Source organism: Miniopterus natalensis, chromosome 9, assembly GCF_054644295.1.
Source record: "Miniopterus natalensis isolate mMinNat1 chromosome 9, mMinNat1.hap1, whole genome shotgun sequence".
Lineage (NCBI taxonomy): Eukaryota > Metazoa > Chordata > Mammalia > Chiroptera > Miniopteridae > Miniopterus > Miniopterus natalensis.
In genome coordinates, this window is record NC_142089.1 from 72,874,924 (window position 1) to 73,019,102 (window position 144,179).

General features: G+C 37.2%; 1 protein-coding gene and 2 long non-coding RNA genes across 8 annotated transcripts; 1 reads left to right on the forward strand and 2 right to left on the reverse strand.

The window, feature by feature from the left end:
- Window positions 1–42,441: 42,441 nt before the first annotated feature.
- LOC107529119 (uncharacterized) lies at window positions 42,442–78,862 on the reverse strand. Of its 3 annotated transcripts, none has more exons than XR_001602425.2 (3): window positions 78,822–78,862; window positions 50,830–50,917; window positions 42,442–43,955 (listed from the first exon to the last, which is right to left on the reverse strand). It is a non-coding gene; the product is annotated as an uncharacterized LOC107529119 (long non-coding RNA). The 3 variants fall into 3 exon arrangements; XR_015714993.1 differs by having other exon boundaries at window positions 78,818–78,862; XR_001602426.1 differs by lacking the exon at window positions 42,442–43,955 and adding an exon at window positions 45,618–45,705 and having other exon boundaries at window positions 78,818–78,862.
- Window positions 78,863–81,717: 2,855 nt separating this feature from the next.
- LOC107529118 (uncharacterized) lies at window positions 81,718–93,337 on the reverse strand. The gene is made up of 3 exons (XR_001602423.2): window positions 92,897–93,337; window positions 91,978–92,078; window positions 81,718–81,813 (listed from the first exon to the last, which is right to left on the reverse strand). It is a non-coding gene; the product is annotated as an uncharacterized LOC107529118 (long non-coding RNA).
- A 451-nt stretch (window positions 93,338–93,788) lies between these two features.
- On the forward strand, window positions 93,789–117,560 carry SLC35B3 (solute carrier family 35 member B3). 4 transcript variants are annotated; one of them, XM_016202437.2, is made up of 10 exons: window positions 93,789–93,861; window positions 96,965–97,258; window positions 99,724–99,845; window positions 103,428–103,582; window positions 104,847–104,954; window positions 108,515–108,612; window positions 111,366–111,458; window positions 111,865–111,976; window positions 115,782–115,851; window positions 116,949–117,560. In XM_016202437.2, exons 1-10 carry the CDS (start codon window positions 93,805–93,807, stop codon window positions 117,097–117,099), a joined length of 1,260 nt encoding a protein of 419 aa, XP_016057923.2. In that variant the 5' UTR covers window positions 93,789–93,804; the 3' UTR covers window positions 117,100–117,560. The 4 variants fall into 4 exon arrangements, with proteins under 4 accessions (XP_016057923.2, XP_087676775.1, XP_016057924.2 ...); XM_016202438.2 differs by lacking the exon at window positions 93,789–93,861 and adding an exon at window positions 93,978–94,335; XM_087820650.1 differs by lacking the exon at window positions 93,789–93,861 and adding an exon at window positions 95,868–96,072 and having other exon boundaries at window positions 96,963–97,258.
- The last annotated feature ends 26,619 nt before the right edge of the window (window positions 117,561–144,179 follow it).

The window sequence follows — 144,179 nt, forward strand, 5'->3', positions numbered from 1 at the left end:
GGCTGAACATTAAAACAACCGTAGGCCACTAAACGTATACAGGAAGAAAGGAAGCCCCAAAACCTCTAGAGCCCTCAGCTCCCACTAGAGATATGACCACGTCAGACAGTGAACAAGCAAGAGCTTTCCAGATGGTAGAACCAGAGGCCACAGAAAACACTGGACAAGGAAACTGCTCCCCAAGAGCACAATCAAGTTCTAATCAAGCACTTTTCATTACCACCAGGATTTCATAATGGCTGTCCAATAGAATTTTATCATTACCACAGACCAGTGACTACCGTTTATATTGTAATTTTCTGTTTTCTAAATGGGGTACTTATTACAGTTATCTTGTCCCTGTTACACCTGTTACAATATGTAGTTGGCTATAGTGGGGGAGACAGAAAACTTGCAAGTAATTCAGCCATATATTAAATAATTGGCAATCGTTACATATTAAAATAATGCATGATATCTTTTACAAACATATAGAGTTTATCCTTCGAACAACATGGGGGTTAAGGGTACCGACTCCTATACAATAGAAAATCTGCATATAACTTTTGACTTCCTCAAAATGTAAGTTGTCCTCAGTATCCCCTGGGGATTGGTTCCAGGGACCCTGCAGATCCCCAAATCCGCAAGTGTCTCAAGTCCCCTATATAAAATGGCATAGAGCAATGCATACAGTTGGCCCTTCACATCCGTGGACTCTCAACTCGGGGTCCAAAACAACACAGATATTTATTGGAAAAAATGTGTATCTAACTGGACCCACACAATTCAAACCCATGTGCTCAAAGGTCAACTGTATATATATATATATACAGCGTGTGTGTATCTTATATTTAGTTAATTTTCCAACAGACATTAAACAATTTTAGTTTTTTAATGCTCTAAAGAATGTCTAATGTCAGAAGTTTCTGGCTTGATTCTACAATTCTCCCACATCATTTTACTGTTAGGCTTTACAATCAGAGCCTTCATTAAACTACTTTAGGCTCCCTTGCTGTCCTCTTTACCTACCAGCAGTATTTACCTAAAGACTTCTTGCTGCTACTTCCTCGGAAGTACCTTTATTTCCAAGCCCCACAGCGTAGTCTAAGGAAAGGAGCCTGTACCTAAGGAACGTTTAGCTTCCCCTTGCAGCAAATCCTGAGGCCGAGATTTGAGTCCCCGTAGTTTATTTGGAAGGTGATCCCAGGACACACTGGTGAGAAAATCAGGCAGTGAGGCCACAACGGGAAGAAAGTCAATAAAAGCTGCTTTATCAAGCAAGTTGCCACCTGGGTGACTTCAGCTTTATGGCCCCAGGAGCGGGCACCTTACTGCCACCCTGTCTGCCGGACGAGGGAACTGCCCTGGGTCTGAGGACTGCTCCTTGCTGTTCGTCCCCAGCTCTCAGGCTGCTGCATGTCCAGGCACAGCAGGCTCCACTGGCCACAGAGCCCTCAAGCAAAGGGAGGCAGTCACCAGAGGTTACAAGTTGGACCACATTATACAGAACTGCTGAGGACCCAGGTGACCGAAACTTCATGTACACTTCGGAGAAGATTTTGCTGTGAATTGTTTTAGAAGCTGGATGTTGAGTTGATTCTGCATATAAAGCACAAATCTCGCTTGCTAATATTTTGGCAATGAGATATTGCTTTTTTTTTTTTATTTGAATCCTGAAAGACCAAGACCAGATAGTTTAACCAGTACTATCTCCTGAATACCATGAGGAATGCTGAGGAAAAAGTGGTTTAAGCTTAGCTGCTTCTGACTACGGGTCCTTCCCTTGTCGAATCCCACAGAAAATAGAGCAAATGTTGAACATTTAGCTGGAGCGAGCAGTGAGGCTTTGGGACTGCAAGCCACCACATTTGGGGAGTATTTTTGTCCCTGCAGTATAACTGAAACATATCTTCCATTCCCCCCTCCAGATACACTGTCCACCCTCCTCTGCTGCAGGAAGCCAGCCTGTAAATTGTATGTCACTTAACTCTCTTGCCTGCTGGCTTTTGCTTGCGCTCAGCCATTAGAGAGACCTGGCAGGAGACTAGAGGGAGGGAGGAGAGTGGGAACAGTATTTATAATCCCCTAACTCCTTCTTTGTAAGGTCGCTTTGAGCTGCCAGTTTCCCCATGAAGATCATGGCTTTTCTCAAGGTGTCCCTGTCCATAAGACTCTCCTTCCAGGTCAATCACCCCTTGGGGCCTAGGGTGGAAATAGACCCGCGTTACCAGTCTTGGGAAGTACTTGAGAAGTACTTCTCCTTGACGTCTTCCCTTTTTCCCACCTACAGCTTTGTAAGTAGCTCCTTTATCAAATAATCTGAGTTATTCTATTGGACTGAGCCATCTATTTCCTGCTGGGACACTGATTGATGCCTTATTCTACTTATACTGTCTATTTTAGTTTTTCTAACAATAAAATGTCACATTGTTAAGCTAGCATCCTTTCTGAACCACTGTGGTTTTCAGGACTTTCAACCTTGCCAACATCAAGGAAGAGGTTAAGAGATCTAAGTCCCATTGTCATCTCAATATTATTTCCCCAAACAAGAATGCCTTTATGTCTGAGAAAACACTAGCACATCCAAGTTACAAATCTGTTGTTCCATTGCCCAACCCCACCCTATTTTTAAAATGCAGTACTAATTTTTTAGTACTTTAGGGATGTTTTCTAAAGCAAGATCTTTGATATATTATTTCTTCTTCCTTGCATTATCTCCCTCAACTTTATCCCTGGTTGAGTTTATGTTTTTTTAATGTGTTGAAAGGACAAGCTCCATAAAAATAATATTTACTGAGGTGTGATTAGTGATTCCAAATGCTGGATCTTAGTAGGAGATGAGGACTGATGTGCTTCTAGTATGTTATAAAATAACTCATTAAGCCAAGATAAGAGGAGAACAGATTATTTGCCTTATTTAGGACCAACGAAAACTTGTTTAATCCCACACTTAAGTGTTCAATGACATCACCTAAGGAAAATTATGAAAGGATCTCAAATAAATACATTAACTTTCAAAAAGAGAGAGAAACTAGTAAATTATAGATTATCATCTATGGAATATGTTCAAAAGCACCATTTAACAAGCCTGTATTTAAAATTATTATACATGAAAGTAATTTTTTTCATTACAGGTAATTTATGTTTTATGTAAATTTGACTTACCAAATCATCTTATGGAATTCCAGCCCAAGTTTGTTAGAGACCAATAAACACTTTCTCCCACTGAAAATTACTGTTTTGTTTTTCTCTTTTTGGCATTACTTCTTTATCCTTAAATCCTAATATTTATATAGTTCCACAATTTAAGATCTTTCTCATCAACAGTGGTAGTTATCAACCACTTAACCATTCTCTGGGAATCTGAAGACAATGATGACCACTCTCCCTACAGTTATGGACATGGACATGGGCCTAGACATATACTACCCCACTGAATTTTGGAGAGTTCATTGATGTCCTAAAATTGATCCAAGGATGAATAACTCCTATAAAGCTTAATCCTCACAACACTTTTATGAGATAGGTATTGTTATTTCCATTTTTCACTTGAAAAAATTAAGGCACAAAGAAGTTAGATGGCTTGTCCAAGTCAGGCAGCAGAATTTGGTGTTAAACTCAGGCCTTTTGGCACTATGTCCATTGTCCCCCCTCTGACCCATGATTGCCTCCTACTTTTGTCAATGTGTATAATCACTATATTCTACTATAAAGCAGTTTGTTTCTTTAAGGTAGAGTCAAAATTTATTTAATGAGAGTCCCAGGATATCTGAAATTTTGTGAATAAATTGGAGGCTGTAAATCCCATGTGATTTTTATTTCATTTTATTTTATTCCATTTTCTTTTCAGATTTAGTTAAATCTCTCCTCTATAAATGTATTCGCTCAGAAGCATTTCCAGTTTATCTCATGGTGTTATATAAAATTAAAAGCAAATATCTATGCCCCCCAAATAAGTGTGGCTCATTATTTAAACAGACTTTTTTCTTTTCCCTGTTTCTCTCTTAGCATCCACACCCAGCCCACCACCTTGCACTCTGGACCCACTGATTTGTCTTATTCATACGTAAGTCTTGATGTGGAGAAGAGAATGACAAGGATATTTGACTACTCAAAAGGAGACCTAGTTTTAATTTTGCCACTTAGCAGGTAAATTACCTTAAGTAAACTCCGTACACACTGTAACAATTTTCGCACCTGAAAATGAAGAAGATAAGATCCACATCTATTATCCAACAAGATAATATTGCCTGATAAAGTGCTTCAGAAATTTTTAAATCACCATACACATTTAGATTGCTGTTATTAGAGTCAGCAAAGATGTATTAAAACAGCACCAACATGTGGGAGATAATAGTGATAGCTGGACATTTGCAGTGAGGAATTTAGTGGACATATAATCTTGCTGTTTCTACTTCTTCAAAAGGTTTTTTATTGATTTTTAGACAGAAACCAAGGGAGAGGGAGAGAGAGAGAAACAGTAATGTGAGAGTGAAACATCCATCAGCTGCCTCCTGCATGCCCCCTACCAGGGATTGAGCCCATAACCTGGGTATGTGCCCTGACCAGGAATCAAACAGGCAACCTTTCGCTGCTAGGGAGGATGCCCAACCAACTGAGCCACACCAGCCATGGCTGTTTTTACCTTTTTAAAAATGTAATGCTGATCATTTAATACATGATGTTGACTACATTGGGATGACTTGCCCAGTCAACTTTGTAGAGGAGTTGATGCCCTAATCGTTACATTGAACATAAGCCAACAGGTGAGTCACTTAATACACAGTGATCTTTCATGGTGCAGTTATTTACTTACTGAGATTCTGTGGTAGATTTACTGTCTGGCATTAAATTACCATTTCATTATAAATAGCACCCACCCCAATGGTCTTTAAAGAGTAACCTTCAGTAACCTTGTAAATAAAGAAGGGTCAATTGTTTATAAATATATGTGGGATTTTTAAAGATATTGTTGTATAATTGGTTTGGTTGATTTTTCAGAAATATTTTAATGCAATAGGGCTTATTTTTACCAATTTTCTTGCATTGTAATGGTTTGGTGAACAACATTGCAGTATGTCTTTCAACACACAGATCAAGCCCTCCAGTAAATGAAGCCAATAGGATTAAGTCATTTGAGTATAAAATGTCCAAGGCAAGTAAGTATATACAATGAGCAAAAATCAGATGGAGGCAGGAAGAACTGTCAGCAATGGTTCTCCAGCATTGTAAAATCCAGCTGGGAAAACTGGTTTAGAGAAAGCTTACAAAATATTCCTAGTATGTTTTTTTTTAATTTTGAAGAAGAAATTAAGCTCAAATACTATTCCTTCAAAGACCTATTCTTATGATTTGACACTTAACCTATGACTTGAAAACAAACTATAACTGACATCATTTAAGTGACCTTTGTAACATTTCAGAATTAGTTTCTGTTAAAATGCAAATATGTAGAAATAAAATGTCTCTGAATAAAACAACTGAGGTTATAAATCTCAGGCCTCAATCATGTGTGTACAAATGTGTTGTTTTGCTTTATATTTTTCGAAACAATGACTTTTATCTCTAGCTCCCATTCAGTCCAGTGGCCAAATTCAAGGTTAATCGGTGAGTGCAATATTTCTGCAGTCTACGGTTAGCCTGAAGGTTTTCTCTACTCACTCATTTTCCCAGGGGTTGAATCTTTGTTTCCACTGGTCAACTTAGTGCCACAGTATCAGTGGGTATGCGAGAATGTCTGGCTCTCAATTGTCATCTTCTTTGCCATGGTCAGATGATGAAACACTCATATTTTACCTTATTTCTGGCCATTGGTATCTAACCATATTGCAATATCTCATTGCCATTGGGTCTTAGATCTTTGCTCCATGAAAGCCACTTTGCACCCTCAAAATATCTGCTAAAAGCCTTCTTCAGGTCCACCAGCAAGCCCTTCTCTACCTACGCACCCTTTTAAGAAGGAGTAAAAGGAAAGAACATTATGTAGAATGTAATATGTTGGTATATAAAGCTTAGAAAGGATCTCTACCCTAAAGGTGCTTACAACCCTAAGTATACTTAATATTTTTCTATACTTTCCTCATAGTGTTCACACCAAGCTTTACCCACCTGCATATAGACTTTGGATTCAGATGGTCTGGGTCAAACTAAGCTTGAAAAAGGTTTTATTTTTACCTTGGATACCTCATCTATACAACAAATAGAATAGTATTCTTCTTCATAAGGTTGCAAAGATTCAAGTAGATAATAGATGTAAAAACAACTTGAATGTTGTCTGTGTACAATAATCTTTCAGCAAATGATATCCATTATTAGCATCACTATTATATCTCCTTCTTCTCTCCATTCTCTCCTTCAGCTTGTCCCAAGCATAGAGATGCATCAATACATATGACTCCACTGAAAAGACAGTAGGGCTAACACTGAATTAAATAAGAAGGGAACAAATGTTGGTCAGAAGACATTTTTACAGGAGCCCACATGTTTTCCCCCAGCCTGTCATCTTAGCTTATGAGTGTGTAGCATTTCTTATTGCTCTGCAGAAACTTTCCCAAAATGCCTAAAAGATGTATTTCCAATGTGGGTGCATAGAGCTAATATTTGGATACAGCCATTAATATCTATTTAGTTTCATAACCAGAAGTCAGGGTTGGATATTTTAAATAAAGAAAGAGAACAGTATGAATTCTGTCAGCTTTCATCTGTTTCCTTTCCTGAAAAAATCCAATTTTAAATCCAAAGAACCAGTTCCTCCAAAGCATTACAGTAAAAAAGCTCCAAAGATTAAATCAATCCAGAATCACCTCATGGGTAACTAGCCTAGTAAGTTAATTACAGGACTCTTTGTTGCTCTTTTTTATTGTGGGTAAGAGTTCTTGATGCAATATTTTTGGTTAATTGAAGATTTTCTTTAAAACTATGCAAGACAGCCTGCAAATAGTACATTTATGTATGTAATAGAAATGGTTGCAATATATCATTAAGGCACTCCAGGGCATGTTTTATTGGTTCATTAATACAGTACATGCCTTAGGTGTATTCAACCACTCGGGGCCTATATTAATGGACCAATAAAATGTACCCGGGAGTGCCTTAATGCTACCCTAATATGGCTAAGTTTAAATTAATTTTTTCAGGCTTATCTTTTTAAAAAATCATTTTTCCCTACTTGGGAAGAGAATTTTTTTACAGGGAAAAAAAGTTCATAGTGGCAGAATAAAACGAAGCAGGATAATAAAAATCTTTCTGTTTTTATCAATTTTCTATAATGTTTTATCTTTTGGATGGTACTATTTCTAATCTTCTGAACTCTACTTCCAGTGTCTCCCCACCACTTTCATAAAAATCAATAATCTTGTAGCTAGAAGCAGGGAAATAAGAACCATTTATTTTTGGAAGTAACAGATCAATGCACTAGCAAATTTCATGTCTACCTATAAAGTCCCTGTCACTTTTCAATATTCAACCTGGTCACAACAAATGCTTACCTTGTTTTAAAGACAGCCTCTTTCAACTACCTCTCGTCACCTATGTAATCAAGGAAACATACTTCCCCCTAAAAGTAAAATATTCCTCCTAATCATCTACATTTCACTTCTATCTTAGCTTTTCAGAAGTTCTTGAATTTTACTTTGGATCATTGAGGAACCTTCTTGATAACAGAAATTTGGGAAAGGGGAAAAAAGTGTTTAATCTAGCACCAAACTGAAATAAAATCTCAGCCTTACCATCTACTTGTTCTATGGTATTCACCTGAAAGCTTCCAGTTCTTCGTCAGCAGGATGAAATTAATGCCTATCTCATAGGAATATAGCATGAAGGTTAAATGAGATGATTCATGCAAAATCCTTGGTAAAATGCCTGGCACCTAGGAAGCACTGGAAAAGTGGTAGTTTTTGTTATTAATCTATGAAATGTGACTGAAGAGATCAAGAGGAATGGCAACAGCTGAATAGTATGGCCTTCCCCTAAAAAGTGCTGACAAATTGAGCAGAATATAAAAAGCAGATATTCCTGCTCACCCCTTCCTTTTTTACCCCTATTACCAGAGGAATCTGATTTTTAAAGGATACCAAAAAACAAACGAAGTATAATCTGGAACTTTCTTTACCTTGATAGTTTAATTTTCCTAAGGAGCCTAGTCACCTGGGGATGTTCATCATCACCATCACAAATGTCATAAATAAGTCCTACTATGTGGAAAAACACTGTCCTTGACTCTGTTGGAGTGGGAAATAGAAATTCAGTCTCTAGCTTCAAAGAGGTTATCTTTTAATTGGAACAACCAGATATATGGAAGAGTATAAATAACAGTACAAGATACATTGGAAATGCCACATGAGTTTTAATTCAATTTTGAACATAATAGAAAAAAGCTCAGTGAACAAGATCCATCACCAAAAAAGTCTCCCAGCCTGTGGGAACTACACAAGACACAGTGGAAAAAGAAACTAAATATTGAAACGGGCCATGATGAATTCAGAAAAAAGAAGTAAAAGAACTTCACATTAGGGAATGGAAGAAAGAGTTTTGATGAGCAATGTTTGGTAAAAGCATCCTTGGAGAGCATTAGTAGAAGACGCAATTGGGCTGAATTATGGAGAGCACAACCTTTCAAGTGATAGAAAACTAATACAAGGATTTTGATCAGTGAAATGTCCTAAATAAAAGCAGTTTTTAAAATATGTTAATTACTGTGATATCTATGAACTGCATTAAAGAGAAATAGTATCACAGACTCCAGTTGAGAGAATATTGTCATAGTCCATGTTTCAAGTTGTAGGGACCTGAATAATTAAAAACAAAAAGAAAATGAAAAACAATTGTTAAAATCTAACAAAATTATAAATATTTTATTGCAAAACTGAGAATTGTGTAAGGAGCCTCTGGGACAACTTCAAGCATACCAACATTCACATATTTTGGGGATGCCAGAAGGAGAAGAGAGAGAGTAAGAAATTGAAAACCTATGTAAAAAAAATAATGACAGAAAAATTCCCTAACCTGGTGAAGGAAATAGATATACAAGTCCAGGAAGAGCAGAGAGTCCAAAACAAGATGAACTCAAAGAGGCCCACACCAAGACACATCATAATTAAAATGCAAAAGGTTAAAGACAAAGAGAGAATCTTAAAAACAGCAAGAGAAAAGCAATTAGTTACCTGCAAGGGAGCTCCCATAAGAGTGTCAGTTGATTTCTCAAGAGAAACTTTGCAGGCCAGAAGTGATTGGCAAGAAATATTCAAAATTATGAAAAGCAAAGACCTACAACCAAGATTATTCTACCCAGCAAAACTATCATTTAGAACTGAAGGTCAGACAAAGAGCTTCCCAGATAAGAAAAAGCTAAAGGAGTTCATTACCATCAAAGTAGTACTACATAAAATGTTAAAGGGTCTTCTCTAAGAAGAAGAAATATCAAAATGTGAACAATAAAATGGCAATAAATACATATCTATCAATAATTGAATTTAAAAAGTAAAATAAATGAACAAGAGAACAGAAACAGACTCAGAGATACAGAGAAGATTTTGACAGTTTTCAGATTGGGAGAGGGGTGGATGAAAAAGGTGAAAAGATTAAGAAGTACAAATTGGTAATTACAGATTAGTCATGGAGATGACAGCACAGGAGATGTAGTAGACAATATTATAATAACTATGTATGGTGTCAGATGGGTACGAGATTTATTGGGATAATCAGTAAATATGTAATATTTAATCACTGAGGTGTACACCTGAAACTAATATAATATTGAATGTTAACTGTAATTGAAAAATAAAAAATATTTTTTAAAAATAAATATTTTATTGTAATATGCAGGAGAGACAAAGGAATAAAAATATAGCTGAATGGCTGAAGACATGGGAAGATTAAATAACTATTTGGTCAACTTGATTTTCTTAATAGAAAAAAATTTTTTCCTGGTCTCATTGTATGAGCCTTACATGTTCCTGAGTAAGAATAAAACACTTGACCACCCTTATCCAACATAGCACTGTTAGTCCTGGCCAGGTGATAGAAAGAAATTAAAGGCATTCAAATTGGGAGTTTAGAAGCAGAATTGTCACTTTTTGCAGATGACATGATTCTTTATATAGGAAATCCTAAAGACTCCATCAAAAAACTATTAGAAACAATAAACAAACGCAGTAAATTTACATGATACAAAATCAACATACAAAATCCATTGCATTCCTACATACAATGAAATTTCAGAGAAAGAAACAGAAAAAGTGATTCCTTTTGCAATTGCAGCAAAAGAAAATAAAATACTTGGGGGGGGGAAATTAACAAAGGATGTGAAGGACCTATAAACTGAAAACTACAAAGCATTATTAAAAGAAATTGAAAAAGAATAAAACAGGTTGAGGTAGTATAAAGCCATAGTCATTATTAGAAAATACAGCTTAAAAGTACATATTTCAACACAGGTGTGTTAGCTGAGTGCATTAATTCTATGTCTGAAGAAAAACACACTGTGTCAATTACATAGCGCAAAGTATGGCAAAAGTTTGAAAGCCTCATTGAAATGTTTCTCAGCGTCATGCCATGCTCCCTGAATTGCTTTCATTTTTTCCAAAATGGTTTTCTTCATCTGAACCCTGTCTTCTCCTTTCCACTTACCTAAATAATATTTACTCTTCAAGGTCCATTTTCTCCAAGAAACTTTCCCTAACTATTCAAACACAAATTGAGCACCTCTTCCTTCCTTGAACTCATAGAGCCCTGGCTGAATCAGCCACTTAATTTAGCACTTAATTATGTATGTCTGCAGCACACAAGTCCATGTGCTTAAAAAAGAAAAAAGACAAGAGTAGGGAATATATTTTCTCACATTCCACAAAGTTGCCATAACTAGTTTCATTTCTCCAAAAAGACAAATTCTAAACACATTTAGAAAAATAGCTATGTCATTGCAATGAGTAAACCTACTCTCAGGGTGATTGCATTGTAATCACCATTTATTCAAGTAAAATATTAATTCACTACTTCAAAATTACATTGCATTATAACCATCAATTGTAAGCATCATGGAGATAGAAATATTTTTGCCCAAATTGTCCAAAAGGAAATTAGCATAAACATATAATATTTTATTCAGATAATTATTTTAAAAGTTTAAGGAAATACATACTTTATTTGTTCAAATATCTGCCCCAACCCAAGAATGATGTGACCAGGAGCATGCCTTCCAAACAGCCATAGTGTGGTGAGATGGGGCATGAGAGTGAGAAAGGTCTGCCTATCTGAGTTTGAACTGAGTAAGAAAACCCAGAACATCAAGAGAAGCCAAAATCCATTAAGGAGAGCAATGAGTAAAAGCTAGAGAGAACACAATTTTGATGTGGAAGCCAAAGAGCCGGAGGCAGATCAAAGCCGGGGTATATTGCCAAGAGTCAGAGCTGGAATTAGTGAGAAACCCAGTGTTAGCATATCAGTCCTAGTGTTGAAAATTTCAAGCAATTGTTTAAAAATAGCTTGGAGCATCTGAGGTTCTACTTCATTATACTGAGCAAAAGATAATTTTCTAGTTTTTCTTGACACTTTTTCTGTCTGTTTTTGCACTTATGTTTGCAATCCTTTGTAGTTTTAGACACAGCCTCAAAGATGGTTCATTGTCAATTTTCATAATTTGCCCCAAACTTAAATTGTTACTATTTAGAGCTTCTATATATGTTTTAGTGTGAAAGATAAATTATTTCACTACCTGTATAAAAGTAAAAAAATGACATGTAACCACAAACATATTTTAGTGATCATTGAACAATGATATCAGAGGAAAACATGTCACTCATAACTAAAGACAGGATTTTTATAGATATCTGGGCACATGGCTCAAGCTTAAATATCAAATAAAATCTTCAAGTAGATTTCAGTTTTGCAAATAACTATGCAAGACTGCATCATAGAAGCTGAAAATTTCCCCCAATCATCTCTATAACAGGCTCAAAAAGTCTTTTTACCACAGATGGTCTTTCACTACCATGGAAATAATCGTTCCAACCTTCTGGAAGGCAATTTGGCAACTCATATTACAAGCTTGCAAATGCCCTTATCCTCTGACAGAGCAATTCTGTTGTGCTGTTTGTGAATTTTTACTAAAGGAACAGTCATGGATGTGTGCAAATATTCATCTCAAAGATATTTATAGTTTCATTGTTAATAATAGCTATAACAATACAAAATTCAAATGGACAAAATAGGAGTGTGGCTAAGTAAACTATGAAAAACCCATGCAATGAAACTAATTAGCCACAGAAAATTATGTTATCAAAGAGCATTTAATAAATATAAAATGACAGATTACAAAGAAAGTGAGAAAAGCAAGTTACACAGTTATAATGTCTGAGCCTCTAAAAAATATCAAAAGAGAGGGAGACCAAGTTGACTAAAAATATTAATATTTCTTTAGCTCTGATTGTTCTTTTTTGTATATGTGTGTGTGTTTAATTTATTGGGGCGACATTGGTTAATAAAATTATATAGGTGTCAGGTGTACAGTTCTATAACGCATCATCTGCAAACTTCATTGCGTGCTCACCACCCCAAGTCGCCTCCTCCATCACCATTTATCCGCCTTTACTTTCCTTAACCTGCCCCACCCCTTTCCTTCTGATAATCACCATACTATTGGCTGTGTCTGAGTCTTTTGTGTGCTTTTTTTACTTACTTCTTCAACTTTTTCAGCCAGGCCCCCAACTCCCTCCCCTCTGCCAGCTGTCAGACTGCTCTCTGTATCTGTGAATCCATTTCTATTTTGTTTGTTAGTTTATCTTGTTCGTTAGATTCCACATCTGAGTGAAATCATATGGTGAAATCATAGAATACAATTTGAGTTCCTTAATATGATATGAAACGTCCATGCGACCTGGTTCCTGCCTGCTGCTCTAGCTCCCTCTTTGTCACTCCTTTGCACTCACGACTGTCGTCATTGGGGCCTGTGTTCCTGGAACGTGCCCGTAGCCCTCCAGCTTGGGGTCCGGTCACCTGTAGCTCCTTCCCTCCAGAATGCCTGTCCTGCCTTCACCGCTCCTGTCCCCTCGCCCTGACTCTGGTTCAGGCCTCAGACTAAAGCACAGCCTCCCAACAGGCCACCTTTCCCCCTCAGTCTAGAGGAGGCCCCCCCTTCGCACCTTGTCAGAGAAGCCTGGGTTCCGTTTCAGAGCACCCAAGTCTATTGTAATCATATAGCTGTTTGGGGGACTGTTGACTATCTGTCGTCTCTGATAGACCCCAAACTCCATAAAGGCACAAACTATGTGTTCACATGTTAGGCACGCAATAAATTGTTACTAAAAAAAAAATGCATGGAATTATGGCAACGATTTAGTTTCTTCTGTATCATTTGAAGTTTCTACACCAAGCATGTATAACTTCTGCAATAAGAAACATAGAGTTTAATTATTAAAAAGTTTATCTGAAATATTATAAAATTAATGAACATCAAGTTTGGGAATATAATTAGTCAAGCTACAGCAACACTCCATTTTTCTTGCTAGTATAAACTAGATTAGGACTTTAAAACCAGGATTTACTATCTCTGTTGCTTATTTTAAACTTGAATTTGAATTCAAAATTTTCCACTGTAATCATTAGAGATTCCTCAGATTAAGAACATAAATACCGAGCAGGAAGTCCTTGTGTGGATGGTGAAAGGAATTTTGCCTTAAGTTAAGAAGCTACTTCTCAGATAATAAGTCCTAAAATAGCAATTTTATGGGTCAGATAAAGAGAAGAGATAACTCTTCAAGTGTGGAACCGTTCAATGCTCTGTGAACTGATAATATCTCTCCCGATTCCTTTCTTTCTGCCTTGACCTACATAACAAAGATTATGGTTTCCACCATTCAGCCAATTTGAAAATGACTTGCCAACCTAGTACATGATCCATGGTCTTAGCTCATGATTCCTTTTTGATGACAGCAGATCCTTATGTTTATACTTGCTTTAGTTTAGGTTTTTTCCCCCCCTTAAGTTGCTTCTCTGTTTTTAAGCACATAAAATGTATTTCAACACCTAACAGCACAAGTATAATCAAGAGCTACAAAAAGTTCCAGCTGAATTTCTCGTTTGAAGTGATAACCAACCATTGCTGCAGAGGGCTGACTGCATGGTAGCTTAATAGTATGTTATAAAAACCCTTTTCAACATTAAACAGGAAAGTAAACCTGCCAAATTTACTTTAAAATACAAAATTAATTTCCTGCCACTGTCTCATTGCCAAAATAATTTCATCCGATGTTGAAGGTTTGTAAGTTGAATCTCTTTCTAAATATTGGAAGTTAAATGCTGTGTTCCTATTTAAGCCTCAAGTTATTATTTCTACATGAGAGGGAAAAAAAAAAGAACAAATATAGTACTTCTTCAAGTGATCTGAATTGTTCAATATGTATGTAAGGTTCTTGGTGATATTTTAAGTTCATTCTTATTAACCTGGCAGAAACACACTGTTTCATAATCGAGTACAATTTTAATAAAATCAAATGTAACTGCACTATTATAAGTGCCTCATCTTGACTTTCTTCTAATCTATCCAAATTCAGTGTTTCTGGTAGAACCACTTGAGTTCACATTAGATTTATTTCACCCTATAAAAGCACAATTCATTAAACAGACTAGTCTATTTAAAACAAAGGCAATTTTATCACAGTCAATTCAATTATTTAACACTGCTTTTTTAACTCACTACTTAAAGCTTTCTTTTGACAAGTATTCCTTTAAATAAATGAGTCGTAATTTAAAGAATGAAAAAAGACCAAGTTACACTATATGCAATTAGCATATAGGGAGATTTTTTTTGAAAGTTAGACTGAATTTCAAGGAACACAAACCACCCAGGTGATTTTCAGCAGAAATAAACATGCACTAACTTTCTCCATGTGATTAACTTTACTTTGCTCTGTTGCTTGTACTTTCATTTAAGGGAGTAACTAACTATTTGGCCAAGCCTAAATAATTAAAGAATCAGAATGCTCATCTGAATAATTTATTCCAAAGATAATGTAATCTGAAATACATAGAATAGGCTTTCTCATCCTACTAAATAATAATCTGATCACTTTATAAAATTAATAAACAGTGAAATGAAACATTTAGTAACTGCCTAGCCAAGTGCTACAAAAAACTAATTACGCTCGGGTGGTGAGTTCTCTTCAAAAGTTTCCCCACAAAATGTTTTGTTTAAAATTATTATGAGACTTAAATTTTATTTAGGGTTACAGACTTGAACTTCAGATAATGAGCTGAATAAGGAATGTTTCCATTGTTAAAGAAAAAGGAATTTAGATGTGTTTAGCGCACACTATATTCATCAAACAGCGTTTTCATAGAGGCGACTTTATTAATTTTTCATGTGAGTTGTCCTAGAAAAATAAAGTGAAAGGATTCAAAAAAACATGGCACATGTGTCTGTCATAGTCTAAGAAGATTATTATGATTTTAATATGTGATTTATGAAATGAATCTCATGGTTTTTAGTCTGATTTCAAGACATGTTGCTCCTAAATGGAAATACTCAAAATAGATTATTGTTATTAAAATATTTCAGATAAAGGGAATGTTTGGTACTGGGGCTTTCGTATTTCTGCTTTTATTTCTCCTTTCTTTTTCTATTAAGAAATAGCTTTGGATGACTTTCAATTTTCTGGTCTAACTACTCACCATATTTTAATAAACAACTCATTGGATCAAATGACTTCTTTTAGTATGGATTAGCAAATTAATAATTTTCAACAAAAACAATTAATAAATGAAATCTTTTGTTTACTGCAATCACCTGCATAAAATCCTGCATATTGGAATGTACCAAAATCAAAATAGGACTAAATTTCATGATAACTATGTATGTCCCCTGGACTTCTCATCTCCTATATCCAAAAAATAAAAATGAAAGGCATAATTTTCAACAAAGCATTAAAACATTTTAGTAGGATACGTGTCAAATTTGACCAGTCACAGGCCATAAAACCTAAGAGCCAAATTATATTATCCTGAATGCCTCATTTGGATATAAATTTACATGGACTAATTAATTACCTAATTTAGAAGTACAATGGTAAGACAGGCTACACTTGGAAAGAAATGAAAGAAAAATCTAGAAAAAAATTTCAAAACAAAATAAAGTTGTACTGTGTTTATTTTAGGGACTTATTCCATCCGGGCCCTTCACTTTCCCCAGTAGAAGTGCCTAGTGTCCCAGTCAGGCCTGTCTCTACTTCAAACATGTTATTTAGCCCTCAGATGCATCCCCACTGACAAACGGTGGCCAAGGCTGACACCCAAATACACGGTGGGATCTTCGTAGCCCACCAAGCTGATGCCAGTAGCTGGAAGTGGTGGAATCAGCAGTAATGAAATGTGCTACGACTAAAAGCACATACCTTCTTCACCCTAATATGTCAGAAAGCGCAGGCTGAATCTCTCTGAGCAACCTCCAGGTCCCATTTCTGCGCCATCATTTCACCTGGCCATTTGAGGACATTGCCTTCTGTCATTCACTCCAGCAGCGTGCATTGGATAATGGGACTGATGGCTGTTGGCACCATCTACTTAATGCTGGACTACCTGTTATCTGTTCACATTAAGGATTGGGGGTCTTAGGATGAAAAGGTAAGTTTCTGGCTCAGGGCACATAGGCAGACAAAGAAAGCATTCTGTGTCAGTGAAGGTACCTTTGCCAGCACACCCTCCCTACCTTACACCATCAAGAAGGGCCGAGAGAAGAAAGAATTTCCTGTTCTGCCCGGGCGGAGTGGCTCAGCAGTTGAGCATCGACCTGGGATCCAGGAGATCGGGGTTCGATTCCCCGTCAGGGCTCGATCCCCAGTAGGGGGCTTGCAGGAGGCAGCCGATCAATGACTCGCTCATCATTGATGTTTCTCTCTCTCTCTCTCTCCCTCTCCCTTCCTCTTTCTGAAATAAATAAAGATATATATATAGTTTTAATTATAAAAGAATTCCCCATTCTCAAGGACTTTCCTACCACGTGGATTTTATTTTCCTTATAATATTCTGTTGTCATATTTTCTTTATGATTTTCTGTACATCTAATATTTATTAAGAGAAAAATAAGTTAAAAGATTATATTTGATTGGTTCAACCTACAAGAAATATAAACCCCTCTCATAACCTAAAAATAAAAAATAGGAACAAAAATATTCAATACAATTTCCCTTAATATCCACATCTCATCTGTTCTTCATAATTGTTCATCTTTCTTTCTTTTAGTTTTCACTGGAGAAAGACTTCCACAGCCATAAATTTAATTTCTACTAGAACTTTAAAGGATTTAAATGGTATATGGACTAGCAATAACTATGTCGATAGATAATTCTTTAAAAACAGCTCCATGGTCAAGTCACTTGAAGATAACACAAAAACTACCTAATCCTGGAGATGCAGAGCACATTTTTGCATACGAGAGGTATTGATAGATTGTAAATTCTCAGGTGTAAATTGCCAACTGTGTTTGAAAACTATTTAATACCAAACCATAACCAACAGCAACTGAAAATGAAGGATTATAAAGACCTTTAAACCACAACATGAAACGTGCCTTTGAGAAAAGCTTTTGAACACATTTCACACTTAAAATGCTGTATTAATAAATATCTTAGTTATAAACTTGATATTACATATGTAAGTTTGAATTATAAGAATGAATTCTCAGTAGTATATCTTATAAGCAGTCTAGGATTGTTTTAAACTACCTTTAAATGCCTATTAGTTATCTAATGTAGGGTATTTGCCTTGTGTCGTGGCAAATGTAGCTTGAATAATCTTTCCTGACTCAGAATGAGCTCAGGTTGCTGCAGTAAATATAAATTATAACTATGGGTACAAGATAGTTAAGTACACAGTAAGACCTTTGTCTTTGTTCAGATTTGTATTTCAAAAGTTAAAGGAAAGCTCAGAAATGGGTGTTCTAAGAAGAAAGGAAAAGTGTAAGTATAAGCAGGGCACAGGACTCAAGAAAAATTTCCCATTTAGAAGAGAAATAGCCCTACCATTTGATATCAGTGAGGATGAGTGTCCTCTCATGCATTCAGTCAATGAACGCTTATTGAGCAGCTGTGACGGCGAGTCACTGTGGCAGACACTGGGAGGAAGAGTTAAGGGAGAGACATGCTCGCTGCCCATGGACAGCTTAAGTTTTAACATGGGAGGCGATAGTCAAGAATTGCCCAAGTGATTTCTCCACTCCAGTTAGGAAAGATGCTACAGGGTGGCGCTGGATGGGGTGGAGCAGGTCTGGTTACGGGCATACGTGAGAGAGGAGACCTGGTCCAAGAGACAGCGCAAGCCCCCTTAGAGAAGTGACATTTGCTGAGCATCCTAAGGTTGACAGGGATTTGCCAGAAGCGGATGGCCAAGGGCACTCAAGGCAGAGTTGCTGGGCCTTTTCGGGAAAGCTGGCTGGACAGCAGGGAGCTAGAAAAGTCTGCTCCGGAAGGGCTGGTAGAGGAGGCAGGGCCTGGTCTGAAGGACCAGTTTTAAAGAGCAGATTAAAAAGTCACCGCCCTGAAAACGAGTTACACTTGGGGAAAAGGTCAATTAAATGGCTCTGTAGTGATGCAGGTAAAATTGAGATTGGGGGGTGAAGGGTGAGGGCGGTGGTGAGGAACACGTTCTCTTCAAACACCCGTGCGTGCTGTGTGCTTGTCAAGGTGCAGGCCTCTGGCTGGCTGACTTCTCAGGCGTTGTGGCCTGGGTTTCTATCTTCCCAGGTCGCACCATTTCGTTCATGCTTTCTGCCTGCTCCTGGAGGTTCACCAGCCAAGCCTGCAGCCACAGACCCCACCCAGTTCTGTCCCTTAACATTATTGGGAGGGTGGAAAATGTACCTCCACTTCCATTCCTCACATACTGGAAACAGATGAGCCTGCACTCTATCTTTGAAATCCGGTACTTAAAGATATTCAATTAACCAAACACCAAAATTAACTCCATTTCAAAACTCCTTATGGAAATACCCTCAAATTCCTGGATGTTATTAAAATTAGAATATGGGTAGAGATAGGACTCCTAAACCAGTTATGTTTTCAAAAGTTAGGTAAACTCTATAATTTTCGTTCAATACAAAAGTCTGGGAAACTGTATCTGTTTCTAATACAGAACACCAGCTTTTAGTCTATGAAAAGACACTTTTTAATTGGTTATCTATTTACATCTCAAGGTTTTAAAGAAAGATATTGAATTTTTGCAATTCTAGGAAGCTCACAATTTCTAATTTATCCCAATAAAATACTTTTATTTTGAAACAGAGGCTATTCTTTATAAAAGTTTTCTGTTTTCTAAAGTTCCTTAAAAAGTTTGTCAAAAAAACAAGTAGCATACTTTTTTACAAGCCAGCTTCAATGTGGCTTCATATATCATAGTTCTAAGGGAAATCACATCCAAGATGGTTTATTAACCGCTTGATGAATTAAATAGATGTGAATTCCCAGAAGATGCTATGCATAAGTACAGTTGCTGATTAACGTTTCAAATTGTTATTAACTACCTATGAATGGTATTTAGGAATTATGAGGAAAGAAAGATGTTTTTATGTACCTATTGTTAACCTGAGGATTTCTAGAAAGCAGGGAGGCTGGAGAAGCACGTGTTGAGTGTGTAGTTCCATATGCAGTATTCCCTGTTCTTCCCTGGAATTAGAGAGGTTCTTCTATGGAAATTATAGCACGAGTCACCTGTTTGAATTTTGCATACAACTGATAAAATGAAGCTACAGTCTTAAATAGTTCTTCCAAAGGTTGGTTTGTTATTTAGAATCCAAAAGGTGTATTTCCAAAATAGAAACACTATAGTGTTTGCCATTTTTTACATTTTAATTACATTTACTTTGGTGACATTGGTTAATAACATTATATAAGTTTTAGGTGTACAACTATATAATAGAACATCTGAATACTCCATTGTGTGCTCACCGCCCAAAGTCTAGTCTCCATCTGTCACCTTATATTTGACACCCTATACCCTCTTCATCGTTTCCCCAACCCCTTTCCCACTGGTAACCACCACTGTGCTGTCTGTATCTGACATCCTTTGCTTTATTTCTTTATTTGCTGCTCCTTGTTTTATTTCCCATACGTGAGAGAAATCATGCAGTTCTTGCCCTTTTCCATCCGACTTACTTCACTTAGCACGACACTCTCAAGATCCACCCATGTTATCACAAATGGCAATGTTTCGTCTTTTTATGGCTGAGTAGTATTCCATTCCTTATATACGGTGTCCCCCAAAAATGTATATGCACACTTTGCATAATTATAAAGGCAGTGTTTATTAAAATACATTTCATTCTCAAAATCGAGCTATCAGCTGTTAAAGTGTGTACGCATTTCTTGGGGACACCCTGTATGTATCACATCTTCTTCGCCCAATCATTTATTGAAGGACAGTTGTTTTATGTTTTGGCTGTTGTGAATGGTGCTGCAATGAACATGGGGGGACATATATCCTTATGAATAAGTGTTTTCAAGTTTTGCGAATAGACACCCAGAAGAGGGCTTGCTGGGTCATATAGTAACTCTGTGCTTCACTTTTTGAGGACCCTCCAAACTGTTTTCCAGGGTGGCTGTGCCAATGTACATTCCTCCTAACAGGGTACAAAGGGTCCCTTTTTCTTTAGATCCCCTCTAACACTTGGTACATCTTGTCTTATTGATAATAGCCATTATAACAAGTGTGAGATGATATCTCATTGTGGTTACAAATTGCATTTCTCTTATAACTAGTGAAGTTGAGAAATAAATGCAAAAATCAGTGAACGAGACTACATTAAACTAAAAAGCTCCTGCCCAGCAGAAGAGACCATCAACAAAGCAAAAAGGCAGCCTACAGAATGGGAGAAAACACTTGCAAACAATACCTCCAATAATGGGCTAGTATCCAAAATATATCAAGAACTCATACAGTTCAACAACAAGAACAAAAACAAAAAATGATGTGACAAAAAATTGGGCAGAGAGTCCAAATAGATACTTTTTCAAGGAAAACATACAACTGGCCAACATATATATGAAAGGATACTCGACTTCACTGGTTACAAGGGAAATGCCACTGTTAGGTTACCAGGCACACGGCGTGTATTCAGCTCACTATAAAAATAAACCTCATATTGCTCATGTTTTGGGCTTTTTGTGAGAATTATGTAAGGTGAGAGCACACTGTCAGGTTTTGAGTCCATGGGCTAATTGTCCTTCCTTCCTGTGGAATCTAGGGGCTCAATGGATATCTGGCTCACTTCTCTATTCCTTGTTATTTAATAGACTGATTTAAATTCGGGGTTCCGGGAGCATTTGTAGGAAGTGGGAAGTATTAATAAAGAAGAAACGAGGGAAAAATCCAGTCACTTCCTCAGCATCCCAATCCTAACCCTGTAGACACTCAGTACTCTTCTTTCCAGGTGCTCAAGTCTTCCCACCATAGCAACCTACCCATTCCCCCTGTGATGTTCGATTGACCAGCCTCTCCCCTTGACCAACCCCAGCGCTGCTGATCCCAGCTAGGTAGTTGAAATGAAGCCATACTAAAATATGAATGCAGTTTTAAGGATGTTTAAAATACTGAAGAGTCCTCTAATTTTTAAATAGGGATGCTTGAAAGCATAATTGATTTTCTAATTTGTTAAAATTTCTAATTTGTGCAAGGTTTAAAGAAAATCTTAGAAAACAGGGGGATAAGGGAAAGATATTTGACATAAGGATCTACCGCAGGCCTTGGCCGGTGTGGCTCAGTTGGTTGGAGCGCCATCCTATACACCAAAGGGTGGTGGATTCAATTCCCAGTCAGGGCACGCACCCAGGTTTTGGGTTCAATCCCTGGTCAGGGTGCGTTCAGGAGGCAACCAACAGATGTTTCTCCCTCTCACACACACACACACAGGTTCTGCCAAGAAACTCATTCTAGGGGTGAGTTTCCCTGAACTGGGCAAGATGCTGACAGCCCCTTTGCTGTCTCCACATTTAAACCTATGTCATCGCCCACAACAGTTTGGGGGCTCATATGCACTCACTGGGGACTGGTTTAAGGGGATAGTCAGAGCAGTAAGTACTGTCATTTATTATCCCATAGGGCTGCAGCATTAGTATTTTTTGACATGATTTATAACACGTTTTCAATAATTTTTTTAAATACACAAAAAAATCAATATTCAGGAAATGGAATAAAAGGCTTAACATTCTGTAATCAGTTACTTAACTGATAAAATTTTCAGTAGCTAAGTTGTAATCATTGCAATTTAGCTTCCATGTATTTTATTATGAGAGAATTCCCAGGTTCCTAACAAATTCTACAAATATACATAGGGCTGCATTTACACAAATAGTGAAATGGAAAATAAAGGTTCATATTTAGTTGCAAAATTTGTTTCTCTTCTGTTTTCTTTATTGTTTTTTCTCTTTCTCCTATTATATTGCTAAAATAAAGAAAGGGAGATATATGTCAATAAACAGCTATTGCTTTTAGTATTTAGTTGGCATATTAACGAAAACACAGACTGTTTATATATTCACCTGGTAATAGATATCTAGGTTGTTCCCAGGGTTGATTAGGAATAAAGCTGCTTTTCAGTTATAGGTGTGTGTATGTTGGAGAGAGGGAGAGAAAGAGAAAGAGAGAGAGAGAATCTAGGTCTGGGACTTTTGGTTGTTGGCATGTGTATATTAAAGACCAAACATGAAACTGCCAGTTTTCCGAAGTGGCCATATCGTTTTAGTAAACCCCAGCAGTGTGTGAGTGCCTCAGGTGGTCTTCATCCATGCTGGCATCTGACGTTGTCAGAGATTTTGTTTGATTCTAGCTGTTCTAACAGGTGTGTTGTGGTATCTTACTGTGGTAGTAGTTTGCTAGTGATAAAAGGTGTTGAGCATTTTTTCATGTACCTATTTACAATGTACATCTCTATGGTAGTAAACCATTCACTTAAATTTTATATTTTATTATCTTTTTTATTTTCTAATTATTGAGGTGTAAAAGATTTTTATATATTCTGGAGAGAACTGTTATTTACGTATTTCATTTTTTTCCTTTTATGGTTTGGACTTTCTGTGTTGTGCCTAAGAAATCTTTCCTTAACTCAAGGTCACAAAAATTTTTTGTATGTTTTCTATTTTAGTGTCTTGTGCGTTTTTATAGTTCTCACTTTTATATTAGGTCTGTTTTTATTTTCAAGTTGAGTTTTGTGTTTGACGTAATGTATAGTTAAAGGTTTCTATTTTGTTGACTTGTTTGTTTTGTGTTTTCTTGTTTGTTTGTTTGTTTGTTTTGGTATGGATGTCCAACTGTTCAATTACCACATCTTAAAAATAATATGCTTTTACCATTAAATCATCTGATCAAAAATTAATTGACCTTATACATGTGAATCTATTTTTTTCTATTTCATTCTATTAATCTATGTTTCTATTCATTTGCCAATGCCATGCTGTTTTGATTATTGTAATTTTGCAGTTGGTTTTAAAACGAGATAGTGACAGTCCTCCAGCACTGCACCTTTCAAAAAAATGTTTTGACTGCCCTAGCTAGGAGGCTCAGTTGGTTGGAGCGTGGTACTATATGCCAAAAGGTTGTGGGTTTGATTCTTGGTCAGGGCACACACCTAGGTTGCAGTTTTGATCCCTGGTCAGGGTGAGTAAGAGAGGCAACTGATCAATGTTTCTCTCTCATATCAATCTCTCCCTCTCTCCCTCTCTCCCTTTCTCTCTCTAAAAAAATCAATAAATATACCCTTGGGTGAGGATTTTAAAAAAAGTTTTGACTATTCCATATTCTTAGCATTTCTATAAATATTTTAGAATAAATTTGTCAGTTTCTGACAAGTCGTCTATAAAGTAGTTTGTTCCTTTTCATGTCATGAATCTTTCAAATCTAGCTTCCTTCAACATTTTATTTTTACCTTTGCTTAAAAGCAGTTCATTATGATCTGACTAGTGTGTATGGGTATGTGCCTTATTTAGGGTTCTTAAAATTTCTCAAATCTGCAGTGTCATATCTTTCATTCTTTGGGGAAATCCTTACTGATTCTCTTTTTCAAATATTTTCTCTATCTATTTTCTGTCTTTCACATTTTCATATCTAGGATCCAATTAAAGATATGCTAGATCATATAATATTGTCACACAGCTCCTGGATGTTCTGTTCCTTTTTACTCAGTTTTTTCTCCATAGCATATGTCAGTTTTGATTATTTTAAGAAATGATATTTTTCTGATGTTTTCCTCACTAATACTTTCCTCAGCTATATAAACTTATTTGCTGAACTGTTCAAAGGTATCTGATGATATATGTACACATGTGGGTGAGAATATAATTCTAGCATTTCTTTTACATTATATTATTATAGTTTCTGACTACTAAAATTTGCCATCTGTTTTGACATGTAGTTCACCTTTTCCATTATATTATTTAACTTATTAATCATATTTTTTTAAATTTCTAATAATTTCAACATCTCAATAATCTCTGAGTTTGATTCTGTTGATTGCTTTGCCTATTGACAAATTATTTTTCCTTGCTTTCTGTGAACATTACAACTTATTAGTAAACATTGTCTGTGCAACACTAGAGACATAGTATATAGAACATTACGTGTAGAGCAGTGCAAAATTAAGTATATATCACTTATGATATTTATTCTTTTGTGATAAGGCACTAGTCATTAATGACGTGTCATTAGTGTCAGGACTTGAGAAAAATTAGTAAAAAGTTGAACAGGACTTAGGTTTTGATGATGCTATGGTTATGTTTCTTATGTAGTATGTTTCAGTTCTTCTAGTGGTGGATTACCATAGCCTTGTGCTTAAGGTAGGGCTTGGACTGTCAGAGGTTTTTTTTAGTTTTTCTGTTCCATCTTAGCTTTCAGTCAGTCATCCCTGCATACTATGCACTATATAGTTACTCTTTCACCATCCTCTCACACTTCCTCCAATGGTAGACTCCTGTTGTTATTCCATGTTATTTTTGGGAAATAGAAAGAGTTCTTTGAGTGCCACGGTCTCAGAGGTGGGGTTTCCTTTCACTCTCGATAGCAGCAAAATTCTAACATGTGTCTGTAGTCTTAAGTTGTAATTTCCCCTCCTTTAGAAGTAGCAAGACTCTAATGTCATGAGTACAGATACAGTATGAGATCCCAGGTAAAGAAGAGTTTCTTATTTATCTCCCACTCACCCCAACCATAGAGTGTTTTTTACTTCTACCTTTCATCCAGTTCAGCTACTACATATATCTGTTCTCTCATGTCACCACTTCCTGTCCTAGCTGCCTTCACAGAACAGTCCCTAGACTTGGGAAGTTTTATAAATTATCTGGTTTTCTGTCACTGTTAGGATGAAAACAATACTTTTAAGTATTTATTTAAATCTGTTCTCCCTGTATACCTTATAATGAAGTCTCATACACACACACACACACACACACACACACACATATACATATATATATATAATCTTGAATAGCTCCTTAATTCAGTCAACCCTTATATAATATTATCCTAATTTTTTATACATTTATGTTATTAGATTTTGAACTTTTGATTCAAGGTGTATTTTTTAAATATCTCTAAATGCTTTAAAAATATTTATTTTAGTTTGAAGTACTGTGCTACACTTTTCTGCTTTATGGTTATTTGGGGAGAGAATATTTGACAACTGAAATTACTTGATTCTAAGGTTCTGTTTCTTCTTACAATAGTTTTATATAAATGTGATTTTTTTTTTCCTATTCCCATTCAATTCATGGACAGGTAACTAGTTCAAGAGTGCCCTCTTCTGTTATTTTAATAAAATACAGATATTTTAATGGATAATCATAAGAAGTAGGTGAAGGTATTACCATTTTTCATTTTCTTTTCAACAGAATCCATAATTTCTTACCTCTATTTCCTCATTTGCCTTCCCATCACACCTTCAAAGTGTACTATTTCTTCTCTCTATGGGATTTTCCCTAAGAGCATTGCTGCCTCAAGTATACTATATCTGACTTCACTAATTTCCCAGTTCCTTTCCTGTAGACAGTACAGTAAACTACCAAATCCCAACTCTGTGCTTAGTATTTTAGTTCTTACTCTTGGACTTTTTCTTATGGGAGTGATTTATATTTGATCTAAATGTCCTCACCCATCTACCCTTTTTATAAAGTCTTTTAAGACTTACCTCCCTCTCTAAACACACTCTTAGTATCAGACAAAAGCAACATTCTAGAGTTTGGTTTATTAATCTACTTAAGTAATTTGAAAGCTTGAGGGTTTTGTATCAAATAATGCTTAAAGTATAGTTCATTAATGGTTTGATTTTCACTTCTGCTTTGTTATGTGGTTCTAGATGGGGAAATGCATATAGAAAGTAAAATCATACATACACCATTCAAATTGTAGTATGTTCACAAAATGGAATATCATACGGCATTAAAATAGAATAAATTTTTGAAAAATATAACACGAATGAACCTCAAATACAAATCTTGTGCTGAAAGTAGCTAAGTAAAAGAGTATTCATACTATATGATTTTGTTTTTATAAAGCTTTACAACAGGAAAAACCAATTTATTGTGATATGAGTAAGTTGTTGCTGGGGCAGATGGTAGATGAGTCACTGCAAAGGAGCATAGGGAACTTACTGTAACGATGAACACATTTTACAGCTTAATTAGTGTGGTGATGGCTACACAGGAATACAGTGCACGTTTCTCAAAACTCTTCAAGTTGTAGTCTTAAAATGTATGCATTTTGTGTTATGTAAATTTCCCCTTAATAAATTTGATTATTTTTAAACTCAATATATGGGTAAATAACAGATTAGATACAAATGCAAAGATAATTAATGGACTGGGAGAAACACCAGAAAGATGAAATATGGACAATATAATAAGAAAGTTAAGAGACTTAAAAAATAGAAAAGGAAGTTCTAATAATATATCTTTAATAAGAGTGCCAGAGGTCAAGAATATAGAAACAAAGGAAAGACTATATTTTAAAAAGAAATGACTGAATTTTCCAGAACCAACGGAAGAAATAAACCTTTATATAAAAGAAGAAAAAAAAACACAGGAATCTAAGCAGGTTAATTTATTTTAAATCTACACCAAAACACATTGTAATAAAACTGTAGAGTTTTTAAACAAAACAGAAAATTTAACAAGAAGGTAAAAAAACAGAAAAAAACGAATGATGAGCAGTGTTCTTATCAGCAAAAGCAGGTGTCAGAAAACAAGAGAGGAAAAGCTGTCAACACAAACTTCTATACCTAACCAAATTATTATTCAAAACAAAGGCAAAAAAATATGAATTCGATGACTATAAACAGAGCATTTCTTATTCACTGCTACATGCTGAACTTTTGAAAAAAGATGTAATTCATACTTGAGTGAAACACTGTAATAGGCACAGGGCATGATCTGGGATCCTGAATGATCATCCGATGGTCCATGGTCCACGTAATGCAACCCAAATAGCAGGAAATGGGAGTGGGAGGAATGTGCAGGCAGCTACACTCAAGCTCTTCACTCCCACAGCCACTCAGTGATGTGGATACCCCTTAAAAGCCGTCTGGAGGTATCCCTTGTGCTAGCAGACACACCTCACAAGCAGTGGACTGGGTCTCTGTAGCTTTCTTGTAGGCAAGAGCAGCACAGTGACACTACATCAGTTTGCTTCATGTCAGTCTTTGCTTCATTTCTCTCCCCACCCCTTACTCCCATGCCATCTCTTTGCCCCTAGTTTGTGTCTTTCAGATCACACCCCAGCACTATAATCCTTGCCTCAGGTTCTGTTGTCTGAAGAACCTGGGTTAAGACAGAATCTTCGATGTTTCTATTATTTTGCATTCAAGGGACAAACTACACTAAATCTTGTGTAGGCGAGGATACGGTGGTGTTATCCATGTCTTTGGAGTCATACTGAACCAGGTCTGAATCCCAACATTTACTAGTTATGTGACCCTGGGCAATTCACTTAATCTTTCTGAGCCTAAATGTCTTCTTTTGAAAAAAGAAAAAAATGATAAAATAACATAATACAGTGCATTGCCTGACACAAAACAGTAACCCATAAATATAGTTAAGTAGTAAAAGCCATAGTACATTGATTACTCTTCATAACAGAGGGGGGTGTGCTGTGATCAGTAATTTTGAAAAGAGAAGCTCAAAGTATGATATTAATGAGACTTCTTTTATATTGGTAAACTTAGCTTTAAATAAAGAAGATTGATTAGTAATGTCTTATAATGTCCCAGAGTATAGTAAAATTATTGCTAATTTTTTTACATTTTTAACACATATAAAACACTTAATATGTTATTTCATTTGATGTTCCCAGCAACTCTTTGAGGTAGACCTCCTCATAATAAATTTATTTTGTAATACAAACTCTTACAGCATATAAAATGGTATGATAAGAGACAACATGGCTGTCTCCAGATTAAGTAAATTTCTCAGGGTTTAACACTGTATGTATTAGTTTGCACCATAATGCTAGATGCTGTAACAAGCAAATTTTAAAATGTGTCGGTGCTTGTAGTCAGTCAGCTGTCCTCAGTGCAGCCATTCATGACTTCTGTCTTGTGGTCTTGCTTTCTTCAAAGGCCTCAGAGTCTTCTGCGTTCAGGTTGAGGTAGAAGAAATGGGTAAAGGTGCACCTTTATCCGCATAAGTGGTTTGGCTCAAAACTCACATTCCATAGTCCTCTGGTCACAGTTATATGCAACAGGTGGTGTAACACTGGGCCATGTTCTCTGGAAGGTACATAGCTGTCAACCATGAGTCCGTGGAATAGAAGTTTGCTGAACAATTAAGCATGTCTGCCTAGAAGAGTTAAATAATAGAGTCATTTCTACAACCAAGCTTCTATGACTGATGCGTGTGCTCTTCTCTGCAGATATCAATTGCTCAGGGACAACTCATCATAAAGAGAAAACATACCTTCCTATGGTGGTGAGCTTTATCTATAACATATGGTACTTTGCTTTTAATAAAAAGCAATGTCATACTACTATTACTTAGCTGCACAGATTCTAATAAAAATCTAAAGTATATTAATATATTGCTCATTTGAGGAGATGAATAGGATAAAACAGATGGCACTTTTCATTACAAAGGCTTACAATACATCTTCGCCGAACATGTCTAACACCACAGACAGAGTCAAACTTACAAAAATTAAAACCAATTTTTGATTTGTTTTTGACTCACCACCTTGATTTCTCTTTAAACCTAAACATTTTATCAGAGGTGAAATTAATAATTATGCACACAGAGGGTTAAAACAGTAAAACACAAGGATAGTACCTTCTGTGATATGCTGAAGTTTATTTTAAACATTTAACTGTGGTTTATCCGATGGAAATTGGATCCCTGAGTTTAGTAAACAAAATAATCTATTATTTCAAATAGAAACATCCATGTTTGCAACCAGATATTTTTGAAAAGAGATGAAGCAAATGTTTTAGAATTCAACATATTTATTGTCCATCTCTTCCGTCTAAGTTCCCCCCCTAACCAGTAAAGTTAATGTTATGAAAAAGAGACTCATATATTTATTTAAATGGGGCTGACACACACTGAGAATTTTCAAATATGTTTGTTTACACATGCTCCTTCCTCAGCCATCAATTGTTTCCATATAGCTTTGGAAAAATAGAGGGATTTTCATAATGGTAGTATGAGCCACTTGTGTGGTATAAATATATATATTGCTAAGTAAACACTATATACACATAAAATATATACATAACATTATTTCTTGCTTATACAAGAGCTAAAGTAAAGACAGTGCCTTCTGGCTTAGCTCACAAAATGTAATTTCTATAATGAATCATTTTTCCCCTTATATCCTGGATAGTCTAGACCTAGGCAATAAGATGAAACTTTCACACACAAAAAGGAAACTAGGAGTAGCAATACCATCAAAACCTAAATGGACCCCAAACCAATGAATGCTAAATAGTTGCACATCATAATAAGGGAAGTGAGTTTTTTATTTAAGCCACTCCATTTTCAACATTCATCAGAGTAAGAGAGAAGCCTCCACGAGTTTTTTATGCATGGTAACTAAATCTGCTTTCTTTTTAACATTCTAAAGCCTGCCTGGGGATGGTAATGCCTGTCATTACTCTGAGGAGCTGTGGGGTTCTGAAGACTCACTGTGTCTGTCTTGTGCTTATCACCTTAAAGAGATTAATCTCTAAACCATGATCTTCTGGTACTGTTGACCTTAGGTTTGAACTTTTTAGTCCATCAGGAAAGAAGAGGCAAGATTCAGAACAGCAGAGAAAATATCTGAAGTCTATAAATGAAAACAGGAACTGGTTTTCTAGTGTAATAACCCTTCATTGTGAAAAAGAACAAAGCACTCACTACAGAAGGAAAGGCCCGTGATGGGCTATTATGTTTACCTATGCTTTTTTTACTTATTCCCACCGGAATTACTTACTGGTAACTCTGAAAAAAAAAAGTCTCAGCTAAGAACAATTCCCCCAAAATGTCATGAAAATATTTTTCTTCTTTTCTCTTCTTTCCTATCAGCTTTCTGCCCAGAATTTGATGACGATTGGAAGCAAGTTCTATGTTCACAGTAATTTATCTTCCTGCATCGCCTGTTCCTAGGTGATAAATTTGCCATTTTCAAATTAGTGTGGCATTTGCTCAGTTAATTATATGCATTAGGAATTATTTCAACGGGGATGTAATTTTCACCACATACATGCTAAAGCAGAAATCCTCCTCAAACCTACAACTCCCGTGCATTAATTTCTTAGACGTTTTCTACTAAGCAGAAACCTTAAAAGGCACCATCTTCTGGGGAAAATAATAAAACCTAAATAAACGGTAAATATTGCCTCCTACAAAAATGCCTAGAAATAGGAAAAAGAATACAGTCTTCTTTCACATTAGAATCACCTAGAGACCCTAAAAAAGTCTTCTTACCCTCATGGGACTTTGAGCCGAAATTGTGGCTTTTTACATTTTATTTCTGGCTCAAGCCATAAAGCTATATATTCATTGTCATATAAGCTTATGAGTCCTGTACTACTGTCTACCTGCATTGCTTTAAATAAATTAAAGACAATTAGCAAGGTTTCTGATTCTGATTTTTCTTCTTTTTCATTTCAACTTGGCTTTATTCTCTTCATATCATTTACTATTAAGAATGAAAAGCCGCCCGGCCGGCGTGGCTCAGCGGTTGAGTATCGGCCTAGGATCCAGGAGATCGGGGTTCGATTCCGGTCAGGGCACAGGCCAGGGTTTCGGGCTCGATCCCCAGTGGGGGGCCTGCAGGAGGCCAGCTGATCAGTGACTCTCTCATCGTTGATGTTTCTATCTCTCTCTCCCTTCCCCTTCCTCTCTCTGAAATCAATAATAATAATAAAAAAAGGAATAAGAAGCCAACATGCTCATTAGCTTATTATAACAATAGCTGACTAAACTCCAACAAAAAAGCCACCCTTCACACTTGAATTTTATTTTTGGATTCAGTTAAAATACTTCTAAAATATGCATGCATTGACTTTGCAAAGATGTAATTGTGATATTAAATTTTATTGAAACTTCTCAGGTCCTGATTTGTGTACAGGCTTGTGCTCTGAGTTCCCACGAAGCAGTAAAACGTTTAAAATACTGTCTGTGCAAATGCAAAATTTATGAGTTCACACATCTCTGGTTGATTTATGTGAAATAATAATGCACTATTTAATGCTTAAACATGGCTAGGAGCAATGCTAAGCTATCAAGATGTACAATGGAGTAATAGATTTATAAGACGGATAACCTTCTTGCCTAGAGAAGCTTGTTTAAAGGTGTTGTACAGATATATTAAACTATATGTAATTTTATACTCACTTAATGCTGTAGGCCCATACTGCAAGCAATAAAAGATTACAACCATGGCATTTGCAATAATAAAATGATCTGGCTGCTCAACATAAGGTATCTGAGGACTAAAAAGAGATAAGGAACTTATTTAAAACTTTTGTCCGTTTTCATTTATTGCTCTTTACAACATATTGTTTCCCTTTAATGTGGCCCACATAGCTCCCTGCCCCAGCGGTTATCTCTCATCAGCAACGGAGGGAAAGATTTCTGTGAGGACAGTAATTGGATGTTTCCAGGAGGCCTCCAGGCACATTTAATTATCACCTGATTTGCTTAGAAAACTAAATACAAACCTATTAGGAGGAGATAGTAATTGCCAGTTTTCTGGTAACCTCTTTACTCTTTTTATTACACTGTACATGTATTTCCTCCTTAATCAAAGAAGGCAATATTTTTTAAGTTTTTAGGGCTTTCTATCATCATAAGATATCACTGAGGTGGATTAACTCAACTTTTATGCTTAAAAAATATACACAGCTTTAGAGTTTTTTTATGTGATTATCCCCAGACATAGAATGCTTTGAGTTTTGCAGTGACTTGCGTTCCAAGTTTGAGCCTCTTACATAGTGTGATGAGTTACTGACAAAATGTCTCCAACCTAGATAAAAACAAGGTTATCAACACATGAAAAAATCTTAATTTGCATTAAAATTTCAACTAAGCTCACCAAAAATATTCAGATGGTGTTGGATAGTGAGTCAGCAAAGTGATTTTCATAACCAATGAGTTATTTTTAAAAAACTGTTTCAGCGAATACAGGATTTTGGTACAATCTCCTTTGAAAGAACAAAATTTTCGACGAATCAAACTGTTAATGCAATTCCATTACATTGATTAACAGTTATAAACCCAAAACGCTATGACAAGATGAACAACTAGTCATAGGGAAATAAAGATTAGTCCTAAATTTTCATATTGCATGACAGAGTCCAATAGAAAACAAATTACAATTCAATGACATTTTAAAAATAATCACAAGGTTGTTGTTGTTGTTTTCCTTTTAACTTCCCAAACTTCACTGAAAGTCTATGGGTACATTTTCTATTTATGACAAAGTTATTTTAATTTGACAGTGATATCAGTTATACTGACCCTAAAGTCAGCTATACTTGTCAAGAAAGAGCCTGATTGCATATTAACCATCAAATGTTCAACTCCCTTTCTGTGCATATAGTTTCTAAAGTACAAAATTTCAACAGCCATTGTTAATGGCATTTCAGCAACTTCTATTCCCTATTTACACATACAGTGGAAACACGTATAATTAGGAAATATCCCAGTGCTGAAATATCATCTTATGTGGGCACTAACTGTTGAATGATTTTCAGCATTTTCAACATTGCCCTTAGGAGACGTGTAATATCTAAGCAACCAGAAATCTAGTAACTAGTTGAAACTTGTCAAAATATGTGGTCAATCTGAGTTTTGAAAATATAGTTTGTGTCCATTGTAACCAGGATTCCTGCAAGCTACAGCTGCCTAGTTTCCTGAAGTATGACCAACCACAACATTTGCACATTTGCAAACAGATAAGCTTGGGTCCCTTTATAAAAATGAGCTGGGAGAAAGAGGACTGTGGTACTATTCAACTTTGATTGCTAAAGGGATACAAAAGTATTTCTTTCCCATAAAAACATTAATACAAATACAAAATGTCTGATATAATTAGAAAATATATTAAATTTCCTGAAAGCCAGTCTGTTTGAGTATTTTGTTTGGGGAGTTGAGACAACTTTTTTCAGGTCTCTGTCCCATGTACATGATTTTCTATCTTCTGACCTGCTTTATATTTGTTTGTTTTTTGTCATAATACATAGCACTTCAGCCCAGCTGGTGTGACTCAGCGATTGAGCATCGACCCGTGAACCTGGAGATCACGGTTTGACTCCTGGTCAATAGTAGGCAACGGTAGGTGTGCAGGAGGCAGCCAATTGATGGGTCTCTCTTATCACTGATGTTTCTATCTCTCTCTTTCCCTTTCCCTTCCTCTCTCTGAAATCAATAAAAAACTTATAAAAAATAATACATAGCACTTCTAATACCTGAATTATTATTAGTTTGGTTATTGTCTGACTCGTTCAACCAAAATGTTAAATTCTGTGTGTGTAGGATATACAAATACAGTTCTCACTTAACGCCACCCATAGGTTCCTAAGCCAAAAGACCGATTTTACCTTCAGAGGGCGAGAGTTGACATAACCAAGAGTTAAGTTCATAGGGCATATTTCTGGTCACAAAAAATATCATCAACCTTCTAAAAAAGACCTCAAACACTTCTAATATTAAACACTGAAATAAATGTGAGCTATACATACATTTAAGAAAGATCAATAAAAACAAGTAAGAGATTTCTTTTTCAACCCACTGATTCCAGTTCAAGGCCCAGAGCCCATCCCAGAAGCTCAGGATATAGGCTGGACCCACCCTGGGCCCTTCCATCTCAGGCCATATCACATACACTCTCTCAGACGGGGCCAATGTGCACACGCCCGTTCAACCTGCACATCTTTGGGATGTGGGAGGACTGGAGTCCCCAGAGAAAAGCCAGGCAGATGTGGGGGAATGTGCACCCTCCACAGACAGTGGCCCCAGCCAGGGATCCATTTTTCTCATCATTATAACCAAACAACAGTGAATGAAACCACATTATTCTAGGACTTGCTGTATTTTGCTCACTGCTGCATGCCTGCACCTACAACCACGCCCAGCATCTGGTAGCATTGACTAAATAAATATTCATTGAACAAATGAATGTTCTTTTGCTAAATAAATATTTAGCCTTGAGCAAGTCACTGAATTCTTCTGGGTTCCAGGCTCTCCCCGATTTCAAAAATGAGGGAATTGGACTTTGTGATCTCCCAGATCTTTCAGATTTGAATGTTTTAATATGATTAAAATGCTTTAATTTGACCCTGTAAACAATCCTTTCTAAATTATGGTATGTGTCCATGAATTTGTTTAGACGAATATGAATTTCTCTGCATCACTGATTATAGTTACTATTCAGATTAATGTGACAAAAAGATCATATTTTTCCATTTTTAATAGTTTAAATTTGTGTTCAGTTACTTAAAAAATAGAGTGATTATGCCAGTTATCAATGTATTGCTTTTCAGGTCCAAATTCACCCTTTGTCACCCTGCTAGAGCCTCTAAACATCTCTTTGTCCACTGGTATAATGCTTCAGCATCAAGGGCCATAGAAGGAAACTGGGGGAGAGAGGAGTCTCTTCCCGAATTCAGTCCCCCTTCCGCCTTCCACCCTTTCCCCTGCAGTGTCGCCAGCACGTGGGGCTCCCTGTGGGACTCAGTTACCCCGCAACTTTCAGCAGCACCCCTGCAGCAGCGTCCAAGCAAGTTCAGCCGCTGCCCCAGTCAGTACCCAGAGACCAGCAGGCCCCAGTGGGCAGCTATCTAGAGGTTCCCCTGACCTAGTGAATTCCTAGAGATCTTGCGAGCATCCCAGCAGGGGGTTCTGCTTGCGGGCCTGCCCTAGGCCAGCTTCACCACCACCCGGTGGGCGGTAGCTCACTCTCTCCACATGTGTCCCTTCCTCGGGCATTGGCCTTAGCCAGAGAGCCAGCTGCTGCCCTCTCGGATATTTCTATATTCCTGGGAATTCTCTTTACCTCTTAATAGTTAATCCCTAGTTGCTAGTTAATAGTTCTTTAGAATAAACTTTACTTCTTTGGATTACTGTGTGTTTTCTGTCTCCTGGCTACACCCTGAATGATATAGTTATATTTTTTTAAAAAGGACCTATTTAATAAAAATTGAACAACCTATACGCTATTACTCAAATTATGCTAACATCTCTATTTGAATTTTGCAAACTTTTGGAAATTCTTGTAAGTTTAACGCTCTTTTCTTTCTTAAAATGGAAAACAAAACAGAAAAGACTAGAGACTAAAAATGCGCTTCTTTAGTTTCTAGTTTTGTATGTGCAGATTGTTTAAAAAAAGATAGATTTATTTTTTATGAGCAAGTGAGGGAAACTGAATTAATAAATATACAAGTCCCTAGAGTCCAATTTACTTTATAACAGAGAATAAAATTGGTCCATAAAATGCCTTCACGCAGATTGCTACACACTCCTTGCACGGTATTGCACATGGTTTTAACCACCGGGGCCAGACTCACTCAGTGACAGTAGCTTAAAGCAGATTAGGCACGGGTGCTTGCTAGTTCAGATATGGGACTCCACAGGCCACATGAATCTTATGGAATATTATATGGTTTAATGTAAAACATGCGATAAATCTCAAGGCTCTGATTTTTTTTTCTCCTTTGGAAAGAGCTCTTTAAATTGCACAACATATATATTCTTAGGTATCCTCTCCCTTAACTTTCAAAAGCTAAGTGTAATTCTCAGCATTTGTTAACATTGTTCTTTTGCTTAGCTGAAGGAGATGATGTCATCTGACAAAAAACATATACACTATTTATATTCCTCAGAGGCTGAGGCAACAACAAAAGTCAGAATTGGAAACAGGGGTCCTACTTTAAACACCGGCGGTAAGTTCGAAAAAAAATAGCATTTTTCAAATTTTAGTTGATGTTATTCTTTTATTGCTACTGATTAAATATTTTTAAAGTGCCATCCCTATGGGGGAAAGAGAAATAGGGCAATAATGGAACATTAATTTTAATACTAAACCATATTGCACACTGAGGGCGGGCTGGATGGGAGAAACAGAGAGGGAAATGTTACAAAAGAGCAACCTCTACCTCGGTGGATATAGAAGCAGAGGTTAGTCTTGCCCATCAAACAGGCCAGTGAATTCATCCAGTATGTTTCAACCATCAACTGGAAGTTCCCCTTACCCTCCCCTCTACGATCTTCCTGCCATTTCAGTGACCTGGCCCAAGCCTCTCATTTTACAAGCTAAAAAACTAAAATCTGTGTAGGTGAAGTCCAAGGTTACACGGCTAATTTCTGGACTGAACTTTAATGCAAGAAGAACCTCGCTCCCTTTCATCAAAATCAGTGACAGGATCTGCTAGTTGCCTCCCAATGCTCAGCTTCCCTGTCGTAACACAGAACCCACTTTTTAGATGGGCAGATGTCTACTCAGCCTCCCTTGCAGCTAGATGTGGCGATGAGACCACTTGGCCTACAAGATGTAATAGAAGGTTTGTATGTCACTTCCAAGAAATACCGTTAGAGGTATAAGACATAGTCTTTCCTAACACCTTGCTGTTTCTTGCTGACTCAATTAGAACTAAATAGCTGTCACTCACACAGCCATCTAGAACCCTGAAGTTGATGTATTAAGCATGCTGAGCAATAAGATAGAAGTAACTTAGGTATTTGCCACAAGAGAGCCACTACACCAGCCTTGAACTGCTTATCTCAGGACTTGTACATAAGAAAGGAATTATCTTGTTTAGGCCACTAATAAGCAAATGTGGACAACCCTAATCCTAATGATTCAGGTAATTTCAAGTCCATAAAGTTTGTAACAGCTCTTCTGAAATAGAATAACAAATCCTTTCGTCCTGAGAACAGGTCAGACTAAAGCCCTAGACCTTGCTACTCAAGACGTGATTCACTAACCAGCAGCAATGGCAACAACTAAAAGTTCAATAGAAACCCAACACCTCAGGCCTCTCCCTACCAAACCTGGGTCTGCATGTTAACAGGAGTCCCCAGTGGTGTCTATGCAGTCGTGTTTGGGAAGCACTGCTGTCAGAGAATTAAGAGCTGTGCCACACCTGCCCGTGGCGGTTGATACTGAACCTTGTGGGTGTGGGCAGTTTTATTGCAGGATCAACAAACCATGTGGTCTCTGGCAAGATGTCCAAATTCCACTTCAGGTATTATAGTTACTTACAGATGATTATCAGGTGAAGGTCTATATTTTAAATTTAATAATCATCATAAAGCAACTGTGAACAGGACTTCTCTGTCTCAGGAAATCCTAGAATCAAAATAGGTCAATGTTTAGTTTTAGTATGTCCCTCTTTCGAAAATTTTGTCGAAGTATTGCTTTGCCAAAATGGATAGATTTTTATCCAGAAGTATGTTTCTTAATCCTACTCTACAGTTTTTTGCACATACTGTGGCTAATTTGTTCAGGAAGGAAATGATACAAGAGCTTGGTGTGTCTTGGGGAAATCAAATAAACTTGTCTATGGTCATACAGGGAGTCAGAGTTACATGAGATTAGACTACCAAGTGTCCCAGATACCAAGATTCCTTCATTCTGACAAAAAAAAAAAAAAAAATCCATTACAGAATTCTGACCCTACAAAGATTCTTCAAAATGTTTCTTACAGAATAAAACCCACATTTAGTATATGTCCATATTGAGTGAGTAATCAAAATTGTAAAACATAGGGTCTCTTCCTTGATGTTTTATTTAAGTAATATGGCTTCTATAATTATTAAATAATAATTATATCTAAAGCATAATAATGCTTAAGAATGAGCCTAATAACTTCCATAGACTGAAAAGAGCAGCTTCCCAAGCAACTGAACACGTTTTCTTATATCTTCACCCTTGTACTGGTGATTTTGGGGGTGCCACTAACTCTGTTCTGTCTACTGTTTTAAATGATGTTTAAAGCAGCCTTACTTAATGAAACAAGAGTACTCAAGTCAGGTAGATCAAGGTTATAATTCAAGATTTTCAAATACATTAAATAGAGTAATATATATCTGTTTCTCATATGCTTATCTGTAGCTTTATTTAATATAATTAGCATACACTAAACTTCACATATGTAAAGTATACAATTTGATAACATTTGTACTCGTGTACACTCAGAAAATCATCACCATAATCAAGAACAGTAAACACAGCCGTCACCTGCAGAAGTTTCCTTGTGGCCCTTTTTGATCCCTTCCACCTGCCCCCCCCCAACTCCCTAATTCCTGTCTAGAGGCAACCACTGACCTGCTTTATCACTAGGCCTGTCTGGATTTTCTACAATATTATGTAACTAGAATCAGACAGTATGAACTCTTACCTGTCGAGCACTGTGCTTCTGATACCATCACGATTGTCTCATGAATCAACAGTTGTTCCATTTATTGCCGAGCAGTGCTCCATTGTAAGGATAAATCACAAACTATTTATTCACCCAGAGATGGATATTTGGGTTGTTTCCAGTTTGTAGCTATTACAGATAAAGTTGCTAAGAATATGTGTGTAAAAGTCTTTGTGTAAATAAACACTCTCATTTCTCTTGGTGGAATGTCTGGCACTTCTTAAGTGAATGTTTAAATTTTTTAAAAACTCTTAAATGGCTTTCCCACTTGCTGCACCCTCACCAACCCTATTGGCAACCTTTCCGATTGTGATCACTCCAGTGGCTGTGTGCTGGTTTCTTGCTGTGGGATTAATTTACTTTCCCCTAATGATTAATGACGTTGAGCACCTTTTCATATACTCATTTGCCATCCATATATCTCTCTGGTAGGCTATCTGTACAAGTCTTTTGCCCATTTTTAATTGGGTTGTTTTATTATTATTGTATTTCGAGTGTTCCTTCCATATTCTGGCTTGAATAGTTTTTGTGGTTTTTTTATTTTTTATTTAAATTTTTAAAATTTGTTTCATTGTTGAGAGTATTACAAATGTCGCCCATTTATTCCACCCCCCTTTGTCTCCCTCCACCTATTTCCCACCCCACTCCAGGCCTCTACCTATCTATTTGTGTGTTTTTTAAATACATGATTTGCAATATATTTTTCTAATCAATGGATTGTTTTTATGTTCTCTTCATAGTATCCTCCAAATAAATGAATTCCTTAATTTTGATAAAGGCCTATATATATATATATATATTATATATATATATATATATATATGTATATTGGATTATGCTATTGATGACGTGTTTAACAAATCACTTCCTAACCTGAGATAAAAAAGATTGGCTTCTATGTTTACTTTCCATTGTTTTATATCTTTAGGTTTTACATTTAAGTCCATGGACCACTTTTAATTCATTTTCATGTGTTGCAATGAAAGGATCAAGTTCTATTTTTTGGTTTGTTTTGCATATGGCTAATTGTTCCAGCATTATTTGTTGGAAATACTGTTCTTTCTTCATTGAATTGTGTTCCTTGAAAATCATTTGACCATGGATGTTTGAGCTTATATCTGGCTTTTTTATTCTGTTTCTCCAATCGACTTCTCTACCGTCATGCCGATTCAACGTTTGATAACGTAATAAGTAATACAATATCTGAGAACAGATACTGTAAGTCCTCCAACTTTGTTCTATCTTTTCATAGTTATTTTTGCAATTCTAGGTCATTTTAATTTTCATATAAATTTAAAAATAAGCTTGTTTAGTACTATCAAAAAGTCTGTTTGGACTTTAATTGAGATTTTATTAAATCTATAGATCAGTTTAAGGAAAATGGCATCTTAAGGTTATTATTTTCCCATCCAAAACATGGTTCTTAGTTTTCTCAAATAATTTAGATTTTTAAAGTTTATATCAACAATGTTTGGTAGTTTTCAGTGTATAAGTCTTATACATCTTTTGTTAAATTTAATATTTTTGATGCTTTTTAAAATGGTATTACTTTAATTTCAGTTTCCAATTGATCATCACTAGTACATAAAAATAAAAATAAATTTATATTATTGACCTTGTATTCTACAACCCTGCTAAACTCACTTCTTATTTCTAGAAAATTTTTTTGTAGATTGTGTAGGATTTTCTACATAAACAATCCTATCGGTTGTTAATACTGAAGCGTCAATTTCTTTCATTCCAGTTTTGATGTCTTTTAGATTGTCTTGCTAAAAGCATTGGCTAGAACCTCCAGGATTATGTTTAACAGAAGTGGTTAAAGAGAATATTCTTGCCTTTATCTTAAGGGAAAGCACTCAGACTCTACCCTTAAAGATGATGTACATTTAGGTTTTTCATATATTCCTTTATCAGGTTCAGATATTTTCCTTTTATTCACACAGTTTGCTGAGAATTGTTATCAGCAATGAATGTTTAATCTGGTCAGTGGCTTTCTAGTATCTATCAAGATGATCATAAGTTTTGGTTTGTTTGGTCCATTAATATGATGAGTTACATTGATTCATTTTCAAATGTTAAACCAACCTTGCATTCCCAGGATCAACCCACTTGGTCATATTGTATTATCTTTTTTTTAAATGTTAATGGATTCTATTATAAAACTTTGTTAATTCTTTCTGCATTAATGTTTATGAATGGTATTGGGGTGTGTGTTTTTTCTTCTAATATTTTTTCTGGTTTTGGTATCTGGGTAATGCTGTTCTCATACAATGAGTTGGTAAGTGTTCTGCCTTGCTTATCTTCTGGAACTGTTTGTGGAGATTTTGCATTATTTCTTCCTTAAAAATTTGTAAAATTCCCAAGTGAAGCTACCTCAGCCTGGAGCTTTCCTTATGGGAAAATTTTAAACTACAAATTTGACTTCTCTTACAGACAAGGCTACTCTGAATTTCTATTTATTCTAGAGTGAATTTTGAATTTTGATAGTGTATGTATTTCAAGATATTTGCTCATGTACTTTATATTGCCAAATCTGGGGACATTTTTCACTATATTCTCTTATTACCCTTTTAGCACAGGTAGCATCTATATCTAAGTTAGCTGCATAACTCCTGATATTATCCATTTGTTTTATCTCTTTTTTGTTCTGAACAGTCTGGATAGAGTTCTATCCATTTTTCTGACTTAGGCAAAGAACCACCTTTGGTCTCATTGATTTTCTCTTTTGATTTAAATTTTATTTTATTGATTTCTGCCAACAGGTTTATTATTTTCTTACATCTGCATACTTTGGTTTTAGTTTGCACTTTTTCTAGTCTCTTAAGATAGAAGCAGAGGTCAATGATTTAGACTTTTTTCCTGTTCTAATATACAGCATTTATGGCTATAAATTGTTCTCTAAGCACTGCTTTAAGCATATCCCACAATACTGATACATTATGTTTTAATGTTCACCCTTACTTCAATTTTGATACTGTTTTTTTACCCGTGGCATATATAGAATTATATTATTTACTATTCAGTTATTGAGGAGCTTTCTAGAATTCTTTGGTTATTAATTTCCAATTCAATTCTATTTTCAGAGAACATACTGTATAAGATTTGAATTCTCTTAAAAATAGAGAAAGCTGTTTTATAGCCCAAAATGAGATCTGTTCATTAATGCAATGAGTGGGCTTTAAAGAATATGTATTCTGCTCTTGTTGAGTGTAGTGTTCTGTAAATGTAAATCAAGTTGGTTGATAGTGTTGTTCAAACATTCTGTCTTGTCTGTTTTCCACCTAGTAGTCCTATAATTATTGAAAAGCAGTATTAAAATACCTGCTTGTGGATTCTTTTTCTCTTGCAATTCAATCACCTTCTTCATTTATTTTCAAAGTCTGTTATTCCCAGAACTGGATTGTGATGTCTGCAGAAACCGACTTTGTATGAGGTTAATACAGATACTCCTGCTTTCTTCTGATGAGAGCTGTTATGATAGGTCTCTTCTATCTTTTACTTTTATGTTTTTTATATATTTAAAGTGGATTTCTTATAGGCAACATGTAGTTGGGTCTTGGAAATTATTTTTTAATATGACACCAAAAACACAAACAACAAAAGCAAAAATCAACATAGGACTACATCAAACTTAAAACCTTTGCATAATAGAAGGAACAATTTTAAAAATGAACCACAACCTACATAATGTTTTGCAAACCATGTATCAGGTAATATTCCAAATACATAAAGAACTCAGTCAACATAATAACAACAGCAAAAAACAAAAATCTGACTAATAAATGGGCAGAGGGGCTAAAGAGATATTTTCCAAAGAGGTCATTAAAACAGCCAACAAACACATGAAAAGGCGCTGACCATCGCTGACCATCAGGAAACGCAAATCAAAACGGCAGTGAGACATCACCTACCACCTGTGAGAATGTCTGCCATGGAGAAGACAAGAGGTCACAGGTGCTGGTGAGAATGTGGTGGAAAGGAAACCCTGTACATTGCCGCTGCGCATGTTCATTAGCCCAACCACTATGGGAAGCAAAGTAGAGTCCTCAAAAAATTCAAAATAGATCTACCATACGATCCAGCAACTTTGCTTCTATGTATTTATCCAAAGAAAATGAAAAGAGGGTTTTGACAAGATATATGTACTCGTATGTTATTCACATTATTGACAATAGCCAAGATATTGCTCTTCAGTGGATAAATGGATAAAAAGGATATGGTACATATATACACAATAAAATGTTATTCAGTGATTACAAAGGACCTTGAGCACATTTTGCTAAGTGAGATAAGCCAGACAGAGAAGACAAGTACTGTATGACATCACATACATGTGGAATCCAAAAAGGTAAGCCTGTAAAAAATACAGTAAAATGGAGATTACCAGGGATGGAGGGGTGGATAAGACTGAAATTGTTTAAGGGTACAAACTTGTAACAACTGGTAAGTAAGCCAAAGTGATCTAATGCAGAGTATAATAAATATAGACAATAATGCACTATAATTATGTAATCTGATAAATATCACTATATGGCAATCATATTATAATATGTAAATATAACAAAGTAACATTCTAACACCTTAAACTTATACAATGTTACATGTCAAATTTATGTAAAAATGTTTAAAAACAGCTAAACTTGGAGATTTTTAAATAGTATGTCTACAAGAGCAAACATTAAAAAATATTTAAAATTTATATTTCTAAATAAAGTCAATGACCATTTTACCACAATTTAAAAAACAAGAACTTCCTTTTCCCATCTCCAAAAAATATATAAGGATGAACTAATACAATATGTATAAAGTAATTATCCTAGTGCATAAAAATAAGTACTAGAAATTATTACTTCTAAAACCGAAAGTCTCTTTCAAGGCATCAAAAACAAAGTTCAATATCAAACAAATAATGAATGGCATTAAGGATTCTTATGAACACATTCATGCTAATTTTTCTGGTGCATGTTTTATAGGTTTATTTGCTATTCCTTGTTGTGACCTAAAATCTCTTTGTGCTTCAGAAAGAGCTACTTGCTATTTTGTGTTGCACTCAGTCCAGAACTGGTTGGAATTCATCAGCTGTGGAGAGGAGCTGGCTCCCTGTGGTTTCTCACCCTTGCCCCTATAAAAAGAGTAATGACAATAGTGTCTTAGAACTCCAGTATTATTTTTTCAGAATGTTACATGTGAAGGGAAAGTCTATTCTCAACCCTAGACATCTCCTCCCCTCCTAGTTAAAATTCCCATCAGCTGGGACAGCAGACTTCTTGCTTATGCTCCAGCAGCCAACTTCTTGGGGGCAAAGTTCACTTTATCAAATTTGACAGTAAGTTACAACAAATGGAAAATACTCGGAATTCTCATTTAGTAAAACAATAAATAATAAACAGAACAAAGAACTCAAGATTTATACTTAGTAAAGCAAAAAACAAAAAATTTTACTATCTTAGAAGTTTTCATTTATTCAAATGGACCTGTCAAAATATTTGTTATCTTTTAAGAATTAATAATGATGCTGTCTTGTTACCTTCTAAACTATGCCAAGTCCTTTGCGGTTAAGAGTTCTTTATTTTGACTCGAAGAGTAATCCTTAACTCAGAGGAAGAGGGAGGAACAGCTGTGCTGCTGACAGCTAACAGCTGATTCATAGCCTGACCGGATTTTGGAAGAAAGTCTCTTTATGGGGAAAAAATGTGGTCAAGATGTCATCAGAAAAGAATATTCGTTATTATGGCTGGACTACCTTTGTGTCTTAGCAGATAACGGAGGACTTAAGTGGGGAAATCTGAAGATGTCATTCAAGTGGAGAGTTTGGGTTTTGAGTTTTTAAAATGGCAACCAGTAAAGAGCTGTTAGGTGGTAGTGGGGGTGGATGGTGATGACGTCATGTGTTTCTCTAGGTTGAAACATTTAGGGTTTTATTAGAACAATGGTTTATACTCTTAATTACAACAGCACAAGGCTCTTTGCCAATGCTTTTTTTTTGGTGAGCAACTTGCATATGACTTTGGTCAAACTCTTTTAAATGATTCTGCAACTCTGTCTTACCTTCTGGAAACTTGTCATGATTATAAAATGTACCTCAAAACACCATTAGTTGATAAGTATTAATCTGTTAGAGTTGTGATTAAAATAGAGACTGGGGTACTTATTATGGTAATATTGGGAAAGGAGGAATTTTGGCATAAGGTGAATCCTAACATAAAATTTTAAACCTTAAATTTAATTTTACAATAATTCAAGTAATTTAAAGATTTAAATAATTTGGAGACTATTTTTTGGTTAATGGTGTCATTGATTTAAACCAATTTTATGAAACATTTCATATAATAAAATGAAATAAAAGCTTAAGACTATTACTACCCTGGAAAAGATTTAACAACATATTGTCTATTTCTATATTTTTCTAAGACAAGCATACAATTCAAGTAATTGGATCAGTTGGAATAACTACCGTAAAGACAATGATAATAATAATGTACCAAGAAGCTGTACGAAAATTTTTTGTAAGAAGATAAGCATTTTAGTAATACCTATCCGCAGTGTTTTCATTTGGTGAGGCATGGGTCATCTGAAGATACAAGCTCCTTCTGACAAGAGCCAAGCTAATACGAACCCACATAAATGAATTAATGTCCCTTCCTTCACTGAGCCGTTGGGCAATAGTATGGGCAAAAAGAAGAAACATGCAGGTCAATTCAGACAGATAATTACAGAGAGTGGGCTGGAGGGAGCGGGCACTCCCCGGGCTCCTCTGGCTCGGCTCACTCCAGTTCTGCAGTCCCCGGTCCCCATGTTCCCTTCACGGCTCTGTGGCTGGTGAATTCTCAGGGCAGGCGGCTCAATATGAATTCCCGGTGACCATAAAAGAACTGGAAGACAGTGGGCTGAATTTAAATGCCAGAGGTGTTTTGATTGACTAGTGCTGTGTTCTTCAAAAAATCTGAACTGGTACGTCTTTATGGAGGTCCCCGGTCTCCATAGCCTCTCACATGCTCTAATGCCTCCCCAAGCTGCTTTTCACACCAATGTGCCCTGCCCAGCCCCAAAGACACTGGTGATTGGGCCCCCTGCAGAAAAAAACACTGCTCTGCTGGCTCTATTGCCATGTCATCCCCTTGGCAGTTTATCAAAAGCTCGTCACATTGTCCCTTCAATCACAGTAACTCACTTGAGACCACCTCAAAAAAAAAAAAAAAAAAAAATTAACAGGTGGAACCTATTGGAGGTGAAGACAACTAACAAACATTATTAAAAATATTGTTAAAAATATGCAGATGGTTTGAATGAAGATATAGCATGTTTCTGAATAAAAAATTTTTTTATTTAAAATATTTTTCATTGAGGTATAATTTAAATACCATAAAATTCACCCATTTTAGGTGTACAACTCAATGATTTTTTAATACATTTATGGACTTTACCTATCATAACCCAGGTTTATTTTTAATCTTCCTACAATTGTATTCAAACTTCCAAAAGGAATTATTTTGGGGGGAGTGGAGTTTGACAAAATGATTCTAAGATTCATTTGAGAAAACTGTGTAAAAGTGGACAAAAATTTTTGAGAAAGCACAGTACTCTACAAATAATATCCTAAAAAGAGCAACCTAAAAAAATCAACAAATACACTGTAAAGCTGTAATTATCAAGGTTATGTGATACTGGCCCAAAGTTGATCAATATCATCACAAAATGGATCCCAGGATATATAATAATTTTTAATTGATAAATGTAACTTAAAAATTAACTCAAAAAAATTAATAGTAAAGGAAATTTTATTTAATAAAATAGTACTTATTATTTTAATTTGGGAACAATTTTTTTTTCACTCTCAATTTATATCTTTGTCCCACATGTACTCCAAATCATTTAAAGACTTGAATAAAATTATAATAGGTTTTTTAAAGCATAAAGGAATAAAAGTCATAAACTTGATCATTTAAGTATCTATATACATAAGGACATTGAAAAAAAATAGCAAGAATGGTAGGAAAGATTTTATAATAAATAGGACATTGTTTATAAGCTTAATATCGAGAAAACAGTAACAAGTCAACAAGAAAAGTACAGATCTCAGTAGAAAAATAGGTGTCAGTGTTTGGAGTCTTCATAAAACAATATGAAGACAAAGTTTAGTGTTTGAGAAATTTTTTGGAAGGGTTTTTAGACTCATCTATAGAAGAGGGGACAGGAAAGAATTAGGTAAAGGAAGAAATGGAGTTTTGATATAAGCCTGACAAGTAACTAACCCTACGTTGGGGGTGGGAGAGGAAAAAGGTTGAGTTCTGGAGCTAGAATGGCATCAGAATTGTCCCAAGTGGAACCAAGATGTCCATTCCCTTTTACCTCCATATCTGTAACTCACAGTATGTGGGGCACACTGGCAGGGGACATGGCCTCCAGCTAGTCAACTTTTGCAGCTAAAGTAATCCCTGAGGGCTGTCTACTGACAGCACAGCCAGCTCCTCCAGCAACAAGCCTTTGAAGTGGGCCCTTGGGCAGGTCATCTCCATGCCAAGCACAGTGGGTAAAGAACATGACCACGCAATTAGTAATCATACAGGAATAAAGGGGAAATATGAAGCAATGTTCAAATTCACTAATAATAAATTAATGCACATCAAAATATTGATGATATACCATCTTGCCTATCAAATTATCAATCAGTTGCAATATTAATAACAGCAGTTACTGTGTACTTATTGTCTGCCATGTCCTATATTAAGAGCTTTAAATCTATTTTCCCATTTAATTCTCACTACTACTGGGTATTCTTGGTAGAGGTAATATTAGAGATAATTGGAACAAAACTGAGATTTTTTTTTCCTGACAGGTTTGAGATAAACACAGAGAGATGAGCAGTGCTTTTAACCACTCATTATGCAGCTTTCTACAAATTTAAAATAATCATTCAATTTAGGTTCTTCAGTGACAAATTCACTAATGTTGTCACCATTCTGAATCTGAAATATTGACTGTGGCAATAACAGCTGATACGTCTTAGCAAAAATGTGTACTGTTCCATTCTGTAGACGGCATTTTCCACAGGAAGTTGAACAGCCCATCAGATTATTGGCCAAGGGCACTGTTTTTCACATTTCATTAAGGGTTGTTCTACTTTCCCTTTCTTATCTCCCAGAACAAATGGGATGTTTCAAGCTTTGAAGCGAGTTGGTGCCATGGCTGAACCAGAGAGTAGAGCTGCCCCTCAGTGTTTGGAAGTCTGAATGTTATGGGGAGCCCACCCTAACTTGGCCATGGAGTCCTGATGGCCTGAGCCCCCCTGGTTTGTGAGCTGCCCCTTGTGTTGATTTCTCAGTGTGCTGCAGAGAGAGTGCCGAAGGGCACATCCCTCCCACATCTGCCAGTGACAGCTACTGCCCGGTCACGGCGATCTTCAAAACTATTCAGAGCCCCAGCAACTGTTTTAATAAAGTGGTGAGGACATGTCATGGCAAATGTATGTATTGCTTGTTGATAAACTGTATCCAAGGACAACTGTTACTTCTGAACTGTATTTTTTAGCATGAACTACTACATTTTCCCGAGGCCAAACATCAAAATTGCTTTTTTCTCAATAATAGTTATCATCTGGTTGTAGTTTCTGAATTTCATGCTACTGGATTTAGAACATCATCCTATCACAAGGTAGCAATTTATTTGGCAGAATCTGTATTTTGCTTCCTTTAATCTACAAACTGATGGTGGCTATTACCCCCCATAAACTGAACTGACTTGGAAATGGTTGGAACACTTAGTCGGGTTTAATGGCTAGATCCAAATGGAGTCCCACTTCTCAGGTATTTCTGGGACACACTTTAATGCAGTACCCCAGATAAATCTTCTTTGAGGTCATTAAAAATATCAAAGACAAGTATCACATGACCTCACTTATATTCACTTATATGTGGAATCTAATGAACAAAATAAACAAACGACCAAAATAGGTCCGGAGGCATGGAAGCATATAACAGCCTGACAGATCTCAGAGGGACGGGGGGAGGGGGGGCAGAAAATAACCAAAGAACTTATATGCATATACGCATAACCCATGGACACAGGCAATAATAGTGCCGTGAAGGCCTGGGGTGGGGCGGGAACTGGGTAAGGGCAGGCAATAAGGGAGAAATGGGGAACATCTGTAATACTCTCAACAATAAGGATTTTTTAAAAATATCAATCTTGATTAAACCAAGAGGTGCCAATGGAAGATTTTATAATAAATTTTATATATAATGAAATCCTACAACACAGCTCAGAAAAATAAATATTAATCAGTGTTAACCCAGTGGCTCTGCAGTATAAGCAGGCATAACATCATGTCTAAGTTTGCCCCGTAGTCCTAGACAAGGACATATAGCTCCTTCATGATAGAACCACTCTTTGAAAAAGACAGTGGGCTCTGTCATCGCCAATAGGCAGCTCCAGGGAAGCTCTAATTCCAGGAAGAACATTAGAGCCCACAGGGAGATAAAAGCAGCTGGTTAAGGAGAGACCTAAAAATCCCTGGCAGCTGCTAATGGGCCCAGGCCATGCTGAGCTCAGGTGAGAGCCCTTGGTAACAAGACCCACCTCCAAGACCTTAAGACTTGAGGAGCAACCAACAGACCACTGGGATTGTTAGCTCTTTTCAGTGGAAACTTGTGTTTCTCCCATGGTGGAAGAGTGAGAAAAAATATAAGAAGCAAGGGAAATAAAAAAGAATACAAGAGGAGGAAAGGAAAAACTAAAGGGAGAGCACCCATTATTTTCAGCACTAAATTATATATAATATATTGACTTTACAGTGCTGCTTCATTTAATCTTCACACCACCCCTAAGAGTATTGATATAATCTTCATGTTATGCATGAGGAAACTGAAAGTCAAAGAGACTGGAAAAAAACACACCACTTGCCAAATATCAAATAGTTCATAAGAGTCAACATCAGGCCTGTGAATTTTTACCATACACAGCCCTTCCCATCTGCTCCACTTGCTCTGTATAACCAAGGATTTGTTTGCTTTTTGCCCCACAAATTTTCTGTGTGAGTAGAATAGTAATTATCTTCTGGGAGGTATATCTTTTGAGATTAGTGTTCTAGAGAAGCTGCATTGTCGGCAAAGGAGTTTCACAAATGCAGTGCCCATTGGAGTGGCTGGGGTCCGGGCAGCTCTAAGTATCGAAACCTAACTCCCAACCTCGTTGTTCAGCAAGGCCTCTCCGACACTCTGCCCCCTCCTACCTTAGTCCTTCGGGTGATCTATTAAATGGCTGTCCCCCACATGTCATTTCCTAGTGCAAGATATTTATCACTTCTTTAAACTGTGTCTTAGTCATTACGCTTCTCCTCTCCCGAGCTTCTAGTATAACTTTCTCATGCTCTTGTTAATGCAATTTATTCACTGTTACTAAAGGCAGGACCCATAAGCTGAGCGATGAAGAGAAAGAAAGAAGGCACCGGATAAAAGAAGCGAGAGGGGGGGGGGCAGGAGGGAGGGAGGGAAGAGGGGGGCGAGCAAGCGAGAAAGTGAAGGCAGAGGCGGCAGGGCGGCAGGGGGACGGTCGCAACTCTCCTGAATCCTGTTAGATTGTTTTCCCGCCTACAAACCTTTTTATTTTTTTATCACAGAAGTTTTAGAAATTGAATTTTCAATACCTAGTCCAATTCTTTACTGTATATATGTAAGTAGAAACTTCACCAATATCATTGACTTGGGTGGGTTTGAGTCTGCTCTTTTCCGCACACACGGCTGTGTTTTCGCCGTGAAGCCATAATCTAGGCTTCTCAGGAACAAACTGGGGAAATACACACCGAGAGCCAAGATTTGCCGTTCAGATGTTTTCCTTAACTACTTAAGCATTATAAAATATATTATACATTGTTTTACTCAACAATATTAGTAAAACTTCTGATGATAATCTAAAAAATAAGAAATACTTCAAGTTTAATCAGCAAGAGTATCTTTTTGCGCAAGTAAAACTTCTGTCCCTGGGATTCTGAGTGAACTTACAGGCGCAGAAAGCCAGTTCCTTGAGACTTCCAGCTGTTTAATGGGACTACTGTAGAGACCGTCAGGATTCCCTTTGTCTTCCTATATTCTAAAATGAAACAGAAACATAGTGTTTGCAGAAACATAGTGTTTGAATCTTTAAAGCGAGCAAAGCAATTTTCTGATGCTTTTTAGAAACAGTGTTTATGTAAACTATTTCTAAAACTAAAATGGAGAGAAAATCAGTTTACTGCAAGATGCATGACCTTCAAATGAAAAGTAAATGATAGTTGTAAAGGGTGTTCCCCTGCTTCATGCTTACTTTATAATTAAGATAAACCTCAAACAGAAGCTTTAGAGCAACACACACACACACACACACACACACCTGACATAAACTACTGCATTCCACTGTCATGAAAAATATAAAGCTGTCCCAAGGGCAAGTAGAATGAGCTTCTCAGCTACTCTTCTGGGCTTCAGTATGGCATCTTGACAAGTAGATAATCTTCAGTACACAAAACAACTCCACAAGTAAAAACCAGTTCAAAGACACCCTTTGCAGAAAGTCAGTTCTTTATTCTGACACAACATTATGTAAGCCCTGGATTAGAATCTAAATTTGTGAAAGACGTTCCAGTAAATTGTCTCTGCTCTCTTTTTCTGGGATGTCTTTCTTTGGGTGCTCTAATTAAATTAATTACATTTTTAACATAGCTGTCATGATTTTGAAGTGTTACTGTTTGTCTTTCTTGCAATATTAAACAACAAACCATATTTCAAAGGGTTAAGCATATTCCACCTGCAAAAAGGTAATGAGGAATGTGTGAATATTGCTTGAACAGAAAAGGTTATAAAAGATGTTGCTACTGTGCCCATGTTTAACTATTTTTAGTAAAATATTTAAATAGCTCCAACTGAAGTCATAGTAACACATTAAAGATTGTATGCTTCATGATGATTATAGCTTTGTTGGGTTATTAAAGCAATAGACTGTCTTTCATCACACTGAATTCCTTTTTTGTTCAATTTTCTTCCTGCTCAATATGTCTTTATATTCTATTTGAAATACAGATCTATATTTTTCATTTCTAAATCATTTTATAGCTTCCTAAACTTACCTAAAGTATTGCTTACTTCAAAATTGAGATGCTTTTATTATTCAAGGTATTTGATTCATGTGTATATGATTTTTGGATTTTCTAATGTATTAGAATGATACATAATAAAGAGACTAATGTTAATGTCAGGTGACCGTTTTTTTTTGTTTAATGTGCTAAGTAATCAAATTAACTATGCATACAATTAGTAGTTAGGAGATACACAAAACAAAAAATTCTAAAATATGACATCAAAAATACAAAATGTAGGAGGGGAGAGTAAAAATGTAATGCTTTTAGAATGTATTCAAACTTAAAAGCCTATCAACTTAAAAGAGTGTATATATATGGGGGGGGGTGGGAGAGAGGAGAGAGTCTATATATTTATATATATGTGTGTATATATATACACATATGTATATATATACACACACACACACATATATATATATAAAGCTCATGGTAACCACAAACCAAAAATCTATAAAATATACACAAAAGATAAAGAAAAAAGAACCCAGCATAACACTAAAGAAAACCAGCAAACCATAAGGAGAGAGACCAAGAGCATAAGAAATGAACAGAGAAGAACTACAAAAACAACCAAAAACCAATTAAAATAAAATTGCATAAGTATGTATCTATCCATAACTACTTTAAATGTAAAAGGATTAAAATCTCTAATCAAAAACATAGGGTAGCTGAATGGATAAAATACAACCCATGTATATGCTTCCTACAAGAGAATCACTTCAGATCAAAAGACACAAACTGTAAAAAGAGACAAGAAGAGCATCCATATATAAACACACCCAACATAGAAGCTCCTAAATATATAAAGCAAGTATTAAGGACATACATGGAGAAACTGAGATTATTCTAATAGGAAATTTTAATATCCCACTTACATTAATGGACAGATCATCCAGTAAAAGAGCAGTAAGGAAACATTAGTCTGAAATGGCACATCAGAGGAGAGGACCTTAATAGATGTAATAGATCATTTCACTCCAAAACTGCAGAATACACATTCTTTTCAAAGGTACATAGAACATTCTCCAGGATAGATCACATCTTAGGCCACAAAACAAGCCTCAATAAATCAAGACTGAATTCATATCAAGCATCTTTTCTAACCACAACAGTATAAAACAAGAAATCAATTACAACAAGAAAACTGAAGAAATACAAACACATGTAGACTAAACAACATGCTAGTAAACAACCAATGGGTCAGAGAATAAATTAAAGAGAAAAATTAAAAGATATCTTGAAACAAATGAAAATAGAAACATAACTCTCCCAAATCTAGGGGATGCAGCAAAAGCATGTCCAAGAGGGAAGTTCCTATCAGTACAGGCCTTCTTAAGAAACAAGAAAAATCCCAAATAAACAATCTACCTACACCTTAAGGAACTACAAAAACAAAAACAAATTCCAAAATGAGTAAAAGGAAGGAAACAATAAAGTTCAGAGCAGAAATAAATAAAATAGAAACTAAAGAATCAGTAAAAAAAAAAAAAAAAATGATGATACTAAGAGTTGATTCTTTGAAGAGAAAAACAAAATTAGTAAACCTTTAGTCAAATTCGTCAATAAAAAAAAGAGAGAGTACCCAAATAAATAAAATCAAAAATGAAAGAGAAGTTATAACCAGCACCACAGAAATACAAAGGATAATAAAAGAATACTGTAAATACGTATATGCCAAAATATTGGACAACCTAGAAGAAATGTATATAAATTTCTGAAAACATACAACTTTCCAAGACTGGACCAGGAAGAAATAGAAAATCTGAGCAGACCAATTACTAACAATGAAATTGAATCAGTAATCAAAAAATTTGCAACAAACAAAAGTCTAGGGCCAGACAGCTTCACAGGGAATCCTTCTAATGCCATTCCAAAAATTACACTTCCAAACTCATTCTAAAAGTCCAGCATTACCCTAACAAAACCAGACAAAAATGCAACAAAAAAGAAAAAATTACAGACCAACATCCCTAATAAATAAAGATGTAAAAAAATCTCAGCAAAATATTAACAAACAAAATTCAATAATGCACTAAAGAATCATACACCATAATCAAATGGGATGTAGTCCAGGGATACAAGGATGGTTTAATATACATAAATCCATCAACATGCTACAGCACATTAATAAAACCAAAAATGAAAATCATGACCTCAATAGATGCAGAAAAATTATTTAACAAAATTCAATATTCATTTATGATAAAAACTCTCAATAAGGTGGGTATAGAGGGAACATACCTGAACCTAATAAAGGCTATAAATTACAAACCCACAGCAAAGATTATACTCATTGGTGGAAAGCTGAAACTTTTTCCTCTAAAAGACAAAGATGCTCCCCTCACCACTTTTATTCAATATAGTACTGGAAGTCCTACCCACAGCAATCTGCAAGAAAAGAAATAAAAAGAATCCAAACTGGAAAAGAAGATGTAAAGTTGTCACTATATCCAGATGGCATTATGCTATATAGAGGTAATCCTGAAGATGCCAACAAAATCTATAAAAACTAATAAATTCAGTAAAGTTGCAGGATACAAAATTAATATACCAAAATCTTTTGCATTTCTATACACTAATAATCAGCTATCAGAAAGAGACATTAAGAAAACAATTCCATTTACAATCACTGCAAAAAGAGTAAGTTAACCAAGGAGGTGGAAGATTTGTACTCTGAAAACTATAAGACATTGATAAAAGAAATTGAGGATGACACAAATAAATGGAAGGATATACTGTGCTCATGGACTGGAAGAATTCATATTATTAAAGTGTCCATACTACCCAAAGCAACTTATAGATTCAATGCAATTCTTATCAAAATATCAGTGGCATTTTCACAGAACTAGAACAAATAATTCTAAAATTTATATGGAACCACTAAAGAACCCAAACACCCAAAGTAATCATGAGAAAGAACAAAGTGGGAGGTATCATGCTTCCTGATTTCAAACCATGTACAAATCATGTACAAAAATAAACTAAAAATGAATTAAAGGCTTAAAACATAAAAACCATAGAAGAAAACATAGGGAGTGAACTCTTTGGTATTAGTCTCACCAATATTTTTTTGGATACATTTACCCAGGCAATGAAAACAAAAGTAAAAATAAACAAATGAGACTACATCACACCAAAAAGCTTTCCAACAGTGAAGAAAACCATGGACAAAATGAAAGGACAACTTAATGAAAAAAGATATTGCAAATCAAATGCCTGGTAAGGAACTAATATCCAAAATATATAAACAACTCATACAACTCAACATAAAAATAACAATCCAATTGAAAAATGGGTAGAGGACCTCAATAGCCATTTCTCCAAAGAAGGCATAAAGCTGAACCACAGCCATGAAAAGATGCTCAACATCACTAATCATCAGAGAAATGCAAATCAAAGCTACAATGAGATACCCCCTCACCCAGTCAGAATGGCTGTTGTGAAAAGGCAAGAAGCTGGAAAAAGGGGAATCTTCATACACTGTTGGTGGGATTGTAAATTGATAAAACTGTTATGAAAAACAGTATGGAGATTACAAAAACTTAGAAATAGAACTAACAGATGACCCAGCAATTCCATTTCTGAGTATTTATTCAAAGAAACACTAATTGGAAAAGATTGTGGACCCCTATGTTCGTTGCAGTGTTATCTACAACAGCCAAGATATGGAAGCTACCAAGTGTCCATCAATAGAAGACTGGATAAAAAAGGCATGGTACATATATACAATGGAATATTATTCAGCTATAAAAAAGAAAGAAATCTTACCACTTGCAACATGGATGGACCTATAGCATACTGTGAAAGACAAGCACTGTGTGATTTCACTTACACATGGAGTGTAAAATAAAAACAAATGAACAAACAAAACAAAACAGAATCTGACTCATAGATACAGAGAACAAATGGATGGTTGCCAGAGGGGATGTGTGTGAGGGGATGAGTGGGAAAGGTGAAGGGAAATAAAAGGTACAGACTTCTAGTTATCAACTAAGTCATGAGAGAACACAGTCAATAACATCATAACTTGCATGTTGACAGGTGGTTACTAGACTTATCGTGATCACATCATGAGGTATATAAAGTCAAATCAGTGTGATGTACATCTGAAACTAATATAATGTTGTATATCAACTATACTTTTAAAAAAATTAAAACATAAATTTAAAATAATAATTTTTTAAAAAAAAGAACTGTCAACTTTTCTTGGCCTAGTTAATGTTCTCTTTGCTCAAACATTGAAACTTAGAGCTGGAGTCATTTCCTACAGGGAGTTCCCCATATACACCAAGTGCAGGCTATTTCCTTTCTATTTGTCCCCATAAGACCAGGATATAAGATCTTCAATCCTAACATAGTGCCTAGTTCATAATAAGCATTCAATAAATGTTTACTGTTGAACTGTTTATTAATAATCTTAAAATTGGTACTGGAGGTAATAATAATAGCTAACAGTTACTTTCTAGGTAACCAGTAATGTGCTGAGCAATTATTATGAATTACTTTCTTTTATCCAGAGGGCCTCCATGTGAGTTTTCCAGACCAGCAGGTCAACAAGGCCTGGCATCTTGATAGAAATGTAAATTCCTGGGTCCTACTTCAGATCTGATGAATTCGGAACTCTGGGGTTGGGTCCTTGTAGTCTGTGTTTTAATAAGCCTTCCAGATGATTCTATGCCTGCTAAAGTTTTAGAAATACTGCTCTAAGATGAAATGGGTGTTTTGTTGCCTAACAAGAATTGTTTTGTAAAAATAAATCTTGTTACATGAAAAATGTCCCTTCTAAAAGAATCACAAAGATCCCTATTGTCTTCTAATTTTAGTCTGCAGGCTCTTCTAAGAGAAGAGAGAAAAGAGTCTGTTAACTTTTACTGCTGTTTGTTTTCATTGTAATTCGCTAATTAAAGTTATTGGATTGTGTGCCCACCACCCAGAGTCAAATCTTCTTTCATTGTCATATATTTGAACCCCTTTGCCCTTTACTATTCAATTAAAAAAATAAAATAAGTTATTGGAACAAACTTAAAACATCCTTATACAATGAGAATTTGTTTAAATTAGTGTTTCTATAACTCATTCCAACTTTATTGTCCATATAAGTGGTCAAACAGTGCACAAATTGTGTCATGGCATAGTTATATAGTTGGTACAAATTCTAAATTTACTGATACTGCTCACTAGCAATTTAGCAGTCAACACTGCAATCCCGAAGTGGTTTTGTCCAGTAAAAGAATTAAAATGTCGCAACTGGTTTCTGTTTTCCCTGATGGTGACTACAAGCCTACATTGCTACATTTTCCCCCTAACAGTGTGAGAAACTGAAGAAGGCCAAATTGTCAACGTCCTATCATTTGTCATGAACAAACTTCTTTTGAGAAAAGGTTGTGTATAAAGAATTATGTATTGCTGTATAACAAACCACCCTAAAACTTTTGAATTTAAAGCAAAAGACTAATATAATAAATAATAGCATTTTTGCTCACAAATCAGCAATTTGAGTAGGGTTCAGAATGGCTCACTTCTCTCTGCTCCAGACAATGGGAGCGGGGGCAGCCGCACTAGGGCCCAAGTATACAATTCCCAGGGAGCTCCTCACATGGCTGGTAAACTGCTATTAACTCTCAACTAGCTCGGCCAGGGGCCTCTATTCCTTTTCATATGGATCCCTCCACAGGGCTGCTTGGGTTTCCACATAGGATGGCAGTTGGAGTCCCAGGGCAAGGATTCCAAGGCGCGGGAAGCAAAAGCTACTTGTCTCCTAAAGTCTTGGTCACAAAACCATCACCAGTTCCTTTCACTCTGTACTACTGGTCAAGTAGTCACAGAGCCTACCTAGGTCCCGGGGAAGGATCACAGACCCCCACTTGTCGATGGGAGGAATCTCAAAGAATTTGTGGCTATCTTGAATGTGCCACAAATTGTTTATTAGCTTAAATATAGTATAGATTTTGAGCTAAACATATTTCAAGACTTCTTTGGATATGTGTTTTTTCTTTTAGGTTCTTTATAAAAGTGTTCTTACTTTGAAGTTAAAGGAGAGTGAAAAGAAGAAAAAATAGAAAAACTAAATATCCTCAAGAATAAAAAATAGAGAGAAAAAGTTGAACACTAGCATCACCTACTAAAACTAGGTCTGTAACTGGGCAAACGGTAAACAAGGAATTCACAGTGGGTCACCTGGTCACTTACCCCTGTCAGGTCTGAGTACAGTTAGGCATCATGAGGCAAGCAGGCCTAATTCTTAGCGTTCTGGTGTCTTAGTGAGAGTGAGTGGATATATAAACGCAGCTAGTCTCAACTCAAAATAAAAAGGGAAAAGAGTGCACTTATTAATACCGAAATACCTAAATCCCTCAGTAATAGATGTTTAACTTTTATTGAATTATTCAGAAATTTTTTTCTTAATTCTCTACTCCACATAATCTTTGGAGTACAAAATAATTTAGGGAAACATTTTAGATGAATTTTAAGTGTTACCAAATATACCAGCTATAGAGTAAGAACAGGACAGTAGAAGAGAGCAATTTAAGGGGCTGATTCATTCCTAATTTAGACAAAATAAAAACTTATATGAATAAAAGAAATATTTGGGTTTGCAATTAATTGTGTGGAGCAGTTAAGAAATATTCTTATATCAGAGGCAAAGTTTACACCCTAAATCATAAGGTGGGTCTACAAGTTGTTTTGTTACTGATTTGCAAATCCATTGGTAAATGCTTTGACTTAACAGAGACTGACCATCAGTTGGCAAGTCACTCATTAAATTTTATAAACACACCACATCTAAGAGAAACCAGCAACATCAAGGAGTAAATAAATGAAGAGAGAATTCATTGCCGAAACATCTGTAATTTTACAAGGTAGCATTCAAGAACTATGCATTATTTTAACTATTACATTGTTGAGTGGTAATTTGAACTAAAAAAGTTTCTTGGAGTCAAGGCACTTATGCTTCAGATGCAGTCAGCTGCTTCCCTCTTCTGGCCAAAGGTGGAGGACAGCTGGATTTTTACTGTTGAACCTGAGTAGGCTTGTCCTCACAATCAACTCTAAAATGAGGTCTTACACAATGAAAATGTACTATGCTTTCAATCACCAGATAAAAGAATATGATTCAGAAGCCATAGGTTAAAATACCTAGGAATTATTCTGTAGGGAAGTCCACTGAGCTTTTCCTTTGTAAGATTTAAATTTTCTGCAGTGTATACACGATTTAAACGTGTTTGCTAGTCTTCGGACTAAGAAACAAGGGGTTTCTTTGCACTGAGGTCACTGGGGGTTAATATATTTTGATTGTCAACTGAAATGATTCATGGGTAGTGGAATGAGCACTGGTGGTTCTTACAGGGGAGGAGAAATTACCAAGATAAACTCCAGAGATTTCTACCGCAGCTCACAGAAGGAAATGCAGTGTTTCTGCAGGATCTTGCTGATACCTGCAAGCCTTATGAAGGACGACCACAAGATTAAATCATGAGATTTATAAACTCAAAGATATGTTTCTTGTTTGGAATAATTTAAATCTCCCTGTGGGTCTGTCTATTTTGGACCAAAAGAAAATACATTAATGAAAATTTCAAGAGGAAATAAATTTTCACAAAAAGGTTTTTATAAAGTGCTCTTTGCCTAATTTATTTAATTACAAATCTGGGTAATAGCCATCTTTATCGATAAATATCACTCCACATGTCACTCAAAGGAATAAAGCCTAGGATAATAAATTCTATCAAAATTAAGATTTGTAGACACATGTGCTGTGAAATATTAAGAAATAAAAAGCAACTAAAGGAACTGAACTTACTGATTTGAGAATATCTAAATGCAAACGATAACTGAAATTACTAGGGATTTTTGTGAATAAATAGATTTTCACATTTTACCTGTTGGTGGTGCAAATTATATAAACAGATGTCCAATTATTAACCATCCTTGAGTTCCAGGAATAAATCCTTAGCCACATGTCATCATTGATTTTAGCACTAAAATGCATTTGCTTATATTTTATTTAGCATTTTTATCTCTATGCATAAAAAAGTTTAATCTATTTTTTTATTTGTGCAATTTTTATCAGACGGCAAGATTTTGCTAACTTTATAATAGAAACAGGGATGTTTTTTATATTTTTTGTATACTCCAGAACATTTTTTAAACTAAGGGAAATAATGTGTCCTCAAAGAATTTATTTTAAAGTTGCCTGTGTAATCACCTTGGCTTGGTGTCCTTTTTAATGTAATTCTTTAAATTTAAAAAAAAAAATAGTCTTAAAATCTTATCATTCAAAAGTTTCCTCTTTTTTTCTTTACTCAGTAAATACATGCATCTCCTTGACAATCATCTGATTTATTAAAATATAGTAACTTATTAATACACATTAAACCATTTTACACCTCTCTGTGAGAGATGCTGCTGGTGACCTGCCCAATACCCGTTGCTTCCTCTCCTTTTTTAATATTTTGTTAGGCATAACATCGTGCTCAGTTAAAAATGCTTCATCTCCCAGCCTCCTCTGCAATTAAAATGAGCTGTGCACAATATTTCTGGTCAACGAAAACTCCGTGGGTGGAGCTTTGTCGTCACATCGAAGGGTTCAACCTCATGAAGATGAGGCTTGTCACTGTCTCCTGTCCTGAGTCTTGGGCTGCAGAGGCAATGCTTGCAAGTGGGCCGGCGATCTAGTGAGCAGGAGGCCGATGGCCACAGAGGGAGAATAGCAAAATAGGAAGCTCTAGGTCCTGGGGGTGGTGTTTTTTCTTCGTTTTATTAAGATATCATTGCCGTGCAGTGCTGTGTAAGTTTAAGGTGTATAAAATAATGACTTTATATTGAAAAATATTACCATAACAAGTTTAGTTAAACATCCTTCATCTCATATAGACTTTTTAAAATAGGAAAACACTTTTTACTTTGTGATGAGAACTTTCCTCTTAGCAGCTCTTAGTAAATAATAGAGCAACGCTACAGTTATGATGCTGTTCCTCACAACCCCAGTACTTACTTACCTCAGTGAGGTGTTTGTAGCTTTTCACTACCTTCTTTCAATTTCCATCCCCCATCCCCCACCTCTGGTAACCAAAAATCTGATCTCCTTTTTAATAAGTGATATTATACAGTATTTGTCTTTCTCATCTGGTTTCACTTAGCATAAGGTCCTCGGGGTCCATTCACGTTGCCACAAATGGCAGGATTTCCTTCTTTAGGGCTGAATAGTATTCCATTGCAAACAGTGTATATTTCCCAAGAAGTCCTGGCGCTTGACGGTGGTGCTGAGCTGCCTTTCTAGCTCTGTACTGCTCACTCCTGGAGTCCTTGTTGCATGGAGTAAAGATAATTCTAACTTATTTAAGCCACTATACTAGACGTAATTATTTGCATCCAATCCTTTTCTAAATGATACACTCTCTTCTTGTAACTCAGACCTGTTGTGAAATGCACACAATATGCCACACATGGCTGTATTTTATGCTAGTCACATAAAGTCTTTACACTGGCCTGTGAAGTAAGTGCCCTTGTCTTAATTTTATGAAAGAAGGAACAGAGATAGCTAATAGTTCACAATGATAAAAGTTTAAATGCGTGAAATGTGACTTCAAACCCCAAACTTAACAATTTTGTATATAATGCCATCACCACAGTATCTGAACAAGTGCTCAAAAAATGAGGTGGGCCAGGCCAGCGTGGCTCAGAGGCTGAGCATCGACCTGGGATCCAGGAGATCACTGTTCGATTCCTGGTCAGGGCACAGGCCGGGTTGTGGGCTCGATCCCCAGTCGGGGGCGTGCAGGAGGCAGCCCATCAATGACTCTCTCATCACTGATGTTTCTCTCTCTCTCCCTCCCTCTGTCTGAAATCAATAAAAATATATTAAAAAGAAAAAAAAAATGAGATTGTTTGAGATGTTATTGATAATCGTTATTAGCTCTATACTGACTTATATATTCTGGTTTTCCTGTTAGTCTTGCTGAGATTTGTCTATTAACTAGATATGTTAGCAAAAATGTTTTTGGAATATTTTTAACAATTCAACTTTTTCTATTTTGTAATTCATAATTTTCCCTTCACATTTTTAATTTCTACTATGCCCTTTAAATTATTCTAGTGTCTTTAGCTTCTTTCAAATTGATTTTAAATAGATTATATAATGAAGCTAGTAAGACATATTTTCTTCTAAAATATGGTTTAGATATCAGTGTTGACATTAAATTCTCATTTTTTTCTTTTTGACTTAATACATAATTAGAATTAAAATAAAGCTGATTTTTAAATAATCAAGTTGTAGTGTTTCATGGGATTAAAATATTTATTCTTTAGATAATTTGTTAAGATATTTCTTTCTGGCCTTATCAATTTTTATGAATGTTCAAATGGCATAAAAGGAGATATATTTACTTTTGTTGCCTACAGAGCTCTTTATGTGATCTATTAAATTAAACTTAATAATATTCCTGTGATTCTTATATATTTACTTGACCACATAGACTTGGAAAAGTAGTTAAAATCTCCGACTGAAAATATTTCCATCATTCATTCCTTGTATTTTAATAATTTTACTTTGTATATTTTGAGATCATAGATTATTTAACACATAAAAATTAGTTTTATTTTTATCATTATTGTGAATTGTTTGTTTTAACAATATAAAGCATTTATTTCATGAAATTATTTCTGCCGTTGTCTGATATTAATCAAGACCTGATTTCTTTTTGTTTTGTTTTGTTCCTTTTCATTTCCCTGATTCAATTAGAGTCTTTGTGCGTTTTTAATGCATTCATTTTTGTTGAGGAAAATATTATATTTTGTCTTACTTTTCTCTTCTTGTTCTATTTTCCATTTTTATGCTTTTGCTCTTTATTTGCTATTTTCTTTTCTACTTAGAAACTATTTGTCAGCTATTTCTTTGGAAATACTTTTTCTAATTTTTAATTCGGCTAGTTATTATTATTAAGATTTTTCAAAACATTTTAGTTTATGTTTAACTAAATATCAGAGGGACGAGAGATTAAAAAAAAATCTTTGAGTCTTCCTATTTAAAAAAAATTGTCTCTCCACCTGTTGCAGTCTTTATAAATATTATCTTAGATCTTAAGTCCAGGTTTTCATTACAACAATATTCCTTTTGATATTTACATCTATCTGTTAAAAATAAATATTTACACCATAGACTATCTTACATTTTTTATAATTTTACACTATCTTAAAGAGCTTTAAATACACTGAATGTGTTTTTATACCATGATCACCCCCACTGATCTCTTAAATTTTATGACCTTTGGTTGGCAAGAATACATATCCAAAGTCATAGATTACCTTGAGACTTGAAATATGGTAGGCCTGTGTAAAACATTACAGTTCATGATCTTTTCCCCTCGATATTTGGCAAATTTTCCCCGGACTTTTATTACTGTAGCAGAGAAATATGAGTCAGATTGATCTGAGCTGATTTTTTTAGATTATTCGTTTTTCATTGATATAATTTATACACAGCCCCACCATTTAAATAGTACAATTCAGTATTTTTTCAATATAGTCACAAGCTTGTGCAATCATCACCACTATCTAATCCCAAAACCTTTCATTACCCCAAAAAGAAACCCCATATCCATTAGGAATCACTTCTTACTCCCTTCTGCATTCCCTAAAAACCGTAATACACATCTTCTGTCTCTATGGATTTGCTTTTTCTGAATATTTTATATAAGTAAAATCATGCATTTCATGGCCTTGTGTCTGGCTCCTTTCACTCAGCACAATATCTTCGAGGTTCATCCATGGGGTAGCATGTACCAGTACTTCATTCCTTTTTATGGCACAATAATATTCCTTTCTATGGCTGTAACACATTTGTCTATCTATTCATTAGTTAACAAACATTTGTGCTGTTTTCATGTTTTGGCTATTACAAATAATGTTGCTATGAGCATTCACATGTAAGTCTTTGTATAATATGCTTTTAATTCTGAGGTGAAATTTCTTGTCCATATGGTAATTCTTTGCTTAAAGTTGAGAAACTGCCAAACTGTTGTCCGAAGTGGCTGCACCTTTGTATATCGCCACTGGTAATGGATGAGCATCTCCACTTCCTCACCAACACCTGTTAATTTCTGGTTTTGTTTATTTGTTTGTTGTTTGCTTATAGCCATCCTCGTGGGTATGGCAGGGTATCCCCCTGTAGTTTTAATTTGCATTCCCCAGATAAAAGTATGCATCTTTTCATGTATTTAACGACCATCTGTACATCTTCTTTGGGGAAATGTTGAAGAGTTAAAACCTTTGTACATTGTTTAATTGGATTATATTCTAAAATTGTTGTTGCTGGAGTTTTTCAAATATTTTGTGTACTAAACCCTTATTGGATACATTATTTACAAATATTTTCTGTTATCCTTCAGACCATCTTTTCTCTTTTTTCGATGTATTTAAAATGAGTTTAGAAAAGTCCTCAGGAAAATATGAGCAAACAAATTTCAGCAGCATATAAAAAAGATTACGTACCACGACCAAATGGAACTTATCCCAAAAATGCAAAGTTGGTTCAACATATGAAAACAAATCACTGTAACACACTATATTCATAGACTAAAGGGGGGAACATTTTACTATCTTTATAAATGCGGAAAAAATATTTGACAAAATCCAATGCCTTTTCATGATTGAAAAACACACCCAACAGACTAGGAATAGAAGGAAACGTGTGGATTTTTCGTTGCCAGTATACACAACTGCAAATGACTGAACTTGTATCCTAGAGCTTGCTAATCTCACTATATCTAATAGCCTCTCACAAATTTTTTTTTATGGTTTTCTATATTTTTGATCATGTCATCTGGAAACAGAAATAACTTCACTTCTCCCTTTCCCATCTGGACATCTCATTTTTCTTTTTCTTGCCATATCTCCCTGACTAGATTTCCAGTACAATTTTGAATAGAAGTAGTGAGAGTGAACATCCTTGTTTTGTTCCTGACCTAAGTTAGAGGAAAGCTTCTGTCTTCGGCTATTAAGTACGATGTTAGCTGTGGAGTTTTTGTAGATGCCTTTCCCCTTGTTGTAAAAAGACAGATAATCCAACACAGTGTATGACTTTGATTGCTTTTCATATGTTGAGCCAACCATGCAAAAATTCCATTTAGTCATGGTATATGATCATTTTTATATGCTCATATTTTATGGAAGACTTATTTGAGCTTATTTTATTTTAAATACATCAAGGCTGTGTATAGCATCTAAGTCACAGTGACTAAAGATTTAGTTCACATTCTGACCCTGTCATTTAAATACTGTGAAACAATTGATGTCATTTTCCCTGAGCCTGACTTCCTTCATCTATAAAGTGGGAGCAGTCACAGTACATGTAGCATAGAGATGTTTTAAGAAAAAAACAAATTTCCAGAGCATCTAAATGAGGTCCAGAATATGATTAATGATAAATACCACATTAGACTCTTTTTTCTACCGAAAAGCCTATAGAATTTCTTTTATCATAGTGGTGTAACATTCTTTCCTAGTCTGTGGGCAAGTTTGGCTGCTTACACTGATTTTGCCTATAGCATTGCAAATATTTTTTAATTTGCATGCACACGCTTTGCGTACACGTGCTTTTCTTCAGCTAAATAAAGTCATTGTTTATTATATTTCTCTTCCTTTTCTTTTTTGAATTTGTGCCACTCTCTTTCAAACATTCAAAGCCTGAAATGTTGCTCTCACTTCTTTGTCCTCTACAGCTAATCCCTCCGCATTTTTGCCTTTGCTTTTACCTCTGCATTCTGAGAAAGGTCTTATATGTAGTCAATGACCTGCTTTGTTTTCGTATGTCTACATCATTGTTGAGCCTGACTACCTCTAATGTTATTTCTAAACTGTTCTTATATATTTAGTTCTGTTGCAACTCTTTACTAGGTTTTTCATTAGCTTTTTATTGCATTTTATTCCCAACCTAGCCTCATCTTATTTCTTTCAATTCCTGATTCTTCCTCAGTAAAAATCTTTATTGTAAAATACATTCATTTGCTTAGTTCCATGTTATTTTCTCAACAAAATTAAAGGATAAGAAACAATTATTTCCATTTTAGTGATGAGACATTAAGTAACTGAAGTTGGTCACTAATCTAAGGCAGGAATCTTAGTCTTTTCAACTTTTAAATAAAACTTTTTTTCACTTCGGTTTTCCAGGTTTTGTACTCTTTTAAAGTTTTTCTTAAAGTACCAGCAAGATAACATTTAGTGTAATTAAACTGTTTAGAGAATTACTAAAATATTATTTTACAGGTAGGCCTGAAGGAGAAATAGAACAATACCTAATAATGGAGATTTCAACACTTTTCAAAATAATTGATACATAGTAATAAAGAATATCAAGGAAGATATTATAAAGTTAATCAACATTGTCAATAAACTTGATATAAATGATATTTACAGGATATTCCACCCAAGATTGTTGAATATACATTCTTTCTAAGTGCACTTAGAAAATTTATCAAGATGGACCACATTTTATGTCATAAAGCAGGTTAAAAATAATGGAAAATTATTAAAATCATGCAAAAAATGTTCTCCGGTTATAGCAGAATTAAAAATATAAACCACCCAGCCGGGCGTGGCTCAGCGGTTGAGCATTGACCTAGGATCCAGGCAATCAGGGTTCGATTCCCGGTCAGGGCACATGCCCGGTTACAGGCTTGATCAATGACTCTCTCATCATTGATGTTTCTATCCCTCTCTCTCTCTCCCTCTCCTCTCCTCTCTCTGAAATCAATAAAGATATATATATATATATAAACCAATACACAAAAGACATCTAGAAATATTTGGAAAGTAAACTACATATTTATAAATAATTCATGAGCCAAAGAAGAAATCATTTGGTGAAACTTTGAGGTATTTTGAACTAAACTAAAATAGAAAACACAATATATCAAAATGTATCAGAAGAAAAGCCACTTGCAAGGAAGTTCAAACCATTAGATACTTATAAATGGACAAAAGTCTCAAATCAATAATCTAAGATTCTACTTTAAAAATCTAGAAAAAGAAAAACAAAAGGATAAAATTAAACTAAAATTAAACAGAACCAAGTAAATAGTAAATAAAAAAGCAGAAACCAATAGGGACATAATCACAGGTCCTACAGGTATTAAAACAAGAATTAAATATTATGAATGAACCTATGCGAAAATTTCACAACTCAAATGCAGTGGAAAATTTCTTTAACAATGCAAACTACCAAAGCTTCCTCAAGAATAAATAGATAACAGGAATCTTCCTCTATCTTGATAAAGATATTGGTTTTGTAGAAGTTTCCCTCGAAGAAAATTCCAGGATCAGCTTTTACCTGTGAACACTACCAAATATTTAAGAAAGAAACAGTACCAATTCTGCATCATCCAATCATCTTATAAGACCATTATTAACCTGGTCCCCCCAAAAGAACACAAGATAATTGTGTAATAAAGAATTTGGCTTTGCCCAAAAGAGAGGTCTGGCCTTAGTCCACAGCTCCTGAAATATAAACTTCTAAGCACTTGGAATTCCCTAGGTGATAGCAGTAGCTTTGTTACGCATAGTAGGGCTCTCAGACCACACCTGATGCTAATGAGGTGACTCCTATCAGGCCCGTGAGACCATAGCTTACATCAGAGAGAGGAGCTAGAAATGGAATTCACCCAAATGGGCACTGAGTCAATCAATCATGCCCATACACGTAAGGAAGCCCCAGTAAAAAGATCAGTTAACCTTCCCTGGTTGTCAGTAATTCCTGTGAACTCAGACATTGATGCTGGGAGGGTAACATACCCTGAGGGCAATGGGAGCTTCCTGTTTGGAATCCTCCCAGACTTTGCCCTATGCATCTCTTTTGCTGGCTGATTTAATGTATCTTTTCCTTGTAGTAAACTGTAACTGTGAGTATATACCTTTCAGTGAGTTCTGTGAGTTCTAGAAATCACCAAACCTGCAGGTGATTTTGAGAACCCCTTGGACCTGCAATTCCTGTCAAAGTCCTGGAAAGACTTGGCAGTAGGGAAGATTGTGCCCTTGAAATTCGAAGTTTGACAACTCCAGGTAATAACAAAGAAGAAAAATATAGATTAATATGCCTGAAGAATGTATAGGCACACAGAATACCTTCCCATTTCTTTGTGTCTTCTTGAATTTCTTTTAATAATGTCTTATAAATTTTAACGTATAGGTCCTTCAGGTACTTTCTTAAGTTTATTTTTAGGTATTTTATTATTTTTGTTGAAATTGCAAAAGAATTTGTGGGGGTTTTTTCATTTATTTTTCTGAAATTTCATTATTATTTTAAGAGTGCAATGGATTTTTATGCATTGTAACCAATTTCACTCCAATAAATTTCCAAAAAGTAGAAAGAAAAGAAAAACACTTGGAAAATTATTTTTTAAAAGAATATATATGCAAATATCTTTAACAAAATTTTAGCAAATAGTCTAAAACATATATGATTATTGATTTTCAATAAAGGTGCCAAAGCAATTCGGGGGTGGGGTGTTGTTCAACATAAGGTCCTGGAACTATTAGAACTATATGTATAAATAAACAAATATACATTATTACCTCTCAAAAGTGAACTCAAATTGTACTATATTATCTAACATAAAAGCTAAAACTATAAAAAATCTAGAAGAAAACAGAAGAAAATCTTTGTGAACTTAAGTTAAGCAAAAATGTTTTAGAATGAGAAACAGAAAACGTAAATCATAAGAAATTAATACATTGAAATTTATCAAAATTTAAATTATCTGCTCTTCTAAAGAAAACATCAATAACTGAAAAGATGAGCCACAGACTTGGAGAAAATATTTAAGAGCCATAAATCTAACAGAGGGCTTGTATCCAGAAGAGAAAAGAAATTACATTTCAAAAATCAGAAGATGAACCACCCATTTTTAAAATATAGGCAAAAAATCTGAACTGACACTTCACCAAAATAAATATATGGATGGTAAATAAGTACATAAAATATTATTAATCATTAGCGAAATGTGAAAAAACAGAATTTATTATTACTACACACAAACTAAAATGGACAAAATTAAAAGCGTGATGCTATCAAGCATTGGCGAGGGCACTGAGGATCTGGAACTCTCATTCATACCACTGTGAATGGAAAATGGTACAAAATTTTGGAAAACAGTCTAACAATTTCTTATAAATTTAAACAGACAGACATACTAGTTATCAATTTACTGCCTCTTAATTTCAAATTTATCTTTTAGAATCTGCTCTGCAACGAAGGCCTGTGCTCTAATTTTTGTCAGTAGAAGGTACTAGAGAGACATTGCAGGAAGAGGGGGTTTCTCTTCTTGGTTCTGGTCTGCTGTTTGCTTTGTTTTTTCTTGTTCTTACTGCACATCCCATCAGCAGTACCTGTGTGGGGAAGTATCCAGTGGTTTATGCCCAGACACATAATCCCTTAGCAGTAGCCTGGGCCAGATTACTACCTTGCCATGGCCCTGCTGCTGTGGACACGATGATTTGAAGACCTCATTCTCACAACATCAACTCTACTGTCTGTGTCCCTGCCCCGCTTCTTCAGCTCCCCTGTAACCCAGAGTATTGTTGCTAGCTTGCCTATAAACTGTGGACCAGCTGTGGCCACTGCAACCCAATGAACTTCTCCAAGCATGCAGTATGCAGTAACAGCATCTTCTCCAAAGAAGTCTAACTCCAGTTTGGGGCAAAGTATCCCTTTTCCAACTTTATTATTCTGTGGGTACCCTCCCTCAATCCCAGTGTACCCCTTAAAGTTCCCTTTACATCTACGTGGTTACTCTCCAATATAACCTCCTATATAGCTTAACAATTCTTTATATTATACTTTCACAGCTTAAACTACTATGTGGTTTCTTCTCCTGGTTGGTCCCTGAGTGATATAACATATAACTAGTTAACTCACTTCTAGGTATTTGCCCCATGTGTAATTTTTATTTGGCAGCTTTCAAGATTGTCTTTTTACTTTTGGTTTTCAGCAATTTGACTAGATGTGGTTTCTTGGTGCTTACCTTGCTAGAGTGTGGAGCTTCTTGAGTCTGTATATTTAAGTCTTTCAGCAAATTCAGACATTTCCAGCCATAATATCTTCCAACATTTTTTCCGCCACATCCTCCTAATTCTCTGCTTCCTAAACTCAACCTACATATATTCTAGACATTTTTATCTTGTCTCTGTAATAAAGGTCTGGCTCCATTTTTTAATGTTTAAATGCTAACGGTTTTTAAACCAAGCCCTTATTTCTTTCCCTTCTGCCCTACATATGGAGAAGCTAATAAGAAAGCCTCCTCAGGCACCAACAGGAGAGTCAAACCACCACCTTTTCCTTACTTTCTTTTGCCTTTTTCAGATCAACTTGAGAAGTCTGCCTAAATCTCCCAAACAGCCTTGTTATTCAAGGAATAAACATATCCACACCCTCTTGGTATGTGTGTGTGGTGAATTTATGAACAGAATGAAAATGGTCCCAGAAAACAACCTACTCAGTCAAAATTATTGGTAAGAAAAAAATACATGAGAAAAACCTTTGCAATATTGACAAAATGAAGAAATAATAACATAAATTAACTAGAACAAAAAACTTGTCAACAATTGAATGTAATATCAGAGGGGGATGAGCAAAATTAATGTGTTCTAAGATGTTTATATGATTCAAGAGTAGAAAATAATTACTAATTTACTTTAGGTTTTGTTAAGAATCCACATTAAAATAGTTGGTTTATTGATTGAAAAATAAAGATGGAACAAGTAATCTGCAAACAAGTTGAGGAGAAAAAAATGAACAAAAGAAATTAATCCAAAAGAAGGCAAAGAAGTGGAGATACAACAATAGAATGGAAAGCAGAAGATGGCTTAACCAAACCCAAATATATTAAGGTATAAAAATGTAAATGGATGACACTCTTCAGATCAAAGAAAAAGATGGCTAGATAAGATTAAAATTCATTATTTTGTATACTGCTTAAAAAAAGACACATTGAAAACACAGAAAACCCGAAAGTCTAATAATGGAAAAAATATATATCAAATACTAGTTAAAAGAAAGCTGGCATAACTGTGTATTCACCAATCAAAATAGACTATAAAATCAAACACATTACCAGAGATAAAAAGGTTGCTAAATATTTGTAAGCATTTCAATTCACCAGGAAGATATAACAAGTATGAACACTAATAATAGAGCCTCCATATATGTACTGTTAAAATTATCAACTCCTCAGTCATAGTGAGAGATTTTAAGATAACTGCCTATAAAATCAGTAAAGGTATAGAAGATATGATGGCACAATTAGCAACCTTAAGCTAATGGCTACGTGGAACTGCACTCCAAAGCTGGAGAAGACATTGCTTACAGGCCATACATGGGATGTCTACGCAATGGAACACTGACCAGGTTGGTGTTCAGTCACAAAGTTAGCTCCGACAAATTTTAAAGAATTTGTATTATGCATAGCAAAGTCCTGATGACAATAAAATTATCTTAATATTTGGTACCAAAGGTAACTAAGGAAATAACACGTTTGGAAATTAAAATACTCTTCTAAACAATTTATATGTCAAAGGAGAATTCATAATGAGATTAAAAAATATTTAAGATTTAAAAATAAAAAATTCTACAAATGAAAACTGATAGGGTGTAGTTACTAAAGCACTAATTAGTGAGAAAGTTATGACGTTAAGTACTATAATATGAAAAGAACCACAGAATAAGCCCAAGGAATGTAGAAAGCATGTGATTAATGAAACAGAAAACAAATATACTATAGAAGAGATAAAAGTCGGTTCTTTGTAAAATCTCATAAACAAATCATTAGCAAAGTAGTCATAACAAAAGACAGGTTTTTTAAAACTATTAAGAATTTTTAAAAAGAGATGTAATTTCAGAAACTGCATAAGTGGAACAGATAATAAAATAATATTATGAACCATTTTATGCCAGTAAATGTGAAACTAGATAAAATGGATATATTTCTTAAAATAGCAATTTACCTAAATTAAAACAAGGAAAATACAGAGTGTTCCCAAAAATTGTATACACACTTTAACATATGATAGCTCAATTTTGAAAATAAAATGTACTTTAATTAACACTGCCTTTATAATTATTCAAAGTGTGCGTATACATTGTCTTGGGACACCATACATATATATTAATAGTCCTGTTACTATTAAGGAAAATAATTTATAATTAAAACACTTTCCACAAATAAAACACCAGATCCTGACCGTTTTACATGGGCTTCTACCAAATAGTCCAGGAAAAGACAAATCTAATAATCCAATGTTACACAAACTCGTTCACACCCACACGCATACAAAAAAAAAAAAAAAAAAGTTACTGGTTGATTGGAAGTCAGCGTGCAAGACAGTAGCATAAAACTTTTAAAAGATAATATAAGAAAGCATCTGTTGACCTACAGAGTGAAATATTTCTTTAGCGAGACACAAAAAGTACAATCTACAAGGAAAAATATTGATCGTTTCAGCTACACTAAATTTGAAGACGTCTGATGGTTAAAAGTTACCACAGAGTAAAGTCATAAGCTCCAAGCTAGGGGGTGTTTGTTAAACCTCTAACTGAAAAGACTTATTTTGAGAATATACAAAGAACTCCTATGAATCAAGAAGAAAAAGACAAACAACCTAATATAAAAGATTTGAACAAGTACTTTGAAGTTGTTTGCCAAAAAAAAAAAAAAAAGTTTAACCTCATTAGTAATCAGAGAAATAAAAAATTGATTATAATACAATATTGGTTTATACCCATGGATTGAAGAACAATCTTTTAACTTCAGACAACACAGTGTTGGCAAAATGTAGAGCCACAGAAACTCCCACATCCTGTTGAAAGGTATATAAATTGGTACAGCCACTTTGGGAAACAGTTCAACATTACCTAAAAATTTGAACGTGTGCCCACCCAGTGATTCGGCAATTCCACTAGTTAGTATACACTTGGGAAAAACTCTTGCATGTGCATACAGAATATGTGTACAAGTGTAGTCACAGCAGCGTTACTCATACAGTAGCTGAAAACCTACACTGAGTATAACAGCAAGACTATTATGAAAAACTAATTTTTATATTCATACAATGACATAGTATATAGCAGTGAAAATAAATTAACTACAGCTATTTACATCAACAGATGAATATCAAAAACATAACACTGAACAAACTAGAGAAAGTTATATACAACTTGTTTTCATTATAAAAATGTCATAAGCAATTAAAACAAAAGTATATGTATTTTCACAAAGATAGGAAAATTATAAGGAAAAGCAAGGGCAAGACGAACCTGAAAACCTTGATGCTGGTACCGTCAGGAGGAAGGGAGCGGCTGGGAGGAGAATGAAACCGAGGAGGGTCAGGAAAAGAAGCTCAAGGCACTGTTTTAACTATTGACATGGAGAATAGATTCACGATGGCTCTCTACATTATGATTCTTTACACTATAAACAAATTTTTGAGTATTTTTGTGTGCATTGTAAATTTAACAAAAATTGTTAACAGCCTAGCTGGGGTGGCTCAGCAGTTGAGCATCAATCTAGGAACCAGGAGATCACGGTTTGAGTCACGGTCAGGGCACATGCCTGGGTTGCGGGCTCGATCCCCAGCAGGGGTCGTGCAGGACGCAGTTGATCAATGACTTTCATCACTGATGTTTCTATCTCTCTCTCCCTTCCTCTCTCTGAAATCAATAAAGACATATATATTTTTTTTTTAATTTTTAACAAAAAAGTAAGGAGCCAAGTGCAGAAAACACATTTTGAGTAAGAAAAAGGAGAGACTCATCCAATAAGACATTAAAACTTTTATAAAATTATAGCATTAAATGCTGTAAGAAAAGGATCGGAACAGACGAATAAACCAAAGGAATGGGTTTACCTGGGAATAAAGCAGAGCCTAGGAACGGCCTTGCGTGTGTGTGGGATAGAGGAGCATTACAAGTTCTGGGGAAAGGATTTGATAATTGGAGGTAGGACAATAAATTTACAATAATAATGGTAATTTTTACTCCTAAGAACCTATATTATGTCCTGCAGACCAGGAAGAGTGAGTGGTCAAGTCCCCATGGCTGGAGTCAGGTGCCACTTTCTAATCCCTCCTCAGGTGCTCTAGAGGTCAAGGCCAGGCAGGTTACCTGGCATCTCTGTAACTCGCCTCACTCGGCGTGAGATGGGGGTGATACTAGCCTCATTAACACTGAATATTAAAATAATCCATTTCAAGTGCTTAAAGAAGTGTCTACACTTGGATGAAGGCTCAAAACTGGCTAGTTTACAAAATTATCTAACTTGAACTTAAGGAATTAATGTGATGAAGGGGAAAAGTGTTTTTAAAAATCATTTGTTACTTTTCTGTCTCACTCAACAGACTTTGACTTTGAACAGCTTGAGAGTAGCAATTAGGCCTATTCAAGTTCATATATTCAGTACCTAACACAGAACTTGTCACGTAATGGATGCTTAATAAACATATATCGTGTTGCATTGATTTGACTTAGGAAGAAAAGGGAAGGTAATGTTGCTATAAAAAGAGAAAGAGTCTATGTGGCTGCCAGAAAATGCCACAGCTTTCACTACGGTGCGGAGAAAAACAAAGCAGTGTTTTAAAGGCCAAATTTAATGGATTCCCAAGGTTATGCTACTGTGAAATTATACTACTGTGAAATAGGAATTAGAATTAGTCAATCCAAAATGTAAAATACCATGGAAGATAAGGTACTAAAACATAGTATACTTTAAATGAATAGTCCAATTAGTCAAACACCAGGGAGAGCTTAAATCAGGATGTAACTTTATAGGAGCAGAACAAGCAGCCACTATTAATACTGACAAGTAAAAGGGACCAAAAGGAAAAAAATTAATACAGCAATTAATATGCCATCTCATAGCAAAGCAAACCTAATCACCAAAGAAATACCTGTAGACTAATGCACCAACACAATTCCTTTGTGAGATATTTAAAGATACGTATTCACAATTAAAATAATTCAAATCAGCAGAAAGCAAAATGGATGAAAAAGTGTACATTGTCCATCTTCAAAGAATAATGTCTATGTTAAATTAGATGTGTTACAGAGGAATAAAGATCATGGCTGCTTAATTCTATATGTTGATAGTCACTGATGTGAGGTTTCATCAAAATAAAATGGACACTGAAGAAACATATGACTTCACTGCTATCACTATTTCTAAAAATACTGAAGAAAATGTATTTTATTCTTAAATCTACATCAGAAACACTGTTTCAGGTGACATTAAAAAGTTCTATAGTTTCTCATTAAAAATGTGATATAAATATACTGTGTGTAAAAATTTATAGCAAAATTTGCTAAATACTTTGTCTTTCTTTAGAAATATATAGCTAAGAGGTTTAAATGTCAGGAGAATTATGATGAGATACTTCTTTATCCTCGAAAAAAGTATATTTTCGATTTCATAACCAAGAGAATATAAAAAGCTCTGTTCCTTTTTGCTTTTTTGTTATCATTCCAGAAATGATTGACTGTATATCAAAACTAGATCTTCAGAGTTATTACATTTCACCATCTGGTTAACCTTATCAGCAAAGCTCTAGAAAACAAACCCACACATGAGAACTTCATCCACTCTGAGGAGTTATCTTGATCATAAAGACTGGCCCAAAACTGAGATAAATTATTATGGAGACCAGAAATGGAGCTGCATTAACTGTACATGATTGAATTCGACTAGCACTGAGACTGTAACACCCCTAATGTGTGAGGCTGCCGGGGTGGCACCTGTGCAGAAGAGACGATGCCACTCATTCAGCATGTTGACCCGACACAGCACAGTCATTTACAGTACATCCAGATACGACATTCAGAATTTTCCATTTTTTATTTTTAACAATGATTATGCTTGACCCACAGGGCATCTCAATGTTCTATAACACCTTTCATACACTTCTCCAATGCTTTCAGACCAAATCAGACTTGATGCAAAAATTATCATGATCCTCATATTATGACAAAACTAATCCCCAACAAGTAACAGCAAAAACTCATAAAAACTGTAGAACTGAACTCAAATTGAGGATGAGTGCCCAAATCATTATCTGAACTACAGTTGTAGGAAATACATGTTTCAACCTGAATAATTTATAAAATGGTCCCAGAAGATGTTACTGGAATTAAATGGAAATTAGCACCCAACATTCCTACATCTTTTTCATCCTTGCCCCATAGTGCAGGAAAGAAGGGCGGCTAAAAGGCGGCACAAAGAAATTATTTGTGATCTAAAATATTCTGGGAATGACACACAAAGAAGGAAAGGAGCAAATGTGATAAATACTCATGTCATTTACTTTGGCGAATGTAATTATTGTGGCAGTGGCTATGATTTTTGATAATTCAAAAACTACCTTATCATTTCTCCGCACACAATAAAAAAATTATTTGGTGTTTGCCCACAAGAGTATTCCATGTAACTCCTATCACAGTTTTTCCTTTCATTCCCATAGAATGCCAAGAACTTCCAAAATGCATTACCATGCAAATGTCTTGGGTGACTTTACTACACATTTATATTGCAAGGTAATCAATAAATTATTATTTCAATATTTATTGGAATCTCAGAATAAAAAAGAAGATAGATTAGGCAAATTCATCTTCCGTGATTAATGGATGTTCCAGCAGAAGGCATACACTGATGGAGTAGGTCAGTATGCAGACTATATTACTGAATATTTCAGCCCGGGTCGTAAATATAGTATCTGTTTCTCTTAGGGACTGTCACACTGAGTGCAGTATAAAAGGCAATAAATTTCAACAGATTAATTAACTCTTTGGTTACTGGGGCTGTGTGTCACCTATCCTGGCACCTAATAAAAATTCCTTTAATGCCAAGACATAAAGAAGGGCCTCTTTGGAAATGAGTTATTAACAGCATTTCGTGAATAGATGGAGAAATTGTAGCCGAGCCATTTAAGTGTCATAAAGTGCAGCAAAGGCTGCTGGAGGCCTCTGAGGGACGCCAGGCAATACCATAACAATCAAATCTGAGATGGAAGAGGGATTGAGCTGTCCACTCAGAATTTTTATATTGTCAAAGAGCAGCGAGGAAATAATGTGATCAAGAAGTGAATTAACCTTGTGTGTGAAAGAAAGGAGATGATCTGATGGAAAAGGCAGTAAAGTAAAAATCACTCCATAATGCCTACATTGCAGGCGAGCCATGAGGGGCTCCTAATGTCTGCAGGCTGTCAGAGAGCGGGCCCAGGCCTCTAAGTACTATAAACCCATTACCTGCATTAGCCTGTGATTGGAATACATTTATTCATGCTTTCTTAGTTCTTCAGGGCCAGCATCTTGTATACCCACAGAGCATTAATGCCTATAAATGTTCTATCTTTGCAGACTCCTGCAAACAACTAGACAGTCTTGGGTGGGAATTAACATTCAGCAAGGGAGGAGGGAAGCACTGTGTCTGTAGCACAAGATTTGTATCCATCTGTTTCACACTATGTTTTAATTTAGCACCTTGACTGCTTCCCCTCAAATATTCTTGGAAGATTTCTGATAAACGTCTAGCTATCATATTTTTATATTTCAGGACAAGAGTTCCAACAAGCAGAAAATAATAAACATCTAATACTAACCAATCGTTTTTAACTAATGCTTGGAAAACTATCTTTCAAAATGTAAATTTCACTATGCTACTTTAGGTTGCATCTCAATATATAACGCTTTTTATAAAGCTCTACGCATAAGCCAAGAAGTGTGTAGAAATAATAATAAAATTTTAATCAACAATTTTTTCCTGAAGACAGCACCTTTAGCTTAGGTTACTTAGTAGAACCAAACAGCAAATACTAGAAAGTAAGGTGCCTGGTACATAGTTTACCCACCATGTACCAGGCACTGTTCCAAATGCTTTGCGTATGTTAACTTAGGTCACCTTGATGACAACCCTTTGAGGTGGGTCCTTATAGTACTAGCTCCATTTTATAAATTAGGGAAGTGGAGAACAGAGGGGTTACGCAAATTCCTCGAGGTCACACAGCTAATTGGAAACAATCTGTCTCTCTAAGAGTCTGGATTTTGGAGCCACTTCGCAAAACCCTTAAATCACTCTCACCAAACAATGGATATTCTATTTATACTCTCATAAACCATTAACAGTAAAATCGCGTGTGGATGTGCATGCATGTGCGCGCTGTTCCCGGGCGTGCCGCACCGCAAGCTGTCCCCCGCCTCCCCGCATCAGGAACCCCTCTCCTTTGCTGAGGGAAGGCTCCACCAGCGTAGAGATGGGCTCAGGCTGCAGTGTCCGGTGGCCTTAGTCCTCTCCGTGGCCCCGCTGTCTCAGCCCCCCCCCGCCTCAGGCCGACTCCTCCGAGGGGCTGCTCTGTGCGCTGTCCCCATGCGCTCAGGGCCCCTCCAGCCTCTGGAGACGCGGCCTCGGCCCGCACCTCGCCGCCCAGCTGCCGCGCCAAACCCAGAGGCCGCTTTCTCGTCTTTGTCTCTTTGGGCCTTTTGGCAAACAGGACACGATTACCCCTCCCTCCTCCTTGGAAAGCGCCCCCCACACACACACACTTACCCGGGCTTTCCCACGCCGGCTCCTCTCGCACCCGCACCCGGCGCGCTGCGGTTCCTCAGGGCGCGGCCCGGCCTCCGGTCACCCCGTCTGTTCCCCCGCAGCTGGTCAGCGACTCCACATATTCAAAAACCCATCTTTTCGCTGACTATGTTTACATTTTTATTTCCTCTTTTTACTCCATGTGTCAATATCCACCTGCTCCCTGACCTCTCGGTTTTGTCCCATAGGCACCCCAGATCTAACATACACAAAATGGAACTCTGGACTTTCCTACACCACCCAAAACACAAAAAGCAAACCTACCTACCTTATTTCCAGATGCGTAAGCCATAAATGTAGGTGTCCTCTCCACAGCACCTGCTCTCTTTCTCTCATTTGCCAGATGTTGGTGTAAGGACAGTATTTTACCCAGCTCTGGCCACCAAGAGGGAGGGAAAGGTTTTCTGTGTCTGTAAAAAGTCGCCGGGGAGGAAATGCCTCTCTTCCAGGTAAAGGCCAAAACGGCTGCTGCTTTCTCATAAGCCTGGAAAAATGCCCTGTTTTTATTCCATTACTTTGAGCAAACTTAAGGCCAAAAAAAAAAAAAAAGGGGGGGGGAGAGGGGTTGGGGAGAAAGGTAAGGAAGACCACCTTATATATCGTAGCAAGTTAAAATGGAATGAACCACATGCTATAAGTTTTCTCCAAGCTATGTTGGCCCTCAGTCTTTTTTCCCCCTAATTAATCCAATAGAATATTGTTACAAGATGTCTTAAGTAATATTTCTCTTCCCATGTTAGCTCTAGCATAAATAATTCTAAATGTCTCAATGAATGAAAGCTAGCCATTCTATTTCTAGAAGAATTTACTTTGCTGTTAAGACCTCAATCACATTAAAATAATCACATACAATATAAACAGAAAAATATATATATAATTTTGGATAGATATATACATAAACAAATTATATATACACACATATATATGTATAATTTTGGATATACATATCCAAAATTTTATTTCTTTGTGTGTGTGTGTGTGTGTGTGTGTGCGTATATATATACATATATATATATATATATACACAAAGAAATTTTTTTAAAAACTTATTTTATGAAAGTCTACTGTGCCCTGGCCAGGTGGCTCTGTTGCTGTAGCATGGTCCCGTACACCAGAAAGGTTGAGGATTTGATACCTAGTCGGGGCGTGTATGTGAGGCAGCCAATCAATGTTTCTCTCACGTGGATGTTTCTCCCTCTCTCTCTTTCTCCCTTCCTCTCTCTCTAGAATTAATAAAACATGTCCTCAGGTGAGGATTTTAAAAAAAAAGTCTATTGTGATGAAATTAAACTAAAGGGAGTTAAATCATGGTAACATTATATAGTTGTGATGAAAACTGATTCAAAGAACTTCAGACGTGGGGCGAGTTGTTGCTAAAAGGGTTATTGGGGAAAGAAACTTTACTAGTTGCTTTAAATTTAAGTCATGTTATCAATTAATGGACCTAATTATACCTGCAAAATGAATAATAACCCAGTAGCTACTCAGTAGAAATATACTAAATTTTTATGGCATGGGGTAATCAGATTGATAGCCATAGATGTAACAGTTACATGAGTCAAAGATAAAACAATTCATGGTAAGCATAGCTGAATAACAATTTTCTTAAAAGACAAAATCTCACTTTCAGACTAAGTAAAAAAACTGAGAAAAACCTTCATCACATTAAACCTCATCTTTGCTTTTACTTTTACTCTGTATAAGAATGAGAATACATATGAATACTTTAACTAAATGTGTATAAAAATGTATCATGATAATCTTAATACAATAAAGGAAACTAGGGGGACTCGGGCATTATTAACACCAGTGACTCAAAAAAAGTGAGCCAATATTTTCCTAGGTTTATTAATCATCATTATAGATTTTTTAAAATATGTTTTTATTGATTTCAGAGAGAGGAAGGGAGAGGGAGAGAAAGAGAAACATCAGTGATGAGAGAAAGTCATTGATTGGCGGCCTCCTGCACACCCCCAACTGGGGATTGAGCCCGAAACCCAGGCATGTGCCCTGACCAGGAAGCGAACCGTGACCTCCAGGTTCATGGGTTGATACTCAACCGCTGAGCCACAGTAGCCTGGCATCATTATAGTTTTTTAGACTGCTTTTACGGTAATTGGTTATAATATTTCAATTTAAGGGCTTTGACTCATAAGCTGAAAGAAGTAATTATTTCCTCAAGTCTTATATACAATATCTTAAAGATTAAAGGAAATAGCCACATCATACCTCTCCAGACTTCATTTAATTGTATTTATTCAACTGTAGAAACTTTTTCTCTAGAGTATATAGAAAATAAAAATAAATAAATGCCTTCTTTCTGTCATGAATTGGCCCAATACTAAATCTAAACACAAATAGAACAAATTTCCTTCTAGTTCTTTGATTCTGTCCTTGAAATGCAAAAAAATAAAAATAAATACAATGTATTTTGAACGCAGTTTCTATGTCCGTTATACATGGATATTATTTTATATATATTGTTTAATGCATCTATATATTATACTATTAATTTCTTGACAGAACTTCAGAATGTATTTCATATGTTACTTTGAAATTTCACCTACTTTCTAGTGTTAGATTTAGCAAATTGCCTCTAACTGCAATTATAATTCAGCAAAATTAGTGTGGTTTTCACAAATCAGGCTAGTACTATAACAAAATTTTTCGCCTTATCTATTACAAAATAAACTAGGATACATTTTATAATCAAATGAAAGCCTCAAAGCCAACTATAAATTTTTACTTTATTCAATTGTATCAATGAATCAAAACTTATTTCCATAAACCTATCTTGGGTGAAATTAGTTGGTAGAGATTTCCTTTCAATACTTCTCCTTTTGGAACAGGTACAAAACTAACTTGCCTGGCACTAGGTTTTATTCCAAAGATGCAGAGAAACCTGTCTAAACCCCTGAGGTGATGCTGTCCCCTAAAGCATGACATGTCAGGACCTGATACTGTACAATGCGGTGGCCTGGCTCAGAACATTTCCAAAATTAAAAGTCCTTCATATCTCTGGAGGACCATTTCTACTGGATTCACTTGAAAATATAATGCACCCACTTTTAGACAGTAATTTAAGTTTAACTTGTTTTAAAATAATGTACTTTCAGTTGTTGGATGGTCAACATCTGCATCCAGAAAATATACGAACAACAAAAACGAAACTCCACAGGAATAATGTTCACCTTTTGTGTGTCCTGAGCAGCAGATTTCTCATTGGAGACAACATGAGCAGGAAGACGGAGAAGCAACATCTTTAAAATATCAAAGAAAAAATACCTGTTATCCTAGAATTCAAAATTCAACGAAAATAACTTTCAAAAGCAAAGTCAAACTAAAGACCTCATAAGCAAAAATTAACTCAAAATGTATCATAGACTTAGAGGTAAAACCTAAACTATAAACTTCTCAGAGAAAACAGAAGAAAAATCTGTGTGACATTGGGCTAAGCAAAGACTAATTAGGTATGACACAAAAAGCAAAATCTACCATCAATTAATAATAAATTATAGCCCGGCTGGGCGTGGCTCAGCTATTGAGCGTCGACCTAGGATCCAGGCAATAAGGGTTCGATTCCCGGTCAGGGCACATGCCCAGGTTGTGGGCTCGATCCCCAGTCGGGGGTGTGCAGGAGGCAGCCGATCAATGACTCTCTCATCATTGATGTTTCTATCTCTCCCTCTCCCTTCCTCTTTCTGAAATCAAGAAAGATATACTTTAAAAATAATAATAATAATAATAATAATAATAAATTATAAATTGAGCCACATCAAAATTAATAACTCTACTTTTCAAAAGACACTGTAAAAGGATTGATAAGCCTTGGCGCGGAGGGAAAGATTCTAAAATTGCACTTCTGATCAAAGTATTTGCATCTAGAATATATATTCTCAAAATGCAATAGTAAAAGAACACACACAAGCAAATCAATTTTTTAAATGGGCAAAATATATAAGCAGACACTTCACCAAGATGTACAGAACATATACAGAAGTCTAATAAGGGTGTGAAAAGACATTCACTAGTCATTAGAAAGCTGGATGGACTCAGTGCAATCACAAGGGCCCTGAAATGTGGAACAGGAGGCAGAAGAGCTGGTGTCAGAGTGATGTGATGTGAGAAAGACTCGACTGACCTCTGCTGGCTTTGAGGATGGAAGGGGACCGTGACACAAGGAATGAGGGCAGCCTCTAGAAGCTGGGAAAGGCAAAAATATACATTCTCCCCCAGAGCCTCCAAAAAGAAATGCATCCCTGTTGACAGTTTGATTTTAGCCCAATGAGAAAGACAAAAAAGCTGTCTTTTGAGCCACTAAGTTTGTGGTAACATGTTACAGCAATAGGAAGCCAACCAATAGTCACCTATACACAAGATGGACCCAAGTGTACTAATAGTGAGTACAAAGAGAAAGTAATAGACGTAACAGATAATGAGAGTTTCATTGACAAAAATAAAGAAGTGAGGGTAAAATACTGTTTAGTGAAAGAAATTGCGGTCAGGTTTAGGATAATCACAAGGTTGTATCCCTACATCTAATGTCTAGTGAGCAACTTGAAAAAACAAGGCTAAAGCATAGGTGAGCAGTGAGCTGTACAGGTATGAATATAGAAAACGTGGTACGTAGCCTTAAATTGAGTGTATGCTAAAGATCAGCGATACAAAGACTGAAATATAGACATTCCGAGTCCAGAGAAAGACCAGGCACAAGTGAGGAAGAACTGGAAGGACAGTGGTATGGAAGGAAAGGTTTCAAAATGAAGCTGGTTCTCAAGGTTCTAGCTACAGCCATGCAATAAAGGAGGGGCTTCAGAAAGGGTTATTTAGGTTGAGCAGTTGGCACCAGGAACCCATTGACAATTGCACTGCTGTAGAGGCCTGGGGGAAGGGAGATGATTATCTCGAGCAAAACAGGAGTTACTCAGTGTCCCACTTGTGCCTGCACTCCCTGGAGCAGCCTCGATTACTACCCGGCCCCAGGCTGGCCCCAGAATTCAGCCTCCTTTAAGTTCACCTGAAATAATTCACCTGCACAGAAGCACTGATGAGCAATGCAGGCTTATCGAAGTCTTTCTGGAAGCTGGAGTGGTGGAATTACATATTAGATACTGAATTTATAATTAATTCATTCCAATGAGATAACCGTGTTGTCCCCAGAGCCCCCTCTCAGCCATCCTACCCTGATGGTCCTCTTTTCTCTCTCCTTCCACCGTGCAGCTTTGGTCCTTGCTCCTGCATTTCCTCTAGTACTTTAACCTCCATTGCCCTCCAAATGTGTCATCAGAATTTATCATAATGCTCTAAAACTGCACTGTTTACGACGGTAGGCAATAGTGGCATTTGTTATTTAATACCTACAATGTGGCCACTCAGAATTCAATGGGGCTGGAAGTTAAAATTCACACTGGGTTTTTAAAACTTTATGTAAAAAAATGTAAAATGTCTCATTAGTAACTTTTTATTGATTGCATTTTGAAATGATAATCTATTGTCTATATTGAGTTAAATAAAATATATTATTAAAATTAATTTTACTTGTTCCATTTCACCTTTTTAATGTAGCTAGCAGGAAATTTTGTTATTTTTAAAAAAAAAAAAAAATCTTTATTGATTTCAGAGAGAGGAAAGGAGAGGGGGAGAAAGAGATAGAAACATCAATGATGAGAGAGTTATTGATCGAGCCCGCAACCCAGGCATGTGCCCTGACCGGGAATTGAACCCCGATCATCTGGATTGTAGGTCGATGCTCAACCGCTGAGCCATGCCCGGCCAGGCTAGCAAGAAATTTTAAATTGCATATGTGGTGTTCATAATATTCCTATTGCCAGCACTGCTCTAAGAAGAGAGGAGAACTTCATGTTAAGGAGACCAATACTGAGTAGTTTTCCACTGTGTACATGTACCACATTCTTTATCCAACCATCTATTGAAGGACACTTGGGTTGTTTCCATATTTTGGCCACCATGAATAATGCTGCAGTGAGCATAGGGGTATCTATATCTTTGTGAATAAATGTCTTCAGATGTTTCGGGTAGGTGCTCAGCCATAAGAAAAGATGAAATACTGCCTTTTGCGACAAATTGGTGGACCTTGAGAATATCATGCTAAGTGAAATAAAGTCAGACAGAAAAAGAACTATATGATGTCACTCATATATGGGATATAAAACTGAAAGCAACAAAAGAAGACTAATACTCCATAGAAAGCACTTTAGGAATCATCTTCTAAGAGACTTATCAAATTCCTTCTTACAAAAAAACAAACAAACAAACAATGTCCCCAAAGAGATTCCCAAACCAGGTGCTAAATGCCTGAAATACTTCTCCCTCTTATTACAAATGCTAACTCTTTATGTAGAATTTTCAGGACACAAATTATTAGTGCTGGGAAAGAAGGGAAGTGTGCGCAGGTGCCCAAGTGGCCTGACTCTGTGAACCTCTGTGCATTTGGGAGAGAGCACAGCAGAGGCTGTAGCCTGGAAGTCAACCAGCTTACAAGAGAATTGAATCTATGGCCACAGCCTCATTAGCAGTCTATCACTCGCATCACATCCTGTAGCTAATTCTCTTATCATTAACACTAATCACATTGTAATTACTTGTGAAAATAATCATCTCCACCACAAGACTGTGAGCTTTGTGAGGGCAAGGATCCATACCCATCTTACTCATTGACATGTCCACAATGCCCAGTAGCATGGATAGTAAGTGCTCAATAAATATATATTAAATAAATATTTAATGAAAATTGAATTAACTAGATTTTTCTCTTCACTGCATCCTAAACCACGTATCTACCAATGAACTGTCTAGCTTGAAAATGCTATCTAAGTTATTCTTTATGGCCGAGATAGAAAAGCGGGAGCTGCTGAAAACAATATGCAAATGAAATGAATGAAGTGTCATGATACTAAGTCATGTTAATAAAAATAATAGCTAACATTTACTGAGGGCTCATCAGGTGATAGGCTAATCATTTAACCCTTTTCATTTAACCATCACAACAATTAACCAGTTAAATACTATTATCATCCCCGCTTTACACACAGAGAGACTGAGACTTAGAAGATTTAATTTGCCCAAAGACATCCAACATGCAAGTAGTGGTGCAAGAATTTAAATTTAGTCTTACTCTAGAACCTAACTCTTAACACTATGCAAGATGATTGCCCAGGACATTAAGAATCTGAGAAACATGAAGGAGGCCTCCCAAAATTGTCCTAAGGTATGGAAGGCAGGAGTATTTATACACAGGTGCCCATCCCCCATTGGTGCATCATTGCCTGGGGTTGTTAACGTCCTCAAACCTTCTAAGGGGCAGCCTTGTGTGTATGCGTTTGTGTGTGTGTGCAAGTACATGCTTACGTATGAGGGATGGGGGTTCAATGAGTTCCTTCAGGCCTGTGCAGCATCAGAAAAGCAGAAAACAAAAACACAAAATGTAAGCTTGAGGCAATACACTGCAGTAAGAAGGGACTGGGTGAGATTGAGAAGATTCAGTCTCTACAGGGAATTTAATATCCAAGGCTTACTAGAATCAGCTAGAGACCCTACAGCTGCCACCTGTCCTGAGGCTGTGGTTGATAGCCACCTTCTCACTCTTCCACCATCCATTCTAGATTTCTCTCACCCTTGGCCAGCACCACAGCTGACTGATAGCCTAGTGGGGTGACTGAGACACTGGAGCCTTTAGTTGTTTTGCGTTTGTTAGAACATTGTTGCTGCAACTGCCTATTCACCAATTTTACTGAGCATGGAAACACCAAGAGACACTCCATCCAGTGACTTCCCTAGCTTTGTAGACATATGTCCCCCTTGTCCCCACTAGGTGGAGCAGCATTCATAATGCTCAGGGTCTATTATGTAGCAAGTCCTGATAAGAATCCTGGTCTTCTCCATCTGCTTATCTGTTAGTGTGAGGCATCCAAATGATCGAGTGGTAGTTATATCAGTGACTCCTATTATAGTCCCTAGTAAAAGAGTTTTTCCAAAAAGAACAAATTCTGCAATTGAATCACTGGGAAGCATTGTTAGAGAGGCCAATATTATTTCCACTTCTTGGTTCCCAGATTCATATATTCTAGTTACTGGAAGCACAAGGCCATATCTGTCGGCTGTGGTTTCTGTGCCTATAAGTATTCAGACAATGGCCTCTCAGCCTTATCGATGTATTATTCCTGAGCAGGAGACTTGATGTTCACTAGACCATGGCAATATCCTATTAGGCCAACTGCCTCCTGATGCAATGTATAGTAGGACCAGTAGATACCATGATCATGTGTCCATTGTCACACATCCTTTACCATAAAGTGGGTCCCTCAGTCAGAGAGAATACATCAAGTGTCTTGCTGCTCTTTTTCCAGGATTTACATCAATCTTTAGCGCTGACTGGCTGGACATTCCAAGGCAGTACTTACACCAGCTTTAGTAAGCAGGAACTTTAGCTGCTTGGCCAGGCCTATGCCCCTCCTTAACAACATGGTTATTCTGTACATGAGCATCTCAGACAAGCACTGAAGCAGCTGAGAAAAAAGTCTAACACACATTGCACAAGTCATCCTGTCCACTTGCTTACTGAGTGAGTGCCTCCTCTGAGATAAAGGCTTTACAAAGGGCATAAAAATGAGACACAAAGATTCAGGACTCTATGTCCACTCCTTAGGTATATCCACATGCCTCTTCCCCAGAACTCCTTGTCTCCAATCTGCCAATTTTATATCTTCTTGGCCCCTGACCCAAGTAGACACTATGGAGAAGGGAGAGGCCATCTCTCCCTCCATGCTAAGTGGACAATCAAGTACTCACAGCTCTGTCCACTGGGGGCATTTCACCCCAATGTCCCGTTAGGACCACCCTGAGTGGGCCTGCAATAGAGCAGTAATGCATTTTCAGCTCACACCAATGTATTCAACCAACTGATCTTTCAATGAGGTCCATGTTATAGTTGTTCTTGTTTTTTCTTTCACTAATTAGTCGTAGGGAACACCCTCCTGAGGTCATAGGTGTGAGCTGAGGGAGAGCATTGGTGCAATGCAGGTAGGAGATGTGAGAGTCTAGCCCGCTCTCTCACCTAATGTACTTTGCCCTCTAGACTTGCTCAAGCCTAATTCTTAATGCACCATTTTCCTCTTACAGCAGATTGCTGCTGCACCTGTCTGTCTTTATGACTCAGTAAGTATGAATATGACAACAGCTAGGTCATGGTGGACACATGCAATTTCATAGCCACTTGATGTCCGATGGTCAGCACTCACTCTTTACTAGACCCCAGGAGCATCATAAGAGCTTAAAGTTGAGCAGTTCTCTGCTACAGAAGGTGTGGGCTGGCCTTCTAATCTTCTGGTCTGCACTGTAAATCTATCGGGGTTTTCAGATGTTCCACTAAACAATATCCACCAAAGATCCCTCAAGCCCTTTGAATCTACCAAGTCACACAGCTCAAGTGGTAGAGCAGTTGACAATCCAGTACAGCCTATATTTGCCACAGATCCCTCTCTTGCTTTGGGCCCCACTCAGAGCTGAAAGTTGAGTCATCTAACGAATGGATTGAAGCAGTAGTCTTCAGTGTGGTGTATGTGGCTCCGATATTAAGGGGCCATCAAATGCTGTATCTCTTTTCTGCAATAGGGTTTACAAAGTGCAATAGCTTTTCCTTCACTTTAAAGGATGTAGCCAGTGCTTCTGTGCCCCACAAGACATCCCTTCAGCAAATCTCTGATTTAAGCCATAGCTCTGGTGAACATTTCTGTGTGCACTCAGATCTACTTTGTAGTGACAGTGCTTCAGCTCAAGCAGACACTGGGAGTCTCTCTGCTTCCTGCCTTAAGTCTTCTTTGATATGACAGATGTCCTTTGGGTAGTGCCCATGTACATTCTGGAATCTCGAGCAACAGGAGCTATGGAGAAATGCTACAAACTCCAGACCTTCAGGCTTTCAATTCCTGAGGGAATTGAGCCCAAATCACCAGAGCAACATCCTCCACGTGAACCCTAATATTGTCTTTGCTTTTCTCTCTTTCCCTCTCCTTTTTGTTTACCTTCTGCTTCCTGGGATGACTTTCCAAACAAACTACCTGCACACAAGTTCTTGTCTCAAATTCTCATTTCAGGTAAAACCAGAAGAAGATGCCACAGAATCTCCCAAATCATTAGATGCCCCTAACTTTGGCACATTCTAAATCCTTATAGGTTTTATCTCCCACTCTGTGGAACACAGGTATCTTCCCAGGGTATTCAGTACATGTCTCTCATTCTTTAGGTCCAATTAGCATGATGTCAGCAATATAGAGGACTTCATGACAAGCAAGATTCCTGCAGAACTCAATGGTGACAGAGTGGGGAAGTTGTCCTAGCCCTAGAGAAACTGAATACAGTACTGAAGTCATTTTCACAAAGGAGGAAGTGTGTTTGTTCTGCTTTACCAATGGGGCATTTGCCAGCTCAATAACCATATAACATGTATGAAAGGCTATTTTTCTATTTTAGTAAAAATACCACAACTGGCACAAAAGCAGCTGCTATTGGAGCCACAGCTTGGACATAGTCTACCAACATACACCATGAGCCACCTAATTTTTCCAAGGGCTAAAAAGGTGAGTTGAATGGGTATATGATGGATCACCTCTACATTTTTTAAGTATTTGCTGGTAGTGCAATTTGCATTTCCTCCTAGGATGCAAACACTTCCACTTTACTGTCTTGGACCAGGGAGAAGAGATGATTTTAGGCGCTTCCACTTGGCCCTTCATACCATAAGAACTATTATCACAGATGAAAGAGGGTTTTTATCAGTTGCTAAGCATGTCAATACCAATTATACCTTGGGGAGTCCACAGACCCATTGGACACACTACGAGACAGACTTTGGCCAAAACTTTTATCACCTGGCCTAAATTTTGAATGCTTGGTATCAGTATCCATTTAGTCCTTGTGTCAAACAGCCCTTGAATCTGGTAATTCACATTGTACAAGTGTGCTTGTCCTTGGGTAAATGGCTTTTGGTCCCCCAGGGGATGTATTTGGGAACACATTATAGTAACTAATGGTGGCATTGCAAGGTTCTTCCTCAAGGAACCCGGGATCCCCCGCAGTTGATGGGTCTGGGTATGAGGTTACTTTTGTTAAGGCAATCAGTGTCAGCCTTTTGCTCACTAGTTTTTCTGTTTGCTTTCACGATTATTCAAGGCAAAAAATATTCTTAGGATACACATTTGTCTCACCCTTAGGAACACTTTGATTATAAGCCTGTGGGCCAAAGCAACATGGTAGCCACTCTGGCTTTGCTGCTAGTTTTGGTAATTACAACCACCTTGCTTCTGTTAGCTAAATGCTGTCACTGGGCTTCTGCTCCTCTGGAATTTTATCACCCCTGTTGTCCTTAGTGATTATTAAGGATCCTAGTTCCATGGAAGCATCTTCTACTTTAGCTTTGGCTTACAGAGGACACTAAGCTTCTCAAAGGTACCAGTGTCCTTCTCAGCAGTGTATTCTGTATTGCCTTATTGAAGGCAGTGTCCACCAAACCTTCCCAGGAAACATGAACAGGTGTTGGGTTTCTTTGTTCTCACATAACAAATTCATTCTAAAAACACCATCTCCCTGAGGCTTCTGATGCCTTCCTCAATGTTGTCAAGGCCATTTCATTATCCCTGCTTCATTCACTGTAGGCTTTCTGCATTCAAGATTCAAGGAACTGTCTCACCAGGGCATTGGGACTGGCTGTAGGTGTCCTCACCCCTCTATTAAACTCCAAGTCATGGAGATTTCTCCTATGTCATTAAATCTTCCTTTATCCAGCCTGATATTTTGCCCACTTTTCCTCTCCCCCCAAGCACAATGCCTGCTATAGTCACTCCTGGATTCTGACATGTGGTCTCACAGTTGCTGTTAGTTGTTACCAGCTAGATCTAGTGATACTTTGCATGACACAGCTATTTCCTCCCAAAAGGGGGTTGACTTCCCCACTCAGGCTATATTGAGAGCTGACACTAATTTTTGGTCTGGAGGCAAGAATAAACGAGACAACCCTGTCTCGCGTGGCTCAGCGGTTGAGCATCAACCTATGATCCAGGAGATCTCGGTTCATTTCCCAATCAAGACACATGCCTGGGTTGTGGGCTCGATCCCCAGCAGGGGGCGTGCAGGAGGTAGTCGATCAATGACTCTCTCACATCACTGATGTTTCTCTCTCTCTCTCCCTCTCCCTTCCTCTCTCTGAAATCAATAATATATGTGTATGTGTGTGTGTGTATATGTATATATGTATATATACACACACACAAATAAATATTTTTTAAATAAATGAGACAAAATTCCTGATCTTCTGGAACAAAATTACAACAGCGCAAAAGATGTGGGGCAGGCAGACAATAAATATGTAGGAAGTGATCATAACTACTATGAAGACAAGTAAAGCAGGGTGAGGACAGTGTGTGCCTGTGCTTGCAGGTGTTAGCTCTCCTAGATAGTGTAGTCAGGGAAGAACTGTCTGATCAAGTTACCCTTGAGCAGTGGCCCAAAGAAAATAAGGAAGCATGTCTTGTGAACATCTTGGAGGGCAGCATTCCATGCAGAAGGAACAGTAAGTCCTGAGCACTGATGCTTAATATGCTTGGAGAGGGTTGGATGGCCTTTGAAAAGTAGCAGTAGATGTACTCCTTCCACATCAAGTTCTTTCTTAGAAGCCGCAATAAGGGTTTTGAACTTTAATCTGAGTAAAACGGTAAGCCATAAAAGGTCTTTCAGCAGAAAAATGTATATTTGGTCACAGGTTCTAAAAGGATCATTCCAGCTACTGAATTAATTGGGATATAGACAAATAAAGGGAAGTAGAAAAACGTGTTGGGTTACTGCAATTGTACAGGCCTGAGTGGATGGTATCTTACATCTCTTGTACTGTAAATTGTTTTATACCAACATTTACTTTTTTTGTCTTGTGTATCCATAACTCCTTGAGGGGAAGGAGTTCATACTTGTAATTGATGGATCATGTATATGACCTATGCACATGTCTATTTAATAGGGCCTCAATAACTGTTGTTTAACCCTTTGCGGTCGTTTGTCTACTCTCAGCCACCAAAGCTTTTTTACTGTTCCGGTCGTATGTCTGCTCTCAGCCACCACAGCAAGGAACCGTACGAATCTTAACTCTATTCACTCATGTATCAGTTCATAAATCTTGTTTATCCTTCATAATCTTGCATGTTATGTATCACTGCTCTTTCAATGGAAATTAATTCCGACCAGTACGACACCCATGTCCAAATTTAATACGACCGCATTAAATGCCTAACAGTATTAAATCCACATTATTCAGGTAGCAGTGTGGCATCCCTGAAAGCCTTTATCATTTACTATTCTTTAAGAAATTTATATTCTCCAAGCCTTAATTTCAACATTTGTAAAATGCTGATAACACCTACCTAGCCTAGTCTATTGTAGGCAGCAGGGAATGGCACCTGGCGTCAGACCAGTGGGAGTCAGACCAAACCCGGGTTCAGCAGCCTCAGTACTTGAGTTCTGGCTAGAAAAGAATTCAGATAAGAGAATATTTAGTTATAAAATCATAGAGGTGGAAGAAGTAATTCATAAAAGAAACAGGCTAAGGAAACAAGTTATAGAGGCAAAGGATAGGCCCTTGGAGTCTGGGAGTGAGGAAGGTGATGGTAACCTGCCTGGGGTGGGGTGGGGGGGTGAGCTGAAAGGGAGAGGGTAAGGGAAAGGCATGGGCATGCTCCCAGGAGGGAGAGCTCACTGGGTCCTCTGTCTAAGGGTTTTAAGGGTAGAGATTTTATGGGAGGTCCCAGGGCAAGATCTTAGTAGAATATCCTTTCAGGGTCTAGGTCTCCACCAATTGATTGGATGGTGCCAGGGCAGGGGGGGGTCAGTATCCAATGTAGCCAGTCCTGAGGTCAGCCTTGGTGTCTCTTGTCTGGTTTTGCTGCTTCTCTGGGCCTGGAGTTGAAATATAACTCAGGCCTAGATGTTACTGCTAGAGAAGAAATGTCAGTGGGCAGGGCCTCCAAACAGCCTGACCAATGATATGCTAAGGGAAGAAAGGTCACCCTGGGGCATAGGTCCCACTCTACCATTGTCCTTTCCTGGGCACCTGGGGCTTTCTGCCCTGCTTACCTTCTGCACCTGGCCCATGGTCCTTGCTCTGCTCAGGTCTCACTGCCTACCACAAGTCAAAAAGAATTGAAAGAAAATGCCTGGCCGTGCCTGCCACTTAAAATGGAAGTTACCTGTGGTGCTTCAACAGAAACCCAACACCCAATACGAAACACAAATGCTCTTCCTGCACAATGCTTGTGAGATTTCAAAAGCTGAACATGAACTCACCGGATTCTAACATATATTAACCCAATTCGTTCCTTTCTGGCTATCTGAAGCATGCGCTCAGAAATGTTCCAGCTCTGTTACAGCAGTCTTGGCCTCCCATATCATTGTAGTGTTGACTAAAAACAACCAACCCATCCCCTACCCACCCCATCTAGGTTTCTCACATGGTGCCAGCCCAGTAACTGCAGACGTAGCCCTAAGCCCAAGGTAAGTGTTCAGGAGCTTGATGGCTGGCGGAGCTTGGGATTTACATTCCCAGCCGTAAGTGACGCCGGCACCCCTCCCGCCCTGTCGCGAGGACCAGGGTCGCGACAGCCACAAGCCGAACTGTAACGTCAGGGCAGCCCGGGTGTTCCTTCAAGTCCACTGACACCACAGGGCAGGTGCGAGTCCGGCAAGCACAAGGAGGCAGAGAGCAGTGTGGTGACTCTGCCGCGTCTCATTAACCCACGGGTTTCTAAATGTGGGTTCAACGTTCTCCATGTGGCCGGCTTCTCAAATGTTCAAGGCAGGGTCGTAGACTTGGACGTGCCCTCCCGCGTGGGCGCCCCCGGGGCCGAGGAAGCCGGGGAGTCCCGGGCCGCGGGGAGCCAGGAGGCTGCGGCGGCTTAGCTCGGGCTCAGGAACAGGAGGAGCTCCGATGGGGGATGAGACGACCCGAGCCGTGGGCGATGGCCGCCCCCGCGCCGCCTCCAGCGGGGGAGGGAGCGCCGTCCTCGCCCGCGCGCCCCGCGCGCACCTGGGCGAGCGCTTCCCCACGTCCTCCGAGAGCGCACGCGCGAGAGGTAGCCCCCTCCGCCCCCCAGCGACCCGAGGGCAACCAGTAGGCGGGGCCATGACACTACGCACGCGCGCAGAGACACATAGGCGGAAGTGGCCGCCGGCGCCCGCAAAGCGAGGACCTTTGCATGGAGGCGGCAACCGTGGCGGAAAGGGCGAGTGTAGTCCCAGAGGAGAAGCAGGAGGTGATGGCGACGGACCTGGGGAGGGGGAGACACTTGTGTGGCTGGCGCCACGCAGTCCGGGGTCACCCTTCCAGGTGACACACCGGCTTGAGGAGCGGACGTGCCTCCCGGGCCTTTCGTCTTGTTTGGGACCCAGACCCCCCCGTCCCCGCCCCCGCCCGGGAGAGCCCATTCTCTCCCCTAAAGATCTTGCGGGGAGAGAGCGAGGGCGGGATTGAGAGCGCGGGCCGCTTCCTTCTGCTGGACGGGAACCCGCTGTCCCGGTGTCTAGGGAGGGGCATCTGCTGCCCTCTGCCCCTCCGCCCTCCCCCCGGGGTCTGTGCGCTCGCCGGCCCGGGGCGCCTACGGGGGCGCCTCTCGGAGCCCCGAGGAGTGTCAGGCGCCTGGGGGCCCCAGGACTGCGTTGTAATTGCGCTTCGTGCGGGCTCCGCGTTCAGTCGAGTGCTCGGCTGTCCACTGGATTTGCCGTGCAAGGTGATTGTTCTTACAAGATTATTAAATTAAGGTCAGAAACTTCCCCCGGAAGCTATGCCGATCCTCCAGGGTTTTTTGCAGCTTAATTTTCTCCCCCACCTTTTTATTTTTATTTTTTAAATATTGAACGAAGGCCGGAAGAGTTGGTGTGCTGAGAGGGATTTGTTTTTTCAGTGTTGGGCATACTCGTTTTTTTCTGCAGTAGGGTATCAGATGGGGAAAACTGTTTTTTGGATAAACATTTTCTAAGTGAATTGGGATAGTTTGGGACTTGGAAGAGAGAGAGCACTATTTGAAAATAGTTTAGATAAGTGGGTCTTTTTAATACTTTATAGATATGAAATACATGTGTGTATTAAATCCTAAGTTTACCTTTCTCCCTTGGGAAAAAAGAGTAACCCTCAAAAAGTAGTACATGGTTTCTTAAACTTTGTGTAATGAAATATGTACAAAGAATTGGGACAGAATTTTGTTCATCTCTGTTTTATAATCATACCCCGTAGGTCTGAGTGCAGTTAATTTAAATATAATGGCAAGGTTCTTTTATTTGTGGCGATGAGTGTGACAAAATACAGAATCAAGCTTATTTCAGGTTACTTACACTGAAATGCCATAATTTCCTCATATTTACCCTTTTGTTGTGGGAGGGTTTTCTTCTAAAGGTTGGGGAAGACTAAGAGATTTACTGAAATAAGTTTGATTTCAGAAGGTCATTGTAAATGAACATTATCACCAGTTATTTATAAGTTTCTAAATTTCACTATTTGCTAGAATTGCTACCTTTATTCAGTTTTAGCTGTTATTTGTACCTTCAGGTAACTAAATTAAATATCTGCGTTGTCTTTAGTAAGATACCTTAGGCAGTGATTCACAGCTGTGGGGTTTTTGTACTTAGTTTCAAGAGTTACTATAAACTTCTAAAGCAAAGCAAAATGTTGGTCATTTAATTTGAAAACTAAAGTTAACTTTATGCTTGATATTATTTTCCCTGCACCACAAGAACATTGACTGATTTCTTTAGATGTAGATTAATGACATCATTAATATCTGAAATGGAAGGGATATGGCAAATATTCAGGATAATTATTGGGTGTCAGAGCTCACAGGGTCTTCCTTCATCAGTCACGTGATCTGACCAATGATGTATTCTGATTAATAAAACTGCATTCTAAATGCAAAGCCTTAAAGGGTAGATTTTCTGCTGCTGGTGCCTCAAATAAGCAAAAGAAATTAATTTATTTCCATGTTCATTTTAGACAGTTTGTGGAAAATTTCAGTAGGGATTGTCAGTATTTTGGCACAGATGTCCAAGAAGTAACAGTGTTGGAGGGACTTAACTGCATGTCTGGCATGGGTCTGTGGCTCATGAGATTGCCAATAGATGTGTTAAAAGTGGCCAAGTATTAGAAAGAAGAGAAGTACTATTGATTAAATAGTGTTTGCTAACATGCAATGGAGTCCATTTAATATGTTACACTTTTAAGTTTACAGTTGTAAGTATGCAAAGCACAGTTTATTGTATTATTATTTATTGTATTATTTTCCATACTATCAACTGTAACCTACTTTTGCCCCACCCTGTATAAATCCAAAGAAAATCCACAGTAATCTATGGAGGCTTCATGATTTTTTTTTTTTTTTTTTTACAAACTAACAATGATGTGTTTCCCAGCTTTTTGCAGTCCCAAAGACTTTCTCCCAAAGATATTTTTATTTTGTTTTTAAACAGTTTTATTGAGCTATAATTGATATACAAAAAACTATACATTTAATATATACAATTTGATGAATTTGGATATATGCATATACCTGTGATGCCATTACCATAATTAAGGTAATAAACATATCTATCATCTCTAAAAATTTGTGTCCCCTTCTGTGTGTGTTTGTGTGGTTAAGGACACTTAACATGAGATCTACCCTGTTAACTAATTTTAAGCGCACAATACCTTGTTTTTAACTATAGGCACTATGTTGTATAGCAGATCTCTAGAACCTACTTATCTTGTTTAACTGGAACTTTACACCTGTTGAACAACACCCAAAGACACTTAAAATTAAAATGATTTTCTCCAAAGAAAGAAACCTTTTTTACTGAGGAGATGCTATTGTTAAAGCATATCCTCCTCTCTGTAGTCTGATTAATCTAACTTTTTAAGTAACTTAGAGTTGTCTGGCTTTATTTTAAAATGTCATTAGCAAATATATTTTACATTTTTCTTAGTATGTAGAGGAGCATCAGCCATTCTTTAATCTTCTGCAAATAAGGGTTGACATTAATGTCGAAGATGTTATGCATAAACTGTCATGGGCTTTAAAAGTTACATCCTTACTACATATAAAAATATAAAGGTGTGTTTACACAAGGTTAGTTTTTGGTTTATTGCTGTGGAAATGAGAATGGTATATGTTTAATTTAATGATCTGTTGGTCTTTATTAGGTGAAAATAAATTGGAGAGTTGACATTGTTTTTTGGTTGACTGGAACCTTGAATAGGGGAATTAGTATATTAATATCCAGAGACAAGACTTACCTGTATAATTTTTAAAGTGTGATTTGAAATATTATTTGGAGCACAATACTTTATGATCCAAATGTTTTGCTTAAATGACCTATTTCCTTCTTTAGGACTTAGCTCAGCAAGCAAAAGAAAAACTGAACAAAGGAGAGGAAATCACCAAAGACACCTTTGGAAGCACTGAATGTGGCAAACTAAGGACAATGGATCTCAAGTTCAGCAACTCCAGGAAATATATTTCTATAACTGTCCCATCCAAAACCCAAACAATGTCACCACACATCAAGTCAATAGATGACATTGTCGTACTTGGCATAAATCTTAGCAGATTTAACAGACTTACTCAATTTTTCATTTGTGTTGCTGGAGTTTTTGTATTTTACCTCATTTATGGATATTTACAGGTAAAAAATAGTTACTTGTTTATGGTAATTATAACAGTTAAAGTCAATAAGAGCGCTTAGTTTTGTTCAAGATGTTTTGCTTTCTAAGCTACTGGTTTCTTCACAGATTTGAGGCTTTCAGTATAGTTGTAGAAAAGGGCTTCTTAAAAGTGCTGAAAACAGAGGTCAAAGTTCCAGAATTCAATACTTTAAGTGAGGGAAAGGGAACAAAGGCAATCTTAAAAAATTAAAATTATGAAAAAAAATGAAATATTTAACAATGTAGGTAATAATTGCAAGCATGTGTTTGTTTTTAAAAGTGAATTCAAGTATTAATTGGTATTTTGGAACATAATTCTCCAGGGAAATTGAATGATAGCACAAAGGCCACATTCCAGTTTAGTCTTCATTCTTGGAGCTTAATAATAATTGGTCATTTTTGAAAAAGCATATAAGAATGTTTTATATTTTTCCAAGGGTATCTTTTTTATTCTGTGATCATAGAATCATTTTGTGTGGGGTTGTTTTGAGACACCTATTGTGTTTTCATTCTTACTGGTTTCTTTTTCTGTTCTAACTTTGCCAGAACCTTATTTTTTTGTTTCTTTGTTTGTTTTTTACCTGTGCCAAACATTTCTAACATTGCCACAATTTGTCTCACATTTGCACTCTGTTATGGCATAGTTGTGTACATTTGACCAGCAGTAAATTCCTGACCTTCAAAGACATGGGCTGGATGGCAGGATCCAGGTTAGTGTAAACAGAATGTTGGAATGGATTAATAGTATTAATGGTCAGTTCATTAGTATTTTCAGCCATTACCAACTTTGCTTTTTTTTGCAACTCCCTAACATGAGAGAATCCCTTATAATTCAAGAAAAGGAAAGTGATGTTTTTTTTTCAAACACAGATATTTCTGGTATTCTGTAGTATTAATCAGAGTGAGCTTAATCATTGTATTCTTCCATTGTCTGAAAGAGATGAAATATAAGACATAAGTATAAATAAAGAAGGTGATCTGCGACTATTCTTTAGCTTATAAAAATAGATGAAGAGTATTAGTGTAAAACAAAAATGTGAATTAGAAATCTTAATATTTATAATAATAACTAATTTTCCCACTACCAAATGATATAAAAATTCAGATATCACAGTGAAGAACAATAAAAAATAGTAAATTTTATCAAATAAAGGTTAGAATTCTTGCTGAAAAACACTTTTTTCCTTTATCATTCTTATCTAATAGTTTGGGAGCAAAGTTAGTCATTGCAGAGGAAAATAAATTAGTAATTTACTGTACAAATTTTATTAAATTTTATCTATTAATGAGCAGAGACTTTATAACTAACGTGCAAAATATCTGTTAAAATTAGATAAATCGCAGTAATTATGTTTGTAACATCACTGTCACTGTGAAAACTGACTTTGGTACTAATTTACATATAATTGCATGTTAAAATACTTTAAAGAAAATGCTTGGAGTTTTGTAATGAGGTTAGCTATATATATATAATCTGAATGCCAAAATACTTATTAAAGCTTATTTTCATGTTTTATAGTTCATAAACCAGAAAAATCATAAATTCTTTGTAGACTTACTTAACATGAAATCTAAATTTGAGGAAGTATATAGTATCCTAAATGTACAAAATCTATTTCAGGGTCTGTTTAGAAGCTATGTTTAGTTTTTCTTTGAAAGGAAATTTATACATAAATTTCTCCTTAAAATTTATTTAAAATACAGTTGAAATATATGTGGGGGAAATTTGACTTTTTTAGATTAAGCAAAATAACTTTATTAGGACACCTCTCAATGACTTGTTAAGAATGTCTCATAAGAATCACTAAATGTTACTTCATGATATAACATGTTTAGGCAAAAGGAAGAGGTTTTATATAATCTGTGGCATAGGTATTCTAAAATTGACATTAAAGTGATTTGAACTGATTATAGTTCCATAGAAAAACAGGCCTGAGATAGTAGACTTCTAATGAATAGTAAATGAGCTCTTGAATCAGGTACCTTTCTTATTCTGGGAGCAACTCTTTTAATTTTGGTCTTTTAAAAAAGAGAAAAAGCCCCTGGCTTGGTAGCTCAGTTGGTTAGCATGCCATCCCAGTACGACAAGGTTGTGGGTTCCATCCACAGGGCACATACAAGAATCAACCAATGAATGCAGAAATAAGTGGAACAACAAATCGATGTTTCTTTCCCTTCCTCTCTCTAAAATCAGTAAATTAAAAGAAAGAGAGTGAGAAGCATAGAATAATGTTGCTTCATAGCTATTCCTTACCTTTTTTATTTTCCTCCTGATTTTCATACCTGGACATCTAGTGTCAGTTCTTTGGAAAGACCTCCTAACTTCTCTATACCTCTGAGAAGTTTCGTGATTTGAGTGTTTTTTAAATGTTGTGTTTATAGGAATTTACTGTGAGGAAATTGGTCAGCCTCTTGAACTTAACAGTATTCATATATCTTTTGACAGGAATTAATATTTTCAGTGGAGGGCTTTAAGCCCTATGGCTGGTACCTTACTTTAGTACAGTTTGCATTTTACTCCATATTTGGCCTAATAGAACTTCAGCTTATACAGGACAAAAGGAGAAGGTATGTGGTTTGTTTTCATTTTTTTGACAGTTAAGTTCACTCGTAGTTAAATTTTTGTTTTGCTCTTTGGGCATACAGAGTATATTATACATGACCTATATTCATTTTCCATTAATAAAACATATCTAATACCCAAGCACTTTTATCAGTATAATCAACTTATTAAAAATGTTAAATATGATATTTTCATTATACATTGAAAAAAGTAATCTCTAAATGTAAGTTATCAAATAAAAAATGTAACTTGGGCTCGACTTGTAGTAAATATATCTTGAAATGAGAAAGTATTCATATGTACATGTGTTTCTTTAAGTTTCCCTGAAATAGATGTGATTACTGAAAGGTTTACAGCTCTACTACATGGAAGTGGTGAAATGAAATACCAATATCTGTTTTTATAGTGGTTTTTAAAATTTATAGTTATGCTTTGTTTTATGAGGTATATTTTACTAAACATTGTCATATTTGTAATGTCCAGTAGCTGAGAGTACATTATTAGACACCAGAGAAATTTAATAATACTCCTTTTCATCAAAACCAAAGGAGCTTGTTTGACAATACATTTTAAATGAGCTATCTAGATTGTAGAAACACCTCCATATATTTTTAATGGCATATAGAACAATATGCAATAAAACCTTACTTCTGATTATAATTAGAAGGTGGTGAGGAAATTTAATATAAATTTTTGGTAAATGTAAGTGTGGTTATCCTGACATATCAGAGCCTAATATGTGAATATTTCACATATATATTGGGCAGTTTACAATATAATAAGGAGCTTTAATACTGTACTGATATTTTGTTTTCATTGATATAAATGTTTAATCCTTCAGTGAAAATAAATTTTCACAGCTTTTATATATTTAATAAATGTTTTTGATGTTTGTATGAAGATAACTATAAAATTTTAAATTTTTAAATCTGTATCTTCAATATTTCTTCATGAGTCTAATTTTACTTCTCGACCTCTCTATATCACCAATAAATTATTATAGCAGTGACATTAAAAATGTTTGAATCTGAGGATATCTTCATTATTTTCATGCTCTGAAACTGTACAAGACTTAGCCACAGGTGGTAGAATAGAAAGTAACTAAATATATCTGTCAAAACTAATACATAAGGGACCCTTATGATTCATTACCTGTTGCAAACTGCTGGACTTCTGTTACTTCTAAATTAAAAGAATCTAATACTGTCTCTATCAAATGAAAAGTGACAAAGAAACTGCATCTCCTCAATGTTAAATTTAATAAAAAGATACACCTCCCTCTCAGCTACCCAAGTGAGGTGGGGAGTGGGCCTCAAGCCATGTGTATCCCAACCATTAAACCATATGATTGGGCATATTTAAAGGGAACATCATTTGTGTTTGGTTTAAACATAAGTGAAGGGATTTGATAGAAGAATGTATAGATGTATAATAAATACAAATATGAACTGAAACCTTTTTATTCCAAAGCACATGAAAAACTATTTTATAAAAAGTCTTTGAAAGTATGTTACAATGAAAATATGCCTAATCTTATATTTCTGAATTTATTTCTGAGTATATGCCCATCTCTGAATTTATTTAAGTGGCACTACTCTAGACCTCTGCTTAAGTTTTTCTTCCTTTGTTTTTATGATACCAGTGTACTTGAAAGAGTATAGGGCTTGGAGTCAGAAAACATGGCTTTGAGTCTTACACTGCCTCTTATTAGCTCTGTAAGAGCTCAGGGAAGTTCTTTAAATTCTCTTCATTTTATTTTGGGGATCAAATGTGGTAATGTGTGGTGAAGCACATGGTCAAGTATAATACCATAAATATACTACTTATTATTTTTCAACAAAGATTACACTGTAACTTTATTAATTACTTTGTGAGTTTTTAATAAAAGAGATCTGTCAAATTGGTTTTGATGGGCTTTTTAAAGTTAAAATTTTCCCACCGTATATAAGGAAGTAAGCATTTGGGGTGTTAAATAAAAACAGAAACAATGAGAGTCCTAGAGGCAAGATGATGAACTCTACCTTCCTTATTTACCAATGAGAAAACAGACCTAGAGGATTGCTGCGATTTTCTTGAGATCATATAGCAAGTTGCTCAGAGTTGGAGCCTTTTGAATTTAGGTTTCCTGGGTTTCAGGCTGGTGATTTTTTTCCTACCAGTACTATACTGCTTTTCTAATCATCATTCCTTGTGATTTTTCTGGCTTGAATTTTTTATTTTCTGGCCACTGTTTGACTAATGGGACATCTGTTCTTACCTAGAGAAGCAGAGCTGTCCTGCTTCCCTGATGATATCCACTAAGGGTTAAAGCCCACAGACAGCATAGAACCAGTGTTGGTGTACACTGATGCGCACGGGCATGCCAGATTATTTCCATGTGGATTTTAAATGTTCACCGCTGTATTAGTTAAGTAGGAAAGGCCTCAAAATTGAGATGTAAGGTTCGAAATGATGCATCCTAATTGAATTTTTACAGTGAATTATTTTGCCTTACATCTAGCCATATTAAAATATGAAAGAATTTTGTTCCCTTGATTTAAACATAAGCACAAATCCTAAAATAGAAACTGGATCTAAGGAGGCATTATAATGTAATTATGTGAATAGTGCTTCCTATGTTAGTCACACCAATGTACAAGATTATTTTTTTCACTTTATTATTTTTTATAATTTATCTTTATTGTTGAAAGTATTGTAGATGTCCTCGTTTTTCCCCCATTGGCCTCCTCCCCCAACCCCTCCCAGGCCTTCACCACACTATTGTCTTTGTCCAGGGTTAGGCTTATATGCATATAAGTTCTTTGGTTAATCTCTCCCCACCCCCGCCTTCCCTCTGAGAAGATTATTATTTTAGACCATTAAATATCTAGTCAAAGTGAGCATATGCTCACAATGATAGCTCAGAAATTCTGAAGATGCCAAATTAAGAATTTCCTTTAGAAAATCCAGCTAGAACTCAAGAGTAGAAGATTTGGGATCATAAGAAGAAAGTCAGATTCCTCATCAGGAAATTGATTGTTTTAACATTTTACAGAATACAGACAGATGAATCATAAGATATTGTAATAATAAATATTATGTCCGGAGTTTTAAACATGTAATTTTTCTAGAGAAATTCTGCTCAGGTTACTCTAGCAGAATGAATGGATGTATTTTTCCTAATGCTAGATGGAAACATTAAGAAATAGAACAATTTAGAATTTATAAATTAGTTAAGGTGTCTTTTACCATTATAGAGGTCAATATTTTAAAATATTTTTTTAAATTTTTCTTTCTAAATTTAGTCAAGATAGTTTTTATACCTTATACCTACAGTAAGAATCTAAGTGACTTTAATATACCACTTTTTCTCACAGTTGGGAGTTCTCATTTAAGATCAATTATATAAGAGTGAATTGTTATTTTTACCGACATTCTTTTATGTAAGTAAACAATGTTATAACTTTAAAATGGTGATATTTAACCAATATTTCTAGAAATAGTAAACAAATAAAAAGAGTATGTAGACATTTACACATTGTAAACACATTATCTAACAAGTATGAATTGGGTCCCAAAATGAAGATTTTAAAAATTGTCTTTTACAGAATACCAGGAAAAACCTACATGATAATAGCTTTTCTAACTGTGGGTACTATGGGGTTATCAAACACTTCCTTGGGCTACCTGAATTACCCTACCCAAGTCATCTTCAAGTGCTGCAAGTTGATTCCTGTTATGCTAGGAGGAGTGTTTATTCAAGGTATAGTAATGATGTATTTTCATCCTGTTTGAAACTAGTAGGATATTTTATAGCATCTAGCATTAGGAAAAATATTAAACTTTGGTCAGCTTATTGAACATTCTAGATATTGGTGTAACAATTCTGATATAAAAATACTAAAACATCTCTGATCTACCTTAGTATCTGAAATCAATAATTTGAACTCAGAATAAAAATAGTATTGTTTTATTCTCTTACTCTGGAATCTTACTACTTACATTTCCAGAAATACTATATTCACATATTGAAGGCCTAGCAGGAGTACCTAAGTACCTGGAAAGCTCCTTTTTTCAGTTATTTCATTCCTATACTCTTCAGGGCTCTGCTCTCTACCTCCATTATACAAATGGACAGTTCTCATATTGAAGTAAAGCTTAACCTGAGCAGAACTGCTTTTTTTACCAATTCTCCCGGCTTCTTGATTTCCTAGAGCCCCAACCAAGTTACAAGCTTGGTGAAAATAGCAGTTAAAGAGGAGGCAGTGATAGCAGAAACCAGCAGAACAAGTTCATGTCGCTGTCATGAGGAATATTCATGCTTTGATAATCAAGTGTTTCTGTGTCACTAATATCCTTATACAGCCTGACTTCCTTTTATACATTAGATGCCTTCCCAAAAATGCCTTTTGATGAAAGCATGTGTGTCAACTACTTTACATATCCTGAAATTTCAGGATAACTGTTCACACAGGAAAAAACTGATCTCAATCCCTATTAAAAATCACATTTAGTGACATAACTAACTATGTATAGTATTTCCTTACAGTCCTTCCAAGAAGTTACACTACATGGTTTCGTTATTTAAATGTGACTATATTAAAATAAGTCAGTCCTTACCAACCTAGTAGTTATTTGATTATGTTATTTGCAAACTTAAACAGTTCTATAGCCTGAATAATTACTCTCGTTACTTTGTAAACTTATAAACTAGAAGAAAATTCATAGCCTTATATTATACATAAAGAAAAAGGCATTAATTTCCATAAACTTTTTAAATGTTCATCTTTACTTACTACCATGACAGATAAAATAGAATCTCATACCTAACACATTGGTGCTCACTGATCACTTAATTTTCAGAAGCCCTTCTGTGACTATTTTCATGCCTTGACCTAAGTGTTCTTCATATACTTTTGACAGTAGATATAAAAAGCAGACTCCTGATCTTGCTTAAACACACAGATCTGAAACTTTGCTGAGTGGGTCTTTCCAATCTGAGGTTGACTAACATTTCTGTCACACAGGCAAGCGTTACAATATTGCAGATGTGTCTGCTGCCGTGTGTATGAGCCTTGGTCTGATATGGTTTACCCTTGCTGACAGCACAATTGCCCCCAATTTCAATCTTACAGGTAAGGAATTTTATTGTCTTCCTAGATTTTGTAGGCAGTTTGGTTTACAGTAAGAATTTTTACAACTTTATAAGGATTTTAAGTGATGATGTGACATCTGTAATTCTCATAGCCAACATAAAGCTTTCAGACTTTCCAAATAAGATATAGTAAAAATATTACAACTCTGGAAATATAGCAATTGTTTTTAGTACTCATGTAATTTGACGTGACAGAAAGCTGTTTGCCCAGTCAAAATCTTATGTTACCACGTACGTGATAGATCAATTTCTTACCTGCTGAATTGGAAATAGACACATGAATTATAGGCAAATCCTAGGAATTCTTTTATTCTCCTTTTTTAAGCTGAAACTTGTGCATTTGTTTGTCCCTGTTGTAGCTAGAGGGAGAGATACGTTGTGCTTTAGGACTAACCTGGGTGACATAAACATGGCTGTAACCCTAATGTGCCTAACATTTCCTTAGCAGTGTGCTCTGTGGAACTTTCTAAACTCACTTTAGATTTTTTCACGAGCAGAATAGGTGTTATAGGATGTTTAGAAATCAGAATAAAAAATGTTAGAATCTTGTTTTCATTCTCAAGACCTGATGGGGAAATTATTTATATCTGCATATTGTCATTCTTAAGTCTTAAGTTTTACTCATAAGATTACGTTAGTGTCATCCCATCTCCCCATCTCCTACCCTGACAAAAATAGTATTTAAAATACCTAGGTCTTCAAAGGAACTCTGAGAGAAACAGAAAAAAAATACATATACACACAAACACACACACATATATATTACAAAGTATAGTAAATACAGTTACTTGTGAGGAAAAAGTACTGCATAATGAAGAAAATCATTCACATCAGCTTCACTATTTTTACCTGTTGTTTAGTCAACCTCTCTTTCTGGTTAACCAGGCTAAGTTAAGGGGTTTAAGTTTAACCAGGTCAGCGTCTTGGAGCTGCCCTTTGAGAACCAGAAGATGTGGTAGAACCTCTCACATCTGTTCTTCGCCTTGGATCAGAGTGCAAGGGATTCTTGCTTCAATGAGTTTGACACTGAGAAAGCTAATAGTTGCAGGTGTTTCTAACATGGTTTAGATTTTTTAGAAACACTTTGTTCTCATGTCCGAAAACCTAAAAGGAAGATTATATTTGAAAGCTGAGGAAATTGACTCTTCTACTTAATGGAAAGGCAGTTTTAGACAAGGCACAGAACTTGCTATGAGAGACATGGCTTCACATTCTGGTTGGATCACTTAGAATGTAACCGTGGCTAAAGCGCCACATCCCTTTGTGCTTCCCTGGCCCAGAGGTAATGGTGGTAGTTTGCCTCACGCCCAGGAGGTGAGAGGGTGGAATGAGATGATGGAGCAGTGGGTGTGAGAGCACATGCACTGGTGCGGTGTGGGTGATGGTGGCGGTGACAGTGATGGAAAGAGGTAGTCTGTAACGTCTCACTGTAGCTGAAGTGCTAGCTCTGAGTTCCATGGAAATACTTCTTAAGAGAGTTGGAACCTAACCATATTTTATCATTAAGAATAGTTGATGAGCATTTATTACAATCCTTGATCTATAAGAGTATATTATCTAGAGGAGATTAGATTAACTATTAACATGGTTAAAATAGACATAAACAAAACTTTGAATGTATAAAGGGGCATATCATATTTACTTACTCACATAAATGTCCACCTTAAAATATTCCCCTTACAGTGCAATTCAGGTATTTTCATAAAGTATTTCATATTGCCCTGGCCACTGTGGCTCAGTTGGTTGGGCATCACCCCATGCACCAAAAGGTTGCCGGGTTGATTCCCAGGAGGCCATGCAGGAGGCAGCCAATCAGTGTTTCTCTCTCACATAAATGTTTCTGTCTCTCCCTTGCTCTCTCTCCTAAAATAAAATAAAAATCAGTAAAAAAAAATATTTAAAAAAAAAAAGTGTTTGATGTTGTTGCCATTTTCCAGAACACTTTGGGGATGTCTTTGAACAGCCTTTCAGGAGCTAGGCCATTGTTTTCAGGATCTTCAATGACAATACCATGTTATATTCTTTTGAGGACAGATTTGATATTTGAAACATGTAAAAAAGCATTCAGAATTAAGTTTGGTGAATAAAAATGCATGAATAGGCAATACCTAAGTAAGATGATAAAAAGTCAAATTGAAGAATTAAGTACGAAAACTTGAAAATTCTCAATTAAGTTCATATATGTGTACATATATTTTCTGCTCTCTTTGATTGTTTCATTTAAAAAAATCAAAAGAGAAAACTCCCTTAAATTTCATCAGACTCAGATGTAACCAAGGCTGCTCTTTATTCTTCCTGTGAAACTGGTGACCAGTGTCCTAAACACTTACAGTTTAGAGCCTGCTTCTCTGGAGACATGCATATCTGTCTGAGTGTGTTGATTTCTGGATTTACTTATGCCAGTTGTACCTATTATTATAATTATGCAGTTATGAAATACTTGAATTCATATCCAAAACTGAGTTTGAAGCCCTCGTTGGTGTGGCTCAGTCCGCTAAGTGAGGTGTATTGGGTTCGATTCCCAGTCAAGGGCATGTACCTGGGTTGCGGGTTCAGTCTCCGCCCCTGGTCCAAGTGCGTGTGGGAGGCAACCAATTGTGCCTCTCTCACAAAGATGTTTTTCTCTCTCCCTTCCTCCCTCCCTCCCCTTCCTTTCATCCTCTCAAAAAAGCAATGGAAAAAATATCCTCAGGTGAGAATTAACAAAAAAAAAATTGAGTTTGAAGAATTGTTTCTGTAAAAACTAAGACAATTGAAACAATTTGGTTGACAAGTGAATAAAATCATTATTGAATTATGTGTGGATGGAATGGAATAACTATAAAAATTGGGGGATATCATAAAAATATGAAAGGATTCTGCACCCTAATTGTTTCAGAAGTTTCTGAGGTTTTGCTGTACTTCTTTTTTAATTCCTGGGGTGCATGAAATTGTGTGTGTGTGTGTGTACACTCCTTAACCAAAACAACTTGGAAGTCATAGAGAATGTATTTTATAAGTGTGAGATTGTGGTTTAAACCAAAGAGAAAGTACAGAATTTTAGTTAGCACCCCTACTCAAAGAAAAGACCTTGACAACTGCATGAATGTTTGTGGTTTTAAATCAAACATTTTAATAATAAAGGTAATTTTTTAATGATCTCCCTCTTCATATGATTTTTTAATTAACTGACTAACCACCGATCCCGGTGAAGCTAGAAATTTCTTCTGTATGTATTTAATGCAGTATTTTTTTTTCAAACATATAATGTAGTTGAAAATCAGAACTGTTATTTGACATGAGAGTGAAGCATAGTAATGGTGACAGCATTGATGCAGTTTCTAGTGTTAGCTACTTTTTTTTAATACGTCACCTATGTGCCTGTTACAGCTGGTTGTGGATAGAAAGACCCAGCTTTATGGAACAAATGTGATTAAGCTCTCCTTTTGAAAAAAAAAAAAAAGATCTACTTTTGTTTTTAGCCCAGTTGCATCTCTGAAAAATCTTTAATCATTCACATGCTTAAATAAGAGGTCGTTTTCTTCCGGTGCCTTCTTGAAGGTGTGATCCTCATCTCCCTGGCGCTGTGTGCAGATGCCGTCATTGGAAACGTCCAGGAGAAGGCAATGAAACTGCACAACGCCTCTAACTCGGAAATGGTAACTATTCTAGTGTTTTTCCCTTTGTCTCGGACAGACTCAGAATAGTGATAAGCATAATTTTATGAAATAGTTATGGTATCGGAGACTAACATTGCATTTTAAAACTAGTTTGTCATTATTTTCATAAAAATTATGCATTCAAACACAGGATGGTAAAAAATGAAATGCTACTACCACTGCTAATAGCTTATGGTATAGTATTTGATAAATTTTTCCTTAATGATTTAAATTTTTTACATATTAAAAAAGTCCTTTGATAGATCATTTTTCTCCTGTCTTTTTATTTGGTATTGTTTTTCGTTTCGAAGTTTGTAATTTTTATGTAGTCCGGTTTATCTTTTCCTTCATGGCTTCTGGCTATGTATTATGATTGAAAAGGGCTTTTCTAACACTAAGATTTAAGAATTTTACCCATGATGACTTTTATTATTTCCTCTTTTATTAAATCTTTAATCTACCCAAAACTTTAAATTTCTTCCATATGGCTGTTCACTCATCCCAATATCATTTATTGAGTAATCCACTTTTCAGCATAAGTGCCTTCTTTATTACTTCATATTCTAATGTAGCATCCAGAATTGTATTCTTTTAAATTTTTTTCTGCACCAGAAGCAAATGACGACAGTGGCTTTATCATACAGTTAGTTACCTTCTGCTATGACCAGCCACCATTGCTCCTTTTGTTTTTCAGAATATTCCTACCAGTAGTTATTCTTGGGTGTTCATATCCCCAAATAAAGTAGATAACCCATTGGTATTGTGATTGGTATGGCACTGAATTATAAATTAATTTAGGCAGAATGGCATCTATACCCTTGATTCTTTCAATGCAAGAGTAAGGTATGACTTCCCTTTTATTCAAGTGTTCTTTTTAAAATGTCCTATGGATTTTAAAGTTTTCCTCATATAAATCCAGCACATTTCTTTTGAAGTTAATGTTAGGCGTTTCACCTTTTTGCCATTGTTACTTCAAATAATGCCTTTCTTCCAGTATACCTTCTGTATGGTATTTGTCTATAGGAAAGTTACGGTATGTGTTTACATTAATTTTATAGCCAGCCACCTTGCTAGAAAGACAGAGCAGACTGCATTAAGGATATATAGGACTGGCCTCTCCGACTTCTTTGTCAGCGTAGTGGTGATACTCTAAGGAGTCCCTGAGAACATGGGAACTTTACTCTTGGTCAGCGTTTTCTTGATCACCACCACCCTTCCTAGACAAGGTAAAGATAAGAGAATTAAGGAAGTGTAGGTGATTAGAAAGTTACTGTAGTACAGTGATTAGGACCATAGGCTGTGGTCTAAGATGGCTTCAGTTCATATCCTAGCTTTATTAGCTCTCTCATTTGGGGAAAATAATATCTCTATGTTTTAGCTTCTTCATCTGCAAATTGGGAAATGATGATTAAAAGTACTCACATCATAGGTTGGTTGTGAGAAGTAAATGGAATAGTCCATACAGAGTATTATTAGCGCATAGCGGTTATTTAAGTTTGATTCCAGTTCTGCTAATGAGAAGTATAATAAACTCAGATAGGAAGATTGGTAGGAAAATTGGGAAATTAAGCAATAAATATGGAATATACTGCTTATTTTTGTTATATTTTAATGTCTTTGCACACTTAACATTTGGGTTTTTTCATATTAATAAGCATCTATAAAGTTTTTTTGTTGTGTTTGTGTATGTTTTTAGAACTCCAACATTAAAATCTTGTTTGAATTTAGTGCAGTAATTAAGTCAGGCAAAAAATGAATAATTATGAAACTGTTGTAAGCAGTGAATTAGCACCAGGAGTTAGGCCGGTGGGATCAGGCTGGACCTGGGCTCAGCAGTCTCAGTACTTGGGTTCTGGCTAGGAAAGAATTCAGAGCCAAGACCCAAACTTAAACTGTAAGATAACATTTATTATAAAATCACAGAGGTAGAAGTAATTCCTAGAAGAAATGGGCTGAGGAAACTAGTCAGAGGTAAAGGAAGGGCCCTTGGAGCTTGGGAGTTGAAGAAGGGAATGGTAAGGCTCTTGTGGAGAGGCGGAGCGGGAAGGGAAAGATGAAAGGCAGGGCATCCCCCTGAGAGACCTCACTGGATCCTCTTACTTAAGGGTTTTCAGGGGAGGTCCCAGGGGAAGATCTCAATAAAATATTCAGCAGCTTTCCTGGTGTGTCCTTTCAAGGTCAGGGTCTCCACTGATTGATTGGTTGGCACCAGGGCAGGGCGTCATTCTCCAGTGCAGCTGGTCCTGAGGTCAGCCTTGGTGTCTCTGGTTTTGCCGCTTCTCTGGGCCTGGAGCTAAAATACAACTGAAGTCTAGATGCTTTCTCTAGGGAGGAAGGTCAGGGGGTCCAAATGCAAGGCCAGTGATATGCTAGGGGAGGAAAGGTCACCCTGGGGGATAGGCCCCACCCTACAGTTGTCCTTTGCTAGGCACCTGGGGCTTTCTGCCCTGGTGACCTTCTGTACCTGGCCCATGGTCCTTGCTCTGTGCATGTCTCTCTTCCTGCTGACCACAGAACCATGTATGAAAGGATCAGTACTGCTGTGTTGTGTTGCACCTAAAATAAAGTGTAGACTTATGAAGTTAGGATCAACCATCATTTCCAGAAAGTTAAGCCATATTAAAACGATGATGTTCTTTAAAAATGGTTGGTTCTACAAATGTAATTGAATAGATTAATTAAACCACATGTGAAAATCCTCTGTTTTCTCCTTTGGTTGGATACCATGTCCATTTTATTTTTATCTGCTCTAGGTTTTGTACTCATATTCAATCGGCTTTGTGTACATTTTACTGGGATTGACATGCACTACTGGATTAGGCCCTGCGGTAACATTTTGTTCAAAGGTAAACACTAATCGCATTTTTAAAAATAAATATCTTCCATTAAATAGTTTCCTCTGTATACCTAATTCCCTGTGTTCAAAAGACTATTTTTAGGTAATTTGATAACTCCTTTATATGCAGATCAAAAATTATTTCAGGAATGAAATGATTTATATTTAAATTTATTTTATCCTTGCTGTACCCTATAAGGTAATGTTTAAGCTATTCATGATGTAGAAGCTGTGGCTTTAAAATTTCATCATTATTTTTTCATTAAATCAGAACTAAATAAGAATCTTTGCTTGACTGCATTGTTGAATGGCTTATTATTGCTCAAGAAGTTGATTAAAATCTGTCGTTTTATTTCATTTGTAATACCTCAGGGTTTGTTTTGCATTTTTCTCACAGGCTTTTTTATATGTTGCAGAATCTAATTCGGACCTACGGTTATGCTTTTCTTTTTTCACTCACTGGGTATTTTGGAATCTCCTTTGTTCTGGCTTTGATTAAAAATTTCGGTGCACTTCTTGCTGTAACAGGTAGGAATGATATACTTGCTTAGATTATGAAATAATATTTTCCAAAAGCTAAGGGCATCATCTACTCTTCATTAAAAAGAAAATAGTCATATTTCACCAATTTATTCCTGGGCTTATGGTATTTTTTTTAATTCTAAAGAAAATGATGTTTAATCTTAATGTCTTAATTGAAGGTTTAATTTTAAAATCAAATCTATACATTTATCTAAATAGTACCTTTTGAATACATTAAAAGAACTTTTTATGAAAAAGTATAATGGGATGCTCAGTCAGCGTGCTCAGTGGTTGAGCGTTAACCTATGAACCAGGAGATCACGGTTTGATTCCCAGTCAGGGCACATGCCCAGGTTGTGGGCTCGATCCCCAGTAGGGGGCGTGCAGGAGGCAGCCAGTCAGTGACTCTCGCTTATCATTGATGTTTCTCTCTCTTTCCCTCTCCCTTCCTCTCTCTTAAATCAATAAAAACTTTTTTTTAAGCATAATGGGATGAACATCTTCATAGAAAAATAATAGCTTTATACACTTTAATTTATAACTGAAAATTCTAGTTTTGTTGAATTTAAAGTATGACAGATGTATTTTGAGCAAAGCTTTTTGGACACTTTCCAGAACATCAACCAGATGAGCTTCTCTTTTCACCAGCAATTATTAGGCACCTGCTCTCTGTAGGGACTTTTAGAGGAATGGAATTTGTATTCTGCAGTGGAGGATGAGGGAAACAGATGAGGGGCTACAGGTGAGGCCTAAAAGGGGCAACAAGTGGCTCCCCATGCTAACTTGTATTGTTTGCCACATGAACAGTACAGATGATGAGTGCTCTTGGCGTCTTCCATGTGGAGATATTACTGGGGAGATGAGAAAACCTTGGTTCTTGTCTTCTTGAGGGAAAGATTTCAATCAAGAGACAAAATGTAGAAAAGAAAGCAAGAATTTATTGGCTGCAACAAAAATATACTTAGGACAGTGAAACAAGGAAGGGCCTGGAAGGAGCAACAGGAGAGCCTAGGCTGGGCTGCTCTGGCTCACTGGGAAATCAGAGAAAAGGGGGCCTTGGAGACAAGTTCAGGGACTTAGTCTGGGATGAGCTGCCACTGCCCATTGCTTCCCTGGTTGCAAGTCTCATGGGGTCCTTTAGAGATTAGGGGACATGTGTGGGGAAAGGAGAGGGGAAAGGGAATCGCATGGACCTGCTCCCTGAAGGGAGAGCGCACTGGGACCTTAATCTTTAAGGATTTTAAAGGCTGGGCGTTTAGGGGAATTCTTAGGGATAGATCAATAGAATACTCATCAGCTTTATGCTGAGGTACCAAAATGAGGTTTATTCTTAATTTGTCTGTCCTTGTGTGTGGTTGGCAAATGGCACTGTTGGATTTCTGTTATCTGTGTCCTGAGTAGGGTGATTTAAGGTATTTACCCTCTGGCTGGGGAAGAGAAGTGCAAACCATTTACTCTTAAGTGCCCTGATGTAGGGAAGATAGGATTTACCAGGTGGCTGCATACTGCTGTTTAACTATCTGTCTCAGTTTCCCTATTCCACTTGTCCTGGAATTTTTCTAGCTTCATACTATGCTATAACAGAGCTCTGAAGCCAGGATTGCAAGCTGTGGAAGAGCTCTGGCTTTTCTTGTCAGAGAAGGTGGAGCCCATGCCCGGCTCTGATGCAGGTCAATGACTTGTGACCTTGAAAGCAAGTCTCTCCTCTTTGGGCTTCATTTCTCTCTTTTGTATACTAATTGATTGAACTTGATCATTTCCAGCAGAGATCTGTAGAATTTTTGTTGTTGTTGTTGTTAATCCGCACCAGAGTATATTTTTTCCATTAATTTATAGAGAGAATGGAAGGGAGTGAAGGAGGTGTGTTGGTGGGGGCAGATGGACATCGATGTGAGAGAGACACATCAATTGGTTGCCTCCTGCATGATGCGCCCCAACCTGTGCCAAGGATTGAGCCTGCAACCCAGGTACGTGCCCTTGATCAGGAATCAAACCCGTGACCCTTTGGTCCTTGGGCTCATGCTCTAACCACTGAGCACACTGGCCAGGGCAGAGATCTGTAGAATTTGAATCCATAATGCGTATGTACATTAGTCTTTATCTGATTTTAATGTTCAGTGGTTCTAGAGGAATACTTATTTTAATACCACAGAGTAAATTAAATAAATGAACAAATGCCTCTCTCTTTGTAAGAGTATATTTGCTTTCTAACTTTTATCTTTAGTTGCTCTGGTATGACTCTCCTTTTAAAATTTACATCCCTAATGATAAATAGCAGGCATTTCTAGATTAGGCCATATCACTAATCTTTCAATTCATCTCATGCTGTCAAGAAAGATTACATACTTATATACTTAGCTTGGGTTCCAATTTTGCTTATAAGATAACTGTTTTTTAAAAAAGGTTCTTATATCAGCTGGTATTCATTGATTGAGCCCTATGGTTCATATAAAGAAATGTAAGATGCAATCCTAGTCTTGAAGGTGCAGGCCAGTCTATTTCTCTCTCATGAAAAGAAATCCAGAGGTGGTGGTAATAATTATAGCTAATGTGCACATAGCCCTCATTGTGCACTAGGCACTATTTCAGGTAGTTTGCATATATTATTTGTCTTAATCTTGAAATAATCCTATTAAGTACTCACTATTGTTCCATTTTACAAATGGGTAAACTGAGGCACCAGGAGGTTAAGTGACTTGCTCAATAGTCAGCCAGACTCTGCTCATAAATTGCAGAGTCAGGATTCCAGCTGAGGTAGCTGGTTCCAGACCTGTGCTCTTACCCTGTGTGCTATACTGCCTCTCGAGCTAGCGTGGTGTCTCCATGCTCATCAGGAGTCCAGGCTCCTCCTGTGTGCCCTGCCATCTTCACCCTCATTCTAGGCAGTTAGATGGCGAAAAGATGAAGCACACACCTTTCTCTTTGTGGAAACTTCCTAAAAATCACACTCCTAGAGACAGCACTTCTCACATTTTCATTGGCCAGAACCTAATCACATGATCACGCCTAAATGTAGGAGAGGCTGAAAGGTATGCCTGTTTAAAAAGAAGGGTCCTTTTACTAAAGGAAAAGACAGATTTGGGAATTGGGCTTTGGCACGTGTTTCCAAAACAGTTTCTTCATTTGGTGTTCGTTCATTCATGCACTGAGCGTTAGATGCCAGGAGCTGTGGAGTCGGGAAATGGAAGGCTGAGTGAGACAGGGAACTAAGTAAAGCGCACAGCGTGGTGGGAAGAGAGCAGCTGATGATGCCAGGTGAGGGGAAAGCTGTGCCGGAGATGCAGGCAGCTTCCTCTCTGCCCCGGGGCACTCGGGAGGAAGGCTCTGGCCTGCAGCAGACCTCGAAGGGACAACTTCAAGGATAAGGACAAGTTAGTGCCAAGAGGACTGAAGCATTGAGCATCGTCTTAGCCAGAGGTGACTACTATTAAGATACTAGATTGCTACCTTTAAAGAATAACCCCTGCTTCCCCTAATCATGTCTTCTTTGGAAAAGCCTTTCTTTCCGGCCACACTAAGTCTCTCTAAGGGATGACATGCCGCCATCGTGCCATGGCCGCCATCAAGTATTTACTACAGTTGTGCTTTAACGTTCATCTGTAATATTTAATGTCTGCACCCCCACTAGACTATAAATTTCATAGTACCAGCAATGGTTACTTTCTATTTGCTTTTTGCTTTCCATTGTTTTCTTGCACTTCACATAGATCCTGGCACATAGTAGGCTTTGTAAATATCTGTTGAATGAATGATTTCCAAAATATTTCCAGGATAGTAGGCACATTCTAAACCAACCTTGTTCTTCCTACAGTGACTACAGGAAGAAAAGCAATGACCATTGTACTTTCATTTGTATTCTTTGCTAAGCCATTCACATTTCAGTAAGTACTTTTTAATTCAACGAGTTTGTCCACTTTCAGATACTTTGTTTCATATTTCCTCCTAAACAGCCGTAATTCTTTGTAAAGCAGTATTTTTTATCTCTATCCCTGATGTATTGATGTGTCTTCTGCTGTTTCAGAAATGTATGTAATTATTTGGAAGAAATCATTTTGTACATTTAAATTGCCTAACCAGAGTCCCAGGGCAAACGTGATCATGTTTGCAATATAAATGAATGTGAGAGATGTGTTGAGATTAAGGGATTCATTCTCCCTTGTCCTAGAGCAATTATATAAATTACATATATATACATATATATATATATACACACACACACACACATATATATATATATATACATATGTTTATATATATTTAAATTGTTGGTGTATTTGCTGCCTTTTCTCACGAAGGAGTGAGGTGGAGAAGTATTCTATCAGTTGTGCCCTAATGATTTAGTTTGTGGCTTTTTGTGAAAGCCTTTACTATTTTCTTTACTGTCCAGATGTGTTTGAAATTAGCCCCATTTAAACTTAACCTTGATTAGGAATTGGGAAGATTCGGACCTGGAAATTATCAGTGTATAACTTTAAAAGGAACTGCAAAGTAAATTTCCATCCATGTATTTTGTTTCCTGTAAATTGATTACTCTTGCTGCATGTGGTACTTACACATTATGGTAATCTTTGCCAGTTCCTTTCTCTGTATTTTCTACCCAGCTGGGATAACTAGATGGATGGCTATGTTGTATTTGCAAGATGGCCATTCGCAGATTTACAAATCTAGGGTTTTACGTATACTCTTAAGACTTCTGGTGGGAGTTGGACTTTGAATTCTCTATTATCCTCAAAATTCAAATGAACTATTATTTAGTATTTTGTAAAATACCTTATTTCTATATATACTTAACATAAAAGGTATGACATTCTCTCCAATCTGATCTAAAACTATTTTTGTTTTAACACTATTATTGTAGGTTTTTCATTGAAAATTGTATTTCATTGCATATTTTTTGTGAATTTATCACCAAATTCTGTGGTGAATAATAAATTGTTACCTTAATGTTAATCTTTTTTTAATGTATCTCTTCTCTTAGGTACATATGGTCTGGTTTGTTAGTTGTCCTTGGTATATTTCTCAATGTTTACAGCAAAAATATGGATAAAATAAGACTACCATCGCTCTGTGCTCTGATACAGAAGACAGTGGAAGTGAAAAAATCAAGGACGTTGGCACAGAATGTATAGGCGGGGATTCCTGCTGTTTCACAGAATTCTGAGGGACCGTTCATCACCTAATTAACTTTCCAAAGGGATTGTCATGAAAACCAAAGGAACTGACGGCATGCTAGCCATTTGTGACCGGGTCACATACGAAGTCAGCCCTTTTCTTCAGAGCACTTGTTTGACTGCCTTCTGAAGCAGCCCAGAGAGCAGCCTCTGTCACACCTTAGAATAACGTGTCAATAGAAAAGACTCTAATTATGAACAGTTTATTGAGAATTTCACTGGAAATGGACATGTTGTAAGACTAATAAGATATCAGTAAGGCGTGTCAGAAGAACTGATATGTAATAGACTTTTGTCTTCATTCCATTTGGGTGGTGTTATTTAAATGATTCTCTGTTATAAGAGTAAACTGATGGTTTAAAATCTAGAGACAGTAACTTCATTATAAATAAAAATTACTCTGATTGTTTTTTAAAGAATGTGTTGATAGAATTTTGTTATAAAGAGGGAAGTGAAGATTGGAGTAAGGCTTTACATAAACTTTAAAAATTAGGGCTTTCTCTGATAATGTACAAATATTCTTTAGAGAAAACATGCTTTAATTTTTCTCTGCAATATAGATAATATAGTAAAAGGAGTCATCAGACTGCATCCTATAAGCATGGATCACAAGAAAAATTTGCTACTATTCATCAAAGAGGTGCTAAAAACTTAATCATCAAGATTTTTTAATTGAAGGGAAAATAATTGATGTCTTAAATTATTATAAAATAATAAAATTGTTTTTCTTACATAATTTAATTTCAAAATTATTTTGTCAGGTCGAACATGAAATAAGGTAAATTTTAAGAAATTCAAATAGATATTGCAGATTTGTACAGTTTGTTGCTTGCACAGTTTTGAGTCTAAACTCATAAAGATTTTAAAAGTCCTTATGTTTTAGCAGTGAGTTTTTGGAATTGCTTCCACTATTATATTTTTCAAAATGCTATTACTCTTAATTTTTAGTGTAAGTAGCATTGATTAAAACAGTTCAGCATCTGTGCTATTGGTGATATCACTTGTATTTTGTCAGTGTAATATACTTGGAATATTTCGTCTCAATTCTTAAAATTCCATTGTATAATGATCATGACTTTAACCTGGTATGTGCATATGTGGATACAACAGAGCCAGTGATAATTTAAGGACCTAGCACAAGGAATTCTGTTTTTCACTTGTTATATGTTAAAATACTGTGGGGGTTTTCCCCCCAAATGGTAATCAGTTTTAAGTTTCCATATTTTAAAATGAAAGGAATCTTAATTTCTACTTTATTATACTGCCTTAAATTCTAAGACACTAAGGATTTGTGCTTTTAAAAAAAGTTAATTTTCCCAAATCCTTGATAAAATATTATAATTTTAACTTAATCAGGGCACCCTTTACCTCCATGCTTTGTAAATTTTTTACCACTGTCTGCCTATTACAAACTCATCACCCCCCCCCATTTTAAACAGGTTAGCACTGTTTTAAAAAATCAGTTTTCCAGCCTAACCCTTTTTACTCCATTTCCTTTTTTCTACCTGCCATCAGATGGAAATAAACTTTATCTCACTAATTTGTGTCCATGGAATTGTCTTAGTCTGAAGTACAGAATAATTTCTATGGTAAAGGAAATCAACATTTGAATGTATATTTGTGCCAGATTTTATTATATGATCTTTGATTAATATTCTCTCATGTCATCCCTACAACCAAATAAATAATAACAAGGGAATTAAAAATAATAATTGCAATTGCTAATGTTTAAGTGCTTGGTAGGTGTCACACACTGTTATAAGTGCTGTATGTGTAATAACTTGCCTAATCCCCACAGCATCTCTGTGAGGGAAAGTAGCATTACTCTCCTCTTGCAGGTGAGGAAACTATGGCCTGAGGGAGTAGGTGACATCCCTAGACTTACAGAGCTGGAAAGAGCCAGAACTGCCTGCCAGACACACTGGTTCCAGAGTCCATGCTCTTTACTGCTGTGTTGCCTCTCTAAGTAGATGTGATTATTCATGTTCATGTTTTTGCAAATACAGAAGTCGAGGACGAGTTCACAGTCACATAACTATTACGGGATATTTTCTGCCCATTGGACCCCACTGTGAACATTTCAGTAACCCAAAGTAACGTAAGAAGTGATGAGGTCTCTAAGTGAATAATCTGAGGCATACTTAAATGAGTAAGCAGGGTGTTTTGATTGGAACATTAGTTAAAGGCAGAGAGATTAATTTGTTTTAAGCAGTATGTAGATATAAGTTGTTTTTTAAGCCATGTTCATATCAAGTGTGTATCATACAGCAGGCACTCAATAAATATCATTAGACCAAAAAAGATAATTGGATAATTGACATTCTGAATTTTGCCGTATTATGTTCCCTTCTTTGGCATAATATTCAGTGCAGCAGAATAACAGCAGAAGAACCTGGCTGACTTCTGGATCACTGTATGAAGATTTGACCTAGAGGTAACCCAGCTTTGCCTGAGCCCTCAGTAAGGCCATGTTGTGTAGTAAAGAATTTGGCTAACCTTTGTCCCTGTCCTCTGGAAGCAAGCTTCTAATCCTCGGCATTTCCCAAGTGATGGGAGTGTCTGATGAGCCCCTAGATAATGACAGGGTGGAGACTGGTCATGCAGGAAAGACTAACCTGTCACTAGGGTTGGGGTTTTGAACCACATGATATCAGCCCAACCTCTGGGGAAAGGAAGGGGCTTGGAGGTGGAGTTCACTCATGTGGCCAATGATTCGATCAATCATGGCTATGTAATGAGACCCCAGTAAAAACCCTGGACACCAACTCTTGGGAGAGCTCAACTGGTTGGAGGTACAAATTGATACGACATCCTGAAGACATGGAAGCTTAATGTTGGTAACTCTCCTAAACCTTGCCCCATGGTTCTCTTCCCCGGTCCTGATTTTTATTCTTTATAATAGAACTAATGGAAATTATAGTGCTTCTTGAGTTCTGTGAGTTGCTCTAACAAACTGTCAAACCTGAGGGGATGGATAGTGGGAACCCCTTGAATTTGTAACCAGTTGGTAGCAGGTGTGAGTAGCCTAGGAACCTCAGAGACTGCAGCTGGTGTGTCCAGTAAGGGCAGTCTTGTGGAGACTGTGCCTGCGAACCAGCGGAACTTGATCTAGCTCCAGGCAGAAGTACCCTGCAGGCATTATGCTCAACAAATGTTTTCAAGTAATAACTAGTATTCTCTGGACTGTAATCTAAATCTCTTAATTTTCTCAAGTGATTTATCGTAAATCCACTTTACATTTTAGATTCTGCCTTGGTCAAAAATTCTAAGGTTTGACTAGGACAATGGACCAATAATATGTCTTAGCATAATGAAAATATTTATGCACGTCCATATAACATTTGCTCTGTAAACTACAGTCACCAAGTTATCAGGCTATGCATATCATTGCTCAGGACCTTCGTTGTATACTTCCTAATTAAGCACATGACAGTTTTTCCTAATATGTTTGAGCAAAATTTTTTCGTATTTTCACTTCTTTTCATATGTCCGTACTGCGTGTCCTTGTTCTTGCACATTGAGCCAACCATCTTAACCTTTTTAACAAATTGTGTAGCATCACTGATCTGACTGCTCTGTTTTTATTTAACATCATTTATTCCTCCATTCTCACTGAGCCAGTATGAGCCAGGCATATGAGATGTTGAGGGTGCAAAAAATCAATTATAACCTTCACTCTTAAGGCACACCCATGGTAGAGAAGCTTGCTGTGGTGTCTACTTACAAACACATTACTGCGCCCGGCCTGAGTGGCTCAGCTGGTTGAGCATCACCCTATGCACCGAAAGGCTGCTGGTTCAATTACCGGCCAGGGCACAGGCCTGGATTGCAGGCTCAGTCCCTGGCTGTGCACATTGATGTTTCTCTCTTTTAGTGTGTCCTCAGGTGAGAATTTAAAAAATATAAAGTACATATTACTGTGTTGTAGAGTGTCTAATTAAGTTTTCAAAATAATTCCCCGCAGTGGTAGAGATTCTAAAACTTTAATGTGCATATGAATCACCTGAAGATCTTAAAAAGGATTTTAATTCAGTAGGATTGGCTTGGGGCCAGGTATTTTGCTCCAACATGGACCACACTTAAGTCTCAAGGTCTTAGAGAACAAACTCCAGGCATTTTCAATATCAAGACATCTTGAATTATTTGAATAATGTTCTCCTGATTTCCTTCCATTTGCTAACTTCCCATTCTGTGTAACCTAACCTGATTTAAGAGACTCAGAGTTGCTGTCCAAACTGAACAGAGCCGTTTGCACAAGTGAAAAGATTTCTTGAATCGTAGGTGTATAAAAAAATTATTCATTACTTTCTCCATAAATGTTACTTTTTTAAATCTCCATGAAAGTAAGATAAACCCATAATTTCCTACCCGTCACGGTCTGTTGTTTCAATTTCATGGCATGTAGTTAGAATACTTTTTGTGCTGCTCTGTAGTGACGTTACGAAGAAAAGGTTTGCCTCAGTGATTTACCGCTGCCTCAGAAGGACCTGGATTCCAGGGGTCTGGGAGGGAGGATTCTTCAGAGACTTTAATCACAAAGTGTGTTTTACTGAAAAGCTTAATCCCATGATACCCCCAAATTTCTAAAATATATTTAGACCATTTCAATCAGTTCAATACAATGGGTAAGACTTAAGTAGATAAAACAAAGAAATGTGGATAATTCTTCATGATGATGATAGAAATGAGACCTTGGAGTCTGATTATTATAGATCTCATTGCAGGCCTCATGGTCCGTTTTATCCTGATGCCAGATACATTGAAAGGAACAAAGAGCAATCAGTTCAGGTATATATTGTGTTTCATTTCTGATTCAACAGAGTATGAGCAGTGGGAATTGATTTTTTTATATGTTCTGAGAAGGTTTATTAATATGTACCTTAATTGTGTAGGTTATTTTTGTCTATATATCCAGACAAGATTCATAAAGGCAGGTAATCATCTTTTCTCTAGTTTCTAACTACGCTTTAATTAAAATAATGTTGGTCTACAATACCTGTGCTAAGCAAAACAAAATAATAAAAATAGAACCGTTTTGCTGTTCATTAAATTAGTCGATTGAAATGTCGACTCATATGAAGGTTAGATCTAACAGGGTGGGCTGAAGCTGAGAGGAATTTTCTGTAATATACCTACATACATGTCCACGGCCAGTTCCAGGCCTACAGGTAGCCTGTCTTTAAACAGCCATCAGTTACTGCTGGATTCAGGAAAAGCCTAGAAGCAGAGCGGTGCCAGGGCACTGTAGACCCAAGGCAGCTGATGGAGCTCGCCTATTGTTACGGGAGTGGTATAAATGTGAGATACTCGGGCTGAAATGTATACACTGAGTAAATAGATTTATTTTAAATGTCCCAGCCATTCTGTAAATTCTAAGAATTAACGATACTGGCATAACTTATATTTATTCACTCACTTTTTAGCAGCTTGCCATTCTCTTAAAACTGTGGCATGGTTCCTGCCCCCCTTTATTCTGAGGGCTTCCCTGTTCACGTTCCTGAGAAGGCCCGATAGTTTATTCTTGGTCCCTCCCGACTCCTATGGACTTGGTCAGTTCTGCTTTTGTCTCATACGTCTCTGACCTACTCTTGTGCTTCCCATCTCTTTACTATGTCTCCCTGCTTCTGGGGGAGTTTCTCCATCAGATCTTCCAAGCTGGTGTAGGGATTTGAAATGGAAATTCCCAAAATATGGCATGTAAGAGTGAGGTCAGAAGTCCTACTTAATGATTTCAGGTGACTCTTCTGTGTTAGCTGGAGATATTGTTACTGCGTAAGAAAGGGGAGAACCTAGAATTGGGAATCAGTGTTCCTGAATTCTTGTCAGTAATATGATGAGATTAAGTCTAAATTGTTTGATGTTACTGTTATCCACTACATTGAAAAAGAGGTGATCAAAAACCCTCACCACAGAATGGAGTTTTTTTTGATAGTTCGGGTAAGTGGTATGTAATTTGAAATTGTAATATTGAAAACTCTAGTTACATGACCCTCAGCTTTTCTAAGTACACAGTTTCAATAATATTATCATCTCACTATTATCTTCCAAATAGACATAAATATTCAAGTGAGGCGGCTATAATGTCAGAAAGCTTCATTGTAACTGCATGAACACAGACATTTTCTAGAGAGCGGAGATGCTCTGAAGCGATTCAGCTCCATTTTAGAGTGACATTGACACACGAGTTCACTAAAATTAAGTCTCACCTGAGCTGACTTTTTAGAAAGGTTAATAAATCACAACTCATGGACCCACGTGACCCCTCCACTGGAAGTATGAATTATCAGCAATTGTAATAAATAATGGGAAAGTAGTAAGCCTTAATTTTCTGTGGTTGCTTTTTTCTGATGACATCAATTCGCCCAAATGTCACATTGCTTCATTCATTCAGCAAATATGTATTGGACAATTTGCAAGGCTCTTAGAATATATTAGGACATACAGGGTGGGGCAAAAGTATGGTTACAGTTGTTCATATGGACAACAATTCAATAATTAATAATACAAGAATCAACTCGTTTGGCAGACTCACAGTTGTAAACCTCCTTTTGCTCCACCGTGTGTGTGTGTGTGTGTGTGTGTGTGTGTGTGTGTGTGTCTGTATCCCATAGCTCCTTTATTCAATTATCTCAGTGAGGAGAGAGGCAGGCATAGAATTATGGTAAAATAATTTCTATAATGTGAACACGTATCAAGTGTAATTGTACTATTCAGAAAGACCTTCTAAGAGGTAGTATTTAAGCAAGTTCAAGTAGGAAGTTTTGAGGACCTAAAGAAGCACTCAGGCATTAGGGCTGGAGAAGGTACAGCTATTAGGTATATTTAGGAAGCCATTAATATGGGAGGGGGGAGCATAAAGCAAAGGAAGAATTCTAGGATAAGTTTTCAGTTTCATTCTACAACATACCTGACTGGTTGAACTTAAAAAGCATCAAGGTCACCTGGCCGGCGTGGCTCAGCAGTTGAGCATCGACCTAGGATCCAGGAGATCGCGGTTCGACTCCCAGTCAGGGCACATGCCTGGGTTGTGGGCTCGGTCCCCAGTAGGGAGCGTACAAGAGGCAACTGATCAATGACTCTCTCATCATTGATGTTTCTCTCCCTCTCCCTTCCTCTCTCTGGAATCAATAAAGACATATTTAAAAATAAAAGGTCATTGAAAACAAGGAAAGACTGAGAAATTGCCACAGAATGGAGGACACTAAGGAGGCAGGACAACTAAATGCATCATGGTATTCTGGATTGGATCCTGGGACAAAAAGAACAATAGTGGAAAAATTGACGAAATCTGAATAAACTCTGTGGTTTAGTTAAAGAGTATCATACCAAAGTTAATATCTGAGTTTGAAAAACGTTTGCTATGTTAATACTTGGGGAAGCTGGATGAAGTGTATATGGGAGCCATTTGTACTTTTTTCTAAAATCTAAATTAATTCTGTAAATCTAAAATTAATTCGAAATATAATTTTTAAAAAATAAAAAGTTTTATTCATCAAAAGATATCACCAAGAAAGTAAAACTGCAAGCCACGAAGTAGGAAAAGAAATTTACCACACATAACCAAAAAAGAGCTCCTATCTAGACTATGAAACTTGAGGCATTTGAGCCAAATATTCATAAACATGAAAAGGTCCTCAACGTCATTAGTCATCAGGGAAATACAAATTTAACCTCAGGTGAAAGTCTACTACAAATTTACCAGAAAGGCTACCATCAAAGGTATCTAAATTAAAAAAAAAAAAAAGACTGTGGGTCTGATTCCCAGTCAGGGCCGTACCTAGGTTTTGGGTTTGATGCCCCCGTCTGGACATGCAGGAGACAACCAATCGATGTTTCTCTCTCACTCTCAAGTCAATAAACATATCTTCCAGTGAAGATAAAAAAGAATATTCGGAGCAGCATCATTCATAAAAACAGAATTTGAAAGCCAAACTGATACAGTAGCTGCCTACGGTAGAATGGGTAAAAAAAAAAAAAAAATTTTTAATTACGGCATATACATATAATGGAATGAGTATGAAAGACTCACAAGAATAAATTTCACATTCTTAAAGTTGTTACCCGCGTTGGGGTTCTTGGGTTCCCCAAGATAGAAATCAAGAAAACTCCAGGGAAATTTCCGGAGAGGTTTCATGAAGCTTGTGCTCAAGCGCAAGGGAGCAGCACAGAGAAGGCAGGTGCCCCGAAAGGCTGGGGCTGCCCTGCGTGGCTGCTTTCATAAAGTGGGGACAGAGTGGGCCGACATCAAAAGGCGAGCTCTGGGTGACTTTCTTCCCACCGTGTCGCCCGGTAACTCTGTTCCCTTGGCCTCGGGCGCTGTGCGGGCGAGGGGGCCCTGCTCATGGGCTCCCCCCAGCAAGCCGGCGGACCCCGGTGAGCTGTGGCTTGGGCAGCTTCAGCGGGCAGGAGGGAGAAAACAGGCCGCCTCTGCGTTTTTGCGGAGGGACTGGAAGGGTGGGGACACTGTTTCGGTCCCCTAATCCCTGGTTCCTTCTGATCGCCTGGTCTGAACTTGGCTCCCTGGCCCAAGTTCCTATGTTGTCTCAAAGTTGATTGAAGGACATAAAGGAGGAATCCAATGAACAAAATAACAAAGTGGAAACAGACGGGTAGGTACAGAGAAGAGGCTGACAGCTGTCAGAGGGGAGGGAGTGGTGGGGGCTGGTGAAGAAGGTGAAGGGATTAGCAAAGGGAGAGAAGCCTCGTGGATGCAGACACAGCACAGGGATCACCGGAAGGGGGGGGGGGGTGCAGTAGAAGAGGGTACCGAGGGGATGAAAGGGGTGGAAGGAGACTCAGCTTGGGGTGGTGAACACAATACAATATACAGATGGGTATTATAGAAGTGTACCCCTGAAACCAATATAACTTTGCTAACCAATGTCACCCCAATACATTCAATTAAAATAAAGAAAATTTCCTAGAGCCGTAGGAAGTAATTACCAATGTGTGCTGCCTGAGAATAAATCATTCCTCATCTCTCACCGAAGTCACTTCCCCGGGAGCAGGACCTAAATGAACCCAAACCTATCTTCCAATGAGTATTGTTCTCATAAAGTATTAAAAATTTTTTTTCCTCAATTCCTTGTTACTGGAGACAGAAGAGTAGTAAGTCTTTAAAAAAAAAAAAAAAAAAGAGTCATTAGCTTCAAAAATTGGAAAACTCGGAGCCAAGTTTCGCTCGTGAAATACTGTACAACCAGTATCTGTTGACCTGATTTATCAGCCCAAGCACTGGCTCAAATGTGGTTTACGTTTCATTACTGACTTTCTTTAAAATAAACAAAAAGTTAGGCTTCAGGGGAAGGTGACTTGGAGTCAAGGAAAAAAGATTGCAGAGCCAAGCCACAGGCAGCCTCACGGGCGATGGCCTCGTGTAATTTCCTGTGTCCTCCACGCTTGGCTAGGACCCTTTCCATCATGATCACCCATTCAGATGGGACACCTGAGGCAGGTGTGCGCAGGGGATGCGTGTCCATGACCGGTATTTGAGGAAATGCCATCTCACACCCCGTAAGGCGGCATTATGGAAAATAAACATGTCCTCACCCTTCAAATTGAATTGCCTGCAGCCCAGGGCATTTGGGGACTGTAACGCTTAACAAAATTCCTGAGCTCAGAACTTCCCTCTCGCAAATAGCTGCAACTTAATTGTTTGGTGTAATTCCGTTTTCACATTTGCCAAAGCAAGAGTCTCATTCGTTCTGAAGCCATCATGGCCAGGCGTGTCTCATACGCTGTATTCTACAACCTTTAGACAGAGAAAGACCCTGCTTGCTCCTCTGTCCACAGAATCTATAGATAGATCTCCACTCGAAGGCATGAAGATGAGTATCCAAAGGAAAAGACAGTTGGAGGAATTTTAGGATTAGACAGAACTATAGAAGATTCTCCATTGTCAAGTAGGGTTGTAGAAACACATATATGTGTGTATATATATTCCCAAAAAGATGTATACACACTTTAACAGCTGATAGCTCAATTTTGAAAATGAAATGTATTTTAATAAATACTGCCTTTTTAATTATTTAGAGCGTGTGTATACATTTTGGGGGGAATACACACACACACACACATACATATATTCAATTGGCAAATATCAGAATTCTTTTAATGTTTACACACTCTGGACAAATATGTATTAGAAATATGGGCATGATATTAATGGGCCCACAATGTCTCATCTTGAAGTATACTAAAAAGTATCTCTGTACAACATAAAATTTCAAGTAAAGGAACTACTGACATTTAATCATTGCATGCAAATATAAAGAAAATAAACTGGATGATTCCATTTATACAAAGTTCCAAAGGAAAAAAAAGCGGAACAAAGCTATAATGTTCAGGAACACATTCAATGAATGTAATTTGCCTACCTCCATACATGTATTTCTTTAAACCCTCCTTCAAAGATATATATTCAGTCTCCAGATACTTTTTCATCGCGTTCTGCATTTAGTGTTTTCATTTAGAAGACAGATCTAAAGCCCTCGTCATATCATTCTTCCATTTGCAATTTAAATATAAAATCCTGCCAGTGTTGCATCCATTAAAATAAAACAGTCTAGGAAATTAAGCACTAATTCCCTCTTCAAATGGCCATTTCTGTTTTTTGTTTCTAATTACCACTGTAATGAAGTGGCCAGTATTACGGTAGGAAGTGATTTCAAAGGCAGCCATCTCTCCGTGTGAATCATACACTTTATTTCCCCCCAGTGCGAGTCTGCCCGGTTCCCTAAATGCCCGCGCCCGCTCCGTCTCTGCTGCACTGAAACAGCTCTGGAAACTCAAGGCGCGCTTTCGGCTCCGAGGGGCCTTCCCAGCATTTCAGCGCGGCCAAGGGGGAGAGGAAAGCCGAGGTGTTTGCACTGATCACCCCGATCTGTTCCTCTCAGCCCCAAATTTTCACTTTTAAAACATTACCGTATATATATACTTAATTCTCACCTGAGGATATTTTTGCCATTGCTTTTCAGAGAGTGGAAGGGGGGGAGAGAGAGAGAGAGAGAAACATCGATGTGAGAGACACATCAGTTGGTTGCCTCCTGCACAAGCCTGCAACCGAGGTACGTGCCCTTGACCATAATTGAACCCAGGACCCTTCAGTCCAAGGGCCAACGCTCTAACCACTGAGCAAACCGGCCAGGGCAAAACACTGCTATATTATTAACACATCTGATAGGAACAACTTGTATTGAAAAATGTATACACACTGTAACAGCTGATGGCTCAATTTTGAAAATGAAATGTATTTTCATAAACATTGCTTTTATAATTATTCAAAGTGTGTGTATACATTTGTGGGGGACACCCTGTATATGAGAAGAGGCACCTAGGAAACGACAAAGCTCTGTGAAAGTATCCCTTTTTGTTAAGCTATTGATCTGCTCACGCTCTTCCATACCCTTGGTCATGCCATTCACTCCGCTTCTAACACAGGCTCCCCCTTCATTCCCCCTGTAAACGTGAAACTTAGCCAAAACATTTTGCTTTCAGAGGCAGAAGGGAATTTCTCTTTTAACTTGGATCACATCCCACGTGAACTGCTGGTCCTTCCATGTCCCTTAAGTTTACTTCCCATCAGTGATTGCAGTGTGGTCAAGCGAAGGCCAGGGCTTCTTGCCCACGGATTGCATGGGGTGACATTGAGTCCTGCTCTCCGCTGCTTTGTTACCCTGGTGTGGGGTCATTTACTCCAGGACGAACAGTGACAATCACGCGCTCCATTCTCTAGTATCAGCACTATCGATTTTAAATGGGAACAGAAACGGGTTGTGAAGGTATCTATTTGAAAATGAGCAGTGCTGGGTGTATGATGTGAACCTCACAACTGGGTTTTGTTCTGATGGAAAAATACAGAAAATGATAATATTGACCGCTGCAATTGTAATTGCTTAGACTGTATACCAGATGATTTTATCACTGTCATGTGTAAGAAAGGAATAACCTTTTTACAAATTTTTTTTAAAATATGTTTTTATTGATTTTAGAGAGAGAAGAAGGGAGAGAAACATCGATTGGCTGCTTCCTCCATGCTCCCTGCTGGGGATCGAGCCTGCACCGGCACGTGCCTGGACCGGGGAACAAACCAGCAGCCTCTCTGTGCGGGACGACACTCAACCAACTGAGACACTCCGGCTAGGACAGAGGTAACATTTTCTAAGTTCTTACACTACTGCTGGTTGCAATTGGTAATCAACAAGAGAATCCAGATTCTTTCGTGGGCATTTCTGGGTCTGTCTAGACCCTCGTTTATCCCTCAAGGGTGGATGTTCCTCTTATAGCTTTAGGTAACCAGCCATCTACTCACTGCAGGTTAATGAGAGTAGAAAATGCAACCGGTCCTTGAAAAACACTACAGCTAACTAAAAAAAAAAAACCAAAAAACAAAAAAGCAATCTGTGAACATTTCCTAACTATGCAAAATCACTTAAATTTAATGAGGAGAGTCTTTCTTCATTTTGAGAAAACAGGGATCTGCCTAAAAAGGTGATGAAATCTTTGCTTCAAAATAGACACAGACAACAGAGTGGTGATGGCTGTGGGGAGGGGGAGGGGGAGGGAGATGTAGGAGGATATGGGGGGGATAAGTGGTGCTGGGCGGAGACTTGACTTGGGGTGTTGAACACACAATACAGTGTACAGATGATCTGCGTCAGAATTGTACACCAGAAACCTGTATAATTTTGTTAACCACTGTCACTCCAATAAATTTAATAAAAATAGAATTTTGGCGCAAAACTACAGTAACAAGAAAAAGATCAGTGGCTGCCAGGAGTTGGGGGGAGGGGAAGGGAAGGAAGGATGACTAAATGAAGCATAAATGAAACTAGTCTGCGCGAAACAGCGACGGTGGATGCATGTCATTTTACCATGCGTCTGTCAAAACCCACAGAACTGTACATCACGAAGACTGAGCCCTAATGTAAACCACAGACTACAGTTAATAATAATGTATCCGTATTGGAACATTAGTTATAACAAATGGACCACACTAGTGAAAGATGCTAATATAGGGCAACTATGTGGGGAGGGGGCACAGCGGGTATGTATGTGGAATGCTGTGTATTACCTGCACGATTCCTCTGCAGACCTAAAACTACACTAAAATGTAAAGTTTATTCATTTTTTTTCCCTCCCTCAAAATGGAGGGAGTGAAGAAGCCGACTCTGGTAGACCAGGAATGGCCTGATCCCTTACTCAGGATCTGGGGGTAAGCCCCCAGCCCCAGCCCCTTGCTTCTGGTGTGAGTTACCCATAAAACGGAAAGCTCTGCAAACATGAACAGACTAGAGAGAATTATCACGTCTTTGAAGTTTTATAATTCCTATGTTTATCTGAACCGTATCAGAGAAATAAAGCAGAAGAAAAGAGAAAACCATGACTTATTCATGAAGGTGTTTTAACAAAAGTTAGACGTTCTAATTTTAAAAGACTGGCTTGCTCTTTGTGAAAAAGAATGGAGAAATAAAAAAAAAAAACAATTTCAAAGGTTAAAAAATATACGTAGCTTTTGCTGAACAAATCCATAGTGACCAGGACATTAAAGGCAGAGACCTGACCAGCCGGCACTCAGAGCGTGAGAGCCAGGGAAGGCGCCTGACAGCAAAGGGGGTGCGGCCTGCGGCAGGCAGTTCACTGCGCTGAGCCTGGGTTTCAGCCAGGCTTCCGCCGCAGAGGGAGGCGGGCTTGGAGTTGGGGTTTCGCCCTTTGGGAGAGAGAAGCCATTGCAGGGCTTTCAGCTTCAAGTACCGTGGTCCGGCCTGTGCCTCAGGAACGACTGCGGGGCACAGCTGAAGGGAGAGGGACTGGTGTCCTAGGGTGATGCAGACTAGACTGGCTGAGGGCCCTGGTGAGGGGGCCCGGAGGAGGGAGGACTTTGAGAGGTAAAGGAGGCGGAGCAAGGAGACTGGGTGCCCGTGTGGAGGTAAAGAGGGGAGAAGAGGACCCTGGAATGACGCCCAGGCGCCACGTAGGACAGAGAATACAGGAGGAGCGCGGGGAGGTGCAGAGCAGGGTGCAGCCAGGGCAGCGAACTCCACTGGGGCATGTCGACATTTAGTTTTCAGTGGCTCATCCAGGCAGAAGTGTCCAATAAGAGGAAATGGGACCTATGGTTCTGCGTGTCAAAATGCTCTGTGCCAAAGACGAAGTCGTCGGTGTGCAGAAGGTAGTGGAAACAGATGCATGAGGGCACCTGGAAGGCATCAGATACACTGAGAGGAAAAGGCGCCCCAGGACAGCACCCCAGAAACACCAGCATGGAAGGGGCAAGAAGGGGCAAGGGGCCTAAGGGGAGCTGGAGAGAAAGACAACCAGGAGGCTGGTGTCATGGGGGCAAGAGGAAACGACAGTCATGCTCTGGTGAAAATGTTACCGGGTTTCTTTTCTTCCTCATTTCGAGAGTATTTTAAAAAGTCATAAAAGAAAATCGTGGGCCATATATCTTCTGACTTTGAAATATTAAAAATGTAGCTGAGTTAAATCAATCTAATGATAATTGAGTGCCAAGCAAGAATTAATTTTAAAATTGTGGTGTTCAGCTTAGCACAAGAGCCCAGGAGAAGAAATGCTGCTGGCATCTGTTGGCGTGATTTACCACACCTTCACGGCTCCTACGCTTGTGAACTTCTAAGAGAAAAAGTAAAGCAATGCAATGCGTGGCTGGCCTTGGAGGTCAGGAGACCTGAGTTTACATGCCACTCCTGCCACTTACCAGCTGAGGCCAATTCATATAACCTCTTCCAGGTCCAAGAGGGAGGTGATAAATTCAAGAAATTAAGTACATGGAGTATATATTTTGTACAATTCAGTTGCTATTTCTTACCACTTTTGTATTCATTACGTACTTCCAAATACTAAAATATTTGATGGCATTTTAGAGATTAGCTAATATTTTCTTCTAGCATGATTTTTGCTTAGAGGCACACAAGTACCCCTGAGATTACAGAAGTTTCTCCCTCCTCTGTGAAGGTTTTCATGCAAACACATGCAGAGGCCAACTGGCTGACAATGACTTAATCATGCCCATTTTAAATGCAAAAACTGGTGTGCCATCTAACATCTCAATTAAGCCTGAAGATTTTATAATGAGATCTCTCCAAAAATATTATCTGTAGGTCTGTTGGATTATTTTTTCCCTCACATGGTTATCTGATATATATAATAGAAACATAAAAAAAAAAATCTCCTCCATCTGTCCCACTCTGTTCATATCTCACCGCAGCTGGGCAGGGACCTTTCCATTATATCTATATCCTAGCCAATGTAATAAATAATAGCAGATGCTGAAAGCCTCTTGTAACGGCAAGTAGAGTGGTACATAACACACTGTCCTCTCTTAATTACCACAGCAGGAAAGGCTGGCAGCCCATCTATTACCTTAGTCATTTTGAGGAAAAAGAAAAATTAATTAGGTTCCATGAAATGCTGGAACTGAAAGGAAAATATGTATCCCTTGACACATTAAACTGGAATTTTGCATGCCTTTATTTTGTTTTTCTTTTTAAATAGGTTTATTGAGGCATCATTTACATATAGTAAAGTTCACCCTTTTAAGATACAGTTCTATAAATGTTGAGAAACACATACAGTGCTGCAACATATAGTTACACTATCCCCAAAATTCCCTCACCCAAAAAATTTCATCATGCGCTTTACAGTCAACCTCTCTTCCCCACCAGCTCTTGGCAACCAGTGGTATGTTTTCTGTTCCTCTGGGTTTATCTTTTTCAGAATGTCATTTAAAATGGAATCAAAGAACCATTTGATTCTGGTTTCTTTCACTTAGACTAATGCATTTTAAATTCATCTCTATGGTGGCATGTGTCAGCAAGCTGTCCCTTTTTATTGCTGAGTAGTATTCCATTGTGTGGGCTGTACCAGAGTTTAGCATTTTTTTTAACTTGTTGATGTATATTTGGGTTATTTCTAATTTTGGTGATTATAAATAAAGCCACTATAAACATTTTTGTACAGGTTTTTATGTGAACATAAGTTTCTTTTCTCTTGAGTAAATAAATACTTAGAAGTGGACTCTTTGTGCCATATGATAAGTGTGTGTTTAACTTTATAAGAAGCTTCCAAGCTGTTTTCCAAAGTGGCATTTCCATCAGCAATGTATGAAAGCGACAACTATTCTGCATCCTCGCCAACACTGAGTATTGTAAGGTTTTTACACTTCTGCCATTCTAATAGGTGTATAAATGTATCTTGTGTTTTTAACGTGCACTTTCTTAACGATTATGCTGTTGAGTACCTTTCCATGTGCTAATTTGATATCTGTATATCTACTTTGGTATAGTGTGTGTTCAGATCTTTTGTTCATTTTTTATTGACTATTTCCTTATTTTTGAGTTTTAGTTTTCTTTATATTATGGATACACATTCTTTATCAGATACATATCTTGCAAATATTTTCTCCAGTGTGTGGCTTGTCTTTATTTTCTCAACAATGTTCTTCAAAGAACAGAAATGTTTAATTTTGATGAGGTCTAACTTATTATTATTATTTTTTTTTTCTTTTGTAGGTAATACTTTAAATCATTTCCAATGAAACTGTCTTACCCCAAATCAGAAAAAATTGTCTAGAAGTTTTATAGTTTCAGGTTTTATGTTTAGATTTAGTGATCTTTTATGAGTTAATGTGTGCATATAATGTGAGCTATAGGTCATAGTTCATTGTTTTGTATATAGATTTTAGAATCTTCCAGCACCATTTATTGGAAAGAACTTACTTTCTCCATTAAACTGTCTTTCTACTTTTTTAAAAAAATCAACTCTATATGCATGAGTCTAACTCTGGACTCTCTAATCTATTCATCAATCCATGTGTCTATCTCTTTGCCAATACTACACTGTCTTGATTCTGTGACTTTAAAATGTCTTAAAATCAGGTAATGTGAATCCTACAACTTTGTTCTGTTTTTTAAAAATTGTTTAGTCTAATTAATTCCTTTGTATTTCCATGACATTTTAGAATCAGCTTGTCAATTTTTTTTTAAATATATTTTTATTGATTTCAGAGAGAGAAAGGGAGAGAGAGAGACAGAAACATCAACGATGAGAGAGAATCATCGATTGGATTGTTCAGTGCAGGGCTGCAAAGTAAAATATAAGTAGTTTTGTCAAGAGGGTGGAAACAGGTTTATTATCAGGGTATTGTGGTATCTTTTAGAAGAACCCCAAAATTCCTGCATGTCCCCTACTGGAGATCAAGTTGGCAACCCACGCATGTGCCCTGACCCAGAATTGAACCCTGGTCTCCTAGTTCATGGGTCAATATTCAACCACTGAGCCAAGCCCGCCAGGCAGCTTGTCAATTTCTTTGTAAAAATTGCAACTAGGATTTCAAGTGGGATTGAGTTGAAATACACATCAACTTGGGAAAACTGACAGTTTAAATATATTCAATTCTCTATATATCTCAATCTACTTAGGTCTTCTTCGATTTCTTTCTTCGGTATTTTGTAGCTTTCAGCATATATACCTTGTCCATGTTGTTAGATTTATACCCAAGCATTTCATGTTTGCAGAGGTAAATTGTACTTTTTACACTTGATCTTAGCCAAAAGAACAAGAAGCAATAATAAGTTGTACTTTTTGAAATTTCAGTTTTCAAATGTTTATTGTTGATACATAGAAATACAATTGATTTTTAAAATATATTTAACTACAGATTTTCCCCTGGGGGAAAAATAAATAAACAAACAAACAAACAGTGGTCCTAAACTAAATATACATATACACATATTTATATATGTGTGTGTGTGCATGTGTGTGTGTGTGTATAAAACAGTAGTCCTAAACCTAGGTGAACCTCAAAATCACCTTTGGAACTCTATACACAGATTCTTGAAACTTACCTCCCACAGGTTCTTATTCTAGAGTTCTGGGACAGTCATAAAAGTCTATCTTTAAAAAACTTCCCTAGGTAATTCTGACCTTGGTGAACTTTGAGAATCAACGTAAAGCATTTGTGGATGTAAATCTTTTGAAGATAAGACAGATATGGCAAAAACATAATTCATTTCCCATACTGAGACTACCAACCTACACTTTGGGGCACTTTCAGTTGGATCTACAGTGATAGATGTGCAGCACTATGTCTGTTCTGAAACCTAACTGCTTCTTTTTAACCAGTGACAAGCATTCATTGAAAATTGTGCCAAATTACTAACTGGGATTAGAAGCTCATTAAATTCAGTCTATGGCCATGCTTGGCCATATTAGCACAATATTGCTAACTATTGGAGCAAACTACATACAATTGCTTTTGTGGGGAAAGCAAATAAGAGGTGACTGGCTTAAAAAGCAATAAAATGTGATTAAATTCTAGGGCGGTTTGTAAAGATAAGAATGGTGATGAAGGGATTGTTGAGTGCAGGGCTGCAAAGTGACATTTAAGTAGTTTTGTCAAGAGGGCGGGAGGGGGTTTATTACCCAGGCATTGTGGTATCTTTTAGAAGAACCTAAAAGCAAAAATTGTAAACTGGCTTCCCAGGGGACTGAAAGAAGGACATAAATGCCATTAGGACCCCAGTTCCTCGGGTTCCTCTGTCCCCATAGCTGTTCCCTGCTTCTCTCGGTTTCTTCCCACAGAGCAGCTTTCCCAGGTCCCTCTCAATCAAGCACACCCCTAAAGGAAATCCCGCCCCTACAGCTACATGACTTCGGAAGTCCTATTCATGTCCAACTAACCAAGAAACTTCCAAGTCAGATTATGAGACTGGCCTTGCCCAGATTATGTGACCTCCCCTCCACGTGGACTCTGGGAAAGGCTGCAATGTGAGCGCCTGCAGTGTGTGGGTGCCATGCATGGAGTCCCCTCAACAGCGCAAATGATTGCCGTGTCGTGGTACGAAGTGCTTTACCATGTTATTCTGTGATCATGACGTATATCCCATAGAAGTGCACATATTTTGAATTTTCTAGTAAAATAACGGCAGCATTTGCTGAATAAAACTAATGCTTGTGAAGAAAACATTCTGTTCTCAACTCACAGAGCTTAAATTTATCCTTTCAATATGAGCGTTGCAGAAACAGTCTTGGGGTAATTAGAAATAAATTACTTCTAAATAATGAGCTAACTACATAACAAGTCTATGGAAATAAGGCCATTTACTTGGATTTTATACCTTTTTTCCTGAATCTTCTTTACTACTTCTCAGATTACAGTGGTTTCCAGATTATACTCAGAAGCCAATCAAGTTGGGCATAAGGCTCGGCGTTATAGGGCTACTTATATTTAAGAAGGGGAAGGAAAGTTTTTATGTTATGTAACAAGTGTTCTAGAAACATTGGAACCGGTATACACAGTCTCCAGAAGTAAGTCTTAGAGTCGCGGAAACCAGGTCTTTAGGAATAAAATCAAGTCTTACTGTGATCTGTGCTTCTCTTTAGAAAAGAGGGAACTGAGGGCTCCAGGGATTATGGAAATCATCCAAGAACTTTCTCTCTGGGATCAGGAGGCTTGGTTGGGGCAGAATATAGGTTTCTGACTCTGAGCCAAGCTGCCTTTGGGAAACCATGCTTTTCCACTTACTCGCTCTGGGCAGGAGGAAAATGATAGCAGTAAGCTTTTAAAAGCCACACCTGTTGCCTTCCCTAAAGAAACAGCCCTGAACAGGGTTCCTTCAGCTCCCACTCTCCCTCTGAGCCCCACATGTGCCAGCTCCGCTCCTCTCCTTCATTGAACCTCCCCTACTCCTCTGGGGGTCCCGGCCTAGACTATTGCCCACTGTGTTCCTTAGAATGCTGCTAAATCTCCAAGAAATGTGTCACTATTGCTCATATCATTGTAAATGCACTTACAGTTTACAAAAGGTACCTGGCATAAAAAGTTAGGTGACTAAACATATTTGTATACGAATACATAAGGCAGTAGGAGACGTATCTTAGTAAGAGTTTTAATAACCTCAGTTGTGGTCGAGGTCCTCTCAGAGTTGATATTGATGAGAGTTGTAGATTGAATTATGCCCTCCCACCCCCAAAAATTCATGTTGAAGCCCTGTATTTGAAGAGACAGAACCTAAGAGAAAGTAGTTAAAGTTAAGTGAGGTCATAAAGTGAGGGGCTAGGACTGGTATCCTTTAAAAAGAGGAAAAGACACCAGAGACCTATTTCTCTCCCTCCCACTTCCTCCCCCTGCCTCTCTCTCTCCACACACACACACACACACACACACACACACACACACACACACACACACACACGTAGAGAAAAGACTACATGAGAACAACTGAGAAGGCGATCGTCTGTAAACCAGGAAGAGAGGCCTCACCGGAAACCAACCCTGACACCTTGATCTTGACCTTCCAGCCTTCAGAACTGTGAGAAAATATAAATGTCTGTTGGTTAAGCCACCCAGCCTGTTGTGTTTTGTCATGGCAGCCTGAGCTGACTGATAAATGAGCAAGGTTAGAGACTATTCGTAGATGGCAAAATGTTTTCTGATCTCCTATGCAAGTCACTTTTAATGAAAGAAATAGCATAAGCATATCTGCAGAACTTGTTTAGTATATATTTTTAATTTTTAATCTTCATTTTTCAATGTCAGATTTTTAAACCTTATTAGAGTGTAATATATTTGTGTGTTCTTGCCACCATGGAACTTTTTTCCAGGTTTTTTACATGGCTTAGAGCAATGTAAGCATGTTTTATATTTTTTATTTAATTTGTATTTCAGGCATACCACTTACTTATACTTTTCTATTCATCACATTTCATATTTTTTCCCCAACAGTTCCTTTGGAGATTTCATTAAATATTGTGAGCTTTAATCTACTTTTCCTAAACTCTTAAGTACTATGGGGTTTTTTTATTTTTAAAAATCCTATTCTTCCAATTTATAAACTTTCCATTATATAAAATTTTTAGGCAATTTTGATTAATTTTATGATTCTTTAAGATTCCCTGAAAATAAACTTTCCTGTCTGTTGCATAAGCCTGTTAAACAGATACTACCTGTTTAATCTTTCATCATATCCAGACCTCACTCCTAAATTGTGGGAGGATTCATACTGCAGTACTTAGTTACTCCTCGAAGCTATAAAATCTCTAAATGACGGCACATTACATTTTCACTGATAAATCCTATGGCACAAAGAAAGTTGCCATCAGTCGCATCTTCTACCTGCAGGGCATTCGTGTGGAAAACCTGTAAGGGCATTTGATAGGCAGGCAAACTGAACAGCAAGACTATGTGAATTTATTTTCAGAATCTTGCTGAAAGATCACAATAAAATATTCTACTTTTAGTGCATTTCCATTTTCTATTACCTTATTGTGGAAGGCCATCCAAATATTCTTGGTTGAGATCAAGGAAGGAAGACAATGTCCACTGACTTTTCACAGTTCTAATATGTTGCCAGGTTAAGCTACTCCCGAAGATTTTGAATCTATAAATATAGATTAAAAATACCAAAAAAGGCCCAGGCTGGTGTGACTTAATGGTTAGAGCATCGACTCTTCCACCAAAGGGTCCTGGGTTCAATTACCGGTCAAGGGTACATACCTAGGTTGCAGGTTCGATCCCCCCACTCCAGTCAAGGCATGTGTGGGAGGCAACCAAATGACATGTCTCTCTTACATGGATATTCCTCTCTCTCCCCTTCCTTTCCACTCTCTCTAAAAATCAATGGAAAAAATATCCTCAGCTGAGGATTAACAGCAACAACAAAAAAATACAAAAAAGTACCCGTTATGATGCTCAGATTCACTTTAGCACATGTTATTTAATACAAGAAATTTAAACAAGTCAGAAATTAGGAGAAAGCATGATTTGAGAAAGATCACTATCAGTTGAGATCATTAAGACACAGCATTAATTTTTCATCATTAAGTAATGTTTGCTAAGTCAGAGGGTATGACTTTGATTGCCTTCATTCGCACAATCTGACTTGATCATTTTGACTGCATATTATCATGTGCATGAAACGCACATTAAATGAGTCATAAAAATAAATGCCAGAACAAGAACATGAATCTGAAGTGGCTACATTGCCTTCCAGCTTGAATCCAAACTTCTTGTAAAAGACACGTCTCCATTTAGCTTTCCTTTCCAAACTCTCTTCTCTCTCTCTTAGCTTCAATAGAAACCTACTCAAGCCTTCTTCCTTCTTGCCTTTCTATGAGTGTGGTATTTGTCCCATGCTGCTTTCAGGGTAGAACCAGCATGGGACAATGACTTGCTGGGTCATTACTATGACTTGCTGGGTCCCCCTTAGCGTGGCCCCTGACTGTATCTCCATCCTCATGGCTTACTGTCCCTGGCACACACATCTCACTCTGGCCAAACTGAGACACGTGACAAGCTCTCTCTTCTCCCTTTCTTGTTTACCTTCATTGAATGATTCCATCTACCTGAAATGTCCTTCCTTGCCTCTCCTTCTAGCTAATTCTTCCTGGTCTTAAGATTCTGCTTAGCCATGAACAATGGTGGGAAGCTTTTTTCTGTCTTCTTGTCTCTCCCCTTCTGTGTCACGAAGCCATTCTCTGAGGTTGACAAACAGGCCGTGCTCAGCTCCAGCAGGGCACTGACATTCTGCAGACACAATCTTCCCAGGGCTGTTCTACTTCTTACTCTACATCAGAGACCATGGCTTTTATCTCTGTGACCCCCTCACGGAGAACAGTGAGTGAAAGAGAAAATGCTTATTAAATGAACACCCAACATGATGCCTTCGTTCATATCCTTCCTTCTCTCTCCAAGTCCCCTCCTTCATTTGCCCACCGATCCCAATCTTTTTCTTCCTCCCAAATCCCACTTAAGGCCATTCTCTGAAGCCCTTTTTTCCTCTGTTTCCTGAAAGTATGTGGTTTGTCCCTTTGTTTATTTTGTGAAAGTCTCATGGACCCAAACCAGACTAGAAGATCTCCTAGGTAAGAATTAAATCTTGATCACTTCTGCACAGCCAGATACTTGGGCACATAGATGATTCTTAGCACTTTTTGATTGATTTGCCTGAATGGGGAATAAAACATTCTGGAAATAGGGTAGAAAGCCAACCCCTTCAAAAAAATAATGATCTGTACAGGGCTATGGCACCTTTTTAAAATAAAATAATTCCCTGTATTTAATGTAGGCACTATTATTATCATTATTATTTTTATTATCATTATTTGCCAAATAAAACACATCTATCCTGAAGCCAAGAAAAGCAATAATACTAGTGACATGCTTTGAGTGCTTTTATTAGTCAGAACACTGGTCTGTTACATGCTCAAGTCTTTAATATGCATGAAACAATATTCTCTGATGCAACAAATGATTAAAGAAATATATTAAAGCATTCATTCTGAATGAAAATACATGGACAATGTAATTCCCAAGGCTCAGAGCAACTGCAAGAGGAATATAAGCTGAGGTAGTCATTTCTCTCCAGGGAAATCCTATAAAGATTGCTTTCAATTTTTGGTTTTAAATCTAAAAAGTTGTGGCATAAAGAGTTGAAAAATATGGTTTCTGGCTTGTTCACATGCAAACTCTGGTTGAGTTTTTAGTATTTGAGGGTTGTTTTTTTAAGGGATGAAGGGAAGGAAATATCTTTTTTTCTCTTATGAAGACCACTCATTGACAGTTTCATCAGAGGACTTATCTGTTGTCAAAGTGCAGGAGCCCCCCCCTCGCCATTCTATGCTACTAGCTAGTTAGGGGCCTCGGCAAAGCTTCTTGACCTTGCTGAACCTCTGCTTTTATCTTTCAAATAAGAACAAGAACATTTCCTTTGATTACCCAAAATTGTTGTGGGGTGGAGTGGGGCTGAGAGGTTGAATAAAATAAGAAGTTAGACATTTTCAAAGCAAGTGAAAAGACAAGGCATTAAAATTCACTTCTCCCCACAGGTTGGGCTGCCCCAAACGGAATTTACATTAAACCATGAAACCAGCACCAGACATGCTCAATGCAGGCTTAAATCAAAACTCTCTTTGCTTATCCTCAGCGAGCAGTTATTCTTGGTCTGGCTAGTACACTTGACTAGAAATATAAAGTCCCGAACTGTACTCTTCTTTCAGCCAATCAATCAGCAATAGATATTGATTAACTGGTGTTCACAGGCAAGTGGAGCAGACATTCTATAGAGTTTCCCCAGTACTCCCAATCATAATACATATTTGAAGACATATGGCCTAAACATGTGTCAAGTTAATTAAGAATCATCCCAATGTAGTTGTGTGTGAAGGGGTTTGGGAATGGGTCAGGAGGCTGGTGTACTGGTCTCTGGCTGCCCTAACAGACCACACAGGCTAACAGCTTAAACAACAGAAATTTTCTCACAGTCTGGAACTTGTAAATCCAGAGATCAAAGTGTCAGCAGGGTAAGTTTCTTCTGAGGTATCTCTCCTTGGCTTGTAGATGACACCTTCTTGCTGTGTCCTCACGTGGTCATCCCTCCGTCTGTCAGTGCCCTAATCTCCTTTTCTTATAAGAGCAGTAGCCTTATTGGATTAAGACCCACCTAATTTTAATTTACTCACCCCTTTAAAGTCCCTATCTCCAAACACAGCCACTTCCTGAGGTACTGGAGGTCAGCAGTTCAACATATGAATTTGGGGGGACACCATTCAGCCCATAGCAGGCATAATTCAGATACTTAAAGGAAAAGAAGAGAAGGCATTCCAGACAGAAGGAGGGACGCCTTAGATGCAGAAAGTGCTTGGGTGGACTGGGGCAGGGAATGATCCAGCACCATGTAGCTCTCATCAGTAACGTGCTTCACAGCTACCAGGATGCTTTGTTTTATTAAATTCTCACAACTGTCCTAAGAGAGGGATTTTTCTCTGAAAACTGGAAAACTGATATTTAAGTGGCTTGCCTCTCACCTCGATCCTCGAACTTTGGGTACTTGAGGGGCCCTGTTCCAGAGCAGATTCTTCTTCACTGGGTGTGAAGTTGAGTCTGAGAATCAGCATGTCTAACAAGCTTAAGAGATGTCGAGGCTGCTAGTCTGTGACCACACGCTGAACAGCAAGGATGCAGGGGACAGGAGAGCAGAGTAGTGGAAGGCTATGTTTCAAAACACTATGATGGGAACAGGTTCTGAGTTTGGACTTGACTCTGTGCTACTCAAGCTACTGTCTCTGATCATGAGTTAGGTTAGTAAAATCTTGCAAAACTCAAACTAGCGATAGTTTCCCAATTCCTAGAAAAGTAAATGAATAAATTAGGTGGGGTTTTCTCAATGAAAATATTCAATGTATAACATTTTCTTTAAAAGCTTAGCATTCAGCTAAAATGAAAATATAAGGAGCAAGAAATTTCCAGAAAAAAAATATTGGAAATAGCCAATCATGCTTAATATGACAATATGTTCTTAAGAAAGATATGCTCACCCCTGTGATTTTAATATTTTGCACAACAGAAAATCTTCCCCGTGTAAGTATTACTCTTAGTATATTTATTGGAATGAAATATATCATTACTCTCTGGTGCTTTTCAGACAGCACCCAGACTTCAGGATGAACAGGCTGGAAATGGCCCTGTAGGAAAAAGAAGACCACGGAAGATTGTTAACCAGGGTCGATTTGCTAGCAGCAGTGTTTGGGGCTGAAAATGGGTGCTTGTGCAGGACAGGTGAGAGGAGGAAGGAAAGCGGAAAGCAAAAGAATTCAGCATGAAGTTATGAACCTCTGAGCAAGAGTGGTAATAAAAAGCAAAGGATGGGGGCTGAATTGTCCAGACTGGGGGCCTGAGCCTTGGTGGACAGCATTACAGGCCTTTTGTTTCAAAATCATGAGTGAAGGGCCAACTAAAGAAATTAATGTCAGGGAAAATTGCTTCATAAGACTTTAAGGTGTATTAACAACTCGTGATGAAAATTAACCTGGGAAGTGAATATAATGGAAATATCCTCATAAGTAATTATAAAGCTGCTTTCTAAATCACCATTTCCTGAAGATAGGTGCCACAGAAAAAGGAGGTGAGAGGATTCAGAGGAGGCACCTCCTCCAAATCAATTGAGTTTGGAAAATGTTAGATACTCAGTCCCTTCTTAGGATCTGAAATGCACATCCAGTTATTTCAAGTTCTGAGAATCCCGCTCTTAACAAACAAATACATGGAAAGCCCCGATGAGCTCTCATGCAGCATTTCCTCAATGGACCACCTAATTCTTTTCTTGATAAACACCTCACTAACATCCAGCTTAAGTAGTGTTTTGAGGAACATATCTTAGAAGACACTTTCCTACATTAATTAGCTAAACAAATATTTTGTTCTTTATAAATTGTAAACTCATATAATCCCCCCCACTTAATGATTTGGAAGGAAAATTCACCGTTTTCTAAGAATTTTATGAAGAAATGGGACCCAAACTGATGGATCTCAAACTCCTCACACTGGTAATGGCTCTTTCTGTTGAACTTCTAGTCAGTCGGTCACTTATCATTCAACACCTACGTATTGGGTACTTACTTCTGGGCAAGCCACTGTCCCGGGCGCTCTGGTGGTGTCTGGCAAAGCACAGTCTCTGTGTTGGAAGAGCTCCAGGAGGAAGAAGAGACGACTGCAAATAACTGTAACCAGGACACCAAGAGAAGAAAGAAGAAAGAGGGTGTGGATTTGGAAACTAATAGACCACAGCCAGGCAAGAGATGGAAATTGGTCACAGTACAGTAATTACAGAGCATCATCTAAACCTAAACACTTGTGACAGTGAAAAGGGACACCATTGGCAATCACTCTAGTAGAATAAGCATAAGCTAGGTTTGGGGGAAGAAATGAGACCCTTGGGCAGGGTCAAAATAATGACTGTACCAACAAGGCCAGGACATCAGGCAGGTGGTCTGGCCCCAGCTACCCCCGGGCCTCATCTTCTACACCTCAGCCTCCACCCTCACCATGGTCCGCAGACACACCAAACAAGCTCTTCTCAGGGCCCTTGCGCTTGTGTTTCTCAGGTGTCCACCTGGCTAATGCCTTCATTTCATTCAGGTCCAACTAAAAACCCTTTCTTGACCTTCTGAGTGCGATGGCGTGTCACTGAAAGGTAGCGCTGTGCTCTGACTTCGAGTTTCAAAGGGTCGCTGTGACTGCTGGG

Coding starts and splice junctions, on each gene's coding strand:
- SLC35B3 (XM_087820650.1), top strand. CDS start 95,958: ATGATTTTTTTTTTTTTTTTTTTACAAACTAACAATGATGTGTTTCCC. Junction 97,259..99,723: donor TCATTTATGGATATTTACAG/GTAAAAAATAGT, acceptor ATCTTTTGACAG/GAATTAATATTTTCAGTGGA. Junction 111,459..111,864: donor CGGTAACATTTTGTTCAAAG/GTAAACACTAAT, acceptor TATATGTTGCAG/AATCTAATTCGGACCTACGG.